The following is a 144179-nucleotide window of genomic DNA, read 5'->3' on the forward strand; positions in this document are numbered from 1 at the left end:
TAGTATAAGACAGTGTATCCGTTTAACCTATAGCTTTTGTTTAAACTAAGGGGTATTATTTTTGAGCAAAGCTTTATGCTGGAACAGAACTATATATAAGTTACCTTGACATATACTCTCATCGATTCACAGAAGCATATAGTTGTGTGTGGGAAATCCGCAGTATATCACAATGCAAGCCAAGTTGATTGTATTTCAAGAAATCTCATCAACACGATGCAGAAAAAAAATCTGGTTGTCAGCTTGAAAATGAATAGACTGCTTCTCCTTCCAGCAGAATGAAGGGCAGAGAGACAGACTTACACGTACTTGTATACTTGCTAGAAAATCTAGTATGAAAGATAGGCAGGTGGAGACATAATGATAAGTCATTGTGAAGTATGTGATCAAGTACGCCACATCACATGGTCAATCTAAGCTGCATAACTATTACAATACTGTCCCTACATGTGTATTTCACCTCAATACGGTCTGTAAATATTTGATCAGTGTTGTATATTGTTGGCCAATTTTTCTCAGTGCATGGGGACTTTACTTACTGGCATTCCCTACAAAATGTTGCTTTCAGAAAAATACAATGTCAGTGCTTGCTTACTCTGCAGTGTCCTAAAGGGGGAATACAGAACTAAAGTGTGCCATGGAGACAGAGGCAAGTGGAGGAACAACCCCGAAAATTAAACATGAGCTAACTGAGCACAAGAAGGGGTTGTAAGCATGTGACCAGTGTAACGGGCCCATATAATAAATATTCTGTAAACCTGGTACTGTACATTGTCACATCTTATTTTTAAACTTATTAATGTTCTCTTTAAATATTTATTTGTTCATTGTTTTAGTCATCCTTTGAACCCAGCTTCTGCTAGCTCATCCCATGCACAGAATACATTCAATAGAAAATACATCAGTCTTTTATCTGTGCAAGCTCTTGTAAAAAATACAGTGGACCCTGACCCCTAAGCATGGTTACTCATCTTCACTGACAGTTCTAAGAACAGAGTCTTCTCCTAGGATTTTACATAGTTCATTCAACCTCAGCTGCATTTTAGGTATTCCAGCAAGCTGAGACTCAAGTCTTTGTTTCTCTTCACTTAGTGATAAACGTGTGGCGGTGTCCAGTTGTTCAAACCGCCATCCACCTTCTCCGTCAAACTGCAACAGATGAGTGTGGTATTTCCTGTACAGATATAATGGAAGCATCATTAGAGAATAATGCCAAACATTACGGACTCCACCAGCGAAATATCGCAGCGGAGTCCGCGATGGCGCCCCCCCCAAACCCCCATACACAACTTGCGGATCCGTAGCGTGAACTCTGTGTGCCGGGCTGGCGCATGCGCAGCACAGCGCATGACGTGCCGGCAGTGGCCAATGACGAGGCTGTCGGAGATGCGTATTTATGCGATACTTCCGCTGTGCTCACAGCGGGAGTATAGCGTGACGGCCAGCTTCCATTGACTACAATGAAAGCCGGCTGTATGTATTCCAGTGGCAAATAGAGCATGCCACGTTTTCTTTCATGCTGCGGAATTCCACAGCATGAACATTGAGCCATTAGGTTCAACAAATCCGGCCGTGGGCATTAGCCCTTATACTTTACTGCAATAAAACATTTCCATTGATTATAAAAAAAAAATAGAATAAGGGCTTGTTAAGATCAGCATTCAGGAGCAGGAAAATGGCTCCCCTGGCCGAATGGATCCATTTTATGACAGAACCGAACAGCACCAAATAGACCCACATTGACTATAATGTGGTCCGTTCAATTTAAAGCCAGCAGTCTGGCACTTTGCTGGAATTTACAGCATTAAATAGTGCAGCTTGCTGCTCTATTTTGTCCTTTTTTTAAAACAGAATTTAGAGTTGTGAGCCTGCGATGCTGACGTCAGCGAGCTCTAAGGGCGCATTCACACCTGGTTTATGGCTTTGCTAAGGCTTTTAGTTTTTCTGTTTTTGGAGCAGAGAAACTGCATTAAACTGATCGTTTTTTTTCCCACATTGACTTCAATGAGTTTTTGGGAAAAAAACCAAAAAGCATTCAGTTTGCTTCTGTTTTTGTTTGTTTTCTGCTTTTTTAAGTGAACAAATAATGTAGTCTGCTGTGCTATTTGTTCAGATAAAAAATGGAACCAAACGGAACAAATCAAACTGAAAGCTATTTTTTTGAAAAACCACTGAAATCAACAGGGAAAAAATGGATCTGTTTATTTTCATTTTAATTCTGTTTCTCTGCTCCAAAAACAGAACACAGATAGAAAGTCCTAACACAGGTGTGAATGGGCCGTAACAAAAACTCTTTGAACGGGACTAAATAGTGCAGTATACTGCGTGATCTGATGCATCACAAAGAAAAGGATTTTAACACAATGAAACTGAGTGAGCATTAGGTCACTACCTATAATAATGAGTCTATGTATTAAAATATGTACTCTTTCACATATCCATTTAGACAAAATTCAGCAATCCCATATACAAATAAAAAATAGTCAATGGATGAAGAGATTGTACAAAAGCATATCATCTACATTAGTTTTCTCCAACAATGCTTGTAATCTGCCATGTACAATATCTATTGACGTTCGTTGGAGAAGTAAAGCAAATATTAACTTTAAAAAATGTAACAGTGAAAGTGCTGACTGACTACAACAGTCCTTAATGCCAGTTGGAAATGTTTTAGAATTGCAGAAGATAGCTCCTCCCTTCCTATATCACTTGCAGTATGTAGGCTCAAGCTCAAAAACCTCAGGTAATGTTTACGATATACAGGTAGAACATTAATGTACGGTCCATAAATTAATGAATCTGCCCTTGGAATGGTTTTAGTAGGCCATTCATTGCTTACCAAAGAGATGGACGGTGAGTTATGGAAAGGAGGCTTATTCCAGCATCCTTCGCAGCTTGAAATATCTTTCCTTCGACATCTATGCTCACGGCACTTGTGCACTCATCCAGCAATGCATATTGTGGTCTGGTGTGAAGAAATAAAAACACACATGTAAATTTGTCTCAACTTATCATATTACAACTGTTTAACTTTTTTTAATTTAAAAGACATATCATTTTATGATTTTTAGAATTTGGAAAATTATAAATGGAAGAGTTCTCTATGCTGTGTGATATTTATAGCATACCAAGTATGCGTATATTGTAAGCTTGCCCTAGGAATACTCCGGGTTATATAAACATAATTCTAATTGCTTAAGGCAAAAAATACCCATAGGTAATATCCTCTAAAATATAAATGCTTTATCATTCAAAAATAGACAAGGACAACATCAAAAAATATTCTAAAATAAAGGGGCAAATGGTGGTAGCGATATAGTGTCGTCAACGGTTGTCAATCAGTAACATGTGGATGGCCAACTTCCATAAACCTATGTAGAAATTAGTAGGTCAGCGCCACCAGAACCCTATTAAAGGTCTAACCTATAGCCATCCCGACATGTTTCGCCTTGTGGCGTCCTCAGGGGGAGCAAAATCCAGGGCTATAGTGAGCTGAGTGCTGCATTGGTAACTCTTAAGCAGCAGAGAGGCGGAACACTCTTTTGAGTAACAAATCCAGACCGAGTGACAGAACAGCAAAAAATCATGATGTAAGAAAATCCTAATAGACAGCAAATGGTACTATAGATTGACCAATCCCATGTAAATGGCTCCACCGCTCATAGTGCGTTGCCAGAGCATGCCCAGTGCAAAGCAGGTGCGGCTGTCTCAATAGAGCGTGTGCAGGTAATTGAATGCTGCCAGCATCAACTGAGCATGCCCAAGTACTTAGAAAATATAGCAAGCGCAGATAACTCAATGGAGCGTACGCAGGCACATAAAAGAATTATTGAATTCTATCTGAAGTAACTGAAAATGCCCAATATTACAATATCCTGTACATTCTTTTATACATCTAATTACATCATTTATTATTCATTCACTTAAAGGTATTTCCAGTGAAATACAATTGATGACCTATCATCAGGATAGGTTATCAATGGTTGATTGGCCGGGGTCTGCTGCTTGGGATCCCAACCGATCAGCTGAGCGGGAGCATGCTGTAAGCGCCGATATAACACAGGGGCCGGAGCGGAAGCCTCCGCGCTGACCTCTGTATAGTGGCTGGCGCTTGTAACTGCAGGCACGGCTCTCATTGATTTCAATGGATGCTGTGTCTGCAGTTACAAGTGCCGGCCAATAAACTGAGGTCGGCGCGAAGCTTCCACTCCGACCTCTGTATATTTGGAGCAGAAGTCTCTGCACCGACCTCCCATGTAGTGGCCGGCATTTCTAACTGCAGGCATGGCTCTCAAAGAAATCAACAAGGGCCTTGCCTGCAGTTACAAGCGCCGGCCACTACACGGAGGTCCGTGCTGAGGCTTCCGCACCGACCTCTGTGTTATTGCGGCGCTGACAACGTGCTCCCGCTCAGCTGATCGGTCGGGGTCTTCAGCGATGGGCCCCCGGCCGACCAACTATTGATGACCTATCCTGATTATTGGTCATCAATTGTATTTCACTGAAAAACCCCTTTAATGTAAATAATTATGATTTGTAAAATAAACTTTCCTTCTCAGCTGACTACTAAGGGCTTCAAAGACACAACATTCACTTATCTAAGCTAAAAATAAAAATAAAATTGTATTGCAATTAATTTGCTAAATGCAACACAGTGTTCTTACTTGTGGTAGAACATTCGTGCCATACCCATCCTTTGCTTCTCACCTCCTGACAAAACGTCTTTCCAGTCAGAGACTGCATCCCAACCTGTGCAAAAATATCATACGCATTGATATCATATGCAAAAAAATAATGTTTCCATCACTCTTAGAGTTTGACTAAATGTAAACTGTCCTATAAATTAAAGGGGTTGTCTCGCGCTGAAACGAGTTTTATTTTTTTTTCCATAGGCCCCCCGTTCGGCGCAGGACAAACCCAGGGGATGTGTTAAAAAAAAAATATATATATATATATATATTACTTACCCGAATCCCCGCTCTGCGACTTCTTCCTTCACCAAGATGGCCGCCGGGATCTTCACCCACGATGCACCGCGGGTCTTCTCCCATGGTGCACCGTTGGCTCTGTGCGGTCCATTGCCAATTCCAGCCTCCTGATTGGCTGGAATCGGCACACGTGACGGGGCGGAGCTACGATGACCAGCTCTCCGGCACGAGCGGCCCCATTCACCAGGCAGAAGACCGCACAGCGCAAGCGCGTCTAAAAACGCCAGAAGAAAGCGAAATTAGACGGAGCCATGGAGACGGGGACGCTAGCAACGGAGCAGGTAAGTGAATAACTTCTGTATGGCTCATATTTAATGCACGATGTACATTACAAAGTGCATTAATATGGCCATACAGAAGTGTATAACCCCACTTGCTTTCGCGAGACAACCCCTTTAAGATTGCCTCACAAATAAATATTGATCAACTCTGTTAAAACATCTTCTCTGTCTATAAATTTTTGTTACATACTTGTTATGGTGCTTCCTGATGTTCTTTAGATTCCCTCTCAAAACATCCACCCAATGTGTCAATTGTCTGTGGTTGTAAATGCTCAGTAATTTAGTCCTTTACAGGCAGTGGAGTGATCCCTGCTATTGTGGAGGACAGCCTATAGCGATGGGTGCACTAGAAGCAGTTTCTTGGCGCCCGCCCTGGACACAATTGGGTACAATTATTATAAGCGACTCATATCCCTGAGTTCAATAAACAGGATGCTGAAGTATGTTCTATTAAGAGGCGGCACCTCTTAATAAATAAGGTGCATCACTGGCCTCCCAAACCGAAATCTATTCCAGATATAAGTTGGCACAGATTTCTACTATAATTAACATCAGTTTGTGGCATCAATTGTATTAAATCTGTGGGAGTGTTAGAAGGCCCGTCCATTTGCTAAGACCCACCCCATTTCCCTGTCATTTTCAATTCTTTGCAGTGGTCACAAAAAAGGTATATAAAGTGGCAGACAAGGCTGTTACATTTGGTGCACGGCATTACAACTGACTAAGGCCTTATTTACATGACCGTATATATGCAGCTATTGTAGCTGCGTAGAAAAATTGCGACCATCTGAAGCACTAGATTTCAATGGATTCATTCAGATGAACAATTTTTGGGCACGTAAAAAAAAATCATCTGCGACCAAAATGGAGACTGATTTTATACGCTGCGTCAAAAGACAGGTCTTGTCCTACCTTCTGCCAAGATACGCTGGAATCCCTCATAGACTTCAACGCTGGGAAAAGAAGAAAGTTTACTCTATCTAAGCATTAGTAGTCATTCTGAGGATTTCTGTTGATCGAGGGATTTCCGCGCTGCAGCGTATTTTTTTCCATCACGCAGCTGCTGCCTGTGTGAATGGCCGAGAATATGCTAATTAAGATTGGGACTTGATTGGGATTTAAGGCTAGGTTCACACGGGGCAAAACCGCTTCAAAGGTACTTTTTGGCTTCGGATTTTCTTGTGTATTTTGGCTTCTTTTTCGTCTTGGAAAATCTGCAAGCGTTTTTTTCAGCAGTGCTTTTTTTTACTTTTGCAGCGTATTTAGTACGGATTTTGCTGCGGCCATGGAGGCTATGGGCAAAAAAGTGCTGCGGAAAATCCAAAAGAATTGACATGCTGCATATTCTAAAACTGTGCCGCAGCTGCATTTCCGCACTGCGGCAGTGCAGAGAAATTCTGCCCGGTTAGAACAGCTTTTTGGCCAAACACATTTGCACTGCATGGCACTGCAAACGCAGCGGTTTTGCTGCAGTGCGGATATGCAACAGCAAACCGCAGCAAATCCGACCGTGTGAACCCAGCCTAACAGCATCATATTACACAGTTGCAAAGTTTTGCACTGAATTGTAGGCCAGTATGTGAATATTCTGAAAGGGAATGGACAACAGGGAGCCCCTTAACAAGTATGTAACAGTAATACATAGACAAAGAAGCGTTTCTTAAAAAATGATTTCAACTAAAAAGTTATATTGTCTGTGATCTAATAAGAGAGCTAATTAATATTTAGTAGAGGGACAACCCATTTGAGGCTACTCATAAACATTATATCTATGAGGGCAATCATGTGAATGCTCTCTACGTATCTTGTTTCCCAAACAATTTTTTGAGTAATGTTCTCTTATATGTCTAAAACCATACTGTTGAATGAATACAACTTGTTCTTTTTGTTCTCTGTAGAAAGATGCTTTAAATACGTTATGAAAGCGACCCCCCAGTTTCAGGACACAGTTTTGTCCCAGGACTGGAGAGGTGTATATTACCTGTAATAGTTCTTCTCTGACGCCCCTCTGATCCACCAGTTTTGGGCCCTGTTTTCACCTGTCCAAGATGGCTGCAGCAATTTTCTAACTACCTAATGCACAGTGTGCACTGCTCTATGATTGGTCAGTGCGGATCACATGAGCAGCTCTGGCCAATCAAAGAGCAGGTGTAGTGCATTAGTAGTCTAACACAACCGATGCACAATGAGGATTAGGTAGTCTGGAGATTGCTTTTGCCATCTTAGATTGCTGGAAACAGAACCCGAAACTGGTAGATTGGAGGGACGGCAGAGAAGAACAACTGCAGGTAATATATCCCCCTCTGGTCCCAGGACAGAATTTTGTCCCGAAACCGGAGGGTCACTTTAATATATTTATTTTGTAATATTGTTTACTCAAAGGTATTTATTGTTGTATGGTAGGATAATTTATTAAAGGGCCCTTTCCATATGCAGGTCACTGGCCATATGAGCATTAGTAGGAATGCTAGTTTCCAATCATTTCTCCATGCAACACATATCCAATAATCAGCCAAGAAATGTGCAAATGCTCGTTTGTCACTGGGCACATCTTTTTAGTTTGTCAGTAGCATATCCATTGTATATACAGGGGGTTTGCTGCAAACAATAATGAAAACTATGTGGGGTGAAGGATCTCACTAACGATCGCTTGTCCAAACACAGTTTAGAACATTCACGATGATTGCTAAATTAACGCTGGCTTGTGGACAAGAATCCTGCCCATGTAAAAGGACCCTAAGATTTATTCCATACACAGCGGGGATCCTTGACGAAGCACTGAAAATCTGTGTTTACCACAGAGCGCTTGAATAAGTGTGAGGATGTAGATTCATTAACTGCAATCTCCTGCAAATGCGCATTCACAATTGTTTGTATTGATTAATAATAATCTTTATTGTATAGCGCCATTTTTTCCACAGTGCTTGTGAAACTTTAAAGTTACATCTGGCTACTACCGTGTTTCCCAAAAAATAAGACACTGTCTTATATTAATTTTTAGGGGCTGTCTTATATTCAGCTGCCGGCGTCTTGGTCCCTCACGCTGGTCTCCGCGGTGCTGCGGCAGGCTGCAGTGTAATCCTCAGCGCTGACAGAATTCTCTTCTTGGTAACGGTACTTTGAATACCCCGCCTCCAGTGAGGGAGCGATGTGATTGGATCAAGCGGCAGCCAATCAGAAGCCAGCACTCGATGAACCAATCAGAAGCCAGCACTCGATGAACCAATCACAGCCATTCAGTGATGTTATTCAGTGAATGGCTGTGAATAATTGAGCACCGGTTCTGATTGGCTGGCACTTGATCCAATCACAGCGCTCGCTTTCTGGAGGCGGGGTATTCAAAGCCCTGTTACCAATAAAAGAATCCTCTGTCAGCACTGAGGATTACACTGCAACCTGCGCAAGGGACCAAGACGTCGGCGGCTAGGTGAGTATTGCTGTTTTTTTGGGGGGGTTTCCGCCTAGAGTAGCTGGGTTTTTTTTGGGGGGAGAGCTTATATTTCAAGCTCCACCACCCATGAAAATCAGTGTGGGGCTTATTATAGGGGTAGGTTTTATTTTCAGGGAAACGCGGTACCATCATTTTGTCGATAAGGCTAGCACAATCTCAATAGAAAACAAAATCCAAAAATCATGGTCTGTAGAAGCTGGCTCAGTAGAAAGAAGTGCCTGTGCTCCCATAACTTGGAAAGTAGTACAGTAAGACATTCATGGAATCTTATGACTGCAGTATAGCTATAGTAGACATTTTGATGAACCATACAGAAAAAACATGTTGTGTACCTCCTTCCCTTTGTACAATATGATTCAGATGTACAATGTCAAGAATACGCTCAAGATCTTCATCTTGATAACCTTTTTCATGCATATCATCCACTGAGTCGGGATAAATTACTTGATCCCTCAATGTTCCAATTGACATGTATGGCCTGAAAAAAACATTTGGATGTACAAAGAAAGATTGAAAATTAATAGCAACAAAACGACATGGACCACCTAGTCTGCTCTGTAGTATCTCCCTCTTATTTTAATATGTGCTTATCCCAGATATTTTGAAATTCACTTAGGCCTCCTGCACATGGGCGGAAATTCCGCGGCGGTATTTCCCGCAGAATTTTCGCCTGTGCATGCTGCCATAGGATTGCATTAGATAATGCAATCCTATGCAGACAGCCGCGGTTTGACCGTGTGAAAACTCGTGCGGTAAACAAATCGCGGCATGTTCTATTTCTGTGCGAGCCGTTGACATGCCATCTCTGCTCTGCACATGTGCAGCTGTGCGCCAGGCGGCACATCAAGTGCAGGGAGAGAAGTATAAGTATAAGGGTGAGTAGAAGTTCAATACCAGGGCACGAGTCGCATCCGACCTGGCCGTGTGCAGGCGACCTTAATGTTAATTTTCCAACCATGTTTGCTGGAAGTTTGTTCCAAGAATCTACAACTCTTTCAGTAAATAACATTTTCTGACACTGCTTTCGATCTTCCCCCCAACTCATTTTATATTGTGCCCCCTGGTGTTTGGTTTCTTATTAAAAACACTCCCCTCCTGAACTGTCATGGGATAAAGTCAGTGTGGATCGCTGCATGGCTCCGCAACTGCAGCCACGCTGATTGTGCTTGTTTTTTTCCATATTTCCTTCTGTTCACCCGGATAGGCTTTTCATAGGCCTCTTTCCCGATGCTGTCAGAATTTCAGGTGACGTCAGATTGTCAATTAATTCAGTTATTACCCACCGACAGTGATTGGAGGGGACAACCCACTTGACGCAGGGAGCCGCAGGGAGCCGTAAGAAGAGCCTGTCTAGGCACGAGGATAGTCAGTGGGCTGCAGCTGTATCCAACCCCGCCAGCTTTATCCCATGATAGGCCCTCTTTAATCTTTTAGAATTTTAAAGTTTCGATCATATTCCAGCTTTGTCCTCTTTCCTTCAAGCTATACAAATGAAGTTCTTTAAGTGTTGCCTGCTAAGTTATATGTTTAAGCCTTACTCACATGGGCGAGAATCTCACGCGGGTTCTGTGCTACATTCACACGGCCCGATATTGCTAGCCTGAGTGAATGTAGCCCTACATCACTTGTAACCAATCTCTGTTCAAAATGCACACCGTTAGCTGCAATGCTTGTGATATCTATCCTTTAACCAATTGTGAATCCAGCGGACTATTTAACCCCTTAATGACGCGTCCCTTTTTGTTTTCTATTTTCGTTTTTTCCTCCCCCCTTTTAAAAAACTGTAACTTCTTTATTTATCCATCGATGTAGCTGCATGAGGGCTTGTTTTTTGCGGGACGAGTTATATTTTTCAATGGTAGCATTTAATGTACCATATAATGTACTGAAAAACTTTAAAAGATTCTAAGTGGAGTAAAATGAAAAAAGAAAAAAACAAACTTCCGCCATCTTTTGATGCGTCTCGTTTCTACGGCGCACAAACTGCAACAAAAATGACATGACAACTTTATTCTATGGGTCAGTATGATTACTACGATACCAAACTTATATATATATATTTATTTATTTATTTATTTTTGCTGTACTACTTGTATTTTTTTTCAAAGACATTTTATTTTTTAAAATTCTTTTCTGCCACCATCATCTGCACGCAATAACTTTTATTTTTCCAATGGCATAGTTGTGCGACGGCTAATTTTTTGCGAAATGTCCTGTAGTTTGTGTTGGTACCATTTTTGAATTCATACGACCTTTTGATCACTTTTTATTGCATTTTTTTCCTGGAGACAGGGGGAACAAAAAACCTCTCTGGCGTTCTGTTTTAATTTTTCTGATGACGTTCATCAGGAAGGGTAAATAATGTGTTTTTTTGATAGATCAGACTTTTACGGACGCAGAAATACCAAATATGTGTTTTTTTTAAATTATTTAGATTCGTTTATGGTAGATATGGCAAAAGGGGTCTTTTTTGAACTTTTATTAATTTTTTTTTCAACAATTAGTAAAACTTTATTTTTACTTTCCTTTTTAGTCCCCCTAGAGCAGGGTTCCCCAACTCCAGTCCTCAGGGACAGCCAACAGGTCAAGTTTTCAGGATTTCCTCAGTGTTGCACAGGTGATGTAATTATCATCAGTGCCTCAGACATTGCCACAGGTGTTCTTACCATAAGATATCCTGAAAACATGACCTTTTGGTGGTCCCTGAGGACTGGAGTTGGGGACCCCTGCCCTAGAGGACCACAATTAGTAATGCTTTGATCGCTTCTGCAGCATGATGTAATGCTAGAGCATTATATCATACTGCAATCTGACAGGCAGTCTATCAAGCCCCCCATGGGGATGGCTTGATAGGGATACTGGCAAGACAGCCCTGGGGCCTTTCAGAAGGCCTCCGGCTGCCATGACACCTATATGGCCGTATGGGACCCCCGAACATTGTTCAGGGAATATAAATGCCGCTGTCAGAATTGACAGCAGCATTTAAAGGGTTGACAGCCCTGATCGACCGCACGGCTGATTGGAGCTGTTGCTGCCGGGTTTCCGCTGTAAAAAAAAAGCCTGCACCCGTGATGTATGATGAGAGATAGCCCTGCGATCTCTCTTCATACAAACCCTAACCCTGCAGGACATATCTGTACTTCCTATAGCGGAAAGGGGTTAAAGATTACAGTGCTTATTCTATGAGGAATATTATTTCTTGTTAAATTCAGCCCATTATGATAAACATTTTTCTATTTACACATATTCCAGGAATAAAGTTCGAATAGCGCCACCTGCAGTTTCTACTGTGTCCGCCTCTGTAAATGTTCAGAGGTGATTACACATGCTCAGTCTTGCTTGTCTCTCTGCTCCACTGCAGATGTGGTGGTGGGGGGAATCTCTGGTGTGCAGGGCAGCTGCATCTGAAGCTGCAGGTCCTTCCCTGCTTGTTAGAGGAGATGATAGGCAATTGCAGTAATGCTGCCTCACTCTTATCACTTGCTCAGTATTGCCTCTAAAAAGCAGAGATAAAGCTGCAGCTTCAGAAACAGCCACTCAGTACACCAAGGAGCCGTCCACATACCTAGTTGAGCAGAGAGAGAAACAAGACTGAGCATGTGTGACCATCTCACAATATTTATGGAAGTGGACACAGAATAGAAACAGCAGGTGGCAGTATTCTAACATTAGTCCTGGAATATCTTAGGACATAAACCTTTTTAATAAGTGTAAATACAAAAATGTTTATCACTACGAGCTGGATTTACCTAGAAACAATATATTTCATTGGACCTTCAATAACTTATTTATGAGCTCTTCATATAGAGCTGTATCAAAGGCTTTACTGTAATAGCGATTTCCCTTCGACATCATGACAGCATACATCTGGAGGTTGCTCACCTGCTGACCTGATGGGACAGGAAAAGGCAGAGCATAAAAGAAATCTCCCCTCCACCAAACACCAGTGCTTTTCCTGTCCCTTCAGGACAGCAGCGGCAGAGCTCCAGCGATGCTGTCCCATGCCGGAGGTTCCAGGGCTTACCATTGAGCGGCGGCATCTCTCCTGGCAGCCCCGGTTGCCCCAGTGGGAAGTACCTCATCTGGGAGCTAACCGGGGACTGCGTGGGCCTGGGTCCAAGTACGGGCTTTCCGGCACCACTGTGGCCGTCATTTAGGCGGCGGCCGCCATCTCTGTGTCCAGGGCCGAGCAACGGAATTCCTCAAGGGGGCGTGGCTTCGGCAGAGCACCGGGAGTGACGTGGTGACGTCAGACGCTCCGCAAGTGGGTGTGGCCTATCGGAAAGTGGGCGTGGTCTAGCGCGGCTGGCGCCGGATTCAATTTTTAAAGCTCCTCTGCACTAGGGAAGCAGCTGGTGTTTCTTCACGCCGGGGAATCGATCCTAAGTACAGGAGTTGATCCCACAAGCGCAGGATGTTGGCCAGAGAGGACCCAGAGAATTTCCAAACTGTAAGTGGTCCAGTGGGCCAACCTACAGACACCTGCACTACATACACTTCCTTACTAACAGAGTTCTCCCTTGTCATTTCATGACAAGGACACTCAAAAACCTAGGAAGGCTAGGAGGAGGAGTATAAAGTGTCCAGTGTGCTTGGCCAAACTCGACGACTCCTACACCAAAACATTATGTGCCGTTTGTTCTGCAAAAGTTCTGCAGGAGGAAAAATCTTCCCTTATGTCCGAAATTCGGTCGGTCGTCCGGGAAGAAGTTCAGTCCTCCCTCTCAGACCTCCAACCTGGGCCCTCAGGGGTTACACGAAGGTCTGCTCCGGCTGTGTCAGAGTCCGACTCTGACATGGCGGAAGATTTGGAGTTTGATAATCTTGGGGAAGTGTTGCAGGAGGAGAAAAAGTACCTTTTTTCCACCGCTGACATGGATCAACTTTTAAAAGCTGTACGTAGAACCATGCAGGTGGAGGAAGATGTGCAGCAACCCCGCACGGCGCAAGACGATATGTTTGCGGGATTGCTTCCACAACGGAAATCTTCGTTTCCTGTAAATGCCACACTCAAACAACTAATCCTGAACAAGTGGGATTGTGTGGATCAGGCTCCGCTAATCCCTAGGGAGTTCAAGGAGCGCCTTTTATTTGCGGGAGACGAGGTGGCGTTTCTGGACGAAACGCCGAAAGTAGATGCGGCTATCGCTATGGTGTTCAGGAAGTCTGGATTACCATTTGAAGATACGTCCCACTTAAAGGACTCCTGGGACAATAAAGTGGACATGACCATGCGTAAGGCCTGGTCCACGTCCAGCCTTATTATAAAATCCAATATCGTGGCCACTTCTGTGGCTCGCTCCATGGCGGTCTAGCTGGATCAGCTCGCGTCCCTAATTGACCAAAAAGCCTTCAGGGAAGAGTTTGCGAGCGGCATCCCTCTGCTACAGATGGCCACGGGGTTTCTGGCGGATCCCTCTATGGAAACGGTCTGCTTCGGAGCTCGCATGGCAGCCCTATCCAACACCACCAGAAGGGCAGTCTGGGTAAGAGAGTGGTCGGGGGACTTAACATCCAAAAACAAGCTGTGTACCCTACCCTTTCGGGGCGCACGCATTTTTGGACCGGACCTGGATCGCCTGCTGGAAAAAGCAGCTGACAAGAACCAGGGACTGCCAGCCATCAGACCGCCCAAGAGACCCTTCCCTCCACGTCCCTCGTCTACATATGCTGGGAAAGGGAAGACCGGAAGATGGTCTTATCCGAAGGGTGGAAGGGGTAAGACTCTTATTGTTGTCCGTCAGCCAGCATCTTTGTGCCCGGTGGGCGGTAGACTGGCTCGTTTTGCCACTAGTTGGCGTAACATAACGACTAACGAGTGGGTGCTACACCTGGTGGCGGAGGGGTACAAGATCGAACTAGAACCTCGCCCCCCTGACAGATTTATTGTAACCTCAATCCAGTCTCCAGGCCTAGAGCAGGCTCTGTTGAGAGGTGTACAGAACCTGCTGGATCTTGGCGCGGTTATCCCCGTCCCCAAGAAGGAACGGGGGAAGGGATTTTATTCCCCCCTTTTTCTGGTTCCCAAACCAGATGGCTCCCACCGCACAATAATTAACCTCAAAGAACTGAATAAATTCATTGAGTATAGGAAATTTAAAATGGAGACTATCAGAACTGCAACTCCCCTAATTGCCAGGGATAATGTAATGGCTGCAATTGACCAAAAGGATGCTTACTTTCACATCCCTATTTACGCCAACTCGCAAAAGTTCCTGAGGTTTGGGCTGAGAATGGAAGGGGAAATCTGTCACTTTCAGTTTATTTGCCTCCCATTTGGAATTTCCTCTGCTCCACGGATTTTTTCCAAGGTGGTGATAGAAATGGTTGCCTTTTTGCGCAATCGTGGTATTATTATCGTCCCCTACTTGGACGACTTCCTGTTGGTGGCAGATTCCCCGACTATTCTGAGGTCACACTTGGGTTCCACGCTTCAACTGTTTAAGGACCTGGGTTGGATTATTAATGATCTAAAATCCAACATGGAACCAGAAACCAGGAAAAAATTCCTGGGAGTCATTATGGATTCCAGTCTCCAAAATTCGTCCCTTCCTCCTCTAAGGAAACTGCTTATTTTAGAGGAATGTTCCACTCTCTATAAAAAATCTAGAGTAACAGTAAGAGACGCAATGCGGATCTTGGGGCTAATGACTTCGTGTATTGGTGTGGTTTCCTGGGCCCAGTTCCATAGTCGCGGTCTCCAGTCACTAATCCTTCAGAATTGGGACAAATTACAGTCCTCACTTGACCAGACAATCTCTATTTCTGCTAAAGCCAGATCTTCACTCCGCTGGTGGTTGTCATCGGACAACCTGTCACGGGCATCCAAATGGAACTTGGACCCTGCAATAATAATCACAACAGATGCCAGTGCCAAAGGATGGGGGGCCCACTTTGAAGGCGGTCATAGACAGGGTACTTGGGACGCTCATGAGAGATCTGGTTCATCTAACTTTAGAGAACTTAATGCGGTGTGGAAATCCCTACGTAGCCTGCAATCGCTCTTAGGGATGAAGCATGTGAGGATCTTTTCAGATAATATGACGACAGTGTCACTCATTCGCCACCAGGGTACCACCAGGAATCCTCTACTGCAGCAGTTGGCGGGAAGGATCCTTCAGTGGGCGGAACTCACAACCAAGTCACTGTCGGCCTTTCACATAAAAGGAGCCAAAAATTCAGCCGCGGACTTTCTAAGCAGGTAGAAAGTGGGAACTCCATCCCGAGGTGTTCAGCCTGCTTGTGACGAAATGGGGGGTACCAGAAATAGACCTATTTGTGTCAAGCGCAAATACCAAGTGCCGGCTTTTCTTTTCCCGAGGCGCGGAGAAACAGGCCTTGGGCACGGACGCTCTCTCTCACCCCTGGGTTTGGGACTTAGCGTATGCTTTTCCCCCTTTACCATTAATTCTGCTCCTACTAAGGAAATTACTGCGGTCAAGCCTGTCAGTAATTCTGGTAGCACCCTATTGGCCCAAAAGACCTTGGTTTCCCCTCCTGAGATCTCTGTCAGTAGGAGAGCCTTTCCACCTTCCACCAAGACTGGACCTATTGCTGCAGGGCCCTCTTCTTTACCCGGAGGTTCACAAGTTCAGGCTTACGGCCTGCATCTTGAACGGGTAAAATTTTTGGGGAAGGGTCTTTCTCCTAACGTAATTTCCACTATTAGCGAGAGCCTTAAACCCTCGACAAAAAAGATCTATTCCAAAGTCTGGAAAAAATTCTCAGAGTGGATGGGCCAGGACATCCAGCAGTTAGCCAGACATCCGTAAAATCCTAGATTTTCTCCAGGCGGGCCTGGATAAAGGGTTGAGTCTGAATACCCTCAAAGTCCAAGTTGCGGCTTTGGGGGCATTCTTTGATCTCGCGCTTGCGGAGCACAGGTGGATTAGGGGATTTCTTAGAGGGGCAAGTAGATTGCATCCATTTACAAGGCTTACGGCACCCCCCTGGGATCTGACCATAGTCCTTCAGGCCTTCTGCGATCCCCCATTTGAACCTATTAGAGATCTATCCATCGCCTTGCTGACGTATAAGGTAGCCCTCCTTGTGGCAGCCACGTCGGCTAGACACGTGGGTGAAATCCAGGCCCTCTCACGAAGGGCCCCATATATGACTATTCACCCAGACAAAATAGTATTTTCTTTAGACCCGTCCTTTCAGCCTAAAGTCTTGTCAGATTTCCACAGAGGCCAGCCAATAGTTATTCCAGCCTTCTGCCAAGATTTCAAAAACGAAAAGGAGCAGAAGCTCCATAATCTAGATGTCAAAAGAGCTGTACTAGCGTACCTTGAGGCAACGGAAAGTTTCAGAAAGACTGATAAACTTTTCGTTCAATTTCAGGGGCAGGCCAAAGGAAGGGCCGCTTCTAAAGATGCGATCGCCCGGTGGCTCAGGAGAGCTGTCCAGGAGGCTTACAAGGCCAAGGGCATCCCTCCTCCAGAAGGATTGAAGGCCCACTCGACGAGAGCGGTGGCATCTTCTTGGGCAGAAAGAGCGCACGCGTCAATCGAGCAGATTTGTAACGCAGCCACGTGGACTTCTGGCCATACTTTTATTAAACACTACAGGCTGGAGGCTGTCATGATGTCGAAGGGAAAACGGGAATTTTTCTTACCGATAATTCCCTTTCTTGAAGGCATCATGACAGCATACGGGCTCCCCCCCCCTCCCCCTACCGACATGGTTACCCTTGTTTTGTCTAACACATGAGGTAATGTGTATGCTTATGTTTCTTTGTCTGAGGTGTGTGATGTCAATAAAAACACACCTTCTAGTTAAGTATTCTGTCACTGTGGTTATTTGGAACGCACTGGTGTTTGGTGGAGGGGAGGTTTCTTTTATGCTCTGCCTTTTCCTGTCCCATCAGGTCAGCAGGTGAGCAACCTCCAGATGTATGCTGTCATGATGCCTTCAAGAAAGGGAATTATCGGTAAGAAAAATTCCCGCTATTCACAGCACCACCTTCATCCAATACTTTTGTGACAAAGAGAAATCAATGAGAACAGTTTGACATGACATACATGTAATGACATATGGTATAAGAGGTTATTCTCACACTACAAAACATTAACTGCTATGATCTTTTGGGATACTTTACACATATAATTGACGGACTGAACAATATGGTTATAAAAATTAGCTTTCGCTGTACTCCTTCAGTGTTTTTCTCAGCAAACATCTTATTTAATATTAACCAATCATAACAAAAGCATCCAGAATGGAGAGCAGTAAAAGGAATTGAGCTTTTTATTAATAACCGTGATGAAAGTTTCCTTTTCATAAAGTTTGGGAATTTACATGACAGCTAAAATGTGATCCTCGTTATGGACTGTGAAAGGGTCCAACGTTTCTGTACACTTTTTTTATACAAAGTCCTGCAGTAAGTATGCACTGGTCTAAGAGACATAAGGACAATGATGACACCAGGTAAATGTACCTGCATCAATATACAAATGTGGTCCCATCAAAAGTGGGAAGGAAAAAGTGAAAACAGACTAAAATTGGAATTCTTTTTGTCACATGTGCAAGGGTTTTTACACAGTATGGGACAGTGTGACATATCTTTTTCCAACAAATCTGCTATGTGTCAACATATGGTTGTTCCTCATCTCTTTGATCATCATTGAAATACAGTAGAATGTGACAGCTAATTACGGCCCTGTCCACATCCAGTTAAGCACCTACATTGAAAGTATACATTGGGCCGATTTTATTTCTGTATACCTTTTGTATGGAATAGCTTACCATTCCATACCACAAAAAGAGTATACTGACATATACTGGCTCAATGGAGGCTACACTCCAAACAGGACCTCTTAACATGATGTAAAAGCTGAAGCATACTGATATACGTGACAACTAAATACTAATTAAGGCAGACTAAGTTAGTAATTTAGCCAAGTATTTCATTTGCCATGTATTTATGAAACGGGGCCTCTTTCACATGGCTGTAGGCGTTTTTACGTGCGCCCGACGACACCGTAAAAACAGATAAATGGGCGCACAAGTGTAACGTTTGTGCGCCTGTTCAGACGGCACGGGCCCCGGCGCATATATGCCGAGGCTGTAAAGCCAATGCCTCCCCTTTCCTCCCTCTCGCCGGCTCACCTCCTCTCTCCTCTGGCTGTTTGCAATGGGAGTGGATGGGATGGGTGTGGAGCTAAGTACCCACTCCCTCTCCTTGTCCGCAGCTAGCAATGGGATGGGTTTGGAGCTTAGCTCCACCCCTCCCATTGCAAACAGCCGGAGGGAAGGAGAAAGGAGGAGAGAAGTGGGAGGAAGTTTAGCCGTCACGCTGCTTAACTCCCTCCCACCTCTCTTCTCCGGCTGCTGTCATTAGCTCCTGTAGGAGCCGATGCAGCGGCTGACGTATTCTGGCCGGAAAGATAGTTCCAGGACTATCTTTTTGGCCCAGCGCTATATTGGCCAGGCCGGGTGCTTTTACGCCGTGGGAATACGGCTATGTGGTCTGATGCATTAGTATCAAATGCATCAGATCGTAGTATATATCGGACGGCCGTGAAAACGGCGCCCGATATACGCTCATATGAAAGAGCCCTCCGTTACATTATTTCTACTTTCAGTGAACTTTTTAGTTTTTGCATGAATAATCGCATGTCACTTGGGCGGGCCAAGCTGAAGTGCCGGGCACAGCCACAGCCGTGTATTTTCACAACAAAGTTGTCAGGAGGCAGCAAGAATTCATGTGCTCCATCCACCGTAAAATTAAACTTTTAATATAAGTGAAAACAAAAATGGAAACAAGTCTTGATTCCTGATAAAATCAGAAATTCAGCCTCCTAGTTTTTGATTTTTAATTAACTACATACCAGCACAAGAATGCCTCAGATTACTTTAACTTGGTAGCAATACCCTACAATTATAAAGAACAGCAGCTAGCTGAAATTACTTTTTTGGATGTATCTATTTTTCACCAATTTTCGATATTTTGAGCCGTGCTACTACCTAGTGGTTTCAGCTACCTTAGGCCAACCAAGCTCACAAGACCAGGTTGGATTCCATATGTGAGAAGCTCGCAGCGGATTCTGGCAGTGAGCCCGGCTGGTGACTACAGTGCGTAATTGTAGTACATTTGACCACGTATGCACGCAGGCGGTCATGCGCAGAACAACTTTTTTTTGGTTTGTATTTCCTGCACCATCGCTTATGATATGCATGGGCTGCAGATTCCACTGTAATATAGAACATGCTGAGTTTTATTTTGGATTATGCAATTCCAACCGCTAATGTAAGTGAAACTGGGTAATCCAATATATTAGATTGAACTGCATATTACCATATATCATATGATCGCGGAATCCACAATTTAAAACCGGTCATGTGAGACCGGCCTAAATTGGAATGTTTTTCCTTATTAGCAGTTGTTTCCTTTTTTTTATTTACATTTATATTACAAATTAAAGGGGTTGTCCCGCGGCAGCAAGTGGGTCTATACACTTCTGTATGGCCATAATAATGCACTTTGTAATGTACATTGTGCATTAATTATGAGCCATACAGAAGTTATAAAAAGTTTTTTACTTACCTGCTCTGTTGCTAGCGTCCTCGTTCCCATGGAGCCGACTAATTTTCGCCCTCCGATGGCCAAATTAGCCGCGCTTGCGCAGTCCGGGTCTTCTGCTTTCTTCAATGGGGCTCCGTGTAGCTCCGTGTAGCTCCGCCCCGTCACGTGCCGATTCCAGCCAATCAGGAGGCTGGAATCGGCAATGGACCGCACAGAAGAGCTGCGGTCCACGGAGGAAGAGGATCCCGGCGGCCATCTTCACTGGTAAGTATAGAAGTCACCGGAGCGCGGGGATTAAGGTAAGCGCTGAGCGGTTTTTTTTTAACGTCCCTGCATCGGGGTTGTCTCGCGCCGAACGGGGGGGGGGGGGGGGGGGGGGGTTGAAAAAAAAAGAACACGTTTCGGCGCGGGACAACCCCTTTAAGTTTTACGGTGGATGGAGCACATGGATAATTTTTGTTTCTTCCTGGCAACTTTGTTGTGAAAGTAACACAAATAGATATCAGAAAAAAGATCCTGCACTCAAGGAGTAAGGGTAGAAAGTGTGAAGAAACTCCACTGAGTTTCTTCACACTTTCTACCCTTACTCCTTGAGCGCAGGATCTTTTTTCTGATATCTATTTGTGTCACTTTTTATCTGGGGGAGCTCTGATGTTCAGAACCACCAGTCTCTCTGCAGCTCTCCTTTTGATATCAAGAGGATTGAAGTGAGCCAGGAGAAGATACAGTATTGTTGCCCTAAACTTGGCATTTGCTATTTGGCATTGTCTTCCTTGTTAGTACCAGCTTCCTGAGGCGCACTCTATATATCCTTTGCATTGTTGTGAAAGTAGTTATCCTATCCAGCACATCTTCCTGGGCCAATTTCTTTCAGTGCTTACATTTGTTTGTTTGGCACTGAGCCTGGATAAATCATGTAGGTGCGGTGGCACCTAAAGTCTGCTGCCCTTTAGTGGTCCATAGGGGACTACCAATCATACTTTGATGGCCAAAAATCCCTTTTACCCGTCCCACCTCATGATGTACATGTACATCATGTTATGGAAGTGGTTCCAGTGAAATGCTGTACGTGTACAGTATATAGAAGGTGAAGGGTCAGGAGCTGAGCCCATGCCTTCCACAGTGGGAGCTGGCTGTAACTGACAGCCGGGGGTCCTGCTGCAACAGCAGGGATCGCAGAGAACACCAATCCTTGCCATTAACTCCTTACATGCTGCAATATTGATCGCGGCATGTCTGAGGTTAACCGATGTCACTGGCCCTTTGCAAACCAATTGTGAAGGGTCGATGGGTTGCCATGGCAACCAGATGCCAATCTATGGCCTCCGGCTCTGTCATGGCTTCTAGTTTGAAGAAATACAGATAATACACTGCGAACATGCAAGCCTCTATACAGCTCTCTCCATGGAAAAATAAAAAAGTTTAAAATGTTGGAATGCAGCACATCAAAAGAAAATATTTTAAAAAAAGATTTTTTTATTATGCAAAGTGGAGAAACCTAAAATATATATAGTTTTAGTATCATCTTAAACATACTGTCCCTAAAAGAAAAGTTATCATGCCATTTAGGTGAAAACCGTAAAAAAATAACGTGTTCTTTCATCTTGCCCATCCCCTCAAATTAATAAAAGTTAAACAATATATTATAGGTACCCCAAATGGTACCAATAAAAACTACAGTTTGCCGCATAATGAACAAGCCCTTATATGGCTATGTCAACAGAAAAATCAAAAAGTTATGGCTTTTGAAAAGTGGAGATGAAAATTCAAGTACCAAACTAGGATGAGTTATTTATCTAAATATATACATTGTCATAAATATTTCTAACATAGTCATAGTATTAAAATAAAATAAGCACATCTGTGGTATAAATTAATGGAATGCCCCAAAGACTTGTATTTGTACCTTGCTAATATTAATTATATTTCTAATTAAACAGAAAGAATAACAGATGGACTAATTCAGAAGTCTTATTGCTAGACAAAAAAAGATTTGTCATGCAACACATATTGATCCAAAAGAGGAAATGAAAGAAGTCGACCTAAGCAGCAGTAAGAAGGATTACATTGTATCTCGCTAAGCCTGCTCACACTGAATTGGTCCAGTCTGTTAATGCACAGTTCACACAACCTTTCTCACCATGCCAAATGCAAGTCCAAAGAAGATGTAGAAAAATCTGCTAAGGGTGCATTCAGACGAGCGTGTTTATGTGCACACATAATCATGCGTCTATTAGAACCATTGGTTCCCTATGGTGTGTTCACATGTCCGTGTGTTACAGGTGTGCATATGCACGAACCTACAAAACATAGGACATGTGTGCACCATAGGTCCATAGTGCGTGTCAATATTTCCCGAGCACCTCAGGGAAATTGAGCGCTCAGCTAATCAGACGCAGCCCTTTCAGCAGGCGGGGATTTTAAAGTTTAAGAAGTTTAAGAACTTCAGTACAGTTCCGGGACCCAAGCGGCTAGACGCGCCTGAGCCCCGGCAGCGGCGGAGAGTTGAGTATGTATTTTTTTATTTTTTTTTTACACCAGATAGCCCTTCCCTGAAAATCACTGCAGGGGTTGCTGGCAGACCCTTGCTTTCAATGAGGCCGCCGGCAGCAGCCACGGCCTCACTGAAAGCAATGCTGCACAGACCTGCATTCATGTGTGTTTGTGGATGTACGCGGGTGCGCCAGTTTTGTGTGCACCTATGTTCACACTGGCACACGCTCATGTGAATGCACCCTAAGAGTCTTTTTACCACTTCCAAGGGTATTATCTATTTACAGATACAAATGTTAATGTGGTTCTCTATGATATATCTTTTTTTTACTCAGCTGCCTTTTCTGGAAGAATATAAGGGCTCATGTCCACGGGCAAAATAAGAATTAAAATCCGCAGCGGATTTTAACTCTTCTCCCGCGCGCGGATCCGCACCCCATAGGGATGCATTGACCACCCGCTGGTAGATAAATACCCGCGGATCGTCAATAAAAGTGATTTTAAAAAAAATGGAGCATGAAAAAATCTGGACCATGCTCCATTTTCGTGCGGGTCTCCCGCGGGGACGGCTCCCGCGGGCTTCTATTGAAGCCTATGGAAGCCGTCCGGATCCGCGGGACACAAAAATCTGATTTTACTCACACGCTCCGGTTCTTCTCTTCGCCGCGGCGCCATCTTCTCTCAGTCGCGGCCGGATCATTTTGCTTCGGCCCGGCGCATCATCACCGACGTCATCATGCACATCCGCCGAGCCGAAGAAAGAAGATCCGGCCGCGACGAGAGAAGATGACGCCGCAGCGAAGGAAGTATCCGGAGCGTGTGAGAGGTAAGTTAATTATGATTTATTCCTATTTTCAGCGCTCATGTCCGCGGGGCAGAAGGGACCCGCTGCAGATTCTACATGGAGAATCCGTAGCGGGCCTGATTTTCCCCGTGGACATGAGGCATAAGGGCTTTGCAATATAGTGTTTGTGTCCTTTGTATTGCAGAATATAAATGGGTGGAGCATGTGCAGACTTGAGCACTGCTGCAATATTTACAGGCAATGTTTCTGCATTTCTTTTTAGTTTTCTTCATGAATAGAAGTTCATTAACCTGAAATTCTCGAACTATTCCTTGATGCTTCTGCCAAGATTGCATCAACCCAATAACAGGCATCAATCAAAGAAAACAAAAATCCGATATGGGATATTAAGACACATGACAAAAATGAGTTTCAAAATGACATTCAGCAATACTCTCAGAGGCACAGGCGTGGAAGACAGAAATCCAGATGACTTTCTTTCTAAAGGGTAAATGACACTGCCTCCTAATTTTAAAGGGGGTTTTCCGTGCTAAAATGTCTCCTCCATGTCAAAAACGTAATAAATAGCTGATACCTATCTCTACCTGCTCCTCACAAGTCTCCCACCGGCGGCTCTGGGTTTCCTGGCTGATGAAATGTTTATAGGCTGCAGGCTGATCGTTGAGTTCTGTCAGTTGCTGCAGTAGCCTGTGAGGCCCGTACACAGGCAGCTGCAGCCTGTAAACATTACGTCAGCGAGGGGATCCGCAGTGGCCAATGGGGGACTCGTGGGGAGTAGGGAGAGATAAGGATCATCTAATTATTAAGTTTCTGCCATTGGGGGCGGGGGAGAGGAGTGCATTTTAGGTTTAGAGGAGCAGGCAGGTAGCATGGTCACGTGAAGCCAGACTTCGCTACACAGGAATGACAGCAGTAGGTTTAGAGGATCAGGCAGGTGGGGGAGCTTGACTACAGGCAGAGAGCACAATAATGTCACAAGGAGAGGGTGGAAGAGCCAGGCTTTATAGGGAGTCTGATCATGGAATAGGGTGGAGCCAATCAGGAACTGGATCACGAACAAGAAACAAGGATGCAACAAAGGAGCTTATCCAGAGAGCTAGATAACTCAACAGGAAGAGCCACCACCTGGAGCACATGAGCTTGAGTCCTGACAGCTACTGAGTAAAGAATGAAACCACTATTCACAAGGAAATGGGGCAAAAGTTCAGTGAACACACCAGCATCATATTCACATTTAAAAGTAGAGATACACTCCCTTGGCCAGCTGTAAAGACAGATTTATTGGTCTACCTTTCTAGGTTTTGCATATTGTTAATTGAGTGTCGGTGTGCCAGCTTGTGCTCCTGGTTATTGTGCTACTATGCACTGACAGGAGCACAACTCTGCAGGTGTTGGTTGATTTGGCTGGCTGTGATGTGGATTAGCCTAGCCAGCCAATCACCATGGGTCTGTCCTCATATATTCTAGCCTCTCTTCTCTGAGGGCGCTGTCCTGATATCATTTGGGTTTGAGCATGCATGCTGGTGGGATCTCTGTCTGTTTGCCTCTTGTCTGAATCCAGTTCTATTCATACCTGTCATCTGTTTAGCTTTATGTCATGTCTGAATTATGTCCTAAACCCTGTCTTGTCTGAACTCCATCCAATAGGCTGTTCTAGGCAGGGTTTGCAAGATCAAATTTGGTTAAGGGCAGCATTCTCATGTTACCATTATTTGCCCTAACTTGTGTTTCTCGAGTTTTGTTGATTTAATATGTTTACCTTGGTCCACTGTGGACATTAATTATGTTTTGGTCTTACGTGCTGGTGACATTTGGGTAGGACGTCATACTTGAACCCAGCACAAAAATAATACTTAGGTTGGAACAAGCTATATTTATCACTGATTAACAACTTTTGTCCTGCTCAAAAGTGAAGGTAGGCAGAGATTTTATGATTTCTACATGTCAGCCATTGCTAAAGAAGACTACTCCAGGGGTAGAGACCTTGGAATTTCCTGTGGGCAATGCTTTCTTGCGGGGGTTAAGGATGAATAAATCACCTATCCTCCGCATCCTAGTGTAGCCCTACACCAAATGTGTAACTGACCTAGAGGGTCTCCTGTTAGCCATCCTTACCCCCACTATTCACAAGAACATGAGTTTCAAAGCTAGGACCTGTCCTGTAGATGGATGATAAATATTCCAATTTTGGGAGAAAAATCCCTTGTAATGTTGTTCTGATTCCATTAGACTCCTGGTCAGTATAAATATATCCATGTACAATAATTTACTCTTCCTTATCATTAATTTTGGAATATTTGAATGCACTATGTGAATATGATTTTTATAAATTTCATCCACTACAAAAAATCTTTACACACAGCAGCTATACATAAGCAAAATTGCTTCCTTACCCAATATAAACATATTAACCCCTTAGTCACCACCAATATGTCTTTTTTACAGTGGTTGCTAAAGGGCCTTATTCCAATACATAGGCCTTGCACAGCGCCAAAAAGCAAGAAGGGGAAAAATCCAAAATACCCTATTAACACAAAGCCTTATTCTATTGCAATTTTTTTATAGATGAATTTCCTAACTGGTTGTGTCCTGGTTTCCTGGACTATCCGTATAGCTGACTTCTAGACGTAAGCCATTTCACAGTAGCATTAATGTAACACCTCTTCTTTTTATAACATTTTCAATAATGCATTGCTTCTTTATCACCAATGAACACAACATTGCAAAAATAAAAATTGTATAGTTAAAATAAGACACACCTTTGGGGAATATAAAACAGCTTTTCTGGAGGAGGTTTATATAGAACACCTTCATAAACTGGCCACAAGCCCCCCAGGATTCTGAACAGAGAACTTTTGCCACAACCATTGGGGCCAGTGATGAGGAGATGCATTCCTTCCTTTACCTAAAGAGAAAAGTCAAAAGAATTGCTGTTTATGAATATAGGAACAACGACAATTTTGTAGTTAATAGTAATATAATAAATGAATATTAGATACATTTGCAAGATAACCCTATGGCTGTAGACATGACAACTTTTGTTCTGATTACTGTTAGTATTTTGGATATAATTTAGGTTATTGAGCTCACTGGCAATCAAGTAGATGGCGGTAGGTCCTTAATTTTGGCAATGAATGGGAGCTTCTAGTTAAAGACAATCTGTCATCATGTTTCTGCAGCCCTCACTGAGAGCACCACAAGATAGTGCCTGTCACAGTGATATGTCTGCTGTATGTATCTGTGCAGTAGTTTTGGAGAAACTTGCATTTTATTAGTTGCAACCAGACACAGAACTAGTCCTGCATATTCATGAGCTTCAGGCCACACCCACCCTGCCCTCCAGCCAATGATTGGCAGATCTCTCCATGAAGAGTAATATGGAGTCAGACATGGACTGGTGGGTGGGGTGGGTGTGGCCAGCCTGCAGCTCATGAATACCCAGGACTACTTCCAGTAGTCTTCTATGCTTGTGCTGCTACTAATAAAATATAATTTTCTCCAAAATTGCTTCACAGATCCACATAGCAGACATATCGCTGTAATGAGTGGGACAGGCACTATCTGAGGGTGCCTTCCCACTCGCGATCGCGCTGCATTTTTAAAACCGCAATTGTCAATGGGACTTTCTAATGTTAAAGACGCATTGCACACAAATCGCAAATCAGAGAGGGGTGACAGAGTCCTCTTTAGAATTAAAGCCTTAAAACTAAATTTTTCAGATTTTACCAAGTTCTAAATACTGTATAAAGGCCTGGCATCTTCATCCATACCCTTTGAGGAGATGTGTGAGGCACCCTGAAGGACGAGGGGTGACATCTTCGCAGTATATGGCATTTTGGTGGCCAGGGAGGATCAGGACTTAGGGAAAGCTTTTAAGAGATCCTGGGAAAAGGTGCTGGAGCGAGCGGTGTCAGAGGAGGAATGGTCCAAAGCGATGTGTCTAATGCATAAGATGACAGTTTCAGGAAACCATCAGGAGCTAAACTATAAGCTGCTAACACAGTGGTATCGTACTCCAGCTCGCCTGGCCAGATTTTACCTTAGGGAGCTCTGACCTATGTTAGAGATGCCAGGCGGAGACTGGGACGCTTACATACATATGGTGGTCATGCCCCCAGGTACTGACACTCTGGAGGGACTATATAATGATTTGAATAGACGGCCCTTGGTATTTACCCCAGAAATCGCCTTGCTGTCAATCTTGCCAGGATCTGTGGGCACTAATAAGAGAGACATCCTACAAATTTTTCTTTCCTCCTAGCAATGAGAGTCATAATTCCTCGGCTTTGGAGATCTCAAGCTTCCCCGTCAAGATTGAACTGGGTGACAGCTCTAGACCATATAGGCCGCATGAAAGAACTGCGGGCCAGCGACGATGACAAATATTCAGCATTTCATGCCACATGGGAGACTTGGCTATCTTTTCGCAAATCTGCAGGGTTTGAATGATGGTTGGTGAATGGAGTCTTACCTAATCAATAAGAGGCTTGGGGAGTTTCTGGCGGATGTGCTACCAAGGAATCTATCTCTGTATTCTTCTTCTCTACCTTTTATTCTTTCTTTTTCTATGTCTTCTCTTGACTCTACAGAGATGTGTCTCTGTTTTCTTTCTCTCTTATCTGCTTACCTTGTTATATCCTATCTTTCCCTTTTCTATACCTATAAGGTGACATCCTCCGGGGTTACACTCGGGGGGTGGAATGCCACAGTTTATAAATTCTTCATAAGTTAATGCTTGGAAAGTTTCTTTATTAGGCTCAAATAATTTTAGAGGGCAACGTCTTAAAATGAGAGATTTTGGTGAAATGGTTGGGGGGCAGCGAACAGTATATTAGATAGGTCTCTTTTCTACCATTTTCAATTAATTATGATAATCCACCTGTACAGCTGAATCTGTTATATTGTGTGATTAATGTAAACGCTCTCATAAAAACGCATTTTGAACTAAATACTGTATAAATCAAAACTAAATTAAAAAATATTTTATCCAAACTCTGAAAATCCAGAAAATCTTCCGTGTACAATTTGAGTAGCATTGCAAATTAAATAGCAATTAGTGCATTGATTAGAAACAGCTATGTAAATTATAAGGAAAGTACTGTAATTGTGTCTAATTGCATGTGGTTACTATGTGATTATCACACCCACTGATTTTAGAAATACAATGTTTCAGACATTTAAGATAAACTTTCCTGGATGCTTTCAACTGAAATGTGAGCAATTAGAGTTATCTTGCATAACTGACTAATTTCTAATAAGGTGTATTACATTTGGTCCCTCTTCTCAGCGTTCATAATTCCACCAAAGAGACTTCATGAGCCCCAAGCCCTTTGGGTTGAGTGGAAAGTGAAACATTTTGAAAGGCATAGGTTCTGTTGTATTTTGTGTTTACTGGTTATCTTTGTGTTATATTAAATCATCAAGTTTATTTGGAGATGTGAAAAGTGTGACAAATATATCAAAAACACTTTTCTACAGTAGGATATTATTCAATAAAGCTTATGTTCCTTTTACATGGGACGATAGTCGTCTAAACGACTGCACAAGCACTGATGTCACCGCTTAGCGCTTGTGCAGAGCGTTTAGACAGAAAGACTTAGCGCTGGATCGCGGGCTTCTCGCTCAGGACTTCCCCTTTTATGTGAAGCGGGAAGCATTTACATGTAACGAGAAGCCAACAATCAAGCAATAATATTTTCGCCGTCTGAAAGCCAGCGATAACGTCAAGTGAATGAATAGTGAACGATTGTTTTGCATTTACACTGCACGATTATCACTCAAATTTGTTTATTGGCCCATAACACTCAAAGTAGAATATAAAGAACCATAAACAAACAAATGTATGAATATTGTTATTTTCTTAACCCCTTTTATTGTCACAGCTCATCATCAACATACAACTGAGATTAGATAGCTTGGAATAAGGAAATCTCTAAGGGCCAATTTAGACACAAAGATTACCGCTCAAAATTTGCTTAAAAGCCGTCTTTTGAGAGATAATCGCGTTTAAACGCGCGGCCATTGTACACTGCTCGTTCATCGCTCAAATTAGCGATGAGCCCTATCAGCGCCGCCTGCTGATAGCATTCTTTCAGCTGGTATCCACTGACAGTTCTCAGCGGGACACCAGCTGAAAGCGCTGAGAACAATGCAGCTGCTTGCATATTCAAAACAGCTGCATTGTGTTTCGGAGCTATCGCGGCGGTATCCCGCTCCGCTTGCATAATTCTTAGAGTTATGCAAAGATGATCGATCAAAACTGTCGTTTGAGCGAATTTTTGAGAGATCATCACTTCGGGCCTTAGGCTGCATTCCCACGAACGTATATCGGCTCGGTTTTCACGCCGAGCCTATATACATCCTCCTCATCTGCAGGGGGGGGGGAGGATGGAAGAGCCAGGAGCAGGAACTGAGCTCCCGCCCCCTCTCTGCCCCTCTGCACTATTTGCAATGAAGAGAGGCGGGATGGGGGCGGGGCTAATATGTGGAACTTAGCCCCGCCCCACCTCCTTTCATTGCAAATAGTGCAGAGGGGCGGAGAGGAGGCAGAGAGGGAGCGGGAGCTCAGTTCCTGCTCCTAGCTCTTCCATCCTCCCCCTCCCCCCTGCAGATGAGGACGACGTATATCGGCTCGGCGTGAAAACCGAGCCGATATACGTTCGTGGGAATGCAGCCTTAAGAGGACACATCCTAAATTATCAGTAAAATTGGTTTTCTAACATTCTTTTGAAAATAAAGCATTTGACAAAACAGAAAGCTGCTCAGAGCCAAAGCCTTCTTGGTAGACAGATAATTGCCAAAAGGATTAAAATGTATTAATAAAACAAGCATGTAAACACATTTCGAGGCACATAGACCTGTTCCTTAGTACTTGCTGGAAAATACATAATACTAATTATAACATAATACAGACTAAAGTGTAAGGTCCTTTTCTCCTAGCACGAGCATGAGCAAAACTGTTAAATGTGCTAAATGCACTATACTGATTCACAATACATACTATGATGACAAGTTAAATGAATTGCTGTGTAGCTTTACTTACCTTGATATTTAGCTGAGAAACCACAATATCTCCATTTGGAGTAATAATCGGGACATTTTCACAGATTATCCCATGATCTACATCGATTACTTTGCCTGTTACAAAATAATTTAATACAAACATTTCAGCATTGATTTGAACAAACTGTCTCTCACAATAATGGTTACATATTCTGATCTTCTTAGGAGTGCAGAAATGCGGTCATGTCATCTTCTGGTAGCAAATTCTACTATGAAGAAACAGCCCAAAACACATGTTAAGGTGGATATACTCATTAGATGAATATTGGTCAAACCCACTGATGTCGGTGGGGTCTGCTCACCAACCACTGTGTCAGGAGCCGTCTCAGATTTCCATCGGCAAAAGATACAGAGACAAAGAATCGTCAGTATCATAGATTAACAGCCCTGATTCTTTTTTCTCAAGGGAGATAAGCGCTCAACCCAGTAGTCTGGCAACAGCTTATACTCCCCATTTATAACACATCCTCACATATGTATGTGGGGTGTATGCAGTGGTTGGGATTGCTATCTAAGGCTGGGTTCCATCTGGAGTCTTGGGAAATGCTGCGATATTTCATCTGGGAAAATGCTGGACAAAATAACCTAAGCTGGACAAGTCATGTTATAGACAATGGGGACTGTTTAGTTCCATCATTGCACAGATCTGTACAGATGGGGATTACATTTTCCTGCCTCCATAATGAAATAGGAAAACGGAAACCTGAAGGAACACTTTAACACTGATGCAAACCCAGGCCAAAGTGTATGTGTCACGATGCGTCACCGCTGCCCACCTACTCCCGGGGTTACCGTTGGACAACGATGCCTATCACATGGTGTACAGCAGTCCTCTGCCCATTGGGCTTGTGCATGCTCTCACCCCCACTCTAAAAAGGTCAGCACACGCTCCCTAATCCCATCCCCCAACAATCACTAGCTGTCACCTACTATTTTATAGTATATATCTGTGCTGCCAGCCTTCACTTCAGCTTGTTTCCTCACACCCCTATTCAGTACCACGGCTCATCCCAGTATAGTGTCATCCGCTACATAATCGGGACTATAGGCCCTTATAGACGGGACGAATGTCAGGCAAATGATGCCCAGCACTCGTCCCCACACATACTAGCTCCCGCGCACCTACACAGGAGCTACCGGTAGTATCGTTAGCTCTCATCGGGGAGGCTGCAGGAGATTTCTCCTCACGCTCCCCTGCCCCTCTCCATTGACATAAAATAGCGGCCGTTTACTACTGAACAGCCGCTATTTACACTGAACGATGAGCGATCAGCCCCACCCCCATGCTGGCCGCTCTGTGAGTGAGCCAGCCCGACATTCATCTCATCTAAATGGACCCTATTATCTGTATGCAATGGCTTGGGGAACTTGCAGCAAAGGAAGTATCCCATTTGTAAGGGTTAAGTGTGAAAACTGGGGTTCCCCAGGTGCGGCCATCTCAGATAGTCCTGCCTGACAGTATGGCTACCTTTAGGCCAAGGCTTAGAGAAAAAGCAGGGCAAAAATAGGTGAAGAACCTCCTAATAAAATTACAGTATTACAATAGGAAACTCTGTTTATTGCTAAGCTTTGTCTTTAAAGGGGTTGTCCCGCGCCGAAACGGGTTTTTTTTTTTTCAACCCCCCCCCCCCCCCGTTCGGCGCGAGACAACCCCGATGCAGGGACGTACAGAAAGCTCACCGGAGCGCTTACCTTAATCCCCGCGCTCCGGTGACTTCTATACTTACCTGTGAAGATGGCCGCCGGGATCCTCTGCCTCCGTGGACCGCAGCTCTTCTGTGCGGTCCACTGCCGATTCCAGCCTCCTGATTGGCTGGAATCGGCACGTGACGGGGCGGAGCTACATGGAGCCGGTATTCTGCACGAGCGGCTCCATTGAAGAGAGCAGAAGACCCGGACTGCGCAAGCGCGGCTAATTTGGCCATCGGAGGGCGAAAATTAGTCGGCTCCATGGGAACGAGGACGCCAGCAACGGAGCAGGTAAGTATAAAACTTTTTATAACTTCTGTATGGCTCATAATTAATGCACAATGTACATTACAAAGTGCATTAATATGGCCATACAGAAGTGTATAGACCCACTTGCTGCCGCGGGACAACCCCTTTAAGGAATTTCTGACATAGTCGTATTGCAGCAGATTGTATCACTGACCTACTAAAGGATCAGCCCAGACTGGCTCTATACTTAGTCAGCATTGGCAATATGAACATATTATTTTAAGAATTACAGACCAAAGTTTATTGGTTTAAAGGCACTTAATCAACTCTGTAAGTTTTGTACTGAGAAAAAAAATACTATTTTTGAAACTATAAACATCAATTAGGTCAAAGTTGGCAGTGAAAACAACCATGATAAATAGAAAGGGAAAATACATTTCTTGTTGCTGTACAGTACAGTACACTGTTTTATTTGTGTTTTCCCGCCATATATTTTATGGCATCACTTAGACTTGTCATAAATGTGTGATAACTGGGGGTCCAACCACTGCAAAGTCACTGTTCATAACGGACCTTTCACACAGGTGGAATTTTTGCGCATTCTGCACCAAAATCTGCATGGCTTAGTTTTGCCAGCAATTCTACATTATAATGAGGCTTGCAGGTTTTGGTGCAGAATTCGCAGTGGTGGATCAATGTGCAAATTTCTGGCGCAGAATGCAGAAAAATTCCACCTGTGTGGAAGGTCCCTAAAAGTGAATGGGAGTTAGACGAGGCATCCCATAACCAGGCTCATTGGAAGTCACAGCTGTTGAACTTCCACCAAGTACCCTTTTATTGCACGTCTAGTAGATACTATTGGGGACCTTTTACAAGCACTGTTAACGCTTATGTAATAGCACTAATTACGAGGCTACACATGCAGAGGGTTCAGCCCAGCAATTGTTGGCAGAATGCAAATGCTAGTGGTAGTCGCAAGTACTCCTGTAATAGCAACTAAAGGGTATGTTAATATGTCACAGAGTAAATCCACCCCCCAAAAAATAATGTTTTGGTGTGGATTATCAAGAGCTGTATTTACACAGACGAGAAGGAGTTGCACCAAAGTTTCTCAGGCACAACTCGCATTGCACAGTACACGGTCACCCTGTTTGTGTGCTGTGTGCAGTGTGGGTCATCACACATTACAAGTCCTATTTTTGTGCGAGACTCTATTGGTGCAAGCGAAATATCCCTCATGTAAACTAACCAATTGAAAATAATGGGTTGTTTCAACATGCAAGCAATTCCATTGTGTGTGAACTCACCAAAAGGTGCTTTTGCGCGAGCAGAATATTCACATAATATGTACCACACGATGCAGCTTAATCTGCCACTGTGGAATTTCGCTCCAAACCCTTTCGCTACATGTAGATTTTGATGCAGAATTGCCAGCAGAATTTAAGCCATTTTCAATTCCGCATCAAAATCTACATTGACAGTGAAGATTTTGGTAAACAATTTTCAGTGTCTTGCAGTGCTTATGGTGGAAATATTCCACATGTGTGAAAGCACCCAAATGTTCATATTACATGACAGTGTCACTCCCATGCAAAAAACAGTCCGAGAAACCCTGACTGCGGCCAGCACCTGGGCTCACAAGTCCAGTTATCCTCTGCAATTGACATAACTTCAACTGCGTTTTGTAATAACACCCTTAGGGCTTATTCAGATGACCGTATATCGGCCGGATATTCACGCCTGACCGATATACTGTGTCCCTCTCTGCAAGGGAAGGAGGCTCAAAGAGTCAGGTGCAGTGCACTGACCTCCCGCCCCCTCTCCACCCCTCGGCACTATTTGCAATGAGAGGGTGCAGGATAGGGGGGGGAGGGATAAGTTCCGGGACTTAGCTCCACCCCAGTCCCGCAATTAACATTTTGGGACGACGGATCATGGCTGATCATGGAGGAGGAGGCACTGACAGGCTTGATTTATGTCTATGACTTTTCCTGGTATGTTGATGTATTACACACGTTTTTAATTGTATTTGATTATTGTGGGTGTATCTTTGTTCAACTATTGGTTATTCTGTCCATGTACTTTACTACTTAAATGTGGTTTGGTGTATGGTTAAGTTAGCTTGAAAAAGGCCTAATATGGCCGAAACGTAGCTTGCTTACTTTTTATTCTAACCATGGATTAATAAAGCTTTTTGCATCTTTTTTTTTTATCAAGAAATTGATTTTCTGTTCATTCTGCCACTATACTCAATTACCCTCTAACAATGGAAGTGCATAAACAGAACAAATACCTTTAATTTCCAATGGTCCTTCTATGTGAAGTCCAGTTTTTTTAATTTGGTTTTCTGTTTCTTGAATTGTTGACTTTTTATAAATTCCATTTTTAACTTCATTAAAGACAGAAAACATATTATATACCCTGGCAGTGTAACCTGCTAGTTCTGTGACCTACAAAATAAAAGAAATACTAGATTTATTTTTTATGAATGCTATAAAACAGTAGAACTTTGCTCACCATGTGACTGCGCTAAATTCCGAGATAGTGGACGATATAGTTAGAGACATGACAACAAAATAACACAGCTGAGTTTTTAATTTAGGGTCTTTTCATACACTGTTTTTCGCTCCACAGTGTGTTTCCGTCTTGGGGTTCCATGTCATATGCCAAAAAAATGACATTGAGATAGAACCTGGAACAGAAACATAGACTTCAATTTGTCAAATGGAGGCCACTTTGGTTGAATACGCTTTTGTTAAAATGACTGAAACGATGTGCAGTAGAAACTGCTGGGTTAGGCCACTCTCACAATGGCGTCTGTAAAAACGGCAGCATTTTACAGCGTTTTCGAACTGCATTTTCAAATGTGTTCAATAGAATTTTTTAACACACTCCATCACTGCAATGGGTGAAGAGGTGCGTTACAAATGGTAAAAATGCACTAAAATAGAGCAGACAGTGCTCAAAAATGTAGCGTTAGAAATCTCACACACGAACGCTTGTCTGAAAGGCCCCACTGAAATCGATGGAGGCATTTTACAGCATTAGTTCTCTTTTACATGAGCGTAAGCGATTTTCGGCTGACCATGTCACAGCCACAGCGCTGCCGAAAATCGTGTGAACGAGCATTAAAACTTCCGTTTTAACGCTTGTTCAGATGGCCGAGTGCGCCGATTATATGTCACACCCGGAATATCATTGGGCGGAGGCAGACAGTTTAGCTTTAACTGCCTCACCCTTTCCGCTCCCTCTCAGCAAGGGGAGGGAACGGGGCGGGAGCTAGTGTGCTAAGCTCCTGGCCCCTCTCTGCCCCTTGTCGGCTGCCAGCAATGGGAGGGGGTGGGATGCGGCGAGAGCTTAGCAACTAGCTTCTGCCCCCGTCCCGCCCCTTCCAATTGCAAACAGCCGGCAAGGGGCGGAGAGGAAGCGGGAAGGGAGCATATGGGGGCTCACTTCTACGGCTGCCCCCATAGGAATCAATGGGAGCCGCCACAGTATTTCGGCCGATATATAGTTCCTGAACTATCTTTTCTGGTCAGCGTAAAAATGCCTGACCGGAATGCGCTCGTATGCACTATCTTTGCCGGCCGTGGGAATACGCCTATCTAAACTGATGCATTGTAAACTTTCACATGGCCAATATACACTCGTGTGAAAGAGCCCTCAAGCTATAAAAAATGGACTGTGCGAGAGTGGCTTTAGGCCTGAATGCCATTTTCCGCATTTGCGAAAGAACCCCAAGATAGAGACACACAGTACAGCAAAAACATTCTTAGACAGTTTTGATAAATGAGGTCTCATATTCAACAAGTAAATAAAAAAATATTTGGTAGTATTTTTAGTAAACAAGAAAAAAATTCCAATGAAAAAATGTCACACCCAGTGCATACTGTCCTTTGGAAAAATTTCATGGAACCAAAAATGCCTCGAAGAAGTAAAATTATGGAGAAATCACAGTTTGTAGTATGTCATAACTCTCTATTGACTTACAGCTAATATTGAGCTGCTTGATTTTTTTGCTAAATCAATAGCCCATAATCTAGACAAAAAGTCAAAATCTGTAATTTTATAAGATCTTTATCTCACATTTGGGCCTCAGGTCCACGAACATATTGGTAAAACGCTGCAGGTCATCTCGATGTCTGTAAATACCGAATCTGCCAGCAGAATATGGCTGTGAGTACACTACAGGTGCCCACATATTACACACAGTGGGACTTTTTTAAAAACTTGCCTGATCTGTTTCATAGCAGGGTTGCATATGAAAACAACACCCATTCGCAATGTGTTAGGTATGGACAGCGTTTGCATATGCTGCCTATACAAATCTATAGGGCTCACGCTGCGTGTTATGCAGAGAAATAGAGCATGCTACAATCTATTTCTCGTGCGTATCTACATGCGGTGTCCATATGCACATGTGCATGGGTCACTGAAGGTCCATTGACTTTCATTGATTCCATTCACTGCATATCACGCGGCTGTGCAATGCACACCTAATACGCGGTGAAAACAGAGTCGTACACATGAGCTCTTATGATGAAAGAGCACCTCTGATGTTCTGATTTTCTAGGGGCTACTGTTGGTTGGACAATCTTGAAATGCCTGAAGCCTCTCTTGCACAGGAGCTTTGCAGAAGAGGCTTCAAACTTTGGGCAGTTGCCTCCCGCAGATTTAAACTTCTGGTAGGAAATGAGAATGCCAAAAACATCGGAGTACTCTTTTCAGCAAATATACAAAGTAGCAAAAACTTCCAGAAAAGGCTACATTTCATGTGTTACGGATTTTCAAATTAAGTCACAAAGTTAGAAAAACCTGCATTCAGAACTTAATTATATCAACTTAATAAAAACATATTGAAATCATAAAAATAGGGTTTCAACTGCCATGTTGCAGAAAGCGATTCTTTCTCAAAGCATATTTAATACAGTGCCATAAAAATGTAAAATCAGATTAAACCAATGTTAATGTCAAATTTGCCCACTAGGCAGGAAAAAGAGTTAATATGGTTGATATAATTTTTAAGTGAGCAACTCGTCAAAAATCCTGAATTCAGCACATAAAAGTGAAAATAAAATATTTTTATTTAAGAGGTCTTCCAAGGCTTTAAAAAAAAAATCAATGGCTCAGAAATGTATAAAATAAGGGAAAAAAACACATACAGCTCCAGTGGCACCCTGTCTAGTGCTGGATCCCCAATGCCTGCCACTTGGAACCTGGAGGAAACTGACAGATGGTCATGTGTCATACACTGTGCACATGACTGTTCAGCCAATCACAGGCTTCAGCAGCTATGGAAGTATCACCACTAAAGCCTGTGATTGGTTGAGTGGTCACATGCACAATGGATGACATATGACCTCCAGCCTGCTTCTTCTAGATTCCGAGCAGTGTGCATCGGTGCTCCAGGACTGGATGGCTGACACTCTTAGGCCTAATGTCCACAGGCGGGTTTGATTTGCAGAATTCGCACGGGGCACCTGCGCGGAAGATCTGCAAATCAAGCCACCAATAGGGAAACATGGGCGTCCACAAATGAAATAAAGCATGCAGATTTGATTTACAGACCTTTTGGTTTGGAAAAAAAAAATCGCAGGATGCTCCATTTCAGTGCGGATCCCGCACGAACAGCTTCCATTGAAGTCAATAGAAGCTGTTCGATCCGTGGCCCGTTCGCAATTGAATTGTGGCCTGTCCACGGATTCCGTGGGAAAGCAGGAGTTAAAAAAATGTGCTGCACACGCACATCGGCCGACGCTTTCGCACGCATCCGCAGACCAGGAAATAGAAGACCCGGATAGCACGCAAAAGAGCCGGACAGGTAACGCAGTGTCCTCAGCTGCAGGCAGGGTTGGATTCTGCTGCGGGCTCCCGCATGTGGAATCTGATCCGCCTGTGGACATGAAGCCATACAACTTTATACTAGAAACCCTATGTTAACGTTTGTTTAATACAAATCTAGAATTAGATCAATACAAATATATCTAATCTGACTATCACTTGAGACTTCCTGAGTATCTTGTACCCAGACGGAATATCCAAAAGGCCTCTCTGCTCAAGACATTATGTTCCCAATTCCCACCACTCTTTGGTCTGTTGACTCTTGGTGTTTATATTAGTGAATTATTAATTCATGTACCCTGAACATAAAGGAACAGAAAATGGGCTATTCTATGAATAGATGACATCATGCAAAAAAAGAAAATATATAATTTAAGGTACCTCTTTATATGAAGACATAATTCGTTCAATGGCATCAGCTCCAGATGCTAATAAATTTCTCGCCGTAGTGAAGGCTTCAGTACGTTCACTCACCATTACGTGTTTCTGCCCATCTTCTAAATCTAAGCAACAGAAAAGTCAACACTTGAAAGATGTCTACATCCATATATTTCACAAAACTTTTGCTTCATAACAGGTGATGTTTAACCCCTTAGTGACCAAGCCTGCTTGCGCCTTGAAGGGGTTGTCTCTAAAGGGGCAGCAAGTGGGGTTAAGCACTTCTGTATGGCCATATTAATGCACTTTGTAATGTATATCGTGCATTAAATATGAGCCATACAGAAGTTATTCACTGACCTGCTCCGTTGCTAGCGTCCCCGTCGCCATGGATCCGTCTTCTGGCGTTTTTAGATGCGCTTGCGCAGTCCGTGCTTCTGGCTGGTGAATGGGGCCGCTCATGCCGGAGAGCTGGTCACCGCGTCGTCATCGTAGCTCCGCCCCGTCACGTGTGCCGATTCCAGCCAATCAGGAGGCTGGAATCGGCAATGGAACGCACAGAGCCCATGGTGCACCATGGGAGAAGACCCGCGGTGCACCATGGGAGAAGACCGCAGTGCATCACTGGGAAAGGACCGGCGGCCATCTTAGGGAGAAGATTTTTATAACTCCATATTTCGTCAGATTGGTGAGTAGCAAGCGGTTTAAAAAACGCTTTAAATTGCTATTTTATGCCAGGGGGGTGACGGGGAATGGGGTAATGTAAAATTTTGATGTTTGCCGCGAAACAACCCCTTTAATGACCAGGCCAAATTTTGCAAATCTGACATGTGTCACTTTAACATGGAAAAACAGCAGAAAGGTTTTGCATATCCAAGCGATTCTGACATTGTTTTTTCGCCACATGTTGTACTTCATTTAGGCGGAAAAATTAGACCGATAGAATTTGTGTTTATTTATTAAAAGCGCCAAAATTGGGAAAATTTTGAAAAAAAACGTAATTTTTTCACATTTTCAACTGCAATATCTTAAATATGTGCAAACATAATATAGAAATTTTTGCTAAGATTTATATTTCCACCCGTTTACTTTATTTTGGGCGCACATTGGAAAAACGTACGTTTTTTTTTTAACCATTTAGGAGACGTACAAATTTAACATTACTTTTTAGCATTTTGAGGAACACTTTGTTTTCCTACACCAAGCCAAGATTGGAAAGGCTCATGAGTGTCAGAATAATAGATACCCCCACAAATGACCCCATTTTAAAAACTACACCCCTTAGTGTATTCACTGAGGGGTGTCATGAGTATTTTGACCCCACAGTTTTTTTTTTCAGGAATTAATTCAATTTAGAGGAGAAAAAGTAAAATTTCATATTTTTGCAAATCTATCATTTTAAAGACATATTTTTTTCCTATAGTTTACATGAAAATGAGGATTTACACCCCAAAATGGATACCCCTGTTTCTCCCGTGTTCAGAAATATACCCATTGTGGCCCTAATGTTATATCTGAGTCCACAACGGGGCCCAAAATGAAAGGAGTAGTCAGTGTCTTTCAAAACAGAAATTTTGCTTGAAGTCCTTTTAGACCCCATAGCACACATGTAGAGTTCTTGAGCGCCGAAAACCATAGAAAACCCCCACAAATGACCATATTTTGAAAACTAGACCCCTCAAGGAATTTATCTAGGGGTGTACTGCATATTTTGACCCCACAGTTTTTGAATGAATTCAAGCCAATCAGAAGGAAAAAATTATGATTTTCGGTTTTTTTGGCAATTCTGTCATTTTAAAAACAGCATTTTTTGTACAGCACACATATGAATGAAGACTTGCACCCAAAAATGGATACCCCTGTTTGTCCCGTGTTCAGAGACATACCCATTGTGGCCCTAATCTTATATCTGGATGCACAACAGGGACCAAAATGAAAGGAGTAGTCAGTGGCTTTCAGAACATAGATTTTGCTTGAAGTCCTTTTAGGCCCCATTGCCTACTTGTAGAGTTCTTGAGCGCCCAAAACCATATAGAACCCCGACAAATGACCCCATTTTGAAAACTAGACTCCTTAACGAATTTATCTAGGGGTGTACTGTGTATTTTGACCCCACAGTTTTTGAATAAATTCAAGCAAAGCAAAAGGAATAAATTAGGTTTTTTGTTTTTTTGGCAATTCTGTAATTTTAAAAACAGCTTTTTTTGTACAGCACACATATGAAGGAAGACTTGCGCCCCAAAATGGATACCCCTATTTGTGCTGTTTTCAGAAATATACCCATTGTGGCCCTAATCTTATGTCCGCATGCACAACGGGGCCCAAAATGAAAGGAGTAGTCGGTGGCTTTCAGAACATAGATTTTGCTTGAAGTCCTTTTAGGCCCCATTGCCCACTTGTAGAGTTCTTGAGCGCCCAAAACCATAGAGAACCCCCACAAATTACCCTATTTTAAAAACTAGACCCCTTAACGAATTTATCTAGGGGTGTACTGTGTATTTTAACCCTACAATTTTTGAATAGATCTAAGCGAAGCAGAAGGAAAAAATTACGATTTTCATTTTTTGGGCTATTGCGTCAATTTAAAAACAGTTTTTTTTGTACAGCACACATATAAATGAAGACTTTCACCCCAAAATGGATACTCCTGTTTGTACCGCGTTGAGAAACATACCCATTGTGGCCCTAATAGATTTACAGGACACATGGCTAGGCCTACAATGAAAGGAATACCCGTTGGATTTCAGGGTACAACGGAATAAATTCCAGGCCCCATTGCCCACTTGTAGAGCCATTGAGCGGCCAAAACTATAAAGAACCCCCTCAAATGACCCCATTTTGAAAACTAGACCCCTTAACAAATTCATCTAGGGGTGTACTGCGTATTTTGACCCCACAGTATTTAAATGAATCTAAGCAAAGCAGAAGGAAAAAGTAACGATTTTCAATTTTTTGGGCAATTTTTTAAATTTAAAAACAGTTTTTTTGTACAGTGTACATAGGAATAAAGACCTTCACCCCAAAATGGATACCCCCGTTTGTCCCGAGTTCAGAAACATACCCATTGTGGCCCTAATTTACTTACAGGACCCATGGCAAGGCCTATAAAGGAGGGAACACCCGTTGGATTTCAGGGCACAACTGAATAAATCCCAGGCCCCATTGCTTATTTGTACGGAATAAAAATTGACTCCCTAAAAATTCCCCCACCCCCGCCCCACACACACTCCGCGCCCTTTTTGGCGTTCACAAATCTTAGATAAAAGTAATAATGTGAACTGTGTGGTATTTCCGAAGACAGGGGTAATTACGGAGGCTGGTTGGAATGGGCCCATGGGGCAATAAAACCGTGTATCCCCCCTCCTCTCATGCTTTTTGGGGGTATTTCGTGACCTTAGTGGCAGGGATGGGGTGTGAAAAGTGGCGTTCGGTGAGTCTCCGTAAGCTTGATGAAGTGTGGCGGTCTCGCACAGAAGGCGCTCAACAAGCTGCTCCTGGAACTGCATGAAGGCGAGCGTTCCCGGGGCTTCTTATAAAATACGTATTACAGGTAGCGGTCTGAATAACTCCGGGCTCACGCAGCCGTAGGCGGAATCTGCTTGCGGAGGCCTGCAGCGGATCCCATCTGTGAGCCCGGCTGTGACCCTGCGTACGGCCGCGTAATGTACTGCGCATAACTGCGTACTTACACGGGCGGTCATGTGCAGTACACCTTTTTTTTGTTTGTATTTCCCGCACCGTCGCTTAGCGATGACGTGGGTACCCGCAGCCCGTATACAACGTAGTTGCGTATGGGCAGCGGGTATATCCACGACCATGGAGCACAATGGGCTCTATGTTGCGGATAGCCGCGGTAAAATAGAACCTGCTGCGTTCTCTTTTCTGCGAGTGGATTACACAATTCCGACCCGCTAATGTGAGCGGAATTGTGTAATCCAATGCGATTGATCTGCGTATTACCGCGGATTAGACACATGCGGAATCCGTAATGCCTATCCAGTCATGTGAGACCGACCTAAGGTAGATCGCTACCTTTTTATCACGTTACCTGGGACCGCTCAACGAGGCAATCCGTCACTGCTCCAGGCTCTCGTCGACCGTTGGTCACCTGGGAGCAAGGAGATTTTACGTTTCCTGGACTCCCCGACTCCTGCGCATGTGTCCGGTATTTTGCCGGCGGTCACATATGCAGAATCCGGGTAAGTTCATGGATGAGGATCGTGTCGGGGTGCAAATACGGAGGCCTCCGGTAAAAAGTTTCATCTCCTCTCACCGATCGCATCGGTGAGGGGAGATGAAACTTCAATTTTTTAAAAAAACTTTTTTATGTGATCGCCATTATCCATTGTATAACGGCGAACCCATGATCAGGAATCGCTCACCGCGGTCCCCTGTGAAATCTCCAGGCTCTTGGCTCAGTTTTGTAGCCAGGAGCAGGGAGAATTTCAATTATCCTGGCAATCCACAGCTTTTGCGCATGCGTCCGCCATTTTGGCGACGGGCGTGTGCGCAGAAGCTGGGGTAAGGTCCGCGGATAAATCTGGGGGCCTTATGTACATACTTTCATCCTCCCTTAAGGATATGATCCGTGAGGGAAGATGAAACGTACGTCTTTTAAACTTTTTAAAAACTTTTTAAAACTTTTTTACACTTTTTTTTTAACTTTACATGATCACTGTCATCCATTGGATGACAGTGATCATGTCCCCAGTGACATCCCTCTGCTCTTGGCTACACATGGCAGCCAGGAGCAAAGGATCCGATCCATGAGGGGAGGTGAAACTAGCACTTTTTAAAAACTTTTTAAACTTTTTCGCGATCGCCGCTATCCATTGGATAGCGGCGATCGCGGCCCGGGGACCGCTCACCGCAGTCCCCGGTAACACCTCCTGGTTCCCGGCTACCTTCAGGAGCCGGGAGCCAGGAGATTTTGAATTTGCCGGGGGCTCCCGGGCTTCTGCACGTGACGTCATCGTCTGGCGCGCATGCGCAGAAGAGCGGCGGCGGGTCCGGGAGGACCAGATCTTCGGGGGACACCGCCGACAAGCCAGGTAAGAATTTTCAGCTGCCCTGGTGGATCCGATCCATCAGGGCAGCTGAAACTTTAACTTTTTGAGCACTTTTATTTACTTTTTTGCGATCGCAATGCCGGGGGGGGGGGGGGGTCCCCGCAGCCCGGGATGACAGCTCCATGCTGTCGGCTACCTGCGGGCACCGACAGCATAGAGCTGTCACGTCCATAGCCCACGGGGCTTTATTCTCTGTAGGACGCATGTTTTTATGTCCTCAGAGAATAAAGCCCACTTCGGGAGGACGTAAAAACACTATGGGCTGGTCGTTAAGGGGTTAAGACACTGTCAAGTGGTAAGGTTCATAAATACTCTTACAAATGTATGGGCCTTTGCAAGATCTTCGATTATTTCCTTTTTCAGCCATTCTGATGAAATATGCTGTTGTGCTTGGGATCATTGTCCCGTTGCATGACCCAGTTTTGTACAAGTTTTAGCTTTTGGATTGATGGCCTCATATTTAACTTGAGAATACTTTGATATCCAGAGGAGTCCATGGTTGACTCAATGACTGCAAGTCCTGGGGCTGCAAAACACACCCAAATCATCACCTCTTCACAACTGTGCTTGACAATTGGTATGAGGTGTTTGTACTGATATGCTGTGTTCGGTTTTCACCAGACATGGCACTGGGCATTATGGCCAAACATCTCCACTTTGGTCTTATCTGTCAAAATGACATTGTTCAAATGCAATTTGCCAAACTTAAGCCATGCAGCCATGTTCTTTTTAGAAAGACGAGGATTTTTCCTGGCAACCCTTCCAAGCAAGTCTTACTTGCTCAGTCTTTCTCTAATTGTACTGTCTTGAACATGATAACTGAGGCCTTCAGAGTTTCAGATGTGGTTCTTGGTGTTTTTGCAATTCCTCTGAATATTGCGAGGTCTGGCCTTCAGTTGAATTTGCTGGGACGTCAATTCCTGGGAAGATTATCAAATGTTTTGAATATCTTTTGCTTGTAAATAATCTTTCTCACTGTAGAATGGTGGACTAATTATTTGGAAATGGCCTTATAACACTTCCCAGATTAATGGGCAGCAACAATTGCTTCTCTAAGATCATTGTTAATGTTTTTCTTCCTTGACATTGTGTTAACACCTACCTGAATGCTCCATACCAGCAAACTGTCAAAACTTCTGCTTTTATACAGGTGGTCACACTTGCTGACGATCAATTAGCCAAGGACATTTGATTAGCTGCATTTGGCTATTACCTACCCTCTTGATTCCTATGGAAGCAGTAAGGGTGTACTTAACCCTTTCCAATCCAATGTCGGGCCTGCCCCGATATCATAGTTTCCCTCCACAGCTCCGATGTCGGGGCAGGCCCGACACTGCAGTGCAGGGGTGCATCTGCACCTGATCATCAGACTCATCGGTTGCAGATACACTTCTGCACTGGTCCTCATCGAGGACCCCCAAGGAGAAGGCAGAAAGGGTTTTTAACCCTTTCTGCCTTCTCCTTTACACATTACATAGCGCTCAATTAGCGCTATGTAATGCACGGAGATTCCGGCCGGCAATCATGTGACCGCCGGTGTCACCTGACCCCCAGCTGTTACATGATCGCCGAGCCGGGGGCCTGCTTACCTGGCCGGCGTCTTCCGCATTCTCCCTTCTGTCTCCTGACTCGGCTATCATTGAGTAGAAAAAAGAGGTTCCCAGCAGCACAGCATATATCCTCACATAGAGCCAGGCAAAACAGTGTGCAAAAGCCAGTCAGGAAGCCTAAACCAGAGAGGCTCCAAGGGTGCAGTCAGGAATAAGGAAATAGTGACTGGCAGCATTCAGCAATGTAGAAAAATACAAGATTTATTTCCCCATTACAAAAATTACGGCAACGTTTCGGTCGTAATAGACCTTCCTCAAGCCAATGTTGGCTTGAGGAAGGTCTATTACGACCGAAACGTTGCCGTAATTTTTGTAATGGGGAAATAAATCTTGTATTTTTCTACATTGCTGAATGCTGCCAGTCACTATTTCCTTATTCCTGACTCGGCTATCATGTGACCGCTGGGTGCCACCTGATCCCAGCGGTCACATGATCGCCGAGCCTGGAGGCAGAGGAAGAATGCGGAAGACGCTGGACAGGTAAGCAGCCCCCCCCCCACGGTGAAGTGAGCATCTGCACCCTCCTGAACTCTGTCAGTTCAGGAGGGTGCAGGGAAATGTATTTTTTCTCATACATTCTCACCAGCTCCGATTTATTTGGAGCTGGGGAGAATGAATGAGAAAAAATAATTGGATTGGAAAGGGTTAATTTTTCAAACACTGCTTCTGCATTTTTGCCTAATTTTTGTTGAATAAGAACACAATGTAATTTGGCATGTTTTGTTGTTCAGTTAAGACCTTTTGCTATTATGTCCTGATACATAAAACCATAGAATTCAAAAAGGGTGTGCTTAGTTTTTCTGATGACTGTATGTGGTGCAGAGTGACCTTGTGTGGCGCAGAGTGTTTGTCAGAACCGGCAACTCTCGGGGCCGCCGTACCCGCACCACCGGTCCGGCCACCCGGGGTACGGGAGCGCGGCGCAGAGGTACCCCGGTTCTTGTGATCTCCCCGGGCCGCTGTAAGACTGGTCGCCGCCGGGTTGCTAGGGAGGCAGCTGGTGCTTCTAGTGTCCTGACTACCAGGCTGGCTTCCCTAGTAACTGTCTGTGCTGATAGACTGGGGGCGTGTCCCCAGCACCGCCCTGATTAGCCCTGCTGCTGTCAGGCTCCCCGCCCCAATCAGCTTCTGGGGCGGGAGCGCTGACAGCATTTAAATAGGTGTGTTTTCCTCTCAGGCCTTGCCAGTGTTAGTTTGGTTCTCCAGCTGCACCCGCGTTTATCCTGACTGCTCTTGTGACCTCGGCTTTTCTGACACCTGCTTTTGGACTTGACTACGTTTTTGCCTGACCCCTCCGTACTGCGTACCCTCTTGTTGCCTACCCGGATTGTCTGACCATTCTACCGTTGTTTGTCTCAGTGTCTGTTTGTCCTCCGTGTCCCGCTTCCCTAGTGAGGGTAGGGACCGTCGCCCAGTTGTCGCCCTGGGGGTTAGCCCAGGGGGGCAAGTAGGCAGGGACAGGGGTTGCGGGATATATCAGGGAACCCCATATCCCGGACACTGTCCTGACAGTAACACTGGCCGAACTAAGGTCAGACCCTTGCATCCGCCCGGCAACTTTGAGCCCCTCGATGGAGGCCGTGGCGGCTGTAGCGAACCAGGTCCAGGTCCTTACGACCCTTGCCCAGGACCTAACAGCCCGCTTGCAGCCACGGGAACAAGTGGCAGCTGCAGGTCCTATGCAGCCCTCGTCCGCTCCAGGAACGATGTCAGAACCTCGAGCCACGCTTCCGGATTGCTTCTCCGGAGAGAGAGATCAGTTTTTTGCATTTAGAGAGAGCTGCAAGCTCTACTTTGATCTCCGCCCCCACTCCTCTGGTACTGAATACCAGAAAGTGGGAATCGTAATTACCCGCCTGAGGGGAGAGCCCCAAAATTGGGCTTTCTCGCTACCAGCTGGCTCGCCAGCCCGACTATCCCTTGACGCCTTTTTTTCCGCCCTGGGTCAAATTTATGACGAACCCGACCGGGCGGGCTACGCCGTCTCCAAACTTCTGGCCCTGCGCCAGGGTTGTAAGATGGCGGAGGACTACTGTTCCCAATTCCGTCAACATTGTACGGAATCCCGGTGGAACGATGCCGCCCTTAAAGACTTATTTTTGACCGGTCTGTCTGAGGGTCTCAAGGACCTACTTGTGGCCCACCCAGAGCCTAGAACCCTGGAGCAAGCCATGTCGCTGGCTATTCGAGCCGACCGACGTTTGAGGGCCAGACACGCCGCTCAACAATCTGCTCCTGAAGCCCTTCCGGAAGGCAAATTATTTGTCCCGTTGTCACTGAGATTGAAAGTGTTAGAGGAGACACATGCTTCAGTCCTAGCTGGACACCCCGGCATCAGGGGTACTCTGGAGTTAGCGGCCAGACTCTATTGGTGGCCGCACATGGCCAAGGATGTACGGGTATTTGTGTCCGCGTGCCCGGTTTGCGCAAGGGGGAAGAACCTCAGGAGACGTCCTGAGGGGCCTCTTCTGCCCTTGCCCATTCCGTCCAGGCCATGGTCCCATTTGTCCATGGATTTTATTACTGATCTGCCATCCTCACTGGGGAATACGGTCATTTGGGTAATAGTTGACCGTTTCTCCAAAATGTCTCATTTTGTTCCACTTGGCAAGTTGCCTAACGCCAAACTTTTGTCTGAGATGTTCATCAAGGAGATTGTTCGGTTACATGGGATCCCCGAGGATATTGTGTCTGATAGAGGGGTTCAGTTCGTCGCTCGCTTCTGGCGAGCCTTCTGTAAAAATCTAAACGTTAATTTGTCCTTTTCCTCCGCTTTCCATCCCGAGAGTAACGGACAAACGGAACGGATGAACCAAGAACTTATCCAGTATCTGCGACTGTTTGTCTCTGATAACCAGCATCAGTGGGCCAACTACTTACCTCTCGCCGAATTTGCTATTAACAACCATGGTAACTCGTCGACCCAGCTGTCACCTTTTTTTTGTAACTATGGGTTCCATCCCCGGTTCTCGCTTTCTACTCCTTTGGTCTCGAACAATCCGGCCGCCGACATATCCGCTGAAAAACTGTGCACAGTTTGGGCCCAGGTTCGTAAGAACCTGCAGGGTTCCCAAGAGAAACTGCGTAAATACGCAAATAAAAGACGTACTATCTCTGCACCTTTTGTGGTCGGGGAGCAGGTTTTATTATCATCCAAGAATCTGAGACTTAAGGTTCCCTCCCTGAAACTTGCTCCTCGGTTCATTGGCCCATTTACGGTTTCTCAGGTTATCAACCCGGTGTCATACAAGTTGGCACTTCCTGACCCCTGGAAGGTCCACAAGGTTTTTCACAAGAACTTGCTTAAGAAGTATGTGACTCCAGTTCTCCCCACCCAGAACCCGCCTCCTCCCTCTCTGGTACAGGGGGAACTGGAGTATGAAGTAGAAAGGCTTGTGGATGCCCGACGGGTTAGAGGTGGGCTGCAGTACCTGGTCCACTGGAGAGGATTTGGCCCTGAGGATAGGACGTGGGTCCCTGCCAGGGACGTTCATGCGCCACGCCTAGTCCAGGCATTCCACAGGGCTTTCCCGCTTAAGCCCGCACCTGGCCATGGGGGTCCGGTGTCCCCCCGTAGAAGGGGGGGTACTGTCAGAACCGGCAACTCTCGGGGCCGCCGTACCCGCACCACCGGTCCGGCCACCCGGGGTACGGGAGCGCGGCGCAGAGGTACCCCGGTTCTTGTGATCTCCCCGGGCCGCTGTAAGACTGGTCGCCGCCGGGTTGCTAGGGAGGCAGCTGGTGCTTCTAGTGTCCTGACTACCAGGCTGGCTTCCCTAGTAACTGTCTGTGCTGATAGACTGGGGGCGTGTCCCCAGCACCGCCCTGATTAGCCCTGCTGCTGTCAGGCTCCCCGCCCCAATCAGCTTCTGGGGCGGGAGCGCTGACAGCATTTAAATAGGTGTGTTTTCCTCTCAGGCCTTGCCAGTGTTAGTTTGGTTCTCCAGCTGCACCCGCGTTTATCCTGACTGCTCTTGTGACCTCGGCTTTTCTGACACCTGCTTTTGGACTTGACTACGTTTTTGCCTGACCCCTCCGTACTGCGTACCCTCTTGTTGCCTACCCGGATTGTCTGACCATTCTACCGTTGTTTGTCTCAGTGTCTGTTTGTCCTCCGTGTCCCGCTTCCCTAGTGAGGGTAGGGACCGTCGCCCAGTTGTCGCCCTGGGGGTTAGCCCAGGGGGGCAAGTAGGCAGGGACAGGGGTTGCGGGATATATCAGGGAACCCCATATCCCGGACACTGTCCTGACAGTGTTAAGACAGCAGTATGCAGTCCTAAGCTCTCGCTCAGGGCCTGAAGATTGCAAGTTCAATCCCCGTATGGTTCAGGTAGTCAGCTCAAGGTTGACTCAGCCTTCCATCCTTCTGAGTTCGATAAAATGAGTACCCAGCATGATGGGGGTAAGTGCTGTGGAATAAGTTGGCACTATACAAATAACAAGTCACTTTCCCTTTATGGCCCTCTAGAAAGATGGCATCTGCAATGTTTTCATAACAGTGTCATTTTTTTTCCTGCAACATCTCCAGCCGCCATGTCATCATCACTGCAAACCATAATGATCCTTACCCACAGTTCCTTCATAACACGCTAGTCACTGACCCCTTGATCTAATGTCAGCCATAGAGCCACCATACTACTCCAGCCACAGTATCAGTAATAGAGCTCCACACCAAGCTTTCAAAGAGCACTCTTAGAGTGCCACTGATCTTCCATATGCAGGGTGATTCTCTCAGTACAAATCCCAAGCATCCCTCAATAACTTAGAATTTTACATGGTTCCCTATAAAAATTGACATGGATATAAATTATGCAGCAGATTTATGAAAATTGTCTGTGTTGCCCATAGCACCAATCACAGAGCAGTTTTCATTTTTCACGAACACTATGAGGAATGGAAGATGCATTGTGATCAGTTGATATACTGAATAAGGAAAGTTTTTGTTTTAGACAGTTACATAAGTCTTCCCCCATGTCGATGGAACTATACCTCTCAACGGAGTGGACTGAACCGTTGACATTGAGACACAACCGCCAAACAGGCGTTTGACTCAAACATGTACTCAATTGAACTGCAAGCATTCGTGAATACTGGTGAATGGCTTCATTTAAACAAAGTCAAAGGGCATTTTGGAATCTGTATGGTGAAGGGAATTCGACGAAACAAAATCCTGTATTCACACATTGGTGAAAAAATTTGAAATGAATTAATGGAAGATGAATTGATGGTGCAATGTACTACCGTACACATCTAATGCAAATTGAAACTATCCTCTGTAACCAATAAATTTTGAAAACTCTGCGACTGCCAAGATCATCAGACCTGACACCACGCAATTTCTTCTTGTGGGGTTTAGTGAAGGGTTGTGTATACCGCAATAAACTACAAACAAGTGATTCCCTCGAGGACGCAATACAGAGGAAGTTTGCGGCCATTACCAATATTATATTAGCTGACGTCATCAATGTATTCACCAATATGCAGGTTCACATACAAAAGTGTCGCGATGCTGGAGGGGCCATGTTTAGCATATGCTTCAGGCAGACCTTGTTTTGAAACACAGCAGGTAAATACATATTCATTTTACAGGGAAGTAAACAAAAATGTAAAAGTTATTGAGAAATGTTAGGACTACCTATGTACTATGCCTGCTCTGTGATCAGTGCTGGTCAATCAGAGAGCAGTGCATAGTGTACTGAGAAAATAGCAGTGGCCATCTTGGCCATTCAAAAACGACAGCTGGATCCGGCAGAACGGAGGTACAGCCAAGAAGATCATCTGCAGGTAATATATCCCCTTCACCCTACGATCTGGGGGCAGAATTATGTTCTGAGAGTGGAGGCTCTCTTTAACATTTTGCTTGTATTTCAGTTAGCTATTAAAGTGTGTTATAACTGCAAGACGATTTCTCTTATTGAGAGGAATATGACTTTTTAAAATAAAAAGCTGGAAAAACAAAAAATTGGCAAAGACCTAGAATAATAAATGAATGTTTTAAATTAAAACTCCGATCATCAATTTCACAACAACCATAGCAATTGTTCTCACCTCCATCTGCAAAACCTGTTGCAGTGATGATGGGCACAGCCACCATAACCAGCCCGCTTCCACTCCATACGTACTTCATCAGGAACTGTTCTATCATAACATACCACAGGCGTTTGGACAGAATAAGATTCATTTGATCTGCTAATGCCATGTAACTCTTCTGAAGCTTTGTCATTTCTACCTAAAAAGAAAAGGCATTCTCAATAAACAACAAAAAAAGCATGTATAAGTTAACAAAAATAAAACTTCATAAAAATAATAATGATTTTTAGGATCTGCAATTTAATGATTGTTTTCAAGTGTATTTTAACAGAGAGATGGGGAGCTGCTGCTAGAAAACTGTTCCAATTGTGTCTAAAAAAAATCTCTTTGTTGCCCATAGCAACCAACTGAATTGCAGCTTTTATTTTTCAAGAGCACTATAAGGAATGAAATCTGTACTGTGAATGGTAGTCGGCATTACATGAATGATCAGTTTCTGAATGCTAGAATATCTGGGGGAAGTTTGTATTGAGAAGTTGTTCAATGCATCAATTTTACTGATCCAGATATATCTCTAAGTAGTTCTACACATATTCTCTTAGGATCTGCCCACTAAACCAAACACATTTATCTACCGTAACTGTATCATTTAATTGTGCTCTGATGAATCCAATATTATCATAAACACATGTTCAATTTCATTTACTGGTTATATCTAAAGGATGTAAATACTTTCTAGTATCTTACATTATAGTCATTCTGGTATTATATTACTGGTCATTAATTATAAATGTTGTAGATGTTAACTGCAAAGAAGAGTAATAAAAATAGCAATTTCCCACAACTACCGTAGCTTTAATTCTCATATAGAAAAATTAATGCAGGGACAATTCACAGTTCACATAATGATCAGTATAAACCAGGCCTGTACAACATATGGCCCGCGATCCCCATGCGGCCCAGAAGGGGAGTCTTTTTGCGGCCAACAGATGTCACATGACTATGATGTCAGGAGGCTAACCTCATGTCATGCTAACCGCTGCTAGCGGTAAAGCCTAACCTCTACCGCTAGTGGCTAGCAGCAGCTAGTGTGATATGACTGCAGGGTAAAGGACCTTCAATGAATGACAGTCCTGTGACCGGCCACACTGCGTAGAATCTTCCAGCCTGTTCTACAGTATTTGGAACAGTGTTCATGCTGCAGTAAGTGCATGCAGGATAAAAGTTTTATGTGATTCTGCTTGGGCTTTTTCTTAGGCAGCAGTGTGCACAATAATAGTTTTTCTAAAAGTTTGCATCCACATTCTGTGTCTAAATAACAGCATGAACCAACTGAGGTCTATGCTCATGTCTATTCACTCGCAGAAAGGGTATCCTTGAGTTTACAAAATAGTTTAATCATAGAATAGGTTTTTAACCGATTACTTACAAAGTAAGCTGCTAAAAAACTATCTGCAGCCCCAGGAGGTTTGCCAATCTTAATTTTGGCCCCTACGTAATTCCAAGTTGTGCAGGCTTGATATAAACTTGGCTTTATCAACACATGCGCAAATGTTTTTTTCCCGTTTTATTTTGATTTTTACCATACTTCTGCAAATTGTATCCATATAATGTCAAAATTCTAATTTAATAGACTATATTGGCACTACTGAATTAACAGCGATTGTGGTTAAAGATGTGCTGGTAATTTGACTGATATGACTGGCAGTCATTTGGCTCAACAATCCCTATAACTATAGGGTGTAAGGAGACACCCTTGTAAGTTATCCGGAAGAGTAGCAGAAGTCACTTTGCCCTTTCTTTAGAGACCCCAACATTTTAAGTAACACATTCAAAAATCTTCACAAAACCATGGAGATCAGGAACTTTCATCTACTTAGTCATTTACCAAAAGGGCATACAAGTATTCATGAAATATGTAAAACTCCCTAAATAATTAGAGTGAAAAACTGTTTTTCACGGGCATTTCTTAATAAAAGAATCTAAGAATTTCCCATTAGGCCAGATTTGAAATTTCTTGTCAAAAATGTTTCCATAGTAAAGTTGATTTATTCATTGCACAATATCTTGTAATATAATGATATATCCTTTTGTGATGTATATATGATATATCCTTTGTCTGATGCACAGACATTTTTAAATTTCTGCATACCTTCCATATGCAAGGGATGAACGCTATGATGCAAAGCTTATCAGGTAAATATAAAGGATACTAGTACCAGTGGTTCTGGTGGCGCAGTGCGCCACTTACTAATATAATATAGTGAAAGGGTTTGGATTTACAAACTTCGGCAGCTCACTGAGGAGACATGTTCACTTGTTACTTTCGCATATGAGCTGCACGTGATTTACAAATGTCAACTGCTAGCTGAGGAGACATATTGGCCATTGCTTTCGCATATAAGCTTTATGTGATTTATGACCTTCAGCAGTTCACTGAGGAGATATGTTCGCTGGTTGGTTTCGCATATCAGCTGCATGAGATTTACAAACTTCAAAGTGCTGCGAATTAAGTTGGGGCTTTACAGATAAATATTATTATATTATTATTACTTCAGCTGCTCGCTGAGGTGAAATTGTGGTTTGTCACTCTGTCATGTAAGCTGCATTAGCTTCATGGCAACGTTTGCGCGACAGCACTGGTTTGTTTCAACACTGGACAACGGTTGATGATTAGAAGGCTGGACTGGTGTTGGTGGCATTAGCACTTGAGATGACAGCATATCACGTTCAGGAGATGTGAAGATAGTGAGGAAGCACTATGCTGCAATGTTGTTGGTCAATATGCACCGCCAGCTATGTATGTGGACATTTTGAGATGTCATTTATTAGAGTCTCCACACAGATGTCCAGCTGTCTCACAACCAGCTGCAAACTGCCAGACTGAGTACTGCTATATCCATAGCAACTGAGGCCGCAGGAGCTTGTGGGGGATGTAGTCTGCCTATAATCCCTAATTCAGTGCACAGGGATGAAGGACCTGTGATTACGTTACATCATATGATCAGGGGCAGAGCTCAGAGCCCTAATGACTGATCACATGAGGATGACATCATCACATGTAACTTACACAGTCACTCAGTCACACATCACTCACAGATAGGTGGTTGTTAGTATTTGATACAGCAAAACTGAATTGACAAATGGCCTAGAGGGGTGCTGCTCTGAAAGGAGATGGCCAATATACATACATGTATGTTGGACGCATACGGTATATTTGTCTTGAGAAGGAAAAATAAACCTAAAAGGATTTTCTCTATCACATCGGTTGTGAGAAGATTGGTTTTAAGCATTTGGAGTCTTCACTGCAAGGAGGGGGATTCTGCATTATACACCCCTCCTACAGAGTAAGTGTTTGATTGCTATTCCATTTACAAAAACAGGCAAAACTTTATTTTCACCATCTCTGGCAGCGCAGAGCTTTTTGTATTAATAGTACATAATATAGATGTTACCTAAAATCTCCCGCAGGACATTTGGTCTGTGATCTTGTATATATGTTATGTTCTGTTAAGCAGATAAGGATCTCCCCATGCTTAAATGGAGTTTATAAAAATGAGTATATGAACACCTAACTAGAAAATAATTTCCCTTAGGGTATGTTCACATGGAAGAATCCCCTGTGGAAATTTCTGCATGAATTATGCGTCAAAATTTGTGTCTTTCTGAAGCGCTTTTCGCCGTGGATCCACACTGGATCGCCTGGTCAATAGGGAAGTCAGCATGTGGAATTCTGACACAGAAAATTGCGTTTCTGTGAATTTCTGCATCAAGAGTGACACTCTTTCCACATAGGAATTCCACATGTGGATCCATGCCAAAAACCGCGTCAGAAAAATTTTAGAGGCAGAATTCACGTTGAAAATTCCATAATGAATTCCTCCGTGTGAACATACCCTAAGGCCGGCTTCACACGAGCGTGACGGGCTCTGCAGCGGAATATTCCGCAGTGAAGCCCGTCACGGCGCCCCCCAGAGACCCCATACTTACCAGCGGAAGATAGCGTGAAGACGCTTCCCCGCCCACCACCGTCGCGTCATGTGACACGCCCACCGCGTCACATGACGCGGCCGTCCGTGTCACGTGACGCACCGGCCGCGTCATATGACGCGGCGGCGGTAGGCGGGGAAGCGTTTTCACGCTATCTTCCGCTGTGTTACAGCGGGAGATTGCATGAACGGACGGCTTCCATTGACTGCAATGGAAGCCGTCAGCGCGTACACCCGCGGCAAATAGAGCATGCTGCGGGTGAGGACGGGAGATTTCACGGTGCGAAATTCCGCGGTGGAATTCCGCATCGTGAGCATTGAGCTATTAGGTTCAATAGAACCTAATAGCAGGGGGCAACGCAGCGGATTTTTACGCGGCGTAAATCCGTTCGTGGGAAGGAGGCCTTTTAGGCTGAAACGCACAAATCTTGCACATATATGAACCCCATTCTTTTGAATGGGGTGATATGCATGAGCGATGTTTTCCTGCATGGCATCGCGATGCCATGCAGGAAATAAATCATGGCATATTCTATCTTGCTGCGTGCTCTTGCATCGCACCACCCATTGTTCTCAATGGCGTCGGCAGAAGCATCGCATCCTGTGCAAAGCACGCGATGTGATGTCAGATTTCCCATTGAAAATAATGGGAGAAACTCTGCGATCCTGTGCCGGGGCTGGCAGCAGCAGTGAGGAATTGCTTCTTCCCCAAAGTGATGCAAGGCTGTTTTGACATGAAAACACTTCGCATCCTCGGGAAAATCACATGGTGGAGAATGCAATATGGGGATTTTGCGCTCGCCTGTGTGAAGTTAGCCTTAGGGTATTCTCACGAATTGCAGAGAAACTGCGCACCAAAATCTGTGCCTGAATTTTGACTGCGGAATTTACTAACTGCATTGCAATAAATGAATTGCGCTGCAAAAGTCTGTGCCGTTTCCGCAACAAATAGAGCGTGCTACAGATTTCAAAATCTGTATCATTCCTCTATTACTCTGTGGATTTTTTCCGCTGTAAGCAAACGCGGTTTGTAAGAACTCCATTCACCCACATTGCTGCAGAAGTTTGGTGTGAAATCCATAATACGTGCATTTTAGAGCTTTTACCAAGAATGGCGATTCTGTTTACCTAAGGCTCTTTTCACATTACATCTTCTGCGTACATCTAAGGTTTCCATTGGGAAAAGTGCAGAAGGAAATCTTAGATGTTTATGTTCAACGGATGCAACTTAGGGCTCATTCCCAGGAATGTAATTTCACTGCGTATTATGGAGTAAATGAAAGCACATTGATTTTTATTCATCCAATCACATTTGCATATATACATTGCGTGTAATACGAATGTGTATTACGCACATAAAGCCCTATTGTCCTCTATGGGTTGTATATTCAATGCTGTACATATACAATACATTGCATATGTGTGGTGCTGCAAACGCAACACCGCTGTGAGACATTGCAAGAATTAAAGAAAAAAAGGGAACTAGTCACACTGCGCATGACAGCGTGCATGAGAAACGCTGTTATGCGCAGTGCACAATCGCTGCCATACGCAGCAATAGTCAGCTCACCACTGGCTTCCATGGCGATAAAAAGCTGCATAATACATGCAGCGTTTTACGCATACAGCTGTGGGAATGAACCCTTAGTGGCATCCATCACCCATAAAGTGGCACTGTAACAAAATGTATACATCATGGTATATGGTTCTTTACTGAAGGCCTCTATATGGAATAGTTGAGTGTCCCTGATAAAAGCCACCCAAATGGAGGCCAAACTGGTGTCTGTCAGGCGAATGACGGTCTATCTTTCCATTTACTGTATGCATGCGGTAAACGTACACAGGAAGATGTAATGTATAAAGAACCTAAGAGGTGATCTATTTTGTGCACCATTAGGGCTTACTCACACAACTGTTTTTGCACAGGTATTCGCGCAAACACAGAGAATAGACAGTTCGTACTCATGAGCGCGTTTTGCACGTGCGGAAAAAAGTAGGACTTGCTCTATCGTTCTGCGTTTTGCATAGCAAAGGCTCCTTTAGAAGTCTATGGGAGGTGCGTAAATACGCAAGAGGAAAAAAATCTACACATCCTTCGGCTAATTAGCTTATTAATCCACAGAAAGGTTGCATCGTGCACGTGTTTGAATGCGCAAAAAGCACAGTAATATGTGCAGATGTGCAAAAATCAACCTCAAAACCGTGTAAATAAGTTGCGCTGAGTGTTTTGGGGCATGCGGTGGTCTGAATAAGCCCTTCTAAACAGCTGCACCTCTGAGGCATCAGCCCCTTCTTATATTCCATGTATCTAATATCAGGTAAGGCACATGTCTGCATGTCACACCTGTCAGCCCCGACTACTCAGCTGAAGTCCTGCTACTAGTAGCCATGTTTCCTAGACAGTGTTACATTTCACGAGGAAACCCAAGCACATAATGGGCTCTGGGAGGGAGATGAGCCTGACAATGGCAGCATCTTCTTCCCAGGGCCTCTCACATTTCCCTTACCTTATGGCCTCTGTAGAAGGCGATCTCCTCCACATTAGCTATGATCCTGGAGTGCACGTAGCGCAGGTAGCCCTTCCTGTGGGCTTCCTCCGCCACCAGTTTGCCAAATTTGGGCGAGCATGCTTTGAGCACCTTGGCAGTGGCATAGACCACCAGGCCGGCCAGCAGCGTAGGCCCCAGGGGATTAGCTCCTCTAGATCTGGCCGTCTGGATGAGGGTGTAGGATGTCAGCACCACGTCCAGGATGGGCTTGGTGAGGTTGGAGTACAAGTGTGCTATGGACTGCGAGAACATCATGATGTCCTCGGTGAGGGACTGGTCGGGGTTGGCCAGCCTGCTGTCCATGTTACTGACTTTATAGTAGGTCTGGTCGGTGAAGTAGGTCTGGTACGCGTGGTCCACCAGCCGGGTGCGCAGCGCCAGCGCCAGCTTACATTCTAGGTAGCGGATCGCACTATTGACGAAGGTGGCAGGGATGGCGATCAGGAGCCATTTGATGAGCTGCAGCAGGAAGCTCCGGGGCTTCTTCTCCACGATGCTCTTCACGATCTTCCCGTCCAGCCCGGCCACATACACGGACAGGAAGGTCCTGGAGATCAGCGCCAGCGAGTGCACCGACAGCAAGCCCAGCTCCCTGCTCACCAGCCGGGGGAACAGCACCTTCCTGAGCTCCAGCAGCTGCCGGTAGAATTCCGCATTGATGGCCGGGGAAGTGTGCCCGCTGCCCGGGGTGCTGTGCCTGCTGTGCTTCCGTCGCAGCTGCTTGCTGAGGATGGGATATAAGGTCTTCAGTCCGTAAGCTGCAGCCAGCAGCAAGGCAGCCCTCTTCAAGGCGATCTCCTTGCTGCCCCATTTCACCCGCTCCGTGGCTTGCAGCATATAGGACATGTCTTCCCTGCACTGGGATAATGCGATCACGTCCAGAAGTGTGCCCTCTGCCAGGCTTACGCCGCGGATCTACACGGCAGCCGCATCATGTGGGCAGATGCAGAAGAATGACAGCTCCACGGATGGGCTCCAGCATCCGCTCACTGCCACTAATCAGATCCCCGCCCCTGCCAATGCCTCACTGGCTGCAGAGGGATAAAGCTTCATCCTGCCGACAAGCGGGCTCAGGCGTCCACGATGAGGTGCTGCAGTGTGGGGGCAGGACGGTGTATCCAGGAGTACACAGGCCTAGTTCATGCCCCCACCCTGCAGGCAGATTAGTAACTGTGCCCAGGCTATTACCTGCTGGTATGTACAGGGATGGGGGTAAGGTGCCAATACTGGCAGATGTATTAGTCACAGGGCACTTACATTAAAAAAAAAACGCCCATTAAAGAACGACAAAGACATATGCCCCATAACAGTGCTAGACATGCTGCCACAATAGTGCCAGCCAGATGTCGCCATAACACTGCTAGCCACATGCCCCATAAAACTGTCAGCCACAGAGCACCCATAGAAATGCCAGTCTTGTCTCTATAAGGCCACCTTCACACAGGCAGTAAGCGCTGTGCACATGCTGCAGAAATCATTTGCAGTACAAGCCACGTGGAAATTTCAAATATCTTCAACTTATGCTGTGGAATTCAACTCTTAAAATAAAGGGGTTAAAGTCCACAGCTGATCCACAATTAAAAACACAGTCAAATCCAAGACTGCAACATCACATAAAGCCATGGTTGATTGAAACTTCCTGATTATTTATGGCCCCATGGTCATAACCCGACCATGCAAATTAGTTTTTGTCATTGTCCGCAATATGTATATAGACATTCTTGACTCATCTATTTGTGGACCACAAGAGTAACTGGCTGGAGATAAATATCCTTCTATAATCAATAAAGGGAACACAACCAATCTACAAAAAAATTATTTCCAGCCTAAAATGGCCAAAAGCAAACCAAATCTATAATTTCCTAGAAAATTTACAGATTTTTTCCCTTATAGCCATCAGGGCACCAGTGAGATACAGATTCATATAATGACAGCTCAGAATCAGAACAAATAGTAGCAACTTCTCTAGAAACAAGTTCTCCACCATGACATTCCTCTATTGGCTCTTTCTCTTTTGTGACAGCAGAACAAACCCCTGCTGTCATGATCTGTGGTTCAGGAACAGGGGTCTCGACACATAAATGGGGTGGCGGCACTTTTCCAGTCTTTCCAACAGGTTAATATTTATGTTTCTGTGGTTGGTCATTTCTTTAGGTGTTACTTGGGTCATTTGTCTGTATTCCCTCAGTGGTTACCCTCTCACTGATTTTGTTATCTTGTGTTGTACCTTGATTTTACCCCGGTGTTTGTGGAACTTTGTCTTTCCTATTGCATTACCTGGGTCATTATATAGGGCTGCTAGAGTCAGTTGGCCTCAACTTTAAAGGCCTTTCTTCCAAAAAGGAACTGTTTTTATGTGCTAGAGTCAGTGGCTGTTTTACGAGACGAGAGGCCGCGTTTATCGAGCAGATAACTTGATTTTAGGCCGGGCTTTTCTTGTCTTAGACGTCAGGGTGAGGTTGTCCCTCCCTTTTTTTGGTTTGACTATATGGTACTTCACTCCGGTCTGCAGTCTGCCGCCTGTGAGAACACAACCTTATGTTCATCCTGGCCGTTGTGAGTCTTACATCTAAAGCAAACATGACACCTGCTTCTAAGGGAGGTCACTAAAAGAGATATTGCGGGCTCCCTACAGGCCTCCCCCAACTTTAAAGGCCCTTCTTCCAAAAAAGGAACTGCAGATGATCTAAACATCGAGAACCTCTCATGTAATTTACATTCATATCCGGGTACGGATAATCCCCTAACCACTAATACATTGAAGGAGCTGCTTTTTTCTCTTTAAAAGGACATTTTTCAAGATATGCAAAAAATTTCTAATCAACTTCAATCCAATATTTACCATCTTGCCATACATACAGCCCATGTTGAATAAAAAATGGAAGAATTCACCACTGCCCACAATGATTTGGTAGATGCTCACAATGTCTTCTTAGAAGAGCTCTCCCATTTACGCAAAAAAGTTATAGACCTCATGATAGGTCACAAAGGAACAACATAAAATTCTGTGGGATTCTGGAATCTATATTCCCTGCTGGCTTTCCTCAATAACTACTCCAGCTCTTTCAAACTTTATTTCCACTCCTATCTCTACTGGAATACACCATTGATGGAGCACACAAAATTGCTAAATCTCACTCCATCCTAGAGGCTGCTCCAAGGGATGTCTTAGCTTAAATTAATTTTTATCACACTAAGGAGAAACTGTCAAGCGAAGGAAGTTCAAAGATGATCCTTACCAGACCCATACAATGCCATACTGATGTTCCCTGATTTCTATTCTACAACTCCAAAGACAATTCTCATCAGTTACCTCTGCTTTTCATTATGCCAATATTAAATATAAATGGGGCTTGCCAACTAAACTTCTCATCTCAAGAAATGGTGCGTTCAATGCAGCAGTTTCTGTTACAGATGGACTGTTTCTCCTGAAGAAGTGGGATATCCTGTTGATCAAGTTACATCTCCTTCAACAAGTAGGCTCCCAGCTCAGATTAACAAGAATGGTCCTCTGCTGGCAAGAATGGTCATCATACCTAACTAATAAGTATTTTTATAATATTATCTTTTTGTACTTTTCAAATCTTTTCTTACTTTAAAGATGGAGAAAAACTTGATTTTTTTTTTCATTTGCAGAAGGCCACTAGATAACAAAATGTTAAAAATGTAACAGAGTCTGAAGAATTTTCGAATGCTCTTTACAGGGGGGTATGTTGCTTACCTTAAAGTGTTCTGTCAGTAAAATAAAAAACTGTATACTCAACTGCATCCTGCCCTACATCCCTGTAGAGTGTAACCTGTAAGAAGAAAAGAGTGAAAAAAACAAACCTAATCCCATTGTTGTTCTTTCCCCCGCTGTTTACCTGGCGCGTGAGGGGTCGGCTCCTGCGTGCTCTCGTGGACTTGGCTGTGTCTATCCTCTGCCATCCTCGGAGAGTCCACGGCGAGTGTGCAAGCGCGCCGGGAAGGGGGACGCATCCGCACTTGCCGTCGTCTCTCCGAGGAAGGCAGAGGTTAGATGCGGCCAGGCCAATCAGTGGGCGTCGCGTCACTTTTGACACGTCGACCAATGACCCGGACGGCAAGAATTGCCGCCCTGCATGGTCGGAGCAGGGTCGGAAGCTGGAACTTTGCTGGCTTCTGCCCTGCTATCGGATGGCTCTTGAAGGGAAAGAAGAAGAGCAGCAGACTCCCGGTGACCAGCCCCGTAAGGCACAGGTGAGTGTTTTTTGTTTTTTTTTCTGACAGAACTCCTTTAAGAAAACATCCTTCATTTATTCTGGCACTGCAAATACTTCATAGAACAGCAAGGGCCGCGTCCTTAAGGGGTAATACTTTATTTGCATTATGGAGCTATTCATGATGTTTGAATATGTGAATAGCCCCAAATAATTATTCACCTTTAGTGTAGTGGGCACTAGGTGAACACTATATCTAGAGATGAGCGAGCATACTCGCTAAGGGCAATTACTCGATCGAGCATTGCACTTAGCGAGTACCTGCCCGCTCAGAAGAAAAGATTCGGCTGCGGGCGGGGAGCGGTAGGGGAGAGCAGGGAGGAATGGAGGGGAGATCTCTCTCTGCCCCCGCTCCCCCCCTGCTTACTGCCGCAACGCACCTCTCGCCCGCGTTGGCAGCCGAACCTTTTCTTCCGAGCGGGCAGGTACTCGCTAAGGACAATGCTCGATCGAGTAATTGTCCTTAGCGAGTATTCTCGCTCATCTCTAACTATATCGCTTTTCAGTTTTTTTTATTTGCTCCTTTGTTACTTTTGTTTTTGTTACATTAGTGAGAGGTCTTTTTTATGCTACGTGTCCAACCCTCTCTGTCCACCATGAAGTCAGCGTAGCTTTTTTTTTTGTTTATTTATACATCCTGTCTTGTACTATTTCTTCGTTAAGGCTTAAATAGTCCATTCAAGTGCAGTTCGCTATGGTGTGAAGCCCTCAAGCTACATGCTGATGCATTGTTGGCTCAAGAAACACATTTTACAAAAGATTAACACCCTAAATGCTTTCACCCTAAATTCCCGCATCTTCCCTTATAAAAAAAAAAGGAGTATTACTTGTAATCAGTTACTCAGTATTATTTTCTCAGCAGGATTTATACATAGATCTTTTGGGTAGTTTCAAAATTCTTGTCTGTGAGATTAATAATGTCCCTTTAAATTTATTGAATGTATATTTTTCATATAAGTGGCAAGCTAATTTTTTTTCAAATGTCTTGAAAGAAATTGCTAAGATACGAAAGGGCACTCTTGATAATTTGGGATGACTTCAATTCAGTTATGAATTTGACACTTGATTCCACTTCTGGATCTAGTTCACCTTCCCCTATAGTCCTGCTTTTGTAGAGAGATAAAATGTATGATTTTTGGTGCTGTCTCTATGGTTCTGAGTGAGACTATACCTTTTATCTTTGCCTCATTCTTTCTATTCAAGAATTGATTTGTTTCTCTTGGATGCCAGAGGATTGAGAGAGGTTATGTGGACTGAGATCAGAACCATCACCTGGTCGGTTCATGCTCAAGTGTCCTTGTAACGATCAGGTTCAGGTTTGGAGCCGGTTATGCTGATCAGTGCAAGCAGGTAGCATAGTCAGGGAAAGCCAGAGCTCAGTACATAGAATCATAGAATGGTAGGTTTGGAAGGGACCTCCAATGTCATCTGGTCCAATCTCCTGCTCAACGCAGTATTCACTAAATCATCCCAGACAAATATTTGCCCAGCCTTTGTTTGAACACTTCCATTGAAGGAGAACTCACTACCTCCCATGGTAACCTGTTCCACTCATTGATCACCCTCACTGTCAGAATGTTTTTTCTAATATCTAATTTGTGTCTCCTCCCTTTCAGTTTCATCCTATTGCTTCAGCTCTTTCCTTGTGCAAATGAGAATAGGGCTGATCCCTCTGCACTGTGACAGCCCTTCAGTTATTTGTAGACAGCTATTAAGTCTCCTCTCAGCCTTCTTTTTGGCAAGCTAAACATTCCCAGATCCTTTAACCGTTCCTCATAGGACATGATTTGCAGACCACTCACCAACTTGGTAACTCTTCTCTCACCTTGCTCCAGTTTGTCTATGTTTTTTTTAAAGTTGGGTGCACAGAACTGGACACCGTATTCCAGATGAGGTCTGACTAAGTAAGAGTAGATGGGGATAATTATCTCACGTGATCCAGACTCTATGCTTCACTTAATACATCCCAGAATTGTGTTTGCCTTTTTGGCTGCTGCATCACATTGTTGACTCATGTCCACTCTATGGTCTATTAGTATACTCAAGTCTTTTTCACATGTGCTGCTCCTTAGCCCAATTCCTCCCATTCTGTATGTTCTTTTTTTAATTTTTCCTGCCCAGATGTAGGACTTTGCATTTCTCCTTGTTAAATACCATTCTGTTAGTCACTGCCCACTGTTCAAGTTTTTCTAGATCTTTTTGAATACTCTCTCTCTCTTCCCTAGTGTTAGCTATCCCTCCTAGCTTTGTCGTCAGCAAATTCGATCAGTTTCCCATCAATTCCCTCCTCCAGATCATTTATGAAAATGTTGAACAGCACTGGGCCTAGGACAGAGCCTTGTGGTACCCCACTTGATACATTCTTCCACTTGGATGTGCAGGCATTTATGACTACTCTTTGTGTGAGGGTATATGTATATATTGGCATATGTTTTTTATGCTTTTATACCTGTATGCAAGTTCTATTCAAAGTTAAAATGAGAAAAACTTATATGTCGCCTTACATCAGATATTCCAAAAGTTTGCAAGGCTGAGAGAGATGTGTCCAGAAATTCAGAGATGATACAGAACCGAACACGAAGGCCGCGTGCTTGGCTGTTTTCCCAGAGGCGCCGTATCAAGATAACGACTGTTTAACTACGTATATGACTATCAGTGCCTCAGCCGGAAATCCGGACTTAACATATATGGTTATGCGGTGAATTTGAGCCAATGAGACCATCACCCATTCCTAGTGATGAGACCAAAGGGTATAAGATCCCATGTAATCTGTAATAAAGTGCGCAGTTATGTCCCCGTGTGAGGAACTATACCAGACCTCTGTGTGTCGTGTCTCTTCTTTACCGCCGGCAGCGGGGCATTGGGGTGGGCCTGATTGGTGCTGTACGCAGAATTTTCCCTAACATTTGAGTACGATCACTCAGCCAACCTAACAGTTGCCTTGTCAATCCCATATTTGGTCATTTTTTTAATAAGTATGCTATAAGATACTTTGTCAAATGCTTTACTAAAGTCAAGATATACTATATCCACTGCATTTCCCTGATCAACCCAGTCAGTGATTCTGTCCTAGAAAGAAATGAGATTCGTCTGGCATGACTTGTTACAAACCCATGCTGGCTCTGATTAATTACTCTATTTTTATCCAAGTACTTTCATGCATGCTGTTTAATAATTTGCTCAAAGATCTTTCCCAGTATAGAAGTCAGGCTCACAGGCCTGTAGTTTCCTGGATCCACCTTTTTTGAATATAGGGACAACATTTGCCCTTTTTCAATCTTCCTGGACTTCTCCTGTTTTCCAGGAATTTTCAAAGATTATGGCAAGTGGTTCAGCAATCACATCTGCTGCTTCCTTTAGTATCCTAGGATGTAATTCATCTGGACCTTGAGACTTTAATGTTTTGCCGTCTCTTGCAAGCCTCAATTCATTATTAGCTTTAGCTTTTCTGACACTTGCCCTACAGTTTCTGCAGATGGCATTATATTCTTCTTTAGATATTCCCCGTCTTTAGAAATCTGCGTCTCCAGACAGTACTTCTACGTGGTCGGTGCCCATTCCGGTCTGAGAGTTGGCGATCCACAGGCAAGTAAGTGCACCCCGCTTGCTTACAATGCCTACAATGGTGTCCTTTCTGTTGTTCTCTCTTAGTATTCTTACCCAAACAGTTTCTATAGAACTACCATGCTCTGAAGCTTTAATCTCGATGCAGATGAATGTTTTCCTAACATACAACACAATACCTCCTCCTTTTTTTTTAGGTCTATTTCTTAAGGCCCATTTACATGAGCAGATAATCGCTCAAAGATCGCTCAAACAACAGTTTGAGCAACAGTTTTGAGTGATTATTTTGCATAAAAAATAATGGGTATTTAAGTAGTTACTCAGCTACTTAAATACCAATTATGTATGCAAATGAAGCCTTTCCTGAACACAGCTACTAGCCCAAGGCTATTATCTGCGCTCAGATCCTTTGTTCTCCACAGGGAAACAATGCTATCAGCACTCCCTCCGTGGAGAACTACTGATAAAAGTGAGTGATGATTTTTAGGTGAGCTTGATTTTAATGATCACGAATTTTTAGCGATATTCGTCCAGTGTAAAGGGGCCTTTATAAATAAGTTGTATCCTTCAAGCCTTGTATTCCAATCATGTGTATCATTCCACCAGGTTTCCGCAATGCCTATGACATCATATTTCTCTTTCTGTGTTAGGAGCTCTAATTCTCCTCGTTTGTTTCCCATGCTCTGTGCATTTTTGTAAAAACATTTTTGTTTGTGATTCGTGTCTCTTGCTCCTCTACTTTCCCTCTGAATTTTGTTGTCTTTGTTCTTTCTTTTTACTTCTAATAGCAAGGTTCTCAAATGTATTCATTAGCTGTATATTTTTACCTGGCAATTCACTTCCCTTCCCATATTGTTCTAGTTTAAAGCTCTCCCAATGAGTGAATCAAGGCGCCATCTTTGATTTATGCACCTGGAAGACAGCACACCTCTCATGAGGTCATGTCAGGTCTGCAGACAGCAGCCTCTGTTCCTCATGAAGATGTCAGTTGCAGTACAAAGGAGCATGCAGGTAGCATAGTCAAAGGAAGCCAGAGGTCAATACACGAAATGTCAGTTTCAGTATGGAAGAGCAGATGGTGGTGGAGCTTCACAACAGGCTTAGAGCACAGATAATCATGCAATGAGGAAGTGGAAGTGCCAGGCTTTTATAGAAGGTCCAATTTTGGAGAAGGGGATAGATCCAAACAGGAAACTAGATCAGGAACAGAAAACATGGACAAAGCCAAGCAGGGGAGCTATCCAAAGGACTGGATAGCTTAGCAGGGCTCGAGTCCTGACAGTAGCCCCTCCTTCTAGGATGTCCTCCAGACATCCCAGGGCCTGGTTTTCCCAGATACCTCCTGTGAAACTCCGCCGTGAACCTCAGAGCATGCACGTAGCAATCTGGCTCCCATTAATTTTCCTCTGGTCCATAACCCTTCCATTGCATCAGGTACTGTAATTTGCCCCTGCAAATCCTGGAGTTCAAAATCCTATCAACAATAAATTCTCCCTGACCATGAACTTTTACTGGTGGAGGAGGTGCCTGATTTCTTCCTGGAAAGATGTTCTCCTTAAATGCTTTGAGCAGTGATACAAGGAATACTGGGTGAATTTTTAGTCTGTCAGGGAGTTTTATGTGAAAGGCAGCTTAGCCAACCTTTGCAGAAATTTGAAAAGGCCCAATAAAGTTTTGCCACAATTTAGGAGAGGACAAATGCATTTATAAGTTCTTAGTAGACAGCCACACTTTATCCCCCACCTGGAAGGTAGGGGGAGCCTATCTGCTGTGGGGTCTATCTGCTGTCTTTTTATAGTGTTCCTGGGCTTCTTGTAGCATTTGTTAAAGCTTTTTGTGGGTTTCCCGTAACATAGTTAGCCTGTGAGTGAGCATAGAGGTGGTAGTATTCCCAGGAAGGTCAGGAATGATAATAATAATAATAAACTTTATTTGTATAGCGCCAACATATTCCGCAGCGCTTACATAGACAGGGGATACAGAAAGACAAAAGTACAAACATTACAGAACCACAGTTACATAGTAATCAATTGATGGAAACAATAGGGGTGCGGGTCCTGCTCCAACGAGCTTACATACTACAAGTAATGGGGTGATACAGAAGGTAAATGGGCTGGAGATGTGCACTGTATGGCGAGGTGGAGAGTGAGGGGTGATATACACATAGACAATGGTCAGACATTTAGCCGTGTGATGGCAGAAACAGTATGACTGCAGGAGCGGTTTATGATGGCTAGCAGGGATTGCAGTCAGTAGGTCAGGGAGCATGTTATCAGGCGGAGTACAAAGGGGTTTGTTTAGGGAATTCGGTATGCCTCCCTGAAGAGGTGCGTTTTTAGAGCACGCCTGAAGTTCTGCGAGTCCTGGATTGCTCGGGTAGCCTTTGGTAGTGCGTTCCAGAGGACCAGTGCTGCTCTGGAGAAGTCTTGGAGGCGGGAATGAGAAGTTCGAATTAAAGGGGCGCTCAATCTGGTTTCGTTAGCAGAGCAGAGAGCCCGGGCTGGTTGATGGATTGAGATGAGGGAGGCGATATAGGGGGGCGCTGCACTGTGGAGGGCTTTGTGGATGAAGGTGGCGAGTTTAAATTGAATTCTGTATTTAACGGGCAGCCAGTGCAGTGACCGGCACAGGGCAGAGGCGTCCGAGTAGCGGCTGGACAGGAAGATGAGCCTGGCTGCCGCATTCAGGATGGATTGGAGAGGGTAGTGTCTGGTGCAGGGGAGGCCGATCAGCAACGAGTTGCAATAATCGAGCCGGGAGTGGATGAGGGCAACAGTAAGCGTTTTTAGCGTGTCCACAGTGAGAAAAGAGCGGATTCTTGCGATGTTCTTGAGGTGCAGCTGACATGTTCGGGCCAGAGATTGGATGTAGGGTGTAAATGATAGATCAGAGTCGAATATGACCCCAAGGCAGCGGGCATGTTGTCTAGGAGTTATGTTGGCGCCACACACTGAGATGGAGATGTCAGGAGGAGGTTGGTTAGTGGAGGGTGGAAATACCAGCAGGTCAGTTTTAGAGAGGTTGAGTTTTAGGTAAAGAGAGGACATGGTGTTAGAGACAGCGGGCAGACAGTTAGTGATGTTTTGGAGTAAAGGTGCAGAGATGTCACGGGAAGAGGTGTATAGCTGGGTGTCATCAGCATACAGGTGGTATTGGAGGCCAAATCTCCTGATGGTTTGTCCAATAGGGGCTGTGTAGATAGAGAAAAGAAGGGGGCCGAGGAAAGAGCCCTGGGGGACCCCAACAGCAAGGGGAAGAGGAGGGGAGGTAGAGCCAGCAAAGGAGACACTGAAAGAGCGGTCAGATAGGTAGGAAGAGAAACAGGAGAGGGCAGTGTTCTTTAGGCCAATGGAGCGTAGCATACTGAGGAGGAGTTTGTGGTCAACAGTGTCAAATGCTGCGGAGAGGTCGAGGAGGATCAGTAGGGAGTAATGGCCCCTCGATTTGGCTGTCAGTAGGTCATTGGATCCCCTTGTAAGGACAGTTTCTGTCGAGTGTTGAGGTCGAAAGCCAGACTGTAGGGGGTCTAGGAGAGAGTGCTCTGATAGGTAGCTTACAAGGCGGGAGTAAACCAGCCGTTCTAGTAGTTTGGAGATGAAGGGGAGGTTTGAGATGGGTCGGTAATTGGCAGCATCAGTCGCGTCCAGAGTCGGCTTCTTTAGCAGTGGGGATATGATGGCGTGTTTGAAAGAAGAGGGAAAGATGCTAGAGGTCAGAGAGAGGTTGAATATAGTGGTGAGATGGGAGATGACCACTGGGGAGAAGGAACGGAGGAGGTGTGAGGGGAGGGGGTCGCTAGCACAGGTGGTGGGGCGAGCAGAGAAGAGCAATTTGGAGACTTCTTCCTCTGTCGCTGGTCTGAGTACAGACAGTGAGCAGGAGCTAGATGCAGTGCTGACAAGACTAGGGTCAGGGCTAGTCTGGGATTGGGAAGTTATTTCCTGACGGATGTCATCAATTTTCTTTTTGAAGTAAGCAGCCAGCTCTTCGGCACTGAGATCCGTCACCGGGGGCTGTGGTTTAGGGCTGAGAAGGGAGTGAAAATTATCAAAGAGCCGTTTAGGGTTGTGGGATAGTGAGGAGACTAGAGGGGTGAAATAGACTTGTTTGGCATGGTGGAGGGCAAGGTTGTAGGTTCTGAGCATGAATTTGTAGTGGAGGAAGTCTGCGGACATTTGCGATTTCCTCCACAGCCGTTCAGCACTTCTAGAGCACCGCCGGATGAAGCGCGGATATAAACCACCGGATATAAACCAAAATGAGCAAAAAAGGAACTTTGAGACATAGAACTTATGTCTGGAGTTGTTATAGGCAAATTCTGCTGTAGATAAGTAGTCACCCAATCATCCCGGAGGTAGGAAATGAAACCACAGAGGTATTGCTCAGAAGTCTGGTTGGTTCTCTCAGTCTGGCCATTGGACTGGTGATGGAAAGCAGAAGACAAGTTGATAGTAATTCCTAGGGCAGTACGAAAGCTTTTTCAAAATCTTGAAGTAAACTGAAAACCTCTATCAGAAATTACATTATCAGGAATTCTGCAGTTTGTTCAGTGGTTGGAATCTCTTTGGTGGAAATAAAATGGGCCATTTTTATGAGTCAGTCCACCACAACAAGGAAGGTAGTCATTTCGTTTGAAGGGGGGGACCCACATTAAAATCCATTGATATTGATCCCCACGGCCTGGATGGGACTGGAAGTGGTTGAAGAAGTCCTAACGGAGGGGATTGTGGTGTCTTATTTCGTTATATATTTTTATTTATTGTCTTATTTCGTTATATATACATATTCAATATATTTTTTTCACATTGTTGTTACAATTAGGCCACCAAAATGAACAAAGCCATAATTCCAGAGTTTTCTTGACTCCAAGATGGCCTGCAAGTGTAGAATTATGGAACAGTTTAAGGACTTTAAGTTGAACAGGATTGGGAACCTACAGGCTGTTTTCCTGCATCCAAAACCCTTTCTTAAAAGAGAGGTCCACAGCCTTCTAAGGATGATTTAGAAAGGGGTCATTTTAGTACCCATCTTTGAATTTGGTTAAGAATTCTTTTAAGTCAAGTATTCCTAGAAAATTTTGAGGGAACAAAATTCTACAGTCTGTATTAGACTCCTCCTCCGGTTCAGTAAGGATCCTGGACAAAGCATCAGCCTTGCCATTTATTGATCCAGGCTGATAAGAAATGATAACATTAAATCTGGAGAAAAACAAGGCCCAAGGTGCTTGTCTTGCCGACTGTCAGGGCTTGAACCCACGACTTCTTGTGTTGCAGTTGGCAGCTCTCTCTGCTAGGTTATTCAGGACTTGGACAGTTCCCTTGCTGAAACCTAGCCTTGTTCTGTATTTCTCAGTTACCTAGTTCTTGCCCCCTGGTCCTGACGCCACCCCTATTCCTGATTGCATTTCCTATATAAGCCTACCCCTGCCACTCCTTTAGTGCATGATTATTGTGTTCCACCACCTTGATCAAGCTCGTCTTCCTTCTGCTCCTCTACATGCATACTGATACCTCCTGCTGCTGATCTTTGGCTTCCCATGACTACGCTTCTATCTCATCCATTTGTACTGCATATCGATACCACCTGCTGCTGACCTTTGGCTTCCATTGACTATGCTTCTGTCTCATCCATTTGTACTGCATACTGTGACTTCCTGAAAGCGACTCCCGGCTATTCTATTCTTCAGTGACCGGTTTGGCTACTGCACCTGCGGCTCCAATCCAGCATCGGTGAGATGTGACAAGATAATCACGCCCAAACATGGAGCCTGTAGTGATCGCCCTACAGAAGCAAGTTACAGAGCTCAAGGAATTTTGCGCTTCCTACCAAGAGAAGTTTGCTGGATTACAGACACTGGTGCTAGATCAACAGAAGGAAATCATCAGTTTGCAGAAGCAACATCTGGACTTGCATCACTAAGGCTCTGATGTCCACATGGCACTGCCTACAAAGTTTGGCATGAATCGCCGTCAGTATAGAGGCTTCCCCAATCAATGCCGGATTTATTTTCAAATGCAGCCCGCATTGTTTACCAGTGACCGGAAAAAGGTATTCTGTATCATTAACCTAATCACTGATGAGGCTCTTGCCTGGGTCTTGCCATTCGTAGAGATCAACAGTAATCTCCTCTTCAGTCTCAATGCCTTCACGGCTGCTATGGGGCAAATCTTTGATGATAGAGGCACAGATTTTGCACCCTGGCGCCTTTCTTTTTCCATGCTTTACTTATTTTCTATGCTTTCTCGGGCATCCAAGGGCATTTTCATCTTTTCTGACAGTTTTTTTCTCAAGCCTCTCAAAGCAAATCTCTGCAACTATTGATCTGCTCAACCCCTGAGTAAGGCCTCCTTCCCACGAGCGTGACGGGCTCCGCCGCGTAATATTACGCTGTGAAGCCTGTCATGGCGCCCCCCAGAGCCCCTATACTTACCTGCGGGAGATAGCGTGAAATCGCTTCCCCGCCCACCGCCGCCGCGTCACCGCCCGTCACCGCCCACCACCGCCGCGTCACCAGCCGTGTCACGTGCACGGCCGGCCGTGTCACGTGACGCGGCCGGCCGTGTCACGTGACGCGGCCGGCCGCGTCATATGGCGTCATATGACGCGCGGCGGTGGGCGGGAAAGCGTTTTTTCACGCTATCTCCCGCTGGTTACAGCGGGAGATAGCGTGAACGGACGGCTTCCATTGACTGCAATGGAAGCCGTCAGTGCGTACAGCCCGTCCTCACCCGCAGAAAATAGAGCATGCTGCGGGTGAGGACGGGAGAAATCGCGGTGCGTAATTCCGCGGTGGAATTACGCATCGTGAGCATTGTGCTATTAGGTTCAATAGAACCTAATAGCTGCGGGCAACGCAGCGGATTCTCGCCGCGAATTACGCGGCGGAAATCCGTTCGTGGGAAGGAGGCCTAATACTGTTTCTTTTTCCTTTATATGGTACTCAGTGCTGGATAGTTTACTCCTACTCCTGTTATTATTATTTGTAATCTTTACTCATCTTTTTGTACACATGCAATTACTTTAAATATACACACTCTCTTTAACACCCGTTGATCCCATATTGTGATATGTCTACCGAGATTTTGTTTTAGACCCAGACTGTTACCTCTCAGGTCTGTTTTGTTATGTTAATTATTTCAAAATAATTTCAATAAAGAAATAATTATTTAGAAAAACATAAACACAGCCAAATCCACACCTAAGGCCGGGCTCACATGGCCATAAGTGGAATCTGCTCCAACTGCAGATTCCAGCTGTGAACTCAGGCGTGACTCTATGTACGGCCATGAAATTGTACTGTACTCACACAGGTGGTCATGCGCAGTACACCTTTATTTTGTTTTGTTTAAATTTCCCACACCATCATTTAGCAAGGACGTGGATACCAGCATCCCATACACAATATCATTGTGTATGGGCTGTGGTTATATCCACGACCATAGAGAAAAATGGGCTCCATGCCGCGGATATCAGCGGTAAAATAGAATATGCTGCGTTTTATTTTTCCAAAGCAATTCCAACCCACTACTGTGATCAGAACTGCATAATTCATTGCATTTGATTGGTATTACTGTGGATCATACGCTTGCGGAATCCACAATTAAAATCTGGTTTATAAAAAAAAATAAAAATGTAAGAAAACCCCTACATATTTGGTGTCTTCGTGTCCGTAATGACCTGTACAATAATTTGAGAACACTATTAATCCTGCACAGCAAAAACTGTAAAAAAAAATGGAGGCAAAATGCTTATTTTGATTATTTTACCTCCCAAAAACTGCAATAAATGTGATTAAAAAAAACAGATGTACCCCAAAATGGTACAAGTAAAAACTACAGATCGTGAGATTCGTGACATAAAAAACAAGCCCTAACAGAGCTCCATCTATAGAAAAATAAAAAAGTTATGGGACATTATTGTGCAAAAACCTAAGAAAATCATAACATTTTTGGTACCGTTGTAATCGTAATGACCCGCGGAAAAGATGTATCCTCTCATTTATGCTGTATAATCGACACTCCAAAAAACATGCAATAAAAAACAATGGCAGAATTGATGTGTTTTTTCTCTGTTCTCAAAAAAAAATTATAAAAGTTTTACAATACATTACAGTTAGAGATGAGCGAGCGTACTCGGATAAGCACTACTCGCTCGAGTAATTGGCTTTATCCGAGTATCGCTGTGCTCGGGGCTAAAGATTCGGGTGCCGGCACTGAGCGCAGAGCTGCAGGGGAGAGCGGGGAGGAACGGAGGTAAGATCTTTCTCTCCTTCTCTCCCGCCCGCTCTCCCCTGCTCCCCGCTGCGACTCACCTGTCAGCCGCAGCGGCACCCGAATCTTTAGCCCCGAGCACAGCGATACTCGGATAAAGCCAATTACTCGAGCGAGTAGTGCTTATCCGAGTACGCTCGCTCATCTCTAATTACAGTATATGCCTTTCACAGAGTAGACTAAAGATAGTAAAACTAAATTTTATTTATATGTAATGAAAAAACATGTAACACAAAAGGGCACACTTAACTAGCTAATCAAGAACTAGAAAGCTGATATAGTCCCCCAAGTGGACTAGAAACAATCGCTATATAGACATACAAACATACATGCATGCATAGCGGTTTGAACCCTAATGCCACAGGAAAACCCAGAGTATATACAAATGTGTCTGTGGGTGATAGCTGGGGGTGGGGGGCTAATTTCTGCATAATCACTGGATAAGGAAATTCTGTAGCGGACATAATTAGAGACCCACAGCAAAAAGTGCATGTAGCACAAAAAGACTTAGGACTCAAATGTACGAACTGTCAACCAGATTTAAATGTGGTGCTTATAATTATCACAATTATGTGCTCAGTATTCAACGCGTTTCTCTACAAAGTTAGCGGATCATCAGGAAGTAAAAAGAGCTATATTGATAGATTTTTGCTGTTGTACAGTGTTTTAATCACCACTGATTCTCACAAATGTCATTTCATAGCGTAGAGAACATTCGTGTATGAGTTGTAAATTATACTATTTATCTTAGTGTGAATAGTATGTGTGATGCACTAAATGCGATAATGGCTTTGGGAGATTTAATAGGACTTATCTTTTATGTTAGAAAAAGACCATCTTATAACAACCAGAAGTTGTCTATTTTTACTGCTCCATGATAAGAGTCCTTATCTGGTAAAGATTTGCCTTGCCTGGCATATATTTAACTTTGCAATCCAATTTTGGATTCAGGATTTCCTAGGGGAGCTTTCTCTTTCTGCCATTTTACAATGGCGCCATCTGCTGGCTAGAGTTAGTACTGCAGTATGTGACATGGCGGAGAAGCCCCCGACAACAGAGGGGCCAGTAATATACAGTAAGAATACCCCGCTGGACATCTTCTGACATTGAAGCTGTGCAGGCTTCAATCAGAATGTCTTCAGACGTCAGACAGTGGATTGGAAATGGTTAATGTCCAAGCAGAGAAGTCCTGTAGATATAGTATCTGATCTGATACTATTAGTCAGAAAAAGAATAGAATGTCTACAAAGTACTGGCTAACTAGCTAGAAGTTCAAGGTTTTTCTATCTGTACTCGCTATAGTAATAGAGCATACTTGCAATTCATAGCAGAGTGTCCTATCCAAAACTAGCTAGAAGTTCAAGGCTGTCTATCTGTACTCGCTGGAGTGATAAAGCATAGTTGGAATTTCCAGCAGTGTTTCCACCACCCAAAAAAAGGTCTAAACAAAAAGAAAGAAAATAAGATCAGCCCATGGTCTGGGTGGTAGACCAGAGCATATTAATTATAATTTCCAAAAAAAAGGGTGTTTATTGCGCAAAATGGGGAAAAAATCTTAAAAAATTATATTTTTGGTATCGTTGTAATCGTACCGACTCGCAGAAAAGATGTATCCTGTCATTTATGCTGTATAATCGATGCTGCAAAAAAATAAAATAAAAACAATGGCAGAATTGATGTGTTTTCCCTCCATGTTTTCAAAAAAAAATAAAAGTTTTACAATACAGTATATGCACCCAAATATGGTACCAATGAAAACCATAGTTTGCCACGCAAAGAACAAGCCCTGATACGGCAATGGCGACGGAACAATAAAAAAGTTATGGCTTTTCAAATGTGGAGATGAAAATCCCCCAAAAATCGTTGCATCCTTATGACCAAAATAGGTCATGTCCTTAAGGGGTTAATATATTTTATTACATAGTGGTTGGCGAACCTGTGGCATGCAGAACCCTCTCTGTTGGCACACACACCAATGGCTGCTCACCATGATAGCGATAATCACTCTTCGGTGCTATTGGCGGCACTTATTCCAGGTGCACACTCTGACGGCAGTGTGTGCATACCGGATCATCCTCCCCTGACCTCTCCTCCTTAGTTCCACAGGAGGAGGCTGGGCTCACACACTGCAGTCCGCAGAAGCGCCGACGAGAGAGAGAGAGAGAGGCGCTTATACGACAAGGAAGGGGTAAGTCTCAGGGAGCGCACTATTTCCCAGTAGTAATATTACTATTGAGACCACTGTGGGGATCATTATTACAACTGGGGAAAATATATTGGGTCACTATTACTATTGAGGCCACTGTGGGGGACACTATTACTACTGGGGCAAATATAGGGGTCATTATTACTACTGGGGCAAATATAGGGGTCATTATTACTACTTGGGCTAATATAGGGGTCACTAGTACTACTGAGGCCACTGTGGGGGCCATATGTTATTGCTAATGGGGCTAATATAGGGGTCACTATTACTACTGGGGCTAATATAGGGGTCAGTATTACGAATGAGGCCTCTGTGGGGGTCATTATTAGTACTAGGGCAAATATAGGGCTCACTATTACTACTGAGGCCACTGTGGAGGTCACTATTACTACTAAGGCTAAGATAGGGGACAGTATTACTGCTGAGGCCACTGTGTGGACACTATTACTACTGAGGCTACTGTGCCGATCACTATTACTACTGAGGCCCCTGTGGGGATCACTAGTAATAATAAGGCCACTGTGGGGATTACTATTACTACTGGTACCACTGTGGGATCACTATTACTACTGAGGCCACTGTGGGGATAACTATTACTACTGAGGACACTGTGGGGTCACTATTACTACTGAGGCAACTGTGGGGTCACTATTACTACTGGGGTCGATATAGGAGATACTGTTACTACTGAGGTCACTGTGGGGGACACTTTTACTCCTGGGGCTGATATAGATGACACTATTACAACTGAGGCCACTCTGCACATAGCAGCATACCTCAAGCTGACTTCGGGTATGTTTACATATGATGGAAATGCTGCAGAATGTCCACAGAGGAAATTTACGTGGCAAATAACACAGCTTATCCGCAGCATTGGTGCGGTACCTGCAGCTGATTTGATTCTACGCGGCACATCCCCTTATCTCCTCCGTAAGCTGCTGTCGGCCTCCCCGGCTTCCGATCCCAGCGGCCTTGTCAGGTGTGGTGCTGCTGGTCAGGTAAGACCACAGGCCACTAGGGGCTGGAAGACAGGGAGTGTTGACAGAGGGAACCCTTCAGAGGAGCCCAAAGAAGTGGCAGCATGCAGAAATCTCATAAAATAATTATGATCTTTATTCTTCCATGATCATTCCATTAAAAAAGGGTAGGCTACGTTTTGGCCCACATGAGGCCTTTTTCAAGCTTCAGAGGAGGTGAGGGGGAGCGCTGCATACCATGAAATCAGCTGTGAATATACGGATGATTTCCAGTCAAAATCCTCACCAATGGTACTCCAGTGCTCCAGCTAGGAAAAAACACCCAGGGCGTTCCTTTCTATGTATTTTGAAACAGCCCTGTACTTTTATAACGACTGAGGTAATAATAATCTTTATTTGTAAAGTTCATACGTCTGATAAGCCTCACTGCCTGATGTGTTAGCACTTTGCAATAAATAAATTTACCCAAACGCTTGTCTGAAGCTGTCCTTAGTTTCATCTTTCCATGGGCATGATTTCAGCCTATTAAGCGGCCACATAACAGGACGAAACAAAACCATTGATTTCAATGTTTTCATTTTCCTTAGCTGTATTCTCGTCCGTTAACAGCACAGGCGAGAAAAGATAGAACTTTGCAGCACGTAGTAAATACTATGTGTGGGGAAGATAGGGCAGGATCTGTCTTCCCGCTGTTTTTTTCAAACTCGTGCGTTTGAATGGCCCAATAGAAAAACCATAGCTGCTACTGTAGTTACACATACGACCATGTTTTTTGCCCTAAGGGCTCTTTCACACGGGCGTATTTTTCATCAGTATTTTGTGAGCCAAAATGAGGAGCGGGTCCAAAATACGGAAGAAATGCAAATCTCTTCATTCTACTTTCTCTCCACTTCTGGTTTTGGCTCACAAAATACTGATGAAAAATACACTCCTGTGAAAGAGCCCTTAGGGTTATTTCACATGGGTGTGCCCACAAAAAACTGAACACAAAAACATTGGGCAGCACACACGCCATCCTTGTGTCACCTAATATTCACAGATTTGTCACCTTTGTATAGGCTACTCTTGCCGTACAAAGAATGCGAATAGTGCATGCTGTGATTTTTTTTTACACACTAAGGGCTATTTCAGACGATCATATATCGGCTGGGCATTCATGCCGGCCGATATACGGCATCTCTCTCTGCAGGGGGAGGAGGCTGGAAGAGCCGGGAGCAGTGCTCTGAGCTCCCGCCCCCTCTCTGCTCTATTTGCAATGAAGGAAGGCAGGACGGGGGCGGGGCTAAGTTTCATGAATTTGCTCCGCCCCGTCCCGCCTCCCCTCATTGCAAATAGTGCAGAGGGGCGGAGAGGGGGTGGAGAGCCGATACCTGGAATACCCGGCTGATATACGGTCGTCTGAAATAGCCCTAAGGCGGCCTGCACATTTTTTCTGCGGAATCGGCGGCAGGCGTCCGCACCGCGGATCTACAGCAAATACTGTCCATAACATGCTGTGAAAAAAAGCCTTTTCCTGCACACTTACAGAAACCAATTGCGGTTTCAGCGGGCAGAGGAAAAATCGCAGCATGCTACATTTTTGTGCAGGCTCTTAATGAGCAGCTTCTATTGAAGACAATAGAAACTGTTTGACCCGTGCCCCCCCCCCCCCCCCCCCCCGCAATTAACATCGCGGACGGGTCGCGGATTCCGCGTCCTCACCTAGCAATGGCGCAGGGAAATAAAAATCTGTACTGCGCAAGCAGCCTAAAGGTGGTTTCACATGGGCGATAAAATCGCGATACAAGAGTGAGTAAAAATGAATTATGAAGCCAATGATTCTCATTGGTTTGCTTCACACCTGCATTTTTCACTCTTATGCTGAAAAAAAAAAGCGCAGCATGCTCTATCTTTCTGCGATGTGGGATTTTTAAAATCTCCCATGTTCCCCTATGGATCCTTTTTTTAAATCGCATTGCAACGCATGAACTTATGATTTTCGTGCAATGCAATGTGTTAACAGTGGAAACTCCTATTGACTTTCACGATAAAAAAAATCGTGCAATTTTATCGCATTTGCTAGTGATGCAATATGAGAATATTCTGAAGAAAAAGCATTGCTGACGCTCAAAAATCGCAGAACAAAGACACGATTTTGCCACGATTTTCTCACAGTGAAATCGCCATTGTCTGTGTGAAACTAGCTTACAGCGGGCAACAGGGCTCCAGCACTGGATGGTAGTAGGTAAGTGTTCTCTCTTTTACACAATTCTCAGGCTGCCCTCACACAGGCCCGTTTAAATGCAGCATTTTTCAGCAATTTCGAACTTGTTCGACTGTGTTTTTTAACGCACTCCATCATAGCAATGGGTGATGAGGTGCGTTAAAAATCGCCGAAACGCACTAAAGTAGAGAAGAAAATGTCTTCGAAAATCATCTGAGAAGCCCCATTGAAATCAAAGGGGGAGTTTTACTGTGTTTAACATGGCGTTTGAAATGCCGAGCTAAACATTGTAAAAAGCGTCCTGTGTAAGTATCCGTGCGTCTTTCCATTTTTTTTTACCGTGGGAGCTTATGTGATGCCTGCATGGTATACAATTACGTATGTCAAAGGTTTATATTCCAGTGCATCTGCCTGAGGACTTAGTTGTGGCCCGGGCTTACACGGGCATATGATTACTGCGTATTGTATGCCTGAGTGATATGCGGTAACTCGTAGGCACTGAATTACATTGCCTTACACCATTCCAAGCACATTAGCGTGTCAGAATAGCGTAAGACGGGAGCGCAAAGAAGAAAGCATGTTCTGTTTTGCCGCATATGTACGCAAGATGAAGCCCGTTGTTGAGGGAAATGTGAACAAAACAATCAATCAGGTGGCCTGAACTTGACGGCATGCGTGAGATACGCAATTTGGCCGCCTTACTGGGCAGGACATCGGGTCACCTCCGACTCCACAGCTATAAACCCCTGCGTGACCCTCAGTGTTTTACACTTATGGCGCCCGGCCTCCGAGTCACACTTTTCATTTTTAGGCATTTATATATCATTGCCAAACTGCTAAAACAGAAGGGCTGCTGGTGGCCCAACCGTCGTGAGGAGAGCAACAACCCGCCCTGTCAGACATCTCTGACACCGGGGTGCACAGAGAAGCTTCAGCATCTGGCCGGTTGTAACGAGTCCCGGCTGAAGTGACATTTTCATTTTGCTAACAAAAAAGCCCGGAGTTCGTTTTCTCCTGTCAGACTGATTCTACCCGCACGGGCTGAGACAGGCGGCCGCTGACCGCTGGGGGGAGCTCTACACGCCGGGCGGGAGGAGCAGGCTGCACGCGGTGGTGGGACATTCCTTGCCGCCTTTTCCACGACGTCACATGTGGCGGCGCTTTCTGTGGTACAATGAACTGGGTCGGTGGCTTTCGGTAAGCGGTTTATGGGGTCTGTGTGGTGTAATATGCCGGCGGACGTTGTGGCGAGGAGCGGCCGCCGAGCCTCATGTATTAAGTACTTTGTTAATGTTTGACATGCATAGCATTACTATTACAGCTGGGTGTTGTGTGCTGCAGCAGAAAGAAGAGCAACCTGTGTGCCGTCTGGGAGGAAGCAGCTCCCTCACACCTGTAGGCTACCCGAGTCAGCAGCTCCCTCACACCTGTAGGCTACCCGAGTCAGCAGCTCCCTCACACACCTGTAGGCTACCCGAGTCAGCAGCTCCCTCACACCTGTAGGCTACCCGAGTCAGCAGCTCCCTCACACCTGTAGGCTACCCGAGTCAGCAGCTCCCTCACACACCTGTAGGGCTACCCGAGTCAGCAGCTCCCTCACACACCTGTAGGCAGCAGCTCCCTCACGCACCTGTAGGCAGCAGCTCCCTCACGCACCTGTAGGCAGCAGCTCCCTCACGCACCTGTAGGCAGCAGCTCCCTCACGCACCTGTAGGCAGCAGCTCCCTCACGCACCTGTAGGCAGCAGCTCCCTCACGCACCTGTAGGCAGCAGCTCCCTCACGCACCTGTAGGCAGCAGCTCCCTCACGCACCTGTAGGCAGCAGCTCCCTCACGCACCTGTAGGCAGCAGCTCCCTCACGCACCTGTAGGCAGCAGCTCCCTCACGCACCTGTAGGCAGCAGCTCCCTCACGCACCTGTAGGCAGCAGCTCCCTCACGCACCTGTAGGCAGCAGCTCCCTCACGCACCTGTAGGCAGCAGCTCCCTCACGCACCTGTAGGCAGCAGCTCCCTCACGCACCTGTAGGCTGCAGCTCCCTCACGCACCTGTAGGCAGCAGCTCCCTCACGCACCTGTAGGCTGCAGCTCCATCACGCACCTGTAGGCAGCAGCTCCCTCACGCACCTGTAGGCAGCAGCTCCCTCACGCACCTGTAGGCTGCAGCTCCCTCACGCACCTGTAGGCAGCAGCTCCCTCACGCACCTGTAGGCAGCAGCTCCTTCACCCACCTGTAGGCTGCAGCTCCCTCACGCACCTGTAGGCAGCAGCTCCCTCACGCACCTGTAGGCAGCAGCTCCCTCACGCACCTGTAGGCAGCAGCTCCCTCACGCACCTGTAGGCTGCCCATGGCAGCAGCTCCCTTATAGGTGGAGTAAAATGGGGAAAAATGGGGTTATGCACATTTGCGTTTTTTTTCTTGCAGCGCAGTTGTGGTTTTTTTTAGCGCTTGTGACTGCCCTATAGTAGTGGGATGTCCGATTTTTTCCCCCCGCCCATGCAAGTTTATGGTTGCCGTAAAAACGCATCGCAGAATCGCATGCGCGACTGCGTTGCGATGCTTTGCTCTATAATTAAGTTTAAAGTGTCAAAAACGCTGCGATAAAAAAACGCAGGACAGTCACAATACATAGAGCTTTGCGATGCGAGTTTAGTGGTGGAAAAAATCGCAGCGCAATCGCACAAAAATCTCAAGTTGGCAACTGTGATATCGCAGCGATTTTAAAAACGCCCTCGCAAGTGGGTGGGAGCCCTAAGGGCTTGTTTTTTGGAGGCCGAGTTGTATTTTTCAATGGCACTATTTAATGTAGCATATATTGTACTGAAAAGTTTTTTAAAAATTCTAAGTAAAGAGAAATGGAAAAAAAATGAATTTCCGATCATCATTTAGTGCATCTACGGCGCACAAACTGCAGCAAAAATGACCTGATAACTTTATTCTATGGTTCAGTACGATTACTACGATACTAAAATTACATAGTTTTTTGCTGTGCTACTTGTATTTTTTCAAAGAAATTTAACTTTTAAAAATTATTTTCTGCCACCATCTTCTGTGCGCTATAACTTTTTTATTTTTACATCAACATAGTTGTGCGAGGGCTCATTTTGGAATACATAAGGCTTTTAATCGCTTTTTATTGCATTTTTTCGGAGACCAGGAGACAAAAAAGCACATTTCTTGCGTTCTTTATATATCTTTTTCTGACAACGTTCATTGTGCGGGGTAAATAATGCATTACTTTGATAGGTTTTTTACGGACTCAGCGATACCAAATATGTGTTTTTGTTTTATTATTTAGATTCCTTTATTACAATTATGGCTAAGGAGTTTAAAAAAAAAAAACAAAAACAACTTTTATTAAATCCCCCAGACATTGTTCGAGGAATTTAGGCTTTTATAAGGTTACCAGCTCCATTGTGCCGCACGGCTAATTGGTGCTGTTGCCGCTGGGTTTCCGCTTGTAAGAAAAAAGTGGCACTCAGGGTACATTCAGACGACCGTATATCGGCCACATATTCACACCGGCCGATATACGGCGTCCCTCTCTGCAGGGAGAGGAGGCTGGAAGAGCCAGGAGCAATGCTCTGAGCTCCCGCCCCCTCTCTGCCTCCTCTCCACCCCCCTGCACTAATTTCAATGAAGAGAGGCGGGACAGGGGCCAAGCTAATTCCTGGAACTTAGCCCCTCCCCCATCCCGCCTCCTCTCATTGCAAATAGCAGAGAGGGGGTGGGAGCTCAGAGCACTGCTCCCGGCTTTTCCAGCCTCCTCCCCCTGCAGAGAGAGACGCCGTATATCGGCCGGCGTGAATACCCGGCCGATATACGGTCGTCTGAATGCGCCCTCAGGATGTATAATGTGAGGTCGTTGCGCAATTTCTTTCCATACATAGACTGTTGATACAGGCCATCAAAAGTCGTGTTGGCGGTCGTTAAGGGGTTAATAGATAAATTAGAATAATAAATAAATGTAATCTCTTCTGACCGCTATATCATTATTTTTATATTGATGGTGCTCTGTAGAAGCTCGTTTTTTCCCCCAGATAATCTGTGGTTTCTGGTATGATTTTCTTGTGCATGCAGTATTTTAATCACTTTTTCTTGGAAACAAGGTGACCAAAAAAAAGTGTATTTGGTTTGTGTATTTGTTTTTTACTGACAACATTCGCTATTTGGTATAAATAATGCGTTGTTTTGATAGATCGAACTTTTGTGGAGACAGCGGTACCAAATATTTTTGCCATTTTAAAAAAAATTATAAATATGGGAAAAGTGGGATTTAAAACTTTTAATTTCCTTTATTTTTTACAATATTTTTTTTTACTTCTTTTTTTAGCCACCTAAAGCTGGCTTCACACGACCGGATTCCTATCGCGGTCAATGGAGGTCGTCTGACTCGCAACCCATACGCAATTAACATTGCGTATTGGGCCGCGGTTACTCTCATCCTCGCTAAGCGACGCCTCGGGAAATACAAATATTGAAAAAATAAATCTCTGCAGTGCATGACCGATAGCAAGCTGGCGTGGTCATACACATGACAGAAACCACAGGCACGCAGGGTCGCCGGAGAGCTTTACAGCCAGGATCAGATCCAGTCGTGTGAAGCTGGCCTAGGGGGACTTGTGATCATTTAATCGCTCATACAGTCTAATGCAATACCATTACATTAGACTGTATTCAAAGTCTTATAGGCAATCATTCATGGCAGACGTGGGGGCCTGCAGAACGCTCTGAGCTGCCATGACATCCAAACAGCACCATGACGAGGGGGCCATTCGTGACCCCCAAATGCCAATCGGCCTATCAGCTGATTGGAGGTCCTGCTGTTAACAGCACCATGCATGAGTCAGAGTGTAAGCAGATGGCTCTGACCCCTGCGTAGTGGCTGGTGGTGGTAATTGCAGCTGCAGCTCACACACGCGTTAGTAAATACAGCACTCGAACCCGCGGCATTTTACCACGATTTTGCGTAGCATTGCTTACGCATGTGATGTGTTAAAACACATGAAAATAGTGCAGACAGCACTTGAAAATCACAGCGCTCTAAAACGCTGCATTCGAGCACTAGTCTGGGAAGCCCCGTTTAAATCAATACAGGTGTTGTACCGCAATTAGCGTGGCGTTTGTGGAAGTTTCGCACCATTTTCAATACATGAATGTGGAGTGGATGGTAAGCACTGTCTGAAGTCCTACCTGTTGCTTGGGCTACCCTGCTTGCAGCACTGTAGCAGAATTGGATGGTAACCAAGCTGGGTATGAGTGGTAGTGGGGGCTGCAGGCGGCTGGCCAGTGGTATAGTTGCAGTTGTTCCATGAGGACTGCAGCTGTAAAGAGAGACCAGAGTGCAGAACTGAGCGCCGTGTCGGGACACAGCAGGAAGAGGTGAGTATATCAGTATTTGTTATTCTAATGCATGTGGAAAGGGTTGTCAAGAGTTCTTACAAATTGGACAGCCTTTTTAATGTGGTTTTCAAATAACGCATAACTTAAAGACAAACTTTGCAACAGACTTGGCTTCAGTCTCTGTATCAGCGAGGGTCAGAGCAGTGTCACTTTGGTGACCACTGTTTTATGCCAATATGTTTTGAACTTCGAACTGGCAGCAATTTGCTCCTATTTTTACTTGTCTCTGTTTCTTCAGTGTAGCTGAAATGTCTCTTGTATCTGTGAAAATCTGAGGCATAGCCCTGGGGCGCAGGAGCCTGCCACATTCCTTAATCAACTCTCTCCTCTGCCACTCCTTGTCTGACTAAAACGAGCCAGAACCACTACCTACATATGATTTTGGTTTCGTGAGAACACACGGCCACCAGAAGTGTCACCCCTTTCTCGCCCCACCTGTCTCTTAAAGAAATGATGTATTGTACAACATAACTCCTATCACTGTAAGCAACGATATCAAAGAACAATTCTCACTAATATCCTAATCCATGTTACCCCTTACATGTGTAACGTAGGGGAACAGCGTGAGTCCTAACACCCCACTGTTCAAAAATCATGGAGCATTAGGCTTTGCCTTCTGTTCTGATAACAACGCAAGGTACAGAGTTTCAGCCATAACAGTAAGGGCTCATTCACACAACCGTGATTTCGGCAGGTATTACACACGAGATGCCCGGCAGTGTGATACGTTGTGAATGGAGTCAAGGAAAGTACATGGACTTTCACTGATCTATTCACATTAGGGTGTAGATACATACGCGTGTAGATACGCGTGTGAAAAATATCACAGCATCCTCTATTTCACCGCCTATCACACAGCACGAGCCCTATTCTTTTCTATGGGTAGCGTATGCAGTGCGGGCCATACACAATACGTTGCATATGGGCGACGATACAGAAGTAAACCTGCTATGAGAAAGAGCTGGAAATGACAGCACGCGTGAGTTACTTGGTCATGCAAAGCGCAATCTCTGCCATATGTGGCAATAGCCAGCTCTCTGCTGGCTCACACAGACCAGTAAAACTCTATGTGACACACGCAGCGTTTTGCGCAAACGATCGTGTGAATGAGCCCCAAGGAGAAAGCACTGTGTATATGACCTCTCAAATTCTGTATAATGTGTAACAATTTTAAATAAAAATGTTTGCCTTGCTTTACACCAAGTTGTCAGCAAGTAAAGTTCCATACTACTGCTAAAAAAAAAAAAGTTTGGAAAGATCTGTATGCAAAATAGCTTTTTGGAATTGTCTGTTTGTAATAGCTTTATAAAATATATTGTTTTTATCACTGAGTCCTGTTCACAACTATAAAGTATTTCTTACATCTGTAGGTGTTGTCCAAGCACATGCAGGTATCTTTTGTAGATGTATGAGGATGTGACAGGTTCCCTCTAAAGTACCTTTTGAGTTGCATTAAAATAGTTTTTTCTCTTCCATAGGACCAGAATGATTCTCAAACAAGAACGACAGAAGCAGAGAGTATGTATAAATGTGACTGATGCAATCATATATTTTGCTGGGGTGATACAAATACTTGTGCCATTTGATGGGACATTTGCTTTATTTATTAAAATACTGTGGGTAAGGCCTAGGGGCTCAGTCAGACAAGCGGTTTTTTTTACACCCGAATAGCTGCGTGAAAAAAACGTAGAATTCATGTATAAAAAACGTGTGACCGAAGCTCCAGACGCGTTATTAATTCACACATGTTGTGCGGTCACATAAATAGTGTGGCCCCATTGAAAGCAATGGGAGAGATTTGCTATCCCCTGCTGCGGCTGTGACAGCTGCAGCAGGGGATTCCTTGGATGTGAAACTCCTGCATGCTGTCACATCCAGGGGCTTCACCTTGTTGTCAATGGGGCCGTAGGCGGCAGCAGCGCCGATCCCATCGAAAGCAATGTGAGAAGATCGTGCTCCTCTGCCACTGCTGTGACAGCTGTTGCAGGCGATTCTTTCATCCCCATGGGGAGTCCCCTCATCACTGAACAGTGTGACAGTGCTGTCACAGTGTTCAGTGATGAAGGGACTCCCCGCGGGGATGAACAGCTGTGGCAGGGGATTCCTGTATCTCCGTGGGGAGTCCCCTTATCACTGAACACTGATGGGGCCGGCGCTGCTGCTTGAGCCATAAGACAGACAACTGTATTTTCAGTCCATGTGCTGTGGGAGTCTGCAACTAACCAGACTTGGACGGCACATGGACCCATAGTAGTCAACGTGCCAAATCACACTTCATTTTTTTTTCCATAGGAACGCGCGGGAAAAAATGCAGCATGCACTATGCAGATCCGATTTGCTGATGAAACTCGCCTATTCGAGTCAATGGGGATGTGAAAAAGTGGACAGCATTTTGATGTTGCCTGTATTTCAATACTTTTTTACTAGATGCAACACAGATGGGTTTTATATGGTCGTAAGCCTTAGGCTTCCTACACACGGGTGAGAGTGATATTGGGCCATTAATCCCGTCCGATATCGCGCTCTCCAGCGTGCTTTGTACACTGGGATGCCAAGCATTTTCTTGTGAAAACCGCCTCCCATACCTTCAGTAAAGTTGTGATCCTCTGGCACGGCTTTCAGCCACATCGGAAGATCGGCAAATGTTTCCCATTGTTTTTAATGGGTAACCTCGCATCACACTCTCGTGCATATCGCACTCCATGCAGTGGGTTTTCCGGTCTCATTGAAAACAATGGGCTGTGTATTCTGAGGGAACCTCCAAAGATGGGACAGGCTGAGATTTTTTCCCACCACCGCAATGCAGGGAAAATATTGCTCATGTATATGACCCCATTCAAATGACTGAGGTTCAGAGTCATGCGTCTTGCAACACACAAATCTCGCACGATTTTCACGGCCATGTGAAAACTGCCTTAGGTCTAACACTTGGGCTATGTTTAGGCAGTGGAATCTGCCGTGTGAACATAGCCTTAAAGGGCTTTTCCGCCTTTTTATTAGAAGGGCTTCCCAGACAATAAGCTTACAGGGTGTCCTGTTACTTGGTTCTTCAGTGACTTGTTATAATCTATGGGGGAACCCATTAGCAAGTGCTGTGTTACCCTGCTTTGCTGCCAGAGGAAAACGCATTAAAATTTTACATTCAAATCAATAGGCTGTCCATACGGTGTATAGGCATGCTGCGTCTTCCAGAGCCTTAATGGCTCTGACCTCCTCTTTTAGCTCAGAAAGTTATGTATTTGAAGATCAATGCGGATTTTAGCATCCGTAAACTGATAGACTGGGTTGCCATGAAGCATTTTTCAACATTTTCTTTTTATCATAATTTGTACTTTATCACACATTTCAAGGCTTTCGTTATGCACACTTATTTATGGTTTTTTGGGCTTTTAAAATTCCTTTCATGCGTTTTTAAAAAACATTTTTCTGGGTGGCGTTTTCTTTATTTACCCAATTTATTTCTTTTCTTCCTAGATTTTTAAAAAAATTTATTGTAGAAAAGCCTATGAAAAGGCCTGAGGCCTGTGATTGGCTGCAGCAGTCTGACTTTCCATATTCAGACTGACTGCAGCTTGTAAACAGACTTGGGTGGGGAGAATGTGAGATGTGGCGCTGGAGCCGCCGGAGTCCGGGACAGGCAAGTCTATGTTTTTTTTTTCTTTTGCCAATCGCCTGCTGGATTTTTTTTCCATATGATAACCGGATTAACATGACGGGTATTATGGTTTGAATGAAAACACTTATAAGTTGTATATTGAGATGCTGTACAGCTTGCCAATATGCATTGTGTATGTATTATTCATTTCTTCAAGAGCACTGCTTGCAGTTTTTCACTAGGAACATTGTTTACTTACAGGGGTTAAAAATCCGTCCTGGTCATATGATGACACAAACACACGACTTCTTGCAGTTCCAGTACAATTAGGAAAGCTGTGTCTTTTAATGCACTATACACCTGAATAGATTTTTATCCACTTAAGATCTATAGTGACTTAACCCATTAAGGACCAAGCACAGTAAATTTACGGCACTTGGTCCTGGCCTTTAAGCTCGACCAATAGTAAAAATATGATGTGGGATTAAAGCAATCAATCAGAAGCAGGACGGGTTGTCAGCTGTTAGTCAAAACTTATAACCCAGAGGAGGATGAAGAAGTGGTTTTTAACCCATTCTGCCTTTTTATTTCCCTAGTACACAGCTTTCAATGAGCGCTATGTACTAAAGAGTGATAGGGGAAGTGCTTCTTCCGCTACGTGAGCCGGTGGTCACGTGAGCACCGGAATCCCCAGGCACAGCAGAGCTACAGGGTCCTAGAAGACCCTGATCAGGACCCTTTGCCAGTTACTAATGTCACTACAGGGGATGTTTTTCCCTGTAACTGTGGCTCCTGTGGATGCCTCAGCTACAGTGGGAAGTGTCAAAAAAAAAGACCATGTGACTGTCCCCAGAGGTCTTATATGATGTAATGGGGGACATAGATAGTAAAAAAAATATTTGTATAGATAAGAGAAACAAAACTTTCTCTGTATGCACCCTGTAATCCAAAACCATACATATTATATATCAAAACGTCCGAAACAAAATGAAGAACCCGCTCCTATACTTTATTTTAGCTTAAATATACTAATTTAAAAAATAACTAAATGTTAAAAAAAAAACAACATTTTTTTAGCTTTTTACCCCCAGTAAAACTTAAAAACAGGAAAAAAAATCAGTGAAGTCTGTGGCCTGCAGGAGCTCAGAGACTGAGGTTGGAACTTTCAGCATCTCTATGCAGGCGGTATGATAATGTCGCTCCATTGCACCGCCTGTGCCAGGCCACAGGATGACTCTACACTATCATGCTTAGGTTAGTATAGCCTTATTTTTTTGCCATCTGAATGCACTATTACAAGTAAGAATTATTTAGGGACACTATTGCTATCAAAGGGGCGCTTTTGGGGCACAGTTACTACTATGAGGGCACTTATGGCTAGCATATCCAGGTACAAAATCCCGTGATTATTTCCTCAAAGACATGTCGATATCCGCCCCCCAGATTCTGACATTGTTTGTTGACTGTTCCTGAAAGGTGGAACACGGCTCTATCACCAAACGCTAAAGATTCCATGAAACCATCAGTTTTTATTACAGTTTGCATACTTACCCAGAAAGATTGTCTGGGCCGGTAACAATTGCAATCGGTTGGGATAACATCACAAACATTTGCGTAGAATCTTCCACACAGTCTGCAGCAGGATGTCTAATTCCCTGCTTGCTTCGACCATGGATTTCTGAGGACTTTGTATGAGTTTTTCAAAAACCCGCTCCACTGTTTCCATTCTTAGTAAGGTAGGCCAGGTGATTTTTGCTTACAGATTCAACCCCTTTCCTTAAAAGTGGAGTATTTTTTACAAATTTTGTGCTCACTGGGTGCATCTTCACCAAACTTTGTTAGAAAATGACATTGCAAACTATCAGACTGTTAGACGTGAAAATCAAGGACATAAAATGCTCTCCTGTCTTCTTAGGTAGCCATTTTGTATAATTTGCCCCTAGTGATGACTGCGGCACAATAAAACTTTTGTAAAACTGTTTAACAATAAGACTGTCCTTGTTGCCTATAGACACCAATAACAGTGCAGCTTTCCTTTTTCCCTATTGATATTACATTTATGTATCTGAGTGTCATTAAATGTGAGTTATGAGTGTTTCAAATGGAAGAGCGTTTGTAATAACTGCGTGCATATAATATATATATATTACACACACATATGCATGCGCAGCCAAAAAAAGTCAAGCAGTTAAAAGGAGCTGTTATTTTGCTACAAAACTGGGCATGCAGTTACATTTCAGGCAGATGTGCCAATGATTACAATTGTTTGATTCGATGGACGGTCTTGCCACCTAAGCCCCAAAAGTGGTTCCTCCCTTGGCCTGTAAATAGGCTCTCAGAGGCTCCTTGTGCGTAGTGACCTTTTTCTGCTTGTGTAGAGCTTGTTAATCACTAGACGCCACTACAATGCAATCAGAGATTTCACCCAGTTACCAGAGTTTGAGAGGGGCGCATTATTAGAGTGCAAGAAGCTGGATGGTCGTATTGACGAATTGCCAACCACCTGGGCTGTTCTGACCAGACTGTTAGTAGGTGTTGGGACCAGTGGATGTGTGAGGACACGCACAGAAGGCAACTGTACTCTGGTCGCCCTCAAAAGGCCACCAGTAGAGAGGATCGTCTGACAACCAAGAGCAGCTGCAACTGTATAAGGTGACGCCATCATTACAGGCCCCCGTGTCTGTTGGAACCATGTACAGGAGCTTGGTTGAAGGACATTTGGTCTGATGGCACCCATTACATGTACTGCCTCTGATACTCACCCACCATCGCCTTTGTTTGCAGTGGTGTTGTGAACTACAAAACTGGACGACTACAGAGTGGAACTGGGTTGTCTTCAATGACGAATCCAAGTTTAATTTGGGCACTGACAAAGGCTGTGTTCGTGTCTGAAGACCTAGGGGTGAGCGCCTCAATCCTGCCTTCACTGTGGAGTGGCACACTGCCTCCACTGCTGGTGTGATGGTCTACCGGGTCTTCGCATATGACAGTCAGCCACCCCTAGTAGTGGCACGAGGGACAATGACAGCTCATCCTGCAGCCACATGTGTTCCTCTCATGGCAGCTTCCAAGAGTCATGTTCCAGCAGGATAATGTGCGGCCGCACAAAGCAAGGGTGTCACAGGAATGTCTGCGCATCATTGCCACACTTCTGTGGTTTATCCAGTCACCAGATTTATCACCAATAGAACATGTGTGGAACCAACTTTGACAGCCTTCGAGTTTGCACGATCTAGAGGCTCAGCTACAGCAAATGTGGACCGATATATCACAGGATACCGTACGGAACCTGTTTACCTCCATGCCCCCCCGTATCACCTTTTACAACCAAGCTAGAGGCGGTACAACAGGGTACTAGAGCCTCCATTCAAGTGTTCAGTTTTCCTCCATAAATTATCCTTTGGCTCTGATATTGTAATCACTTTCCTGCATCAATGTTATAGTCGCACATATGTTTCATTCAATTCCGCCAACTCCTTCTAGGTGCTTGATTTAGGTTGAATGCACATGGGCGGATTTAAATTGCGGAATCCGGACCTGGTGTCCGCCTCCGGATTCTGCAGCAGATACCGCCCATAGCATGTAATGCAAAAGTGATTCTTCATTCACACAAGCGGAAACCAATTGCGTTTTCTGCTTGCGGATGAAAAAGCGCAGCATGCTCCGTTTTCCTGCAGATTCTGCATCCGAACCACAACCCGTCCGCAATTGACATTGCAGATGAGCTGCGGATTCCGCCAGAAAAGCAGGAGTTAAAAAAAAATATCGGTACTGCGCATGTCTGCCGGTGAGCCATGCGGACCTTCCGTAGTACAGAAAAGAAGAAGAAAATACAGGTATGCGCAAATGACAGCCAGGCACAGGGTCGGATTTTGCTGCGGGTCCCATGTGCAAAATCTGACCTGCTCGTGCATGCGGCCTTATTCTTACAATTAAATATACAACTGGCTACAGTTACATGTGGCATTAACAGCTGATTTTCAGACTGGCTTCATTTAAAAAAAAAAGTGGTTGACAACATAAGATGAGCCCTTTACAAATATAATCAAGGCGAGAGGCATTCTGAGCATTTTATTCTTCCAGGAATTCTTTCAAAAGAAGAAGATGAAATCCAAATTGAAGCTTTTACAGTCATCATATTCAACAAAAGCATCCCTCAGTTTTGATCTACTTAACTTACACGTTGTAAATCAAATATCCGAAAAGAAAGAATATAGTAAGTTAATTTGTTTTTTCTAGATATGCAAACTAAAAATGTTCGGGATATGTGTTTCATGTGCACAAACACCAATTTTCTTTAGCTTTCCTTTCATTCAATTCTGTCTCAGATGCTTCAAGTTGAAATGGCTTTGGTCAAACTGATACACTAAGCTATATTGCGGACACGTAAATTCAGTTATAATATGTTTGTGTGAGTCTGGCTTAAGGACTTAATGCAAGGCCTGTTTTGGATTGAAGGACGTGAGGATTTTTTGAGATTTTCATCTTAATTTTCTAAACCCATAACTTTATTTTTCCATCGACATGGCCATATGAGAGGCTATTGTTTGTGTGGCTGTAGTTTTATTGATACCATTTTGGGTTGTATGTAATGTATTTAATGTATTGCATTTTTTTGGGAATGGGTAAAAAATAAACAGCAATTTTGCCTTTTTTTTTGATCATGCATTATAAATAACATGATAACTTTTCTCTGAACGTCGGTACGATAAGAACAATATCAAAATTACATTTTTTAATGTAGGTTTTTCCACGTTTACACAACATTTTTTATTTTTAATATATATTTTTTTGTACATCGCTGCATTCAAAGACCCTTAACTTTTTTTAATTTTTTCCATCAACGGAGTAGTGTGAGGGCTTGTTTTTTATGTGGTTTTTATTGGTAAGACTTTTTGATCACTTTTGCAGCGTTTTTTGGGGAGGTGAAATAAATAGAAGGCATCTTGGCTGTGTTTTTTTTTTTTTACTTTTTAAAGTGTTTGTGGTATAACAAGTGTTCATTTTATTCTACGACTCATTACGGATACAATACCAAACGGTTTAATTTTTTTCTGAAGTTTTAAAAAAAAAACTTTTAATGTTTTTATTTGTACTTTTGTATTAATGCATTTTTAATGCCCTGTAGGGTTCTTGAACTTGTGTATTTTTCTCAGCACTCATGAGTGTATTATCACTATAGAACATACCATGGCAGACCCAGATGACATTGATTGGCGTCCTGTTACCCTAGCAACACATTATCCCACTTCTATTTTATGGCGTAGGACTGATTTACATGAACATCATTGATTGCGGTGTATAAAGCGTTAATAGCGGGGATCGCTGTTCCTTGTCAATCCCCGCTGTTGCAACAGGAGGTCAGCTGTCAGTCACAGCCAGGTACTGCTGCAGATGGTGCAGACTGTGCTTCTGAGACCGTGCCATGTATATGATGTAAATATGTAATTTCCTGCTAACTCCCTTCTCATGTACATATATGCTCTGGGATGGGGAAAGGGTTTTATCTAATTCTGTTTATTAAAAAAAAAACCCTGAATAATACAACATCAAAGCTGCAGCATCTGGCTAGAACTATTTGTGAGCACTCCCTCATGGCCACGGCACGTGCGGATTTCCGTAGCGGAAGACCTGCGTGCTAGTGTGGAAATTATTTTTAAATGCTTGATGGCAAATGTGGATGTGATTATTTTATTTATTTTTCTGCACGGATGCACTGCGGACCATCCACGCGGAAACAATCTGCAACCCCACCTCCCTAATTCATTTTCACCTTCAAATGTGCAGTGTATCCACAATTGTATTTACGGATGCACTGCGGATCATCTGCACGCATTGACTTCTATTGAGCCCATCTGCATGGAATCCACACTGAAATGGAGCATGCTACGATTTGTTTTCCTCACCAAACGGTCCGCAAATCAAATCTGCATGCTTACATTCAGTTGCTGATGCGAATGTTTCCCTATGGACACTTTGAATTGCGAAATCTTCAGTGCGGGTAACCAGTGCAGATTCCACTTAGTGACCACCCATACATGTTTTCATGTCACGGTTGTCTGGGCTTTAATCTACAGGGCCATAAAAACACGCTAGCCCTGTAGACTAAAGCCCCAGCGTCTGTGACTGTGACAGCTCCCTTCTGTTGGCTACCTTTGGTAGCCGAGAGCCTGGAGCTGCCATTGGTGGTTGTGGTGTGCAGCCCCAAGTCATGCGATCGCCATTAGCCAACGGATAACAGAGATTACATAAAAGTAAAAAAAAAAGTTATCAGAGCAATGAGGAGAGACTAAACTGCGCAGAAGGCAGGAGAGCCTAGGATATTTTAAAATCTTCTTGCTCCTAGATATCAAAGGTAGCCAAGAGCCTGGAGATATCATGGGAGGCTGCAGTATTTGGTCACGTGATCGCTGTTATCCATCATGTAAAGTTAAAAAAAACTGTTACAGTTTCTCCTCTAACGGATCGTATCTTTGGATTACACAATTCCACTTACATCAGCGGGTTGGAATTCCGTAATGCACTCACAGAAAACAGAGCGCAGCATGTTCTATTTTACTGCAGATATCTGCAACATATAGCTCATTGTGCTTCATGATTGCGGATATACCTGCAGCCCATATGCAATTACATTGCATATGGGCCGCGGGTACCCGCATCATCGCTAAGCGACGGCACAGGAAATATAAACAAAATGCGCATGACCGCCTGCGTCAGTATACAGTTGTGCGCAGTACATTACGCGGCCGTATGCAGGGCCACAGCAGGACTCGCACCAGGGATCCGCTGTATTTTATAAGCGATTTAGTAGATTACTTTCTTAAGTCTCTTTGTAGGTCTAAGGCCCAATGTCCACTTGTGGATTTTAAATATAAAATTTGCGCGTGTCTCCCGCGTTGGAGAACCGCAGCTCCAGAATCCCATAGGGCAAATAAATGCATGCAGATGGGATTTATTTTCCTGCTAATCTCCCGCACGGACGGCTCCCGCTGCTTCTATTAAAGTCAATGGAAGCCGTCTGGACCCGCAGCACACCCGCAAAGGTCATTGTGCTGTGCCGCAGGAGAGCAGGAGGTTAAAAGTGTGCACGGTGCATACGCGTGGCATGCCGAGCACATCTACTGTGCTGAAGAAGGAAGATCCAGCTGCGATGGAGGGGAGAACCGCAGCGTCTGGACAGGTGAGTATGCTGCCCAAGGCCTCATGACCACGGCACACAGTGCATCTGCTGCGGATGTGATGTGGATATTCGCAGCGGATGTACTGTGGATCATCTATAAAATGCTTTTAAACTATTTTAAATGCTTGCGGGAGATCGCGGATTGTGTTTTTTCTCCAAGTATTTTCCCCACCTCCCTAATTGCTTCTAACCTTCGAATCCGGAGCGATCCACAAATGCATTTAAATGTATTTGCGGATGCTAAGCTCCCATAGAGATGACTGGAGCCACATCTGCACGGAATCTGCAATGAAATGAAGCATGCTGCGATTCTAAACGATTCACTGAGGAAGAATCTATTATTAAAACCAACTAACTTTATTAGAAAATTTATTTAAAAAATTTGACAGAACAAAAACATATATAACGAAAAAAAGGGGAACTACTGGGTATGAAGTATTCCTTCGTTCCTCATAGAAAACCCGTACAAAAGAACCATGCAGTGTTACAGATACTAAACACTAAGTAACTTATGGGACCTATAGTCAGGAGGTTAGATGCTGCTCTCCTACTAATTGCTCAAGTGTAGTTCAGTGTTCGGGAAGGAAATTTCCTTTTTGTTACAATCTCGTGAAAGATCCACCATAGCAGGTGGAGGGATTAGATTGCAACAAGAAAATTTTTTTTAGAAAGTCAGATAGATAATGTGTTTGCTGTACACAGCCACCCCATTGTATAATCCCTGGGTTATCAGCAAAATTCTCCCCTATAGGATATTAAATATAGAGGAAAATAAAAAAATGAGCATTCGACATCCAGTCCTGTCCCTTTCTCACATGCGAAAAAGAAATTGCAGCATGCTCCATTTTAACGCGGATACCCCTCTGGTTGCTTGAAGAGCCGGTGGGGAGGAGGGGAAAGGCAGGCACTTTGGGCTTGCGATCCTTTTTTCAGGCCTCATGTCCACGGGCATAATGCATTTAGCAAATCCGCCTGTGTCTCCCACAGATCAATTTGCACATAGGGAATTATTGGGGATCCGCAGGTAATTAGATACCTGCGGATGTAATTTTTTCCTCTCGTTCAGACCGTACGTGCAGGAGAAAAAAAAACAGCATGCTCCATTTTCTGCGGATTACCGCACGGTCGGCTTCCATTGAAGTCAATGTGTCAGGGAAATTCTAAGTACAGCACCAATCAGGCCCACCCCACTTGCCCCGTTGCCGGCGGTAAAGAAGAAAACGCCACACGGAGGTCTGGTATCGTTCCTCACACGGGGACATGACTGCGCTGCGCTTTATTACAAATTACATGAGATCTTATACCCTTTGGTCTCATCACCAGGAATGGGTGATGGGCTCATTGGCTAAAATTCACAGCATAACCATATATGGGAAGTCCGGATTTCCGGCCTGAGACAGTGAAAGTTCAGATGCATAGTTGAACAGTCGTTATCTTGCTACGGCGCCTCTGGAAAAACAGCCAAGTACGCGTCCTTGTGTCTGGTTCTTCCTTTGCTGGGTTTTAAGATACATTTTGTCTTTGTCTCGCAAGGCCTTTGGAATATCTGATGTAAGGCGACAGATTAAGTTTTTTCTCATTTGAAATTGAATAGAACTTGCATATAGGTATAAAGCATAAAAAGCATATGGCAATATATACATATACCTTCACAAACCCCCCTAAAAAACTTAATATGGAGATCAAGCACCAGACCTTGCACTCTTCCTCGGTCGCCTCTCCCTTGCATCAGGGTTCCTCCACTGCCCGTAAGTCCCTACTCCTATGAGGGGGGATCCCTACCTCACCTCAGAAGGAGGCCATGGATTCCCTGGGCTCATTTCCGGGCATCCATACCCTCTATCTGTACAAGTTAACACCCCACAGGGTGTGCCCTCGCCGGAACCTAAGGTCTTCTGCACTATCCCTAGGCAAATGGAAATTCCACTGACAGTCCATCTTAGGAGATCGAGGCAGGCGCAGCACTAGTACATTTCTCCATTCTTCTGGTAACGTACGTGGTTGGCATTATCGGAACTGGCTCCTCATCTTTTTCAAACAAGGGAAACGTTGATCACATTATCCAGTCCCTTACTACAGTACTCTTTTTGATCAAAGGGATAATACACATACAGGAAATCACATACCCCACCTCTTTCTGCTAAAATCATATCCAGGGCCACTCTATTTTGGAACGCCATGGATGCAGTGGGCCCTAACTGGTCAGCTAACCCTTGCAAAGCATCCCTGGTGTAGTTTACAAACCTCTGCTGATTGTAATAGATATAATTCATCCAATCTACATTATTATTAACAGTGACAATAGCAAATAAGGACTCAAAACCTGCTTTAACCTGATCTCTAGAATTAAATTCATCTGGCACCCCCCTTGGCACTCCTATTGCATCTATGTATACATGTGGATCAAAGTTACCACCTGGAGCGTCAACTTCTAACCCTCAGCGTAGTCTTCATATTGCACATTTGATTGTATTAATTTGTTCTGAAACAGGGGGCTAGTGTACAGTAGTCAAAGGTGTGTGTTAGAGGAATTGTACCACATTATAGCATGTAAAGGATATGCAGGATCATTCGTTTTTTCAGTGCGAAGTGTGGATCCAAGTGGGCTTTCCTTCAAGCTTGACTGCAGTTGGAGTGGTGAGCAACATCTGGTAGGGACCTTTTTTACATAGACCCTGTCACCTGGTTTCAGATTGTGACACTCATCTGTAGGACCTGGGAGAAAAGCAGAGACTGCAGAATGCATTATTGACAATTCCTTGGAGAGGCCTATGACAAAATTAACAAGAAAATCATTCCCCAAACTCTGCTACTGTGACATGTACCCTCCGGAGAAAAAGAAAAACTAATGGAAGACATTCAATTCAAAATTTGCCCATTTCCTCTATTGGCTTTTGTATCTACTTTCCCACTACTCCGCGGACGGTAGGGTGTGTGAAAAGCCTGGAATATACCCAAAGCAGACATGATGTGTTGCATTATTATACCTGTGAAGTGTGTACCTTTGTTTGACTCAATACCTTCCGGTGCCCCGTATCTGCGGATTACCTCATTCATGAGCTTCTGTGCGGTTACCTGCTTATTTACTTTGGTAACAGAGTAGGTCTCCAACCTGAAAAACATCAACAACAACAAGCACATATTCATGCTTCCCAACAAGTGGTAGCTGAATGTAGCCAATTTGCAATCCCTGAAATGGGTAGAGTGGCCTCGGCAAGTGTGATGTGGCAAATTTACTTTTGCCCTGTTGCTTACGGCAAAGATCATGCAAAATTGGACAAATGATGCAGCAGCTACAGAAAACCCAGGAGCCACCCGTCCTCGTTCAAGCGTTGACATCATTGCTGCTTTGAGAGGTGCGTCTTTCCGTGCATCAGCTGGGCCATCATGGGGCACAGGGACCGTGGTGGGCAAGTGCTGTTGACTGTTCACCATATGCCGTCCCTTTTTAGTCCATTTTTCCTTTTCTTCCTCGCTGGCTTGTAACTCTAAAGTTTTTAGCATATCAAAGTCCAAGTTTTATATCAAAGTCCAAATTCATATCAAAGTCCAAGTTCATATCAAAGTCCAAGGTTTAGTCAAAGTCCAAAGTTATTGTTAAATTCTTCTTTTCTTCCACGGCTTGAGGGCCGCTGCCTTTGCTGTGTGGTCTGTGATGGCGTTGCCTCTCGTTTCTCCGGTGTAGGAATTGGTGTGAGCTTTCCATCTTGTCAGGTAGAAGTAGAACCTCCATGAGGCTGCACCGCTGCATCATTCTTAATTGGCTGTCCTGCTGAAGTAAAAAACTGTCTGGCCTTCCATGTTGGGCTGTAATCATGAGCTATGCCAAATGCATACCGGGAGTCAGTGTAAATGTTTGCCGTCTTACCTTCTACCACTCTACATGCCCCAGCGATGGCCTTTTTAGTTCCGCTTCTTGTACTGCGACATGCGGAGGCATTCTGCTTTTAGGACATCTTGTTGTGTAACCACTGCATATCCAGTGTGGAGTCGTCAATCACCCTGGTACCATCTATAAAAAACAACTCAAAATATGCATTTCAGTAACTTTTAAAACTTAAATTTTCTTGTTGCATCAATGCTAGACAATCAGGCTGGTATTTTATTTCAAAAAGATTAGAATCTTGTTGCAAAAAATTTAAAAATTTAAAAATGGCTTGCAAAAAATTTAAAAATGGCTGATTTGCAATACCTAGATCACCTATGCCTTCTCCTCCCCCCCTTTGAACCAGGGTACTCAATTGGAAGAAATAGTAGCCGGGTTCAAGTTAGTACAACATTGTAAAAAGATTTGATGGATGCAGATAAGGCCTGTAAGATGTTAGCACCAATAACAGAGACATAAGTTACATCAGGGCAGAATAATCTACAAACATCTATTCATATTTGAAATGTGAGATCCTTTAAGCAAATTCATTATTAATCTGTTCCTGCCTGCAATGTCTTATCAAATTTGAGAGAGAAAAAAACAAAACAAAAACTTTTACTAGCTGCTCAAGATCCTCACCCCCTCCCTTGTCGAGAAGAGGGATGAAACATTACGTACTATTACATCATCTAGCTCCACCCCTTCGATACTGGCTGCGTGCGTCTTTTTTCCCAACTTCATTTAAGCTTAACAGTCTAAGCATCCACACCACAACCAAGCAAAGTCCCATGCATGGGGGGACCTTTTATCCCTAGTCAATATCTGCATCACACACTCACCACAGCCCGAACACGGGTCACTGACTCTCATCCATCCATGCGCTCAAGTCTGCTCCGTCACCCCCTTTTGAAGGTGTACCAGCACATACAGATACACAGAAAAAAAGTTTGACAAACATACATACATCAGTTGAAAAACATTGAGGTGAGTGCTATAATGTTATAAAGTACATGATTCTATTGAGATGAGATTGTGAATGAGCGCTATCTTTGACAAATTATGTGAAAACATTTGCTGAGTGACATTCTATCTTTCTTATTTACTGAAGCTATTATATGCTATATTAAACGCTGAAGTATTTTAGTTTCTGTGACCCTGAGTTTGGAGTGAAATCTGAAAGCCCCCACCTTTGTAAAACCAACTGTTATCTCTCCGAATATGAAACACAGACTTAATAGAGTTGTTTTAGTTTAACTATTCCCTGCATTTGAACTCATAAATAACACATATCCTGGGACCTTCTGACAAATTTAACATGTTTTGCATTTTCAACCCCTGTATAAGTAAGAATATATCTTAGAAATTGCTATATTTCCTGCCTACTAAGACAGTATAATTAATTAAATTCATTTCAAGCCTCCATTCCATTTAAGCAAGCAAAGATATTTTCCAGGGTCAGTATTTCATTTTCTCTGCTTTGTTATCGCTTGTCCTTGAAAACTAAACACAAGCTCTACAGCTTCATGTAAACAATCTTTCTCATCTAAAAGCATATATACATATCTATTATCTATCTTGTATTATACACCTTTTCTTCTTTCTCTCTGCCAACAAATCACATGCTTTGTAACTTTCCTCTCGACTTTGCTTGTTTCCCATACTTCTCTCCCTACCTAGCTGCCAATATAACCTTCAATAGACATATTCTTCTGTGGAACCTATCTCACAGAGTGTATCCCTCTCTGCTAAACCATTAACAACTAAAACAACCGAGGGCTCCCTTCTTCTATGGGACCTGTCTCACAGAGTGCTTCCCTCTCCTTAGCTAAACCATCAACAACTAAAACAACTGAGGGTTCCTTCTTCTGTGAGACCAAATGAAAAAAAAAGAGAAAAAAAATTCTGCAGATACAACAAACAACCTTCACTATTGCTAAAACGCTACGGACTTCAACAACAAATAGACTACAGACTAGTTTCTGGGTGAGCGATTGGTGCGCATATCACGGTCAGTGGTCCATGACGGCAAACCCGAAGCCCACGAGTTACCGTGTAGAACTCTTAACCCAACCCGTCCGGTCACAAAACACAGATAGTCCCTCCTGCTGCAAGACTCTCAGTGTAAAACACAACATAAATAAATGCTGGTCTTACCTGGAGTTCTGTGAGTTGATCAGGCTCAGTTTGCAGCAGGACGGCTTCTCCGTGGCGTGGATTCGGGTGGAATGCGTTGTACGGCTCCGGTTTTGTCGCCCCAGTTGGTTGCGCCAAATTGTCAGGGAAATTCTAAGTACAGCACCAATCAGGCCCACCCCACTTGCCCCGTTGCCGGCGGTAAAGAAGAAAACGCCACACGGAGGTCTGGTATCGTTCCTCACACGGGGACATGACTGCGCTGCGCTTTATTACAAATTACATGAGATCTTATACCCTTTGGTCTCATCACCAGGAATGGGTGATGGGCTCATTGGTTAAAATTCACAGCATAACCATATATGGGAAGTCCGGATTTCCGGCCTGAGACAGTGAAAGTTCAGATGCATAGTTGAACAGTCGTTATCTTGCTACGGCGCCTCTGGAAAAACAACCAAGTACGCGTCCTTGTGTCTGGTTCTTCCTTTGCTGGGTTTTAAGATACATTTTGTCTTTGTCTTGCAAGGCCTTTGGAATATCTGATGTAAGGCGACAGATTAAGTTTTTTCTCATTTGAAATTGAATAGAACTTGCATATAGGTATAAAGCATAAAAAACATATGGCAATATATACATATACCTTCACAAATGGAAGCCCTCCGATCCGCGGGAAAGCAGGAGATTTTTTTTTCTAAAAAAAAAAAAAAAGCATGGCGCATGTGTGCGGTGCTTGGTCACCTCCGCCGTGCAGAAGAAAGAAGATCCGGCTGCGACGGAGAAGACCCGCACGGCAGCCAGACAGGTAAGAAAATGTCTATGTAGGTCTCACGGCTGTGGGCATGGGTGGAAACTGCTGCAGGATCCCTCACACCGTGCGTGCCTGTGGACATGAGGCCTTAGGTTTCTTGTTTTTCAGAGTAAAAATTTAATGACTTTGATATTACAAATAGTCAAACCTCTAGTTTCATTGTCTTCTAGTGTAGCTAGTTTCCAGTTTCACTGATTTTGCAAGCCAGAATTTTACCTCCAGTTTCACCGGCTGCTTCTAATTTCATTGGTGGCCGCCGGCCCACGTGATCTCCTGCTCAGCATCTCCTCCTCCTGATGCTGAAATGCAACCCACCCATCTCCAGCGTCGCTGTGGGCGCTAGTATCTGCATTGGTATGTCTTTCTGCATCATCCCACTCCAAGCTAAACCCGCTCTACTATTACCCTCTGCTTATACCATCCGTGCTGATAATGCTGTGATTTGTGTATATTGCATTTCATCTGTCTGCATTGGTACGTCTTTCTGCATCATCCCACTCCAAGCTAAACCCACTCTGCTATTCCCCTCTGCTTATACCATCCATGCTGATTGGGCTGTGACTTGTGTATATTGCATTTCATCTGTCTGCATTGGTACGTTTTACTGGCTAAATGAAACTTTACTTTTAGTCATCTCTGCCATCCACCTCCCCCAAATAACATCTTTCACCCATCCTTGTTGAGATGCTTGACTTCTCTAAGGAGAGCAATAAATCTCCCTCCCACCCCACCTTTTGGTTAGTAGGTTTGCAATGCTAAAGTCAGCTGCCTAGTCAATTGGAACTTGATTAGCCACTCCCATCTGTTTCCTAGTTGTACCTTAACTTTCATTATAAAAGCAGTGTAAGCATGATAGCCACGCGAGTGGCTGCTTTGCGAATATGAGCTATATGAAGTATCAGTTTTATCAAGTATGTTATGCAGTTTGACAATGGCAGTTCGGCAAGGCGGGAGACAGGTAGGCCACAAACTCTTCCTAAATGCCTTGCACTTCAAAGCTATCACTAATGCTGTCACCTCTATTCTCATCCTTGCTGTTAGTTTCAGAACCTCTTTCCAACGCCCACCTCTGGGGCACTCTATTCACATCAGTCCCTCTCTCCTGTCCTCACCTATGCACAGCTCGCATGTACTCTTTACTTTCTTACTTAGTCTCAAACCCCCTAATGCCACTAACAAACATAACAGTCGCCCTCATAAATCTCCTAACCATCTGCTAACTCTCGCTTTCTTGCTGCTACTAGAAGCTGGGGATATCTCCCCCAATCCTGGCCCACTCTCCACTGCTCCTAAATATTACCTTTTACCTAACTCTCTAAGACAACCCTCAAGCCCAACTGCTAGCCCATACATACCCTCCCCTGACTCCTTTAAATGTGTGCTCTGGAACTGCCAGTCAGCATGTTATAAACTTCCCACCATCCATGACTTTTTTTTACTGCTAAATCTCTAAATCTGCTAGCTCTCACAGAAACGTGGATACAGCAGTCTGGCACGGCCTCCCCTGCTGCACTGTCTTACAATGGCCTGCAGTTCTCCCATACCACAAGACAAGATGATAGGTGTGGTAGAGGAGTAGGTGCTCTTCACTCTCTGCAATGTACCTACCAGGTCATTCCCTCAGTATCCTCACTCACCTTCCTGTCGTTTGAGGTACATACGCTACGGTTTTTCCGCCCGCTGTCCATGCGAGCAGCAGTTATCTACCGCAGCCAGGTGCTCCTCGCCTGTTTCTGGACCACTTTGCTGCCTGGCTCCCCCACTTCCTCTCCTGCGAAATTCCAACCCTCATCCTAAGTGATTTTAACATCCCCACTAATGACCCCATCTCCCCATCTGCCTCAGCTTCTTTCGCTCACCTCCTCCCTTGGTCTCTTACAACTCACAGCCTCTCCCACTCACAGGGATGGCAATACTCTCGATCAGGTCTTCCTCCGGCTTTGCTCTGCTTCCCACTTCACTAACTCCCCTCTCCCGCTCTCTGACCATAACCTCCTCTCTTTCTTTGTCAAGCTCCCTAACATCTCTCCAGACCCTCCTACCGTCCGTACTTACAGGAACCTTCAGGTCGTTCACACCCAGGACTTTGTTGAGTCCCTACAGACCTCTCTGTCCCCTATCTCTCTCCTCTCCTGCCCCAACCTGGCTGCCGCACACTACAACACCGCTCTCAAACGTCCCCTGGATGAAGCAGCACCCCCCATGACCCAAGCCATCAGATGCAAACCACTGCAACCCTGGCTCACACCTCAAACGCGTTTCATCTGGCGGTGCTCGAGAAGTGCTGAACGGCTGTGGAGAAAGTCACAAACGTCCGCGGACTTTCTCCACTACAAATTCATGCTCAGAACCTACAACCTCGCTCTCCACCATGCCAAACAAGTTTATTTCACCTCGCTCGTCTTCTCACTATCGCACAACCTTAAACAGCTCTTTGATACTTTTCACTCCCTTCTCCGCTCTAAACTGCAGCCCCCAGTGACGGATCTCAGTGCTGAAGAGCTGGCTGCTTACCTCAAAAAGAAAATTGATGACATCCGTCAGGAAAAAACTTCCCAATCTCAGGCTAGCCCTGACCCTTGTCTCATCAATACTGCATCTAGCTCCTGCTCACTGTCTGTACTCAGACCAACAACAGAGGAAGAAGTCTCCAAATTGCTTTCTTTTGCTCACCCCATGACCTGCACTAGCGACCCTCTCCCCTTACACCTCCTCCGGTCCTTCTCCCCAGTGGTTATCTCCCATCTTACCACTATATTCAACCTCTCTGTGGTATCTTTCCCTCTTCTTTCAAACACGCTACCATATCCCCACTGCTAAAGAAGCCGACTCTTGACGTGACTGATGCTGCCAACTACCGACCCATCTCTAATCTCCCCTTCTTCTCCAACCTATTGGAACGCCTGGTTTACTTCCGCCTTTTAAGCTACCTATCAGAGAACTCTCTTCTCGACAACCTAGAGTCTGGCTATTGACCCCTACACTCGACAGAAACTGCCCTTACAACGATGTCAAACAACCTCCTGACAGCCAAATCGAGGGGTGATTACTCCCTCCTGATCCGACTCGACTTCTCTACAGCATTCAACACTGTTGACCACAAACTTTCCTCAGTATGCTTTGCTCCATTGGCCTAAAGGACACTGCTCTCTCCTGGTTCTCCTCCTACCTATCTGACCGCTCCTTCAGTGTCTCCTTTGCTGGCTCTACCTCCCCTCCTCTTCCCCTTGCTGTTGGGGTCCCCCAGGGCTCGGTCCTCGCACCCCTCCTTTTCTCCATCTACACAGCTCCTATTGGACAAACCATCAGGAGATTTGGCCTCCAATACCACCTCTACGCTGACAACACCCAGCTATACACCTCTTCCCGTGACATCTCTGCACCTTTCCTCCAAAACATCACCGACTGTCTGTCCGCTGTCTCTTACACTATGAACTCTCTCTACCTAAAACTAAACCTCTGTAAAACTGACCTACTGGTGTTTCCGCCCTCTACTATCTGACCTCATCCTGACATCTCCATCTCAGTGTGTGGTGCCACCATAACTCCCAGACAGCATGTCCGCTGCCTTAGGGTCATATTTGACACCGATCTCTCCTTTACCCCCTACATCCAATCTCTGGCCCGAACATGTGAGCTGCACCTCAAGAACATTGCAAGAATCCGCTCTCTTCTCACCGTGGACACGCTAAAATGCTCAGTGTTGCACTCATCGACTCGATCCGCCTCGATTATTGCAACCCGCTTCTGATCGGCCTCCCCCGCGCCAGACTCTACCCTCTCTAACCCATCCTGAATGCGGCAGCCAGGCTCCTCTTCCTGTCCAGCCGCTACTCTGACACCTCTGCCCTGTGCTGGTCACTGCACTGGCTGCCTGTTAAATACAGAATTCAATTTAAATTGACTACCTTCATCCATAAAGCCCTCCACAGCGCAGCGCCACCCTGCATTGCCTCCCTCATCTCAATCGATCACCCAGCCTGGGCTCTCCGCTCTGCTAAAGAAACCAGACTGAGTTTCCCCTCTAATTCGACCCTCTCATTCCCACCTCCAAGACTTCTCCAGAGCAGCACCAGTCCTCTGGAACGCACTACCAAAGGCTACCCGGGCAATTCAGGACTTACAAAACTTCAGGCGTCCTCTAAAAACGTACCTCTTCAGGGAGGCATACCGCATTCCCTAAACAAACCCCTCTGTACTCCGCCTGATAACATGCTCCCTGACCTATTGGCTGCAATCCCTGCTAGCCACCATCAACTGCTCCTGCAGTCATACCGATCTTGCCGTCACACGGCTGAACGTCTGACCATTGTTTGTGTATAGCATTCTTCACTCTCCACCTCACCATACCATGCATATCTCCAGCCCCTCTACCTTCTGTATCACCCCATTATTTGTAGTATGTAAGCTCGTTGGAGCAGGACCCTCACCCCTATTGTTTCCATCAACTGATTACTATATGTAACCGGGGTTCTGTAATTTTTGTACTTTTGTCTTTCTGTATTTCCCCGTCTTTGTTAGCTCTGCGGAATATGTTGGCGATATACAAATAAAGATTATTATTATTATTATTATTAGTAGTAGTAGTAAAACAGTACTGTAGTGTAATGTAAGTGGCCATGTTTACCCAGATAACACAGTGATAACTTTGGTCAGATAATACAGTGATGTCACCTGCAGTCCTATGTACCACCACAGATAACACACAGTGATAACGCTGAGGACAGATAATTATGTCACTTACAGTCCTATGTAACAGCACAGAGAACAGTGATAACGCTAAGGACAGATAATGATGCCACCTGCAGTCCTATGTAACAGCACAGATCACACAGTGATAACGCTAAGGACAGATGATGTAGTATATGTGACCTGCAGTCCTATGTAACAGCACAAATAAAACACAGTAGTATGTTCAATAACATGTTAAATGTTCATTTATTCTTTTAGATTCATTTATTATTGTTTTGGGTATTAAAAACCATATTTATTCTCTATTAAATGTGGTTTGGTGTATTTTTTGGAATGTCTAGAACGAATTAATTGGATTTACTTTTATTGCTATGGAAATAACTGCCTCGAGCTTCATTGGTTGCAAGTTTAGCCGATTGCTTTCGAACAGATTACCAACGAAACTAGGGGTTTGACTGTATTTTGTAGATGTAAGCTTTTACTGCAACATTACCCAAAAATTTGTTATAAACCAAAATATTTTTCTTCATAGGCAAATACCCTCAACATTTTGATATGCGTAAAAGCAAGGAAGCCTATTCAGGTCTGAGAAAGAATGTACAGCTACCGATGTCACCTATCACTGTCCCATCTAAAATCTGTTTGGATGATTCTGAAATCTTGTAAGTGTTTATCTCTGACACACTTCAGTTTTTTCTGGTAGATATAATTACTATAATACACAAATACATTTGTACTTTTGCTGCTTCTGTACATACATACTGTATATCTTTGTATTCTCTGGGACAAATTTAGTAATCCTGCCATAGGGACATTATCTGTCACCAACATATTTTGACTTACATCTGTAACAGTTTAATCCCTTGGTGCAATCTGATGTATATTTATGACAGAAGAGCCTAGTAAGGTATATTAAGCAGGCTCAAGCGTTAGGCTGCAATGCCTTGGATTAGAGATTATCCTGATCCCAGCCATTTCACCCCTTAGATGCCATAGTCAAAATTGATCACAGCATCAAGTGGGTTACACTAAGGAAGTGGGCTCCCCACATGGTGCTTATGATTGATCATGGCAGTCAAAGGCTTAATGAAAGCCCTCAGGTCTACCATCATTGTACTCCTATTAGTTGACGGAGTCAGGGCTTATTTACACAGATGAAAAAAATGTGCAAATTCTGTGCGATTGCCTAACACGCAGAACTCACACATTGGAATTTTTTCATTTACATGGCCGTCTTTTTTCCTCTCGCATTAGTGCACGATGGAAAAACTTAATCTACTGCTATTTCTGTGTCATTGTCGTGCAAGAATAGGACTTGCAATGTTTCACATTTCGCATAGCACATGGATGGGGTGACCGTGCGACGCGAGTTGCGTCCAAGAATCTCGGGAGCAATTTGCTATTAGCCGTGTAATTATGGCTTTAATAGGATATATAGGTCTCAAAAGCATTTGTTTGTTTATTTTGTAAGCATACTAAAATATTAATTTGCATAATTGAAGTGAAGCACAGAAGAAAATGAAATGGGTTTTCCAGGACTTTGAGAGCCTTGGCTTTCTCGAGGCTATTCCCCTGAAGTTATTGGTATTGAGAAAAGTCATATGGGCTGAAACATCTGACTGTTGTGCGCAAATTCTACTACTCTGATGTCAAAAGCCTTGGACTTTATTAAATGTTACAATAAATCAACATAATCGCGGAGTATCGGAACTCGAACCTGGGACCTCCTCTGTGCTCCAGGTGGTTTCTCTCCTCAGTGAACTATCCAGCAGCTCCCCTGCTGATCCTAGGATTGGCCTTGCTCCTGTTAAATCCACTTCCTAGCACTGCCCTGCTTCTAATCAGGCTCGCTATAAAAGCCTGAACCTGCCACTGCACCAGCGTGAGATTATTGTGCTCCAAGCCTTGATCAAGATCTACGTCTGCCTGCTCCACTGCTATTCAACTGAAACCTCCTGTTGTGGACCCCTGGCTTCCCTTCTGACTATGCTACCCGCCGCCTCCATCTATACTGCGAACTGAGACCTCCTGTTGCTGATCCCTGGTTTCCCTTCTGACTACGCTACCCGCCTCCTCCATCCGTACTGTGAATTGAGGCCTCCTGTTGCTGACCCCAGGCTTCCCTTTTGACTACGCTACCCGCCTTCTCCATCTATACTGCGAACTGAGACCTCTTGTTGCTGACCTCTGGCTTCCCTTCTGACTTTGCTACCAGCCTCCTCCATGCGTACTGCGAACTTAAACCTCCCATTGCTGACTCCTGACTTTTCCCTGACTATTCTCCAGACCTGCGGCTACTACACTTGAGGCTCCACTCTAGTGCCTGAAACAGCTACAATCTTGGAATGCAGGGAATTTTTTTGAGTGGAACGGAACAAAATTAGTATTCTTAAATAGATTATAACTACCCAGATAATGGAAAACCATTGAGCCTAGATAGAAGTAATCCAGCAACAGGCAAATTAATTAAAACCCAGAAGTTTATTTCATCAGGTTAAAAACCAGTAAACAATTCACATAGAGACAAATTCAGTTGATGTGTTTCAGATTGAACATCCTTAGGCCGGCTGCACAAGGCCGTGACGGGCTCCGCCGCGGAATTCCGCGGCGGAGCCCGTCACGGCACCCCCCAGAGACCCCCAAACGTGCCTGCGGATCCGGCATCTTCGCTCCCGCATGACGCTTCGGCAAGATGCGCCGCAGCGTCATGTGACACGCCGGCCACGTCACATGACACGCCCACCGTGTCACATGACGTGGTAGGCGGAGAGGCGATTTCACGCTATCTTCCGCTGTGCTACAGCGGAAGATAGCGTGAAGGGCCGGCTTCCATTGACTGCAAATAGAGCATGCCGTGGGTGAGGACGGGTGAATTCGCGGTGCGGAATTCCGCCGTGGAATTCCGCACCGTGAGCCCTGAGCTATTAGGTTCAATAGAATCTAATAGCTGCAGGCAACACCGTGGATTTCCGCCGCGAATTACGCGGCGGAAATCCGTCCGTGGGAAGGAGGCCATAGTCATAACGTGACACACAATGCATTTTCACACTATTTATCACATGAAAATGATAACAAGATCTGAAACAGACCAATGCATGATTACGTTAATTAAAATCTCAATAACTAAATAAAAATTTACATTCGTGATAGATGATGTCCTGTCTAATGTTCATGCCCTTTCGAATACGGGTCTGTAATAAAAAGATCCAGGATAGCTCTTGATTTGAAAGCTTCCATCTGTAATCTCCTTAGGCCTCCCTCACACAGGGCATTTGCAAAACGCTGCCTTTTCAGCTGTGTTTTCAGCTGCCCTTTCAGCTGTGTTTTCAGCTGTGTTTTCAGCCCAGCTGAAGAGGCTGCCCATTCATTTCAATGGGAGACTCAGCTGAAAACGCCCAACAATAGAACATGCAGCGCTTTCAAAACGCAGCGTTTTTCAAAGCAGCGTTTTCAGCCCTGTGTGAGAAGCCCCATTGAAATGAATGGGAGCCTTGTACAGCGTTTAGCACAGGGCTGAAAACGCTGCTGAAAACGCCCTGTGTGAGGGAGGCCTTAACCTTCACAATACCTTTCATGAAAAGGAATCACAGTTGGGCATTTCAAAAGAATGTAAGGGGACTGCAGCTATTTTTATTCATTAAGATTGCTAACATCAGACAGATGCCTACATATTTTAATTTTTAGTGGACGTGGAATGCCTCTGACATATTGTATGTTACGTAAACTGCATGCTATTAAATATGCTATATAGTTGCTGCTTAAATTCATAAAATGTCTAATAGCTTTTATTAGTAGCACTAGAAGTAGTAGATTATCCACACATTTGCACACCTCACATACATTATAACCACAACCATAGAAGCTAGCAAAGGATAGTCATTGCATGCTGGGCCTTGCTGTACTAATGTTAGATAAGTTACAGAGTGAGAGCACATTTGGAAACAAAATGTTTTTTTTCTTCTAATATTGCACGAAAAATTGGGAATATATATATTTTTTATAATGGTGACTATATGTGGTTGAAAAGGTATTGGATTTGGCATTATTGTAACCTCTATGAGGCTCTTTATATCCACAAGCAACTCAGCTCTATTCTTCTGAGCTACAGTAACTTCCACTCGATCTCACATCCATTTAGGATAACTCAATTTTATATAAATTTACTGTGTGTTTTTTTAATTCTCTGTGAATAAATGTCACCCCTGCACAATTTCTCTTATTCTTGTGAACTTTGGAATTGGTATGTTTTTTATAATGCAACGTGCAACAAGCGGGTAGAGGCCTGCACTCTTTGAGCGGTTTCTAAGTAGTGGCTGAGGAGTCATATTACGGTGGCGGTGAACACAGCATAGTCTTGATAATCTTGAGCACCGTTGAAGATATGTAACAGGATCTAGACAACTAGTTCAATTAGGTGATCGTGATGTCAGTACCTGAGTTGAAATTTTTTGGTAGCGAAATAAGACTAACACAAGTATGTGGGTACACGATAGGCACACCATTTACTTTCAGGCATGTGGCTATCTGCATTACTATTAAGCACCAAAAATTGCATATACAACTTGCATATAAACAGTTTAAAACTTTATACATGGAGGAACAAACTTTGGGGAGGCACCTGAGATAAGGGAAGGCTAGCTATAGTGAGACTGATGAGGAAATAACCCCTGTAATCTGACTAACAGTTTTTGCCAAGCTGAAACACTGAGCTAAAGATTCTCCAGTACTCACAAAATAGAACCCACTGGGAATTTTGTAAACTTGGCAGAGTGCGATCCTGGGTCTGTGTCAGTTAAAGTCTGAAAAACAGAGGCAGGCTGCTCTCCGTGTTGTGGGTAAATAACGAGCTGCATACAGGCTTTCTGGAATCTGTAATTAAACTTCTCCAGTGACAGGACAGAGGAGAGGGAGAAACTGCATGCTAGAGCTTCATATGGCTATCACCTTCCTCTGTCTTGGCTCTTCACTCCCCACGTACTCTCCCCCGACTTCTGCCTCCTAACACTTTTATAATTTTGAACTGCGCCACACAAAATGATTCGGAAACCTCTTCCCTTTGGGGCTTGTCATAGCTCAGCTCCAGCTACATGATTTACGATGGTGAACTGCCTAAACAACCTTAACTCTTTAATTCCCTATCCTGACTCCCTCTTCTTAGTAAATGAAGTCTAGCATAACTACTAGAGATGATCGAACGTGTCCGTTACGGACACTTACGCACCCGGACACCGGCTTTCCCGAACACTTCAGTGTTCGGGCGTAAATGTTCGGGGGCCGCCGGGGGGCGGGGGGCGCCGTGGCAGCGCGGGCGGCAGCAGCGGGGAACAGGGGGGAGCCCTCTCTCTCTCCCTCTCCCCCCCACTCCCCGCCGCACCCCCCCGCGCTGCCACGGCGACCGCCGAACATTTTTCGCCCGAACACGGAAGTACTCGCAAAGTTCGGTGTTCGGGCGAAAAGGGGCGGGGCCGAACATGTTCGATCATCTCTAATAACTACCCTTTGTTAAGCCATTAGGGACCAAGTGCTGTAAATTAACCGTGCTAAATCCTGGGCTTTAATCCCAGCCAATAGTAAAAATATGGTGTGGGATTAAAGCCCCTGTTCTGCAATCAATCAGAAGCAGGTCGGGCTGTCAGCTGTTAGTCACAATTGATAACCTGAAGGAAAAAGGAGAAGTGGTTTTTAGCCCCTTCTGCCTTCTCTTTTCCCTAGTACACAGCGCTCAAGGAGCACTATGTACTAAAAAGTGATAATGGAAGTGTTTCTTCCACTACGCGAACTGGTTGTCACGTGACCGTCGGGATCCTCTGGCACAGCAGAGCTGCAGGGTTTTAGTAGACCCTAATCAGCTCTGCCCGTGACTATTGTCACTACAGGGGATGTTTCCCCTGTAACTGGGGCTCCTATGGATGTCCAGCTACAGTAGAAAAGTGTGTAATGAAAAAGAAACGAAACATGTGAATGACCCCCAGAGGTCTTATATGACGTCATGAAGGACATAGATAGTAAAAATAAATAAATAATAATAATTGCATAAATAAGTAAAACAAAATCACAGAATAAAATAAAAATATATACATAAGGGCTCCCACACACTTGCGTTTTCGTTTTTTGTTAACGCTATTGTCAATGGGACTTTCTAATGTTAAAAAGGCAACGCAATGCAACTTGCGTTTTTGGTGCATTGCGTTGCATTTTTAACATTAGAAAGTCCCATTGACAATCGCGTTAACAAAAAACGCAAACGTGTGTGGGAGCCCCAAAAAAGAAAAAAACAAAAGTCGACGCCAACCAAAGCCGTCGCTGCATGCGCCCTGTTATCCGAAACCATACATATTATATATCAAAAAGTCAAAAAGAAAATGAGAAACCCATTCTAAAACTTTAGAAAAAAAATCCTTGTGCATTTTGGTTAAAGGGGTTGTCCCGCGAAAGCAAGTGGGGGTATACACTTCTGTATGGCCATATTAATGCACTTTGTAATATACATCGTGCATTAAATATGAGCCAAACAGAAGTTATTCACTTACCTGTTCCGTTGCTAGCGTCCCCGTCTCCATGGTGCCGTCTAATTTCAGCGTCTAATCTCCCGATTAGACGCGCTTGCGCAGTCCAGTCTTCTCCCTTCTGAATGGGGCCGCTCGTGCTGGAGAGCTGCTCCTCGTAGCTCCGCCCCGTCACGTGTGCCGATTCCAGCCAATCAGGAGGCTGGAATCAGCAATGGAACGCACAGAGCCCACGGTGCACCATGGGAGAAGACCTGCGGTCCACCGTGGGTGAAGATCCCGGCGGCCATCTTCGCAAGGTTAGTAAGAAGTCACCGGAGCGCGGGGATTCGGGTAAGTACTATCCGTTTTTTTTTTTTTAAACCCCTGCATCGGGTTTGTCTCGCGCCGAACGGGGGGGCTATTGAAAAAAAACAAAAAACGTTTCGGCGCGGGACAACCCCTTTAAATAATGGAATATGGGAATAATAGAAGTTTCTACACAAAGGCAATCTGCTATTTTATTTCTGCAAAGGTCCCCAAAAGGACACCATCGGGCAACAAAGCTGTGAATTTTAACTGAAAACATTTGGTGTAGTCCTCTTCCAAAAACTGATAAATTTCGGTGTCACCCAACATCTCTAATTTTAATTTATTATAAAGACCTGCATTGATCACAATAACTCCTCCTGCAGTGTCCCAGCAATTTTGGAATGCAATAATGGCAACTGTGATTCTTTTTCATTTAAAGCTATTGAGAAGATAACCAAATCATTGAGGGGAGGAGATTATACATGGAAGCTTTTAGAGGTATTCTGGATCTTTTTATTACAAACCCGTATTCCAAAGGACATGAAGATTAGACAAGACTTCATCTGTCTCTATTGATAACTTTTATTTAGTTATTGTAACTTTAATTAATGTGATTATGCATTGGTCTGTTTCAGATTATGTGATCGTTTTCAAAGTATGAACACGCATAAACTGAATTGGTCTCCAAGTGCTCTGTTTGCCCGGGTTTTTAACCTGATGGAATAGACACCTGGTTTTAATGAATTTTCCTGCTGTTGGATTACTTATATCTTTGCTGTTTTGTGGAGCCCTGCCCTAGGAACATCCATTGACACATCACTTGTCACTATTAGTCTCAACATCCGTACATGGAGTGTTAGAACATATCTGGGTGCTGACTATACACAGACTAGTATTTATTAGGAAATTATAGTACCAGTGTTTCTGATGGCATAATGCGCCACACAGGTCTGCTACATGCACGTCACACACACACAGCTCTGCTGCGTTACTTTCGCATTTGAGCTGCACGTGATTTACGAACTTCAGCTGCTCACTGAGGCGACATGTTCACTCTGCATGAGATTTACAAACTTCAGCTAGTGGCTAAGGTGAAATCGTGGCATGTCGCTGTGTTATATAAGCTGCATTAGCTGTACGGCGGCATTGAACCCTCTGTGGTGACATGTTTGCACGACAACGATAGTTTGTTACAACACTTGCACAACAGTTCACGATTAGATGAAGGCTGGACTGGTGTTGGCAGCATTAGCACTTGAGATGACATGATATCATGTTCAGGAGATGTGAAGATAGTGGGGAAGGACTATGCTTCAATGATGTTGGTCAATATGCACTGCCAGCTGTGTATGTGGGCATTTGTGAGGTGTCATTCATTGGTGTCTCCACTTAGATGTCCAGCTGTCTCACAAAAAATTGCCAGACTGAATACTGCTGTATCCATAGCAGCTGAGGCCGCGGGGGTTTGTGGGGGATATAGTTCGCCCATAATCTCTCATCCAGCTCAGAGACCATGTGACTGATCACAAGACGGTGACATCACAGGTCCTGTGAGCACATGAGCTATGTATGTGTACATGTGTGAGGTGTCATTTATTGGAGTCTCCACACATGTGTGCAGCTGTCTCAGAACAAACTACAAACTGCCAGACTGACTACTGCTGTTTCCATAGCAACTGAGGTCGCAGGAGTTTGTGGGGAATGTAGTCCGCCCATGATCCCTCCTTTAGTACACAAGGATAAAGGACCTTTGATACTGTCACACTCATGTGATTAGGGGGTGGTGCTAAGAGCCGGTCACTGACATTCACAGGTGCTGTCAGGCTCTACATTTAACTCACATATCACACACAGAAAGACGGACAAGTGGTCATTAGCACTTTGATGAGCTGGCTGAAGCTTTTCTAGTATTTGCTAGTAGAGAAACTTTTGGGTCTATGTGAAGGCAACCTGCAGAAATGATCTGTCCGATTAGTAGGAATTCCCACCTATCAAACCTACACTCTCTTTGGCAGAAACAGAAATTACTGTAGACAATGTAAAACTGTGGATACGTTGGCGGTGAGTCTCCAAATCTCTAGAATAGATGAACGTATAATGTAAATAGACTAACACATGCTAATATAAAATGGCCTAGAAGATGTAATAATGAATTTTGACAAGCAGCTAACTGCTTGCAAAGCTGGATTAGTATCAACAGTTATTCATAATTCCTGTCTCAAGTATTAAAAACTTCCCTTTTTATCTCTAAGTTAGAACAAATTATATGCTCCCAATAGATCCAACTTGGTGCATTAGCATGCCCCCCTGATGTGGTGAAAGAGCTCTTGTATCAAAGAAAGTGGATATCTGGTTTTCACCATGATCTTTAACCCACAGAAGTCGATGCAGGTCTATAATGCACTTTTCTTTCCACTTTAAAAAAACCTTGTTTCAGTAGGAGAGGAAGATAAAACCTTTTTCTAAGTTGTTTTTTTTTTTTTTTTTAATAATGTACGCCTACATTACTTCATTCTGAGCCAAGGAAACTAAAATATTCCTCTGGGACATTGATGAGCAATCAGTAATATTACATTACACAGTCATGAGGGTGATGATCAGGCACAGTCTCAGCTTTTTGTCTTGTAAAGACATTCGCAAAGTCCTGGTATGGGGGTGTAATACTGGATATTAGAATGAGTGACAGAAGTGGAAGCTGACAGGTGTTTGTCACTTATTTGGAATTAAAATGGCCCTCAAGAAGTTATTTGATTTAAGAAGATCTTGACGATCCAGTAAATTATCTTTAATATAACCTGACAAACCCCTTAAAAATAGGCCACCATTAGAGCCTCATTGCGTCAAGTAAACTCCGATGCTGCAGTGCAAAACTTGTTGCTGTATTCTCCAACTGCAAAAGCTCCCAGTTTCAGGTGTAGAAGCATTAAAGCAGCAGAGGTGCTGGTTCCTCAAAAACCCTCTGAAAAGATAACCAGGAAGATGGAATGAGAATACACCGCCAGATTATTGCATTGCTTTGACTGTCTCTTATGTAGGACTGCAATAATCTGGTGTCTTCTTTGTCCATCTTCCTGGCTACTCTAGATAGTAAGGCCTCTTTGGTGACGTCTGTATAAAAGTTTTGAGGACTAAAACTCAAAGTATATGATGCACTGGTTAATGAAGCAATGACGAGCCTTAGGATACCCATCAGTGTGAGGCACAGCTGGAAGATGCAGTACAGGAATTCATGCAGAAGGCACCGACAGTACAGTTAGATCAAGTTAGATCTTCTCCACTGAAGCTCCCCAGCACCTGTTTTCAGTCTTCTGCCAGCCGGTCCTGGATTGGAGAATCAAAATCCCTGCCTCCAGGAAGGGCTGGCTGTGATTGGCTGAACCACAGCACTCGTGAACCAATCATTAGCTGGCGTTTAGTGAACCAATCACAGACATTCATTGAATGGTTGTGATTGGTATCTTGAGCGCTGGCGCTGATTGGTTGAGCATCTGGCTTGGGAACCAATCAGAGGCAGAGCTTCCTGGAGGCGGGAATTTTCAAAGTGCAGACTAGGAAGCTCTGCAGGAAAACTTCAAGCGACTGGCAGGAAGCTGACAGCGCCTGAGAGGTGAGGTATTCCTTTTTAAAAATGTTTTAATGCAGCTAGGACTTAGTTTAGGGCTTTTACAGTGGTAAAAGTTGCATGGCATTAAATCCGCGGTTTTATGCGATGCAACACATAGGAAGGCTCCATAGGAAAACATGGGCTTGAAAAAACGCAAATTGCGACTTTATAGAGCATGCCGCGATTTTGTAGTCTTTTAATGTCGCAGGCTACAAAACATCGCTGGTGTGGAAGAACCCATAGGAAAGCATGGGCTCTACATATATGCAATTTGTAGCACTGTCGCACTGCGACAAAATCGCGCTAAAGAAATCGCCCGTGTGGATGCGGCCTAAAGCATCACGACAACAGAAAAGTCCGTGAAGCACCTGGACAATTTCCTGCTAATAGGAACTTTTGTTGGACCGCTTGTTTAGCAGCTTCATACATACAGCAGCAACGTCCACAAGCAGGGAATTTCACATTCCACCACTTTTTAATCTAAGGCCTGTGTGTACTTTTATGCTCCTGATGATGTGTGATTCCTCAAAGCCGCAGTTGGTTGTGTGCTGGCTAGACTGGGATATGGAGTGCCTCCTTATATTTATAGCTACAGTGCCAGCCACAATGTCCTATCACAGTAGTGGAAAACCTATGGCACGCGCCGCCATCGGCCACTCGCCACTTGTGAATACCGGCAGGGGCCGCGGCTCCCCTGCCGACATTCACTCAGCGACACTGCTAGCAGAGCTGATCCCAGCGCACACTGTGACGTCAGTGTGCAGCCGGGATCCTCCTCCCTGCTCCCAAGACGTCTCCTACTACTTGGTTCCGTGAGAGCAGGGGGAGAAGGCATCCGGCAACACACTGACATCAGTGTGCACCAGGATCAGTGCCAGCAGCAACGCCGTGCAGAGAAGGAGCGGAGCTTCCACGAGGAGGAGGGGGTAAGTATATGGGTCTCAGGGAAGAGGGGTGGGGGTGTCACTCTGATACAGGGGGCCGCTGTGGGGGTGTCGCTATTACACTGGGGGCCACTGTGGGGTGTCGCTAATACTCAATACTCTGTAGCCGCTGTGGGACGTCGCTATTACACTGGGGGCCGCTGTGGGACGTCGCTATCACACCGGGGGCCGCTGTGGGACGTCGCTATCACACCGGGGGCCGCTGTGGGACGTTGCTATCACACCGGGGGTCGCTGTGGGACGTCGCTATCACACCGGGGGCCGCTGTGGGACGTCGCTATCACACCCGGGGCCGCTGTAGGACGACGCTATCGCATCGGGGGCCGCTGTGGGACATCGCTATCGCACCGGGGGCCGCTGTGGGACGTCGCTATGACAACGGGGGCCGCTGTGGGATGTCGCTATCACACCGGGAGCCGCTGTGGGACGTCGCTATCACACCGGGGGCCGCTGTGGGACGTCGCTATCACACCGGGGGCCGCTGGGGGACGTCGCTATCACACCAGGGGCCGCTGTGAAATGTCGCTATCACACCGGGGGCCGCTGTTGGACGTCGCTATCACACCGGGGGGCCGCTGTGGGACGTCGCTATCACACCGGGGGGCCGCTGTGGGACGTTGCTGTCACACCGGGGGGCCGCTGTGGGATGTCGCTATCACACCGGGGGGGGGGGGCACTGTGGGACGTCCCTCTCACAGTGAGGGGGGCCGCTGTGGGACGTCCCTATCACAGTGAGGGGGGCCGCTGTGGGACGTCCCTATCACAGTGAGGGGGGCCGCTGTGGGATGTCGCTATCACACCGGGGGGCCGCTGTGGGACGTCGCTATCACAGTGGGGGGCCGCTGTGGGACGTCGCTATCACACCGGGGGGCCGCTGTGGGACGTCTCTATCACAGTGGGGGGCCGCTGTGGGACGTCGCTATCACACCGGGGGGCCGCTGTGGGACGTTGCTATCACACCGGGGGGCCGCTGTGGGACGTCGCTATCACACCGGGGGGCCGCTGTGGGACGTCGCTATCACACCGGGGGGCCGCTGTGGGACGTCGCTATCACAGTGAGGGGGGCCGCTGTGGGACGTCCCTATCACAGTGAGGGGGGCCGCTGTGGGACGTCCCTATCACAGTGAGGGGGGCCGCTGTGGGACGTCCCTATCACACCAGGGGGCCGCTGTGGGACATCGCTATCACACCAGGGGGCCGCTGTGGGACGTCGCTATCACAGTGGGGGGCCGCTGTGGGACGTCGCTATCACAGTGGGGGGCCGCTGTGGGACGTCTCTATCACAGTGTGGGGCCGCTGTGGGACGTCGCTATCACACCGGGGGGCCGCTGTGGGACGTCGCTATTACACCGGGGGCCGCTGTGGGACGTCGCTATCACAGTGGGGGGCCGCTGTGGGACGTCGCTATCACAGTGGGGGGCCGCTGTGGGACGTCGCTATCACAGTGGGGGGCCGCTGTGGCACGTCGCTATCACAGTGGGGGGCCGCTGTGGGACGTCGCTATCACAGTGAGGGGGGCCGCTGTGGGACGTCCCTATCACAGTGAGGGGGGCCGCTGTGGGACGTCCCTATCACAGTGAGGGGGGCCGCTGTGGGACGTCCCTATCACAGTGAGGGGGCCGCTGTGGGACGTCCCTATCACAGAGGGGGGCCGCTGTGGGACGTCCCTATCACAGTGAGGGGGGCCGCTGTGGGACGTCCCTATCACAGTGAGGGGGGCCGCTGTGGAACTCCCTATCACAGTGAGGGGGGCCGCTGTGGGACGTCCCTATCACAGTGAGGGGGGCCGCGGTGGGGAGGGTCGCTATCACACTGGGGGCCACTGTGGGGAGGGTCGCTAACATACTGGGGGCCGCTGTGGGGGCTCACTATTATTGCTGGCCCGCACTGTGGGGGGTGACTGTTACCACTGGGGGTGGGTCACTGTTACTGCTGGGGTATGTTTACATGTGGCAGAAATGGGCAGGGCTGTTTCAAAATAAACAGGGTGCAGATTTTGACTGCTTTTTGGATGCAGAAATGCTGCAGAATTTTCCACAGAAATTCAGCTGAGGACATTCTACAGCATTTCAGCATCCAAAAAGTAGTCAAAATCTGCACGCTGTCTATTCTGAAGCGGCCCTGTCCTTTTTAGAAAGACGGGGGTAAAATCATACGCTGGATAAGCTCCGCCCCCTGACATGTTGGCACTTTGTCATAAATATGTTGATTTTGGGTTGCAGTTTGGGCACTCGGTCTCTAAAAGGTTCGCCATCAGTGTCCTATCATATTACTAGACCGAGAAAATGTAAAAAATGTGGACATAGAAGGTGCAACTCCTAGAAAACAGAGTTCCAATGAGTAATTAACCCAGTTCTTCTTTATTAAGTTTACGTCCTGGCAGCAGAGTACTTCCCGCAACAGGGCGAAAACGTGCGTCCTGGGGATAGCGTGAGATCATAAGTGAACTTGCGCTATCCTGCAGCGGGAGCCGGCTGTCAGTCATAGCTGGCCTCCCGATGCGACCCCCGCTGTTAACCCCTTCCCTGCCGCGATCTATGTAGATGGCGGCATGGGAAGTGTTCACAGAGGGGAACGGAGCCGTATATTTGCGAAACAGAACAATAAATAAGAAAGAATAAAGGAATCTTTCTTTCCCACACAGTAAAGTTTGCTGTGCGGGATCTTTATGTTCTAATTTACAGTCAGCAATAAATATGAGGACATAAACATAAAAACTAGAGATGAGCGAGCACCAAAATGCTCGGGTGCTCGTTACTCGAGTCGAAAAATCCCGCGATGCTCGAGGGTTTGTTTCGAGTAGCGAACCCCATTGAAATCAATGGGCGACTCGAGCATTTTTGTATATCGCCGATGCTCGCTAAGGTTTTCATTTGTGAAAATCTGGGAAATTCAAGAAAGTGATGGGAACGACACAGAAACGGATAGGGCAGGCGAGGGGCTACATGTTGGGCTGCATCTCAAGTTCCCAGGTCCCACTATTAAGCCACAATAGCGGCAAGAGTGGCCCCCCCACCCCAACAATTTTTACTTCTGAAAAACCCTCATTAGCAAGGCATACCTTAGCTAAGCACCACACTACCTCCAACAAAGCACAGTCACTGCCTGCATGACACTCCACTGCCACTTCTCCTGGGTTACATGCTGCCCAACCCCCCCCCCCCCCCACGACTCAGTGTCCACAGCGCACACCAAAGTGACCCTGCGCAGCCTTCAGCTGCCCTCATGCCACACGCTGGCCTCATAGCCACACCACCCTCATGTCTATGTATAAGTGCGTCTGCCGTGAGGAGGAACCGGAGGCACACACTGCAGAGGGTTGGCAGGGCCAGGCAGCGACCCTCTTTAAAAGGGGCGGGGCGATAGCCCACAATGCTGTACAGAAGCAATGAGAACTCCAATCCTGTGCCACCTCTGTCAGGAGCTGCAAACGTGGGCATAGCAATGGGGAATCCATGTGCCACACAGTATTCATTCTGTCAAGGTGTCGCATAGCTCAATCCAAACTGCAAGGGGAAAGCCGTCAGCGCTCTGCCCCCTACCCAAGTCAGTCAGTGCCTTTGTGCCAGACAGGTCAAACACCGCAATGGGAACTAAGTTTGCACCAACAGCATAGGTGGGTCCTAGGAAACCCAAGACATGTACAAAAAATTGATCTGAGCGGCCAAACATGGCAGACTTGCACCGCGCCCACGGCATAGGCCTCGGCCCACAGATTCAGCAATCCTAGGCTGGAAGCGGACTTTCACTGCACCCAGGACATAGGCCTCTGCACAAACCCTCAGCAATCGCGTGCCTACAGCGGACTCCAATGCTAGCATAGCTGTGCACGTCTCATTAGCGCTGTATTGCTCCTGTAGTTTGTCCCAATGCAGTGCCCCGGATAGTAGAGCTAATGTCAGATTAAATACAGCTGGGCTTCGGCCCACACTGCATGCCCCAGTCAGACTGGGGTTCTTTATAAGTAGACACAGGCAGGTACAACTCCGTGTGTACCGACAGCATGGGTGGGTCCCAGGAAGCCACCGGCGTTAAATAAATCCCATTGCATTGCCCAGCACAGCTGAGGTAACGTCAGATTAAATGCAGGTGGGCTTCGGCCCACAGTGCATGCCCCAGTCAGACTGGTAATATGTACCTTAATAGTAACCGCGTTGGTGGGAATGTGGTGGCGACTGCGGACCTAGTAGCGCGGTTTTATTTAGTTGGTTTTCGGAATGTGGCCAGGATTAAGTGGGCCATGGTGGGGGGGCTCTCTTGTTGTGTCGTTAAAGGTGAAATTCTTGGACTGCCACCAGACGGACCAATGCAAAGGTATTTGCCAAGAATGTTTTCATTGTTGGAGGAGGAGGGGGATGTTTTTGAGGCACTACGTGTCCTCTCCACGTGTCCGTGGTTATATGCACCTTAACAGTAACCATGTTGGTGGGAAATGGCCTCGCCGCCATCATGTCTTTGGGAAGCCTCCGTTTCCACACCCCAGTGACATAGCATTAGCAGCGGTATAGGCAGAGCCCAGAATTAGTAACATTTCAGCGGTAGCATTAGGGACAGGCCCTAGTAACATATCACTAGCAGCATTATAGGGGGAGCACAGTATTAGTTCAATTTCAGTAGTAGTAGCAGTCCAGACAGGCCCCAGTAACATATCACTAGCAGCAGTATAGGGGGAGCACAGTCTTAGTTCCATTTCAGTAGTAGTAGCAGTCCAGACAGGCCCCAGTAACATCTCACTAGCAGCAGTATAGGGGGAGCACAGTCTTAGTTCCATTTCAGTAATAATAGCACTCAAGACAGGCCCCAGTAACAATTCCGAATCAGCAGTATAGGGGGAGCACAGTCTTAGTTCCATTTCAGTAATAGTAGCACTCAAGACAGGCCCCAGTAACCCAGTAACAATTCCGAAGCAGCAGTATAGGGGGAGCACAGTCTTAGTTCCATTTCAGTAATAGTAGCACTCAAGACAGGCCCCAGTAACAATTCTGAAGCATCAGTATAAGGGGAGCACAGTCTTAGTTCCATTTCAGTAATAGTAGCAGTCTAGACAGGCCCTTGTAACAATTCCGAAGCAGCAGTATAGGGGGAGCACAGTATTAGTTCCATTTCAGTAATAGTAGCACTCAAGACAGGCCCCAGTAACAATTCCGAAGCAGCAGTATAGGGGGAGCACAGTATTAGTTCCATTTCAGTAATAGTAGCAGTCTTGACAGGCCCCAGTAACAATTCCGAAGCAGCAGTATAGGGAGAGCACAGTATTAGTTCCATTTCAGTAGTAATAGCAGTCAAGACAGGCCACAGTAACATTCCAGTGCAGCAGTTTAGGAAGATAACAGTCTCTTTCACATTTCAGTAGTTGCAGTACAGACAAGGCCCCAGTTACATTTATGTAGCAAAAGTGTAGGCCAACCCCACACACCTTGCTGTACCATGAGTGCAGGCGAAGCCCATAAAAATTACTAGGATTACACTGTAAGTGAGGGCCCCAAAAAATTGGTGTACCAACAGTACTAATGTACCTCAGAAAAATTGCCCATGCCCAACCAAGAGGGCAGGTGAAACCCATTAATCGCTTTGGTTACTGTGGCTTAATTTGTAACTAGGCCTGGAGGCAGCCCAGTTAAAATAAAAATTGGTTCAGGTGCAAGTTTCAACGCTTTAATGAGAATTGAAATGTATAAACATTGTTTACAAAAGTAATATGACTGAGCCTTGTGGGCCTAAGAAAAATTGCCCGTTCGGCGTGATTACGTGAGGTTTCAGGAGGAGGAGCAGGAGGAGGAGGATGAATATAATACACAGATTGATGAAGCTAAAAGGTCCCCGTTTTTTATGGTGATAGAGAACGATGCTTCCATCCGCGGGTGCAGCCTACGTATTGTTTAGGTACCGCTGCTGTCCGCTGGTGGAGAAGAGAAGTCTGGGGAAATCCAGGCTTTGTTCATCTTTATGAGTGTAAGCCTGTCGGCACTGTCAGTTGACAGGCGGCTACGCTTATCCGGGATGATTCCCCCAGCTGCACTAAACACCCTCTCTGACAAGACTCTAGCCGCAGGGCAAGCAAGCACCTCCAGGGCATACAGCGCGAGTTCAGGCCACGTGTCCAGCTTCGACACCCAGTAGTTGTACGGAGCAGAGGCGTCACGGAGTACGGTCGTGCAATCGGCTACGTACTCCCTCATCATCCTTTTACAGTGCTCCTGCCGACTCAGGGCAATTACAAGGTCTATTTTGTGCATAAAAACATCTCGTGTGTATTATATATTGGACTATATGAGTTGTATGCAGATTCCGGCTGATTACGACATCATGTTCAGGTTCAGAAAAAAATGCATAGGTTTTTTTTGGAACATTTAAACCAAACCCCCCCCCCCCCCCCCAAAAAAAAAAAACAGCTATCTTCTGGACGTAAAAGACATAATAAAGAAAACGTCCAGGATCGATACTGATCTTGAAGTGTTACTGTATGATACAATTTCACATTCCCTACCGGATAGCGGATTTTTTTTTTTGTGTGTCCATAAGGTTTTTAAGCAATATATATTAAAAGTTAATTTTTATGAATTTATATTTTTGGGTCCTAAAAGTGAGCTCCCGCTGACTCAGCCTTGACCGGGGAGCGGTGACACAGTCTTGCTGGGGAGCCTTAAAGCTGTCAAAGGCCTTGGAGAGTGTTCCCCTGCCTGCGCTGTACATGCTGCCTGATCTCCGCGCCTCCCCTGCTACCTGGCCCTCGGAACTGCGCCTTCTGCCACTAGCGCTGTCGGATGGGAATTTTTACCATCAGTTTGTCCACCAGGGTCCTGTGGTATAGCATCACTCTCGAACCCCTTTCCTCTTCGGGTATGAGAGTGGAAAGGTTCTCCTTATACCGTGGGTCGAGCAGTGTGTACACCCAGTAATCCGTAGTGGCCAGAATTCGTGTAACGCGAGGGTCACGAGAAAGGCATCCTAACATGAAGTCCGCCATGTGTGCCAGGGTACCTGTACGCAACACATGGCTGTCCTCACTAGGAAGATCACTTTCAGGATCATCCTCCTCAGGCCATACACGCTGAAAGGATGACAGGCAAGCAGCATGGGTACCCTCAGCAGTGGGCCAAGCTGTCTCTTCCCCCTCCTCATGCTCCTCCCCCTCCTCCTCCTCCAAAACGCGCTGAGATATAGACATGAGGGTGCTCTGACTATCCAGCGACATACTGTCTTCCCCCGCCTCCGTTTCCGAGCGCAAAGCGTCTGCCTTTATGCTTTGCAGGGAACTTCTCAAGAGGCATAGCAGAGGAATGGTGACGCTAATGATTGCAGCATCGCCGCTCACCATCTGGGTAGACTCCTCAAAGTTTCCAAGGACCTGGCAGATGTCTGTCAACCAGGCCCACTCTTCTGTAAAGAATTGAGGAGGCTAACTCCCACTACGCCGCCCATGTTGAAGTTGGTATTCCACCATAGCTCTCCGCTGCTCATAGAGCCTGGCCAACATGTGGAGCATAGAGTTCCACCGTGTGGGCATGTCGCACAGCAGTCGGTGCACTGGCAGATTAAACCGATGTTGCAGGGTCCGCAGGGTGGCAGCGTTCGTGTTGGACTTGCGGAAATGTGTGCAGAGCTGGCGCACCTTTCCGAGCAGGTATGACAAGTGTGGGTAGCTTTTCAGAAAGCGCTGAACCACCAAATTAAAGACATGGGCCAGGCATGGCACGTGCGTGAGGCTGCCGAGCTGCAGAGCCGCCACCAGGTTACGGCCGTTGTCACACACGACCATGCCCGGTTGGAGGCTCAGCGGCGCAAGCCAGCGGTCGGTCTGCTCTGTCAGACCCTGCAGCAGTTCGAGGGGCCGTCTGACTCTTCTCTCCTAAGCTGAGTATTTTCAGCACGGCCTGCTGACGCGTGCCCACCGCTGTGCTGCTATGCCGCGCGACACCAACTGCTGGCGACGTGCTGCTGCTGACACATCTTGATTGCGAGACAGAGGTTGCGTAGGAGGAGGAGGAGGGTGGTTTAGTGGAGGAAGCATACACCGCCGCAGATACCACCACCGAGCTGGGGCACGCAATTCGGGGGGTGGGTAGGACGTGAGCGGTCCCAGGCTCTGACTCTGTCCCAGCCTGCACTAAATTCACCCAATGTGCCGTCAGGAAGATATAGTGGCCCTGCCCGCCTGTGCTTGTCCACGTGTCTGTTGTTAAGTGGACCTTGGCAGTAACCGCGTTGGTGAGGGCGCGTACAATGTTGCGGGAGACGTGGTCGTGCAGGGCTGGGACAGCACATCGGGAAAAGTAGTGGCGACTGGGAACCGAGTAGCGCGGGGCCGCCGCCGCCATCATGCTTTTGAAAGCCTCCGTTTCCACAAGCCTATACGGCAGCATCTCCAGGCTGATCAATTTGGCAATGTGCCCGTTTAACGCTTGAGCGTGCGGGTGCGTGGCGGCGTACTTGCGCTCGCGCTCAAACAGTGGCGCTAGCGACGTCTGGACGCTGCGCTGAGAGAAATTGCTGGATGGGGCCGTGGACAGCGGAGGTGAGGGTGTGGGTGCAGGCCAGGAGACGGTAGTGCCTGTGTCCTCAGAGGGGGGTTGGATCTCAGTGGCAGGTTGGGGCACAGGGGGAGAGGCTGTGGTGCAAACCGGAGGCGGTGAACGGCCTTCGTCCCACCTTGTGGGGTGCTTGGCCATCATATGCCTGCGCATGCTGGTGGTGGTGCCTCCCCAGCTGATCTTGGCGCGACAAAGGTTGCACACCACAGTTCGTCGGTCGTCAGGCGTCTCTGTGAAAAACTGCCACACCGTAGAGCACCTTGACCTCTGCAGGGTGGCATGGCGCGAGGGGGCGCTTTGGGAAACAGTTGGTGGATTATTCGGTCTGGCCCTGCCTCTACCCCTGGCCACCGCACTGGCTCGGCCTGTGCCCACACCCTGACTTGGGCCTCCGCGTCCTCGCCCGCGTCCACGTCCTCTAGACCTACCCCTACCCCTCAGCATGGTGTATTACCAGTAGTCCAGAAACAGAACGCTGTAATTAAATGTGCCGCTTATTGGCCTGTGGTTGGAGGCTGACTTCGCTTACGGAACGCCAGGAAATAATTTTGCGCAAGCCTGCTGTAACACTTAGCTGGCTGCGTATGAATTTGGAGAACTACTACACCCAGCACAGACCCAGAACACTGAGGACACTCACAGGCAGCCCAAATAGATTTTTTTCCCCAAATTTTTTTGCAAAGGCCCACTGCCTATATTCAATCAATATGTCTTCTGTCCCTGCCTAAGCGCTTCTGGCCCTGGGGTATGTCACAGAACTGCAGAGTGTTGCACTGTGAACTGCAATACAGCGGTGATTTCACAGCCCAGACAGAGCCAGGAAATAATTTTGCGCAAGCCTGCTGTAACACTTAGCTGGCTGCGTATGAATTTGGAGAACTACTACACCCAGCACAGACCCAGAACACTGAGGACAGTCACAGGCAGCCCAGATAGATTTTTTTCCCAAAATGTTTTTGCAAAGGCCCACTGCCTGTATTCAATCAATATGTCTTCTGTCCCTGCCTAAGCGCTTCTGGCCCTGGGGTATGTCACAGAACTGCAGAGTGTTGCACTGTGAACTGCAATACAGCGGTGATTTCACAGCCCAGACAGAGCCAGGAAATAATTTTGCGCAAGCCTGCTGTAACACTTGGCTGGCTGCGTATGAATTTGGAGAACTACTACACCCAGCACAGACCCAGAACACTGAGGACACTCACAGGCAGCCCAAATAGATTTTTTTCCCCCAATTTTTTTTGCAAAGGCCCACTGCCTATATTCAATCAATATGTCTTCTGTCCCTGCCAAAGCGCTTCTGGCCCTGGAGTATTACTGCAGGGCGCAATGCTCTGCACGGCCGATATACCAAAAAAAAAAAAAGTGCAACACTGCAAAAAGCAGCCTCCACAGTACTGCACACGGTTAGATGTGGCCCTAAGAAGGACCGTTGGGGTTCTTGAAGCCTAAAATACTCCTAACGCTCTCCCTATAGCAGCTCCAACAAGATAGCACTTTCCCTCCTCTATGTCAGAACGCATCTGTGGCGAGCCACGGGTGGGGCCGATTTTTATACTCAGGTGACACCTGATCTCGCCAGCCACTCACTGCAGGGGGGTGGTATAGGGCTTGAACGTCGCAGGGGGAAGTTGTAATGCCTTCCCTGTCTTTCAATTGGCCAGAAAAGCGCGCTAACGTCTCAGAGATGAAAGTGAAAGTAACCCGAACATCGCGTGGTACTCGTTACGAGTAACGAGCATCTCGAACACGCTAATACTCGAACGAGTATCAAGCTCGGACAAGTACGTTCGCTCATCTCTATTCATTATAATATCACATGATGAGCACTACTGCATGATTGCGCATCTTGTATGATTTATGTGATAAGTTGTATCTCATGATTGATACATTGAGACTATAAAACGATGGATAACCATTTGACACTATACATGATATTATTATGAGAGATGTTAGCATATGCTTTGATATCCTGCTACATTGGTTTTATATGAGTATATATCACATATTATACGGCATCAGAATTCCATGACCATGCACGAGTTAAAGGGGTTGTCCCGAGGCAGCAAGTGGGTCTATACACTTCTGTATGGCCATAATAATGCACTTTGTAATGTACATTGTGCATTAATTATGAGCCATACAGAAGTTATAAAAAGTTTTTTACTTACCTGCTCCGTTGCTAGCGTCCTCGTTCCCATGGAGCCGACTAATTTTTGGCCTCCGATGGCCAAATTAGCCGCGCTTGCGCAGTCCGGGTCTTCAGCAGTCTTCTATGGAGCCGCTCGTGCCAGAGAGCGGCTCCGTGTAGCTCCGCCCCGTCACGTGCCGATTCCAGCCAATCAGGAGGCTGGAATCGGCAGTGGACCGCACAGAAGAGCTGCGGTCCACGAAGACGGAGGATCCCGGCGGCCATCTTCAGCGGTAAGTATTGAAGTCACCGGACCGCCGGGATTCAGGTAAGCGCTGTGCGGGTGGTTTTTTTAACCCCTGCATCGGGGTTGTCTCGCGCCGAACGGGGGGGGGGGGGGGGTTAAAAAAAAACCCGTTTCGGCGCGGGACATCTCCTTTAATGTACATAAAAAATACTTCTGTGCATGGCTTTACAATCTATTTGTAGCAGGATAACAACTGGTTAAACTATACATCTATTGAGGATATAATAACAGCGTATGTATGTGATATTTGCATAATGCAAAAGGAACGTAATGCCTCCCTTGAAAGTGCAGGATCCCGGATGCATTTATTCACTGACTAAACTGTGCAGTCTGTTCAGAAATGCTGTTTTTTTATGCCGGCTGAGCCACAGCATAGCGGTATATGTTTATTGACATCATGTGGGCGTCACCCATGACATAGTGGATGACGTTGCAATGGGACAACGCGATACCGGCGATCTTCTCACACATGCGTAGTAGAAGAAAGCAGACGCTGACAGTACACACTCATGTGATCACCATGGAGATGACAGCCTGGAGGAGGAGGGAGATGCTGGCACCTGAGATAATTGTATGCAAATGGACATCTGTGACTAGGAGGGGTTGCAAACTAGGTGGAGGGTTTTGATTTGTTAATTGCTTTACTGTGATACTATTTATATGTGATTGTGCACCACTATGAGTGAGCTTGACAAAAGCCAACATGGCCGAAACGTTGCCTGTTTTTCTGTGATGGTGGAATAAAACTTTGGATATCAATTTGCACCCTGGATGCTGCCGAAGTCTTTTTTCATTGCTGCATGTGATTTTGGTGATAAGGATCCATTCATCTGTTTCTTTGGCTACTGCATAATCTATGCCCAGCCCTTGGAGGGATATACAATTTGTGCTGCTGGCGACCTGCTTTCTCTAAACTATGGCAGAATTGATGTGTTTTCTCTCTGCGATATCATAAAAAAAATAATAAAAGTTTTACAATATAATCAATGTAGCTAAAAATAGCACTAATAAAAACTACAGTTCGCCACGCAAAAACAAGCCTTATAGGGCCGCGTCGATGGAAAAATAAAAAAGTTATGACTTGAAAAATGAAGAAAATCCACCAAAAATTGTTGCGTCCTTTAGCCCAAAGTAGGCCATGTCCTTAAGGGGTTAAACAATTGAAACTGTTAATATAACATGTTTCAGGGGCGCAGCCCTTTCTTCAGAAACAACTGTAAAGAGCGCAGGATATGATGAGGATTTGTTATATTCACGCTACAAGTCTAAAACAAACAGCGTGTGTTAGCTGGGTGGCTCTTCCTTTTAGCTTACCAGACAGCAATAATTTGCAGAAGCAGGAATTACTGTGGATGTATTTGTTCCTGAGTCCGCATGTAGAGAAGGACGGTGCGTATAAAGGGTGGGGCTAGATGTTCCTTGCAGAGTAAAAACTGCACAAATTAATTACACGTGCAGTTTTACGTGAAGTTTTTGGCTCGTTTTTTAAGCCAAAATAGATTAAACATATTTCTCATTCCTTTTAAATCAGTTTTTATTGAAAGTTTTTAAGCAGTTTCCCAGGACTTACAAATAAAAGGCAGAACATGAAAAAGTACAAAGACCTATTTCTCTTTTCCAAAAAAAAACGCAATAAGAGCCAGCTACGCATTACCCTATCATATCAGAATAAACTATTTGACTGCAAATAAGGGAGATGGAACAATACCTCTGCAGCGCTACCTATTGGAAGGCAGCATACAGGCAAGTCATTGTTAGACTCTTTATACAAGCCTTGTAATAATGACTGGAAATTGAAAGCTTGTTGACTGTACCAGTGTTTATGGAACACTTGAATGGAAACTTCACTGACTCAACAGCGGGAATATAAATGGTTAAAATGAGTAAGTGGCAACAACAACACAAAATAAAGGAGGAAGAGAAAAGTAGAAAAAAAGGTGGGGTGATGGAGGGGTGAAAAAAGTTAGTTGATACATTGGTATTGTACACATTTACATGACTGATTAGCTGGTGTGTTGAGAACACCTTGTCCCAGAATGTCATCAGCCTTTCAAAACCCCACGATACATGTAACATGCCCCTCACAGTTCCACAGTGCCAACAATCCTCTAGAACCAGTAAGAATATAGTGTGAAGATGGGTTGCTCATCTATACCATCTCCTTAACATCTTGTAGTTTTTCTCTTGAGCAGACACATGCTACAGATTAGCTTGTGAGTGAAGAGAAATGTCTTTTGCTAGTCTGCTGGTCTGAGCACTCTTAGGCCTCGTACACACGACCGCTGTTTTTGTGCATAAGAGGCACCTGAAAAGAGCATTTCCATAAGAACCAATGGTTTCCTACAGAAGCATTCACAGGAAGGAATTTTAGACGCGCTAAATACTCGCACCAATCAAAGATAGAACATGCTTGTGCGTAGCTACAATACCCGCCTCTAAGGTCCGTGCTGCGAAAAAAGATAGGACCTGACCTATGTTTAGTGCGAGCTGCGCAGGAGTCTCCATCGACTTCTATGGAAGCAGCAGTCTATGGAAACTCCTGTGCAGTAAAAGATTTCTGCTGACCGAGGGAATACCCCGCTGCTTACAGCAGGACAATTAAAACTTGCTGCCCAGAAGCACATTTTAAATGTCCCGCTGTAAACTCCTGTTAGTCCCCGCGGGAATAAAGGGAACTCCCCAAGGGTTCCCTTAATCCTCGCAGGGACTAACAGGAATTTCTGGGCAGCACATTTTAAATGTCCTGCTGTAAGCAGTGGGGTATTACTCCAGCCCCACCGCTGGGCAATTCTTCAGCAGCGGGAGGCAGTAAGCGACTCCTTCCACCTCTCCTCCCAAGGGATTCCCTAGAGCGGGGAGACAGGGCAGGGTTACAGGGCTTCCTCGAGAGAGTTGGATGAGGGGGCGGAACTAGAGAGTCCCCTCTATAGCCCCGCCTCCTCTGTTTTTTGCTATGGGGAATCTATGAGAAGTCCTATAGCCCCGCCCACTCTGCGCTATGGGAATATTTCTCTGAGATCCCCAGAGCAGGCAGAGATAGCAGGGCTATGGGTTAATCTTCCATAGCAGGGAGAGAACGCATAGTTAAACCCCCACAGCCCTGCTCTCTTCCTGCTATGGGGAAATCCCGAAGCCCTGAGGGGCTGCTTCTCTCCTCCTGGAGCAGCTGCTTGTTCATGCGATTTTTTTAGCACAGTGTAGGCACGATTTTTTTTTCTTTGCGCACCTATACTGTGCTAAAACAGTGCTCATGTTTTAGAGCAGTATAGGTTTAAGCGCTCCTGGTCCACGGGCTTGAATGAAACAAGGGTCACCACCACTTGTATTTTGAAATGAGATTATATGTGACGACAGAAATAAAAACTTTTGAAAGGTGTGACAGTTGACAAGAATAAGCACTGTAAGAGCATTTATCTGACCGAACCAAAGAAATCCTTCATGGCATAAGAGGATATGAAATTGACCTTTAAGTTCATAAAGCTGCGAGTAGTAAGAGTAGAAGACGTCCAGTATCCAGAGCCCTATACTAACAGATAAATATACATGAGAACATTATTCACACCCATTCCCCATAGTATATGGATCAAGAACTTACCAATACATGACTGGAAGGCAATGCTTTCCACCTCATTGACTAATATTGTCAATAGCTGAGACATCCTGTAATAGTGTCAGTATCAACAAGAATTGGGCCGCAGTCAATAGGGTTAATGCCAGGACTCTGACTTGGAAGTTCCAAAACACAAATTATCATCTCAACCCATTCTATAATGATCTGGGTTCTTACATTTGGAACCCAATTGGCAAGATAAAAAGAGTTCCAAATCAAAATTTGATTTCATGGAAATCATGGAATAACAGCAGATATTGCAGCATGGAATAGCCAATTCAAAGTTGCAGCATGGTACACATCCAGTACCATGACTAGAAGGCAATGGCAAACCACCCCGCAAAAACAGTCTGCCAAGAAAACGTCACAATGTGACGTCGCCCTAGGAGTCAGTCATGACTCGGTGCTTGTACCAAGGGACTTTACCTTTACCTTACACATCCAGTACACCAGGCATAGGCTTCCAGGGTTAGGGACGAGGTTCAAGATGTAAACTCACCTCCAGGCTTCAGGATACATGAAAAGATTCAAGGTACAGGATACAAGATTCAAAGTTTGATTTGGGGTGTTGGGAACCCACCTAGGTCCATTACTCGGGAGATATTCATATCCAGCACTTAGGTTTCTGAGTTCTGGCTACTACTGGTCCAGGCTCTGGATACAAAGTCATCAGTTTGAGAGCTTCAAGTAACAAAATAATCAGGAGCACAGGCAGTACAAAACTGAGTTTGAATAGTACAGCAATTACTGTGATTGGTCACAAAGCAGATGCAATCATTAACTAGATGCAGGAGACATACAGTTAGGGCCAGAAATATTTGGACAGTAACACAATTTTCGCGAGTTGGGCTCTGCATGCCACCGCATTGGATTTGAAATGAAACCTCTACAACAGAATTCAAGTGCAGATTGTAACGTTTAATTTAAAGGGTTGAGCAAAAATATTTGATAGAAAATGTAGGAATTGTACACATTTCTTTACAAACACTCCACATTTAAGGAGCTCAAAAGTAATTGGACAAATAAACATAACCCAAACAAAATATTTTTTGGTTCAATATTTTGTTGCGAATCCTTTGGAGGCAATCACTGCCTTAAGTCTGGAACCCATGGACATCACCAAACGCTGGGTTTCCTCCTTCTTAATGCTTTGCCAGGCCTTTACAGCCGCAACCTTCAGGTCTTGCTTGTTTGTGGGTCTTTCCGTCTGAAGTCTGGATTTGAGCAAGTGAAATGCATGCTCAATTGGGTTAAGATCTGGTGATTGACTTGGCCATTGCAGAATGTTCCACTTTTTTGCACTCATGAACTCCTGGGTAGCTTTGGCTGTATGCTTGGGGTCATTGTCCATCTGTACTGTGAAGCGCCGTCCGATCAACTTTGCAGCATTTGGCTGAATCTGGGCTGAAAGTATATCCCGGTACACTTCAGAATTCATCCGGCTACTCTTGTCTGCTGTTATGTCATCAATAAACACAAGTGACCCAGTGCCATTGAAAGCCATGCATGCCCATGCCATCACGTTGCCTCCAGCATGTTTTACAGAGGATGTGGTGTGCCTTGGATCATGTGCCGTTCCCTTTCTTCTCCAAACTTTTTACTTCCCATCATTCTGGTACAGGTTGATCTTTGTCTCATCTGTCCATAGAATACTTTTCCAGAACTGGGCTGGCTTTTTGAGGTGTTTTTTGGCAAATTTAACTCTGGCCTGTCTATTTTTGGAATTGATGAATGGTTTGCATCTAGATGTGAACCCTTTGTATTTACTTTCATGGAGTCTTCTCTTTACTGTTGACTTAGAGACAGATACACCTACTTCCCTGAGAGTGTTCTGGACTTCAGTTGATGTTGTGAACGGGTTCTTCTTCACCAAAGAAAGTATGCGGCGATCATCCACCACCGTTGTCTTCCGTGGACGCCCAGGCCTTTTTGAGTTCCCAAGCTCACCAGTGAATTCCTTTTTTCTCAGAATGTACCCGACTGTTGATTTTGCTACTCCAAGCATGTCTGCTATCTCTCTGATGGATTTTTTCTTTTTTTTCAGCCTCAGGATGTTCTTCTTCACCTCAATTGAGAGTTCCTTTGACCGCATGTTGTCTGGTCACAGCAACAGCTTCCAAATACAAACCCACACATCTGGAATCAACCCCAGACCTTTTAACTACTTAATTGATTACAGGTTAACGAGGGAGACGCCTTCTGAGTTAATTGCAGCCCTTAGATTCCATTGTCCAATTACTTTTGGTCCCTTGAAAAAGAGGAGGCTATGCATTACAGAGGTATGATTCCTAAACCCTTTCTCCGATTTGGATGTGGAAACTCTCATATTGCAGCTGGGAGTGTGCACTTTCAGCCCATATTATATATAAAATTGTATTTCTGAACATGTTTTTGTAAACAGCTAAAATAACAAAACTTGTGTCACTGTCCAAATATTTCTGGCCCTAACTGTATGGCAAGCAAGGGTAAAACAAACAAGACTGAGTTGCATAGTGGTCAAAGTTGCAAAGTAGGATCAAAAAGTCCAGAGTTCAAGTCCAAACAGCAGTTCTTGGCACATTCTTTAGTTGATTTACTTATGTGCTTCGGGTCACTGTTTTCATCCCTGTCTCTGTGGACTGTTGCCCTTATATTCTCATGTTAAATGTTTTGCTACATATTAAAATTTTATCATTCCCTCAATGACTGCAGGGCCAACTTTTAGGCCCCAAGAGAACCAAAGCAGCTCCACATCATCATGATGCTCCCTCAACCCTTCTTCACAGTTGGTATGAGGTTTTGGTGTTAGTGTGCAATGTTCTTTTTCCTCCAAACAGAATTATGCATTTGTGCTAAAAAGTTCCTATTTTACCCATTTGTCAATAGAATGTATTACTAGAAGCATTGTGGATCATGCAGGTGGCCTTTGGCACATTTTAGATGGGCAGCAGTAAAATATTATGTTAGGCCGAAAAAAGACATCTTCTATTTAGTTCAGCCTATCTACCTCCCAATGTTGATCCAGAGGAAGGCAAAAAAAGCCATTTGAGGGTAACTACCCACTACAGTTTTTTTCACTGCGAAATTCGCAGGGTTTTTTTTCTGCAGGGGTCTATGGGACTTGCAATGTTAAAATTGCGATTTTGCGTGATCTTGCATACAGACTTTTTGATCGCTTTTTATTGTGTTTTTTTCTGGGAGGCAGGGTAAGTAAAAAATGTGCATTTCTGGCGTTCTTAATTTTTTTTTTCGGACAACGTTCACCGTGCGTGAAAAATAATGAGCTACTTTAATAGATCGGACTTTTACAGATGCGGCGATACCAAATACATATTTTTATTATATGATTTAGATTTTTTAATAATAGATATGGGCGATTTAAACTTTTATAACATTTTTTTTTTTTTTACAATTAATAAAACTTTATTGTTTCTTTTTTTTACTTTACTGTAAAGTCCCAGCGATGCTTTGATCGCTCCTGCAGTATGACGTAATGTTATAGCATTACGTCATACTGCCATTTGACAGGCAGTCTATCAAGCCACCCCACGGGAATGGCTTGATAGGCAGCCCTGGGGCCTTTCAGAAGGCCCCCCAGCTGCCATGACACCTGCACTGCTTCCCGGATCTCACCACGGGGGGGCTGTGCGGGACCCCCGAACATAGTTTGGGGGATTTAAATGCCGCTATCAGAATTGACAGCGGCATTTAAAGGGTTAATAACCGCGATAGATAAGGAATGCCAGCGCTACTGAAACCGGGCTGAAAAAGCAGCCAACTTAGCATTGAAAAAGGCTGCATTTTTGCAAACGCCTGTGTGAGGGAGGCCCTTGGAGAAGTTATTAACACAGAGGTTCACTTACATTTTCTATCTGCACTGTCAATGTTTATTCAATGGGTATGTCTTTAGTTAAATTCTTATCTAAATCCTAATTATGGCCGCCTGCAGACGAGCGGGTCGGATCCGGCAGCGAGAATTCTCGCTGCGCGATCCAACCCGAGCGCCTGCAGGGACGAGCGCGTACTCACCCGCGCCTGGCGGCCCCGGCTCTTTCATGTGCCGGCTGCCGGGATTTCCGCTCGTGTGCAGGCGGCCTATAGAGAACACAATCAGCCTTTTTATTAGTAATCAATGCAGTAAACCAGGCCATTTCAAAAGATTTGTTTACCTTTTTCTTGTAACTGTAGGTCCTGATATAAAACTGAATTTAAGAAAGGGTGTACTTCACTCCCATGACTGCATATTTAGATGTAAACTGTGAAAGGAATTTAAGAAGGTGACAAATATCTACATGTCTGTTGTTTTGTATTTAAAAAAAAAAAAGTTTTTTTTAATTTTTTTTTTAATCTAGATCACTGCAGACAAAAACAGTGGAATGCTGGACCAATCAAAACTCACAGATCTGCATTACCAAACAGGTACTATAGTTCTACATTTTATAATTTGTGAGTCTGCCAATATGTGTAAAATATATGTGGTTTTATGTCATTTTTGTTGTAGTCTTGAGTCACAAAATTCTATTAACAGAATTTGTATATAATAATTGTAGTGAAGCAGTGATCTTATCAAACAATGCTGTAAATATATGGGCCACAAGTCCAGATCTTGAGGCCTCATGTCCACGGGAAAAAGAAGAATTAAAATCCGCAGCGGATCCGCGCGCCCATAGGAATGCATTGACCACCCGCGAGTAGATAAATACCCGCGGATGGTCAATAAAAGTGAATTAAAAAATTTCTGGAGCATGAAAAAACATGGACATGCTCCATTTAGGTGCGGGTCACCCGCAGGCTTCTATTGAAGCCTATGGAAGCCGTCCGGATCCGCAGGAGACCCGCGCCTGAATTAAACTCACCTGCTCCGGGCGATGCAGATCTTCCTTCCTTCGCGGCAGGATCTTCTTTCTTCGGCCCGGCGGATGTGCCCGGCAAGCAGCCGGCGTGCCGAGTACATCCGCCGGGCCGAAGAAAGAAGATCCAGCCGCGAAGAAGGGAAGACCTGCACGGTCCGCCGCAGGTGAGTTTATTCTTATTTTACTGCCTCATGTCCGCGGGGCAGGAGGGACCCGCTACGGATTCTCCATGGAGAATCCGTAGCTGGCCTGATTTTCCCCATGGACATGAGGCCTAAATGTGCTCTCCTGTCCAGCGCAAACCAAGCTAGCCACACCACTTCTCTGACTGTCCAATACACACTGTGCATTGGTAGTCTAAGACACTACACACTGCTCTGATTGGCCAGCTCTGCTTATGTTCGCAGCATTAGCCATTCAGAGCAGCATGTTGTGTCTCAGATTGCTAATGTACAGTGTGTATTAGACAGTCAGAAAAAATGCACAGTGGTTTGTCTGGGACAAGATGATCACTTTAATATATTTGAGAACTTGAACTGCCCATACCCAAAATTCTGTCAGACAAGGGCTCCAACCTGCCTGATCCTTCTTTACCCCAAAAATTGCTGTAGAGGGCAGGTTGGGATACCCTTATACACATTAGAATAGATAGCCAGTCCTTCCAATATTATCAGGGTTGACCAACTTTTATGTAATGTGTATGGGCACTATAACTCTGAAAACCAATGAGAGATGGGAAGCAAAGCAGATTCAACATGAAGTAGTTTGATAATATGGTCAGCGATATGGTACAGCAAAGAAAGATTAGGCTTGCAATATTTAATAGTCTTTATGTACAGCTTTTTTTTGGAATATAACACAGGGTCATACCATCTTATAGAGAGCGGTCTGTTTACCCCTACATGCAGTTTTTCTTTTTGAAGATCAGCATGTCAACTGGTAATGCCTTCTATTAGCTCTTAAACAAGAGAGCATCCCTGTAGCGATGGCACACCAATGAGTTTCTTTGTCATAGGATATATGGGTTGCATTATTCATTACTACTGTATTTGAAGATACTCTCTGAACATACACCGTATGTTTGGGATTATTAAATGTTGTCTTCAGTTCAGTGTCCAAATTTGTAGTTTTTACTTGTTTGTATATTCTGTGAAGGGCCTTAATATTATATAGACATAATCTGCCTCTGTCACAAGTTTTCTAACTAATATGGCAGGCTTCTTATCCAAAAATATCAACACAACAGAGTGGCTTACGGAGGCCAACTCAGTATTTTCAGAGGAAGGCTATACCCCTCAGTCTCAAAGTACCAATATATGTATTTGCTTCAAAAAAAACTAACACAACAATACAAAGAATATACAAGGAACTGGTGGGAGATTCAGGGTCTGCCGAAATACAAGGAATTTAAAATCATCCCAAGAGGACTTCGCAAACCGGTCCTACAACCTATTAGATGTAGAAATCCTGATTTCATGAAAAAATGGAAAGCGGAGTCTACTAGTCTTCACTGAGGTTGATCAGATTTCTGATTGATAAAGAAAAAGCAACACTATTGAAAAATCAAAATTCGCTAGAAGACCAGATAGATCAGACAAAAGGTTTCTCTGCAGACCCTGAGTTCTCCCAACAGGAAAAAGACTTGCAAAAAAAATGTTGATAAATTTATGCAACGTATTAAAGAAAGGAAACATACACTATTCCAGCGTGATATGCTGGATTTCCATTAAAACCGGGCCTATACTGGTACAAGAGCATGCTCTGACATGAAACTTAGCTCCTCCGATCTTGACCCATTGGAGGGTGAAGATTTTAGGCAGAACAGAGCCTCAAACCCCTTCCGACAAAACTATCGTCGCCATTCAGATCGGGGTAGAGGGAGAGGCAGACCTTCATCCAATGGATTTTTGGAACATCCTATTTCCCAGTATTTTTTGAGAGGCTACAGAGACCCACCTCCCACACATTGGCTAAGAGTGTAGTGCACACTAATTCCGTACGTCTAGTGTCATCTGGGGAGACTGCAGATGATATGATACATATCATTAATTTATCTGAACACCAACTTAGTGCTAGCGAGGTGAGCGTTTTGGAGAGGGGGCTTTCCTTCGTCCTGACAACCCATTATGACCCGTTCGTCTGGATGAAGGACATCTCCCTCTTTACTCGAAAGTTGAGATGGAAGAAATTCTTCTCAATTAAAGATGGAGATCTAGCACACAAACTGGGTCTATCACCCGGGGACCTACCAGGTTTACAAACCCTCCAAATCTTGGAGGAGGAATCACAGGGTATTGGTCCCTTTACAAATGTACGGCTCCCAAATCGATCTAATCTCCCACCAGTCCATTGCCCTGAGCTCAGTATTTTCAAGAAATTAGTCCTTAGAGAATTAAAAACATTGAAACCAAGGCACAGCATATTCCCCAATTTGACTAAATCCGAGTTATATGCTCTCAAAGCTTTGATAAAGACATCTGTCTCGAAACATTGCCTTTTTAACATGGATCAATAAAGAGAAGTTGATTTTATTACACCTCTGATGCTGCCACTACCTCAATTATTGTTGGACTGCGCTTGGGGATTGGAAGGTCCATAATCCTCTTTTTGTGGCTCTGCATGGTAAGGTACCTCACCCATGTTTAGGATCTTCTAAGGAGTAATGCCAGACACTTGGAAAGATCTACAGGAAGTGATCCCTGAGACCCGGATTATTACATTCAGACGTGGACACAATATTAGAGATCATTTAGTGAAAAGCCACTTCTGTAACTGACAATATTTGGCTATTAACATCTAAACCCGTGATGGCGAATCTATGAATGACATGCATAGCCATTTCGCTGACACGCAGCTGCATACTTCTCTGTATGTGGCCGCATGCTGAGAACCGACAAGGATGTTTCATCCTCGGCTCCTGCACGGCCAGGTGCAGTAGCCGAGGATAAAACATTGCTGTAGACACTCTGTGCCGGAAGTCTGTAGGCCAAAACTCCGGCACAGAGCGTCTAGTTCTGGGACTTCTGGTTAGGCTGCTGACCTCTCTTCCGGTCGGCGGAGCAGGGAGCAGCGGAATGCCGCGGGGGATGCTTCTCTGAGGGTCCTGTGATCACACCACCAGCATCGCCATTACCACCATTACTGAGATAAGTGAGGGAGAGGCTGGGAGTGGCGAGGGCCTTTGCGGCAGCCATCTTAATTACCAGCAACCACCAGTATTGCCATTACCACCATTACTGAGATAAGTGAGGAGGAGGCTGGGAGAGGCGAGGGCCTGTGCGGCAGCCATCGTAATTACCAGCAACCACCAGTATTGCCATTACCACCATTACTGAGATAAGTGAGGAGGAGGCTGGGAGAGGCGAGGGCCTGTGCGGCAGCCATCTTAATTTACATAAGGAATGCCATCTTGCAGCGTAGTGCAGACTCCATTTCACCACTATTACTGCTTTTTCCCAAAAGACAGTTACATGTGCCTTGTAGTCAGTTAGGCTAGTTAACCCCTAATTGCCTGCAGGGCTAACAGGCTATCTATAATTCTATCTATCTTCTGTCACTGCCCTCCTGATGGAGAACCCAAAAAATAAAAAAACAAGGTTCAGCAAGGGAAGTGGTAGTAGCAGTAGCCGACCCTTTCAAGAGACATGGACTGAGATGTATGGCATTATAGAAAAAAATGGCAGATCATTTTGCATTTTTTGTACTGAAACGGTAGTAAGCAGAACGTGGAATATTAATAGACATTTTAAAAACTAATTATTCCCAGCTCTTGAAAAAAAGGGAGGATGAAAGGAAGGAATACATTTCCAGGCAGCTACACCTTTATAAGAGCCAACCTAATTCCATCCTTAAATTTGTAAAAGGCTCTACAAATTTAACGTCTGCAAGTTTGAGCATTGTTCACGGCATAGCTCAGCTTGGAAAAGCACTCAGTGAGGGAGAATTTATTAAAGACACTCTGCTAAGATGTGCACCAGTTCTATTTCACAATATTCAGAATAAAGATGCAATTATTAAGAGGATATCTGAGGTACCACTCAGTAGAAATATCATAAAAGACCGAATAATGAGACTGAACACAAACATACAACATCAATTAAAGAGCGACATAAGTAATTGTAACTATTTTTCGATCTCTCTTGATGAAACTACTGATGTCACATCACATGCTCGGTTGGCCATTATTGGTCGATATTCTGATGGTCTCAGAATGAGAGAAGAGTTGATAAAGTTAGTATCAGTGTCAACAAGTACATCAGGCAGTGAAATATGTAAGGTTGTTATACAAACATTCCGTGACCTAAGCATTGATATCTCTAAAGTTGTGTCAGTGACGACAGATGGGGCACCAAACATGGTGGGGAAAAAAGTTGGATTTGTCAAATTGTTTACGGAAACTATTGGACATCTGATTGTGCCTTTTCATTGTATTATCCATCAAGAGGCTTTATTTGCCAAGGCACGATTCACCGACTTAAACGACTTAATGTCAGTTGTTACAAAAATAGTTAATTTAATAGCTGCTCGCCCCCTTCACAAGCGAGAATTTTCTGCACTTTTACTGGAGATTGATTCCACCTACAGTGGACTGCTGGTGTACAGTAATGTAACATGGCTGAGCCGAGGCAAAGTTCTTGAGCGCTTTGTGGAGTGCTTTGAAGAAATTAAGGTATTTCTTGAGGATAAGGATCTGGGAAACTTTCCTCAGCTCAATGATAATAAGTGGGTAAAAACCCTGATGTTTTTTACAGATCTCTCTGTTCATATTAATGAACTGGACTTAAAGTCACAAGGTTTTGGTAAAAGTATTGACGTTAGGTTTGGATACATAAAAGCTTTTGAAAGTAAACTTAAAATTTTCAAGCGTGATGTAGAAACTAAAACTTATAAGTAACAGAAAGAAAAATAGCTATCTTTGCGCTCGTTGGGAAAAAATAATTTATTTAGAAATAAAGAGCGACGCGTTTCGGCGAAATATTGTCACCGTTTTCAAGCTCCAGTACATTGCTACAAACACATATATACTGGAGCTTGAAAAAGGTGACAATATTTCGCCGAAACGCGTCGCTCTTTATTTCTAAATAAATTATTTTTTCCCAACGAGCGCAAAGATAGCTATTTTTCTTTCTGTTACGAATATTATCCCAAGCACCGTAAAAAGTGTTTTGTTGCTAATTTTTTGCTGCTCTCCGTGGAGCTATGGATGGGGGAATAAAGATTTCTATTGAAAGCTTTCCTGGACATCGGTGTCGGCGGGGATTATCAGCTGGTTCTCTCTGCACGGCACCAGGTGAGTGCTCTATGATTATATGCATGTTAACACTATTTGAATCCCACTGAATAACCTGGCGCATCCCTGACAGTTTCTTTAAAATTTATAAGTATTTTCCTCGAGTAACCAAGTATTTTGATAAGGCCAGTGCAGCTGTACCCAATTAAATGAAACTCTTGCATATAAAGTACCAGCATGTTTTAAGCTCCTTACTTGACCAATTCAGTGATAAATTTCATCAATTTAGAAGCCTAGAACAGACCATGAAAATAATTAAGTATCCTGATGTAGTAGTCTACAGTAGTTTGGAATTAAATGGTTTCCAATGGATGCAAATTGATGATTTGGAGAAACAACTTGCAGAATTTCAAGACAGCATCTGGACTCAGGGGTTTGTCGACTTGAGGTCAAAGCTTGGGAATCTGGAAAGGTGCCGCTTGGCACAGGAACAGGAAATTTGCAGTGCCTGGAACCAATTACCAGACACTTTTAGCACCCTGAAAAATATAGCAATGGCTTTACTCATAATTTTTCCCTCTACCTACTTTTGTGAGAACTTATTCTCCGCGTTAAATAATATCAAAACCAACAAAAGAAACAGATTGTCAGATAAAGTTAGCAGCGCTTGCTTGGGCTTGAAGTGTACAAAATACCAACCTTCAATTGAAGATTTAGGCCGCCTGCAGACGAGCGGGTCGGATCCGGCAGCGAGAATTCTCGCCGCGGGACCCGACCCGAGAGCCTGCAGTGACGAGCGCGTACTCACCCGTGCCTGGCGGCCCCGGCTCTCTCATGTGCCGGTTGCCGCGCAGCCGGCGCATGCGCAGACCAGATCTGGCGGCCTGGTGAGTGCGTGCCCCGCACAAAAATAGGACATGCCGCGGTTTGTTTGTCGCGTGAGATTTCGCGCGGCCGTCTGCATAGGAGTGCGTATTGTAATGCACTCCTATGCAAACTTTCAGTGGCGGAAATCCCGCTCCGCCCGTGTGCAGGCGGCCTTAGCCAATG

The 144179-nt window shown here is 44.9% G+C and overlaps 1 protein-coding gene across 1 annotated transcript; it reads right to left on the minus strand.

The window, feature by feature from the left end:
- Window positions 1-243: 243 nt before the first annotated feature.
- ABCD2 (ATP binding cassette subfamily D member 2) lies at window positions 244-58885 on the minus strand. Its single transcript, XM_066589901.1, has 10 exons — window positions 57970-58885; window positions 51492-51672; window positions 38768-38889; window positions 34839-34995; window positions 30588-30682; window positions 26305-26450; window positions 9053-9198; window positions 4665-4749; window positions 2840-2965; window positions 244-1174 (listed from the first exon to the last, which is right to left on the minus strand). The coding sequence occupies exons 1-10, from the start codon at window positions 58855-58857 to the stop codon at window positions 964-966; spliced, it is 2157 nt and encodes a 718-aa protein (XP_066445998.1). The 5' UTR covers window positions 58858-58885; the 3' UTR covers window positions 244-963.
- Between the last annotated feature and the right edge of the window lie 85294 nt (window positions 58886-144179).

Source organism: Eleutherodactylus coqui, chromosome 2 (genome assembly GCF_035609145.1).
Source record: "Eleutherodactylus coqui strain aEleCoq1 chromosome 2, aEleCoq1.hap1, whole genome shotgun sequence".
NCBI classification, from domain to species: domain Eukaryota; kingdom Metazoa; phylum Chordata; class Amphibia; order Anura; family Eleutherodactylidae; genus Eleutherodactylus; species Eleutherodactylus coqui.

Coding starts and splice junctions, on each gene's coding strand:
- ABCD2 (XM_066589901.1), bottom strand. CDS start 58,857: ATGTCCTATATGCTGCAAGCCACGGAGCGGGTGAAATGGGGCAGCAAG. Junction 51,673..57,969: donor CCTTCTACAGAGGCCATAAG/GTAAGGGAAATG, acceptor TTTTCTTTTTAG/GTAGAAATGACAAAGCTTCA. Junction 26,451..30,587: donor TTTCTCAGCTAAATATCAAG/GTAAGTAAAGCT, acceptor TTTTCTCTTTAG/GTAAAGGAAGGAATGCATCT.